Here is a 144,179-nt window from a genome sequence, read left to right as displayed (position 1 = left end):
GCATTGGATGTTTGTATTCATGCAAGGTTGACATTTTAGTAGTATTTTGTAACCAACTCAAAAAGTTGTAATGACACCAATCGTACCTCACCATTTATTTTTGGCTTACAATGTTCAGCACCCACAGAATTTGTTTTTTGCTTCAACTAACCAAATCACAGTGCTTTTCCTCTTATCTCTGTCTCTGTTTAGCCAAGTGTTCAATTTTAGTGTATACCTGGAAAGTTCAGTGCTCTTTGTAAGGTCATGTGGACTCAAATCAACTTTATATATGTTTTAATAGCACCCAAAATATCTGGGCTTTCTCCCCACCCCCCAACTGTCACAGCTTCAACTTCTGGAATTCAAACCATGGTGTAGAATGCTTATTCCATTACTATTGCAGCATGCTTTCTTCTGACAGAATTTAAATTAAAATCTGTAGTTAGGAATACTGTTTCTTTGCTTGAGGAGCACAGGTTACTCTGCCCAGTTGGAATGCAAAATGTTTCTTTGCTGTCATTGAATTTAATAAGTTTACAGACTCCCTGTGATATGGATAAATACTTCATGGGAGATGGACCCTTGGCCTACAGTTTTGTCTTTCCTACATAGAACATAAAAGGGAAGGGAGGAGCCAGCCCTCCTTTTTGCTTCCCTCCTTTTATTTATTAACCCCAAAAAGCTGCTTGTTGCTTCATCTCTGCCTCTTTATCCTGATAGTTTTTTTTAAATTCTTATTTAACTTGCAATAGCTTTCAGTGTAGCTTTTAACATACGTGCAAGGTGAGAGACTGGAACCTAACTTCAGTAAATTCACCTTAGATCCATGAGACTGCTTTGTGCTTTTCAGCCCTCTGTACAGGAATCTCCATGCATCTGGTTCGCAGGACATGCCTACAATTCTTACTAGGGTTATGATATGGATTTTTTCATTAGAGTTGTCAACTGCAACAAAAGCCTTCACCATATGCCTTCTGACAACAGCAGTGTTCTTAAGGAATCAAGCTGACGCAACAAGCTTATTTAGGGTTCTCTTCTCAGATTATGGGCAGCAGCTCTTATAACCTTCTTACAAATTCATTTCACTGGGGCTCAGGATAATTAAACAAACTCGCTCTTTCATGCTGCCCCCAAAGATGGGGTTTTTGGAGACATTTCTGAAATGTACAAAACGATACTTGGTCACATCACATGAGACTGTGACAGCATTGTAAGTGATTTAAAGGCTGGGTAGATACACCACTCCTTTGCATACCTAGCTGGTGGCTGAAGGCCAAAGTCCATCTTTTTCCAAGCAAATACCTAAAAGTGTTCATACTGGTGATGTTCCCTTGTGACATTTTGTCAGCATTACGTGCTCACGTAATCGCCAGATTACGTGAAGAATCGCCACCACACTTGCAGAGATGTTCTGCTTCTGCCTTTACTTACCTATAAAGACAAGAGGATACCTGCTTCCATCCTCGGAGGGTCAGAACACCTAACACAACGTTTTGATTTGGTGGTAGTCAGGAAATGAGTTTGATCTTACCAGAATATTTTTGGGCTCAAAGCAATTTGCTTAGTTTGTGATCAGTTTTGCCTCTGACCCAGAGCAGTGCAAGACAGGTGATGAGAGACAACACAGTGGCAATGCTTCATGTGACTAGACCAGATCGTTTTCACCATGACAGGAACCCTTCTACTTATGGAGTCACATATGCTGACAGCCACTCAACTGCCAGGATTAATGAACAGAGTAGAATATCAGTTGTGAAGATACTTTTCTTTCTTTTCTTCCCCCTGTGTCCATGTATGGTCACAGAAAAGATATAATAGCTTTTTCATGGAATGTCAATCATATGCACGCTTCCCTTCTCTAAAAGCCTGGAAATTTAAGATCTCTGAATGACTTTGCGATCTCTGGATTACTGATCTTTGTGGACTACAGCACACCTACTTTCTAATTTAAAGAGGGGCAAGATCTTCAGTTGAGAGATTGCAGTATTCATTGCATCTCCTTGGACTAAAGAATTTTGGTTCTTGAATCTGTTACGACTGCTGTTACTGGAGATAGTACCACTTCCATGGAGGCAGAACATTATGTCCCCAAAGCATGCGAACACTTCACCTCGATCCAGCTTCTGGGAACTTTTTCAGATGGCTTCATTTCTGTCTTCCTCATTAGCTGCAAAAGGAAATATTTTTCAAAGGTAAGGTGAGATTCTTTTGGGGTTTTCAACAATATTATAAACTAATGTTGTGGTTCTAAGCAGAAAACTAGAATGTAACTGATCTGTTTTTCTTCCCTAACCATCAAACCCCACTTGCTTATGATATGAAAATACATATCTGCAAAACTGTCTTCACACATCACCAGATGTACTCCTCCAGATGTGCTGTGTTGGTGCAAAAGGTATTATGACATTTAGTTTACGTCTGGTGTTTCCTTAAAGATTTAGCGTTGCTATATCTGTCACTGATCGTGTGTCATCTGTAGTAGGCTTCTTTCAGGTGAGAATTCTCAGCATTTCTAGATAAGGAGGCTTTTCTTGAACAGGTTTTCCTGTACCTATGATTTTTTTTCCCCTTCTATCACGCATATTTTGCCTAGTTCTTGGTCTTGCATGTTTCTTTTTTTGCTATAGTAAGTGGAAAAAGAGAATGCTCAGTCTAGAGGTGCACTCCTTAATCCGTTTCCTTTTCACCTCCAGTGTTAGTGGAAGAGTGGCAGTGAAAGACTGCTTTGGTGTGGGGGAGGTAGTTTTCCTAAGGAAGTGAGAATACACCTGCCTGCCTACTGAAGTAGCTGGAACCTGGTTATCTGAGAAGTTGCTGTAGGCTGAAGTAAACTTTGCTGTCATCCTTTGCGCAAATAACATGAAGTATCGAAATAGAAGGCGCATGAAGAGTAGTAACTTAGACTAGCATGCCCTCTTCACAGAGGGCAAAACGCAGCGTGGTCATGTCCAGAGCTAGGACGGGTACCGAACGGAAGCCGCTCTTTCCATCTCGCGCTCCCGTGGGACCGTCTGGGCCGGAGGATGGCTCGTGCTGCGGAGGCCCCTCTTCCCGGGCCGCGCGCTGCCGTCTGCTTCTCCCGTCCCGCTCTCCGGCCGGGGACACCGAGGCCGAGCGTGCGGGAAGGCGCCGGCCCTGCGGGGCGGCTCCGGGCCGCGGCCGTGCCCGCGGGGGCGGGCGCGGGGCGGGGCGGAGCGCGGCTCTCCGGGCCGCTGCGGGCAGCCGAGGGGAGGGCCCTGCGGCCGGTGACTTCATGGGAAGGAGGCGGTGGCGGGAGGTGGGTCTCGCTTTCGGTCTCCTGGTGCCGTCGTCTGCAGGGCGGGCGGGAGGCGGCCGCTCTGCCGGGCAGCGCAGGCGGGGGGACAGCGGTGACGGAAAGCGGCAGCTGGGGGGGACGGCGGCGGCTGGATTGACTCCCCCCCCTTCCCCCATCCCCGACCGGAGGAAGATGGAGCTCGGTTAGTAAGGGCTTGCGGGAGAAGCAGCGGGAGCAGGTAAGAGCTGCTTCTCCTTCCTTCTCCTCCGCCTCTCCCCTGGCTGGGAGCATGGCAGGGGCAGGTCAGTGCGGCGGATGGGCCGGTGGCATTCTTCGGCAGGTGGCACAGGTGGGCCCGGCCCGCAGCGCTGTCCTTGCCCGCGGGCTGCCCGCTCCGCCCCGGCTGCAGAAGTTCCTGCTGTGCGGAGCTGCGGACAGTCGGAGGGCAAAGCCCTCGGCCATAGCCGGTAAGGGCAAAGCCGGGCGTTTAGAAACGCCCCCCGCCCCGGGTTTTTGTGGTGGGTATGCGGGCACGTCTGCCGGCTTTGCCCCCGCCCCGTCTCCCCCAGCTCATTGATGAGCTCCGGGAAGGGCTTCTGCATTGCAGACTCGCGTCCTAGCTTCGCTCCTGCATTCGCGGCTTTATCTGAAAAAAGCGGCTTGCTCCCTGGCCGTGTGGTTCGGTGCTGCTCGGGCAAGAGGCTGATTTGGGCAGGTGGTATCTCCTTCTGTGGGTCCTGGACCCTGACAGGGCATTTTGGGGGATTGACCTCATTCCGATAAATATTAGACCTGCATGTGATATTTCTCTGTCTGAAAGAGCTACAAAAGGGAATCTGTCAGGATCTGCGTGTATGATGGTAATTTGGAGTTCACTGGGTACAATATAGTGCAGTGAGATATAATGTGCATATAAAACATAATGCAGTGAATCACACAACCTTACATAATCTAAATTTTAAAAGCTCACTACCCCTACACTTACTCTGGAGGTTGTAGGAATAGGTCTGTTCTAAGCCCTTTCTGTAGGCTTGTTAAGTATCTATCTGACATAAAGATGCAGAGCCTCTCATGAGCCAGTGCTGAAAATAAAAGAATAAATTGTTGACTACTTTTGCTGTAGTTCTGTCACAGTAAGTTCCTCATCACTGAGCAGTATCACGCACACACAATGATACTCATAGCTACGTGGGCATACATAACTCCATACTGCCAGGCGGAATGGTCTCTTCTGTTGTCCCTTAGATGCGCCTTTAAATGGACCAACTATAAAACTGTCATATTTTAACAAACTCTTGAGGCTTCTCTCCCTCGGCCTGAGCAGTGCTACAATTTCTAGCATACAGATATAAATTTAATGTAAACAGAAAGAAATCTTTCATGCTTTTTATTTGACCTTCAGCATCTCAGACAAATACTTGAAACTGATCATCAGGGCAAGTATTTTGTAATGGATTGGTTTAATATATGTTGCTGGACGCAACATATACAACTCAAATCACATCAAGAATGACACACAGTCAGTGTTCTGAGCTCTATATCCAAAGGAAACTAATGTCTGATAAATTTGGCCCACATTTTATCTCAGTCCTTACAGATGACATTGACTTTAAAAAAGGTTGCTATGGCACAGATTTAAAGCAAAGTGTATTAAGCTTCTGGAATTGAAAGTGCTGTTGGTAGGAAAAGTGTTGTTTTGTTATTTATAATCTGTTATTAAAATTTGAGTGTGATATGTGTTGAGGCTGAATCTGGCTCCGTTTTCTGCTGTTGGTGTGAATTGACTAAATGGTCTCCCTTCTGTGGATGAAGGCCAGATTTTGCCCAGGTGTGCATGTGCTTGCTCTCACAGGGGCAAGCTAGAGTTTCCCCATTTGAATCTGGAACATAGCTGAGTATCAATGCCTGCTGCCTTCTGGGATACTTTCTATTACAAACCTGTATGCTTCTGGTAAAGCTGTAAATTTGATTGTGGTGTAGAGTACAGAACCAGTGTGGGCTGTGTATGCCCACACAGCAGAAATGATGATATGACGTGGAATAGAAATGACGTTTTTGAGAATCTTGCTGTTTCGTGACATTATGTTTTTATGTCTGTAGTTGACAAGAAAGAAGCTCAGTCATCTTCAGGGCAGCTTAATTCGTGTATAATATAATAACTCTTAAGAGTATGAGGCCGGGTAGGGATCAGGTCTAATAGACTAGTAGTTTGCTGTATGTATAGTACAAAAAATGACTGATCGTTTGCTTAATCATAATGTATCTGTTTTTGAAAAAGGTAGTTTTTTGCAAATGGGATCTGTAAGATTTTGGTCTTGGTTTACCAATACAAATTCAAATAAGGGTGATGGAGTCTATAACATCCAGACATTGAGTAAGCGTGGAATGAGCAGGTGGGAAGGTACTTAGTCCTTTCATAGTAAGCCTATGACTGCATCTTTCATTGCCGCTGGCACATCTCTCTTATAGTCATGTTGGCAGATTCAGCAAAAAGGCCAGGGACTGAAGAGACTTTCAGTGAATGGGACTCCAGGTCAGGGATTTTGTAGAGCTTATGAATGCAGGCTTATGAATGTTCACTCATCTTACTAATGCAACTATTGTACTAATCATTGTCATAGTTGCCCTTTGTGTTACTTATTAAAAAATTAGGGAATCTATGCTTTAATTAGCCAAAGTACTGCAAGTAGAATATCTAATTTTAATTTAAAACTATGTTTTAAATCTTATCACTATGATGTTTTCATGTCACTTAAAGTCTTATATGAGTTCATTGGTATCATATCTGTGTTATTTGGGGGGAAAATGGTATTTTATGAAATATTTCATTTACTGCACAGACATAAGAACTTTAAAAATGTTTATATGATCCTGTTGTCACATATTGTTATATAGCTCATTATTGCCTTTAGACACAGTAACTACTATGGTCTTAGTAAGAGGAGAACAACACTGACAAGGAATTCCCTCATAGTCACATATTGCTCCAGAGAAAATTGGAGTTGAAAGAGGGAAAGGACTAAGGAGAATATTTGTCAAGAGATAGTCTAGACCTCAGATCTTAGAGTGTTTAGTGAAGTCTCCTTCTCTTTAATAAATTCTGCATTCCCAAAACCATCATGAAATCTGATCTCCTTTTGACTTGAATTTCCTAAAGTAACTTGGGACTCATATTAAGCAAAAATTAAACATAAACTTTTAATTAAGGAAATGGCAAGCCCTTAAAATATCAAGTGCAACTGTTACTGAGAACTGAAGGAAATAGAAAAGGCACTTTTGTTGTTGTTGTTGAAAATTTTGTGGTCTACCAGTTCATTTATAGTTGATACACACTACACAGCCATGCAAATGCATTCATATATATTTAGACCAAAACATAGAACTAAATTATATGTGGACCTTCTGAACAAATTGATTAGTGTTGCCCTAGGGAAAAAACTGGGAGATTAACCTGGCTGCTTAGATAGTCTGAAAATACAGCAGTGTGGTCATACGCAAGAGTAGAAGTTTACTAGTTCAAGTGTGATATAAACGTTTGATAGATGTTACACTGCATCTTTTTGTATTTCTTTATTGTTGGTTTCCTAAGACAAAGCCTGACACAAAACCAAGGAAATTGAGTGTCTCCAGATAAGATGGCAGAACTGTCCTCAAATCCTTGATAGTAATTGGTTCTATTTTTGAAGGCAGATTAATTAGTATATCTATGTAAATGTAACAGTACAACTATTTCACTGTCAAATATTTTCTGGTCTTTGTGTTTACCTGTTCTTCCCCAACTGCTGAACCAAGGGAGGAAAAATTGTAAATCTAACAAGCATGGAGATAATGGAGATAGATTTCTGTTCTTGTATTGTTCTCCTAGCATAACCTCTTCTGTGATGAGTATTCCTGAGTTTAAGTAGTTTGAAGAGACAAAGCTAATTGGTGTTTTTCAAGTCTCAATCTCAGTTTACTTCAGAGTTGTGTTCTTCTATTTGAGGTCAATGCTGTCTATTTTAGGATACAGTTATACCAGTGATTTTTAGTCATAGTGCTTTGCTATAGTGCTGCAGAATACTATTGACATCTGTACTTATCTTATTTAGTATCTCTTGGATGAAGCCTTGGCAAAGCTTTAAGCTTGAAATAGAGAAATTGTTGAACTTCCTTATTAGCTTTTATTAAAAGTGTTTATAAATTCATTTAATATTTTAGAGTCTCTCACCCTTTTGAAATACACTTTAATTCGAAAAAAAAATCAGAAATCCCAGGAAAAGAATATGAATTTGCTTCAAGATAGTTTAAAAATGTAGTTTCTTATGTAATTTATAGAAGAAATGGAGCATTCCTATTGCTGGAAGTATTATTTAATATTTCAACTTTTTTTCAGGATGAGCATATCTGCAAATACTTTGTGATAGATTTAGTAAAATTAGTATGTTTCATATTGTATGTTGAAAATTTCATCGGTCAGAACACTGAGTTATGCTCTCTGATCATGGTTTCAGTCTTGTATGTGATGCTTCAATACCATTTAACCTGTACAGAGAGCAAAGTATGTTTTTTTTTAATACAAGGGTAAAGTAACCATTTTTGTCTGTCAGTGTTTTGCAGATACTCAGTGCTCTACAGTGACTTTTTTTCACTTGCTCATTCTCTTAGCATCTGCTGAGTAATCATATGCATTGACTAGTTAGTCAAAGAAGGGGTAAAAACCCATGTAGAAACTGAGCAAGCTGTGAAAGAATTTTGATTCTGATTTTTGTTGCAATGGTATATTTCCACTATTGTTTTCAGAATTAGAGTAAGGAACACTGAGAACTTGTTCTTTAATTAGATGCATGAAATACCACGTTTCTAATCCTGATGTCTGCTGATGCCATTAGTGACCTCTGTCATATGGAAATTTTCAAAGTTGTTACTGCTGCATATGACCAGGAGATGTAATATATTTCTATGTTATTGCTATGTTATCAGAAATTTGTTGTAATGCCTGTGATTAAATTGGCTAGCTGCCATGGTGATAGTACCATAGAAACTGTTAAAATAATCATTGCTTATTAGGAAATCTGAATGGAAAAATTCTGCTTTGTTTTTCTCTCTCTTATGTTTCAGCACCTTAACTGGAATGAAGTTTTGCCAATGTTATACTCCTGATTGAAAAAATTATTGAACAAATTCCTTTGCTCTGTGTTACGCAGCAGACCAGGCTGAAGTTGTTGTATTGGTACTGTTGAAACCTAAATGCGTGAGTGACTGACAATTCAGTCATTCCACAGACTACTTCTAGTCTCAAGAACAAGGGCACTGGAATAGAGGCCTTTCTTACAGCATTGATCTTTGTTGTTAAGTCACTTTACTCTCTTGTAATGTAATTACTTTCTAAATAGTGCATTAAGTATAATTTTCTTCAAAAGCACTCTTCCAGCAAGGAAGGGCTATGACTGTGTCCCATAGGCGGTGTCTACATAGACACTCAAAGCACAGTAATGACAGAACTTTAATTTGGGAGCCTGACATTATAATGCATTTTGTCTGTCTCGAGCTATGCAAGTCGTGAATACAAGAATGCTAAATAAGATCATGTAGCAGGTGATATGTGTACCTGATTAGCTTTTTTCTGTCTCTTTTGAGATCTATTGCAACAAGAAACAAAGCGCGAGAAACAGTCCCTGACTTGGATAGCTCTGCCTCGTTGTTGGAATGAGTGGTTTCTCTGTTACTGGTAAGTGACTCTGTCAGCTACTTATACCCTATTGGAAATTGCTAAGCCAGGATATGGAGGGAGTGATCCCAGATAGATCTGTCTAGGTACATACTCATTAAATGTCTGTGCAAACACTTACATTGCCTTCAAAGTTTCCAAGATACTGCAAAGGAGCTTTTATCCTGTGTTAGTTTTCCCTGTTAGCACTGAGATCAGTATAGAGGAAAGATTCTTGATGGTGATAAACTTGAGTTTGTTAATTATATTCAGTCTGTACTAAGCATCAAACAGTAGAAGTAAACACAGGCTATCGAACTCTACACTTAGATACAGATATGACAGCACACTTGCTCTAATCAGAATAACATACTTACCTAAGAACAGAACACAGACCAAAGTGTTGCAGGTAGATATGTCAGGAAAACTTAGTCTCAGATCTACCATTACTTACCATAAACCTGCCCATCTCTCACCTGAGAATATTTAATATCCCAGTATCTTCTATTTTAAGTCTTAGAGCTGTTACATTGTCAATTCCAGAGAAAAGGAGGACATACAGGTGTGTTAAATAACATTGTGGTAATGGGAAAAGGTTATTTTAGTGTAAAGACAGCATTGATTTAGCAAACTATAATTAAGAGTGAAGCAAGGAAATCACCTCCCATGTCTCTCTAAATAACACTTTACATCTTTGCCTCTGGAAGAGTACAGGTGAATTAAATGAAAGGTAGAGTGTGAAGGGAAGATAGATTTATGTAATTTCAACAGAAATAATGACAGAATATACAACCTGTAGATAAAGTTCACATGTGGGAAAGATTCAGGGAGTATCATGTGTTCATCAGATCTGCAAGTACGGCTGAGTAAGAGTTGGAAAGAAACTTCCCTTCAGCACAAATTAACAGAAGTAGTATAATGTAGTAGTCTCCCAGAGAACGCCATGAGGAGAACATAAAATAAAGTCAGGTTGATACAGTGTCTGCAGTTGATAAGTTGAGGCTATTTGCTATTAAGAAATTGTCATTGAAAAGTAGTTACCTTTTCATTAACTGTGAGTACTGGGATTCCTGCGCATTTAGAAGTTGAAGATTAAATTCAGAGATTCTGAGGTTAACCTGAAAATTTTGAATTTAAACCAAAACTCACAACAGCTGAGATGCTTTATATCAATTTTTGTTTTTCTCAGTAGGTATTTCATGTTTGGTTTTTCAATAATCATAAAAGCAAGACTTGAAACAAAACCATGGGAGGGCATGTCAATGCCAAGTCATTTAGGGGAAGTTCCAGGTCTTGCCACAAGGATTTGAGGTCCTATGAGTTACTCTCACAGCTTGTTATCATGTATAGTTTTGGTATCCTGGGGGTGGTGGGGGTGGGGAAATCAGGTATTTTAATACTGGGCTTTATACAATGTCTCTTCTGTGTGAATTTCTGAGACATGTAGTTGGGGATGACTTTTAGTGGATTAGCTGCACTTGGAATGACTCGTGCTGTAGAAGCTAAGTGTTTCTTAGCAATAGACAGTTTGTTCCTTCAGGCTTCTTTATATGAATGCAATATTTTAGGCCCCCAGATATACAGAACTCCCATCTATCTGTTTATAATTGACGTTTTCTTTCATATTTGTGTTATGGTAGAGTTCCTCTGTTCTGTTCGTTGCTAAATAATTGGAGGCAGAGTTTCATATAAGTTAGGAAAAGTTCTTTGCACTCATATAAATAATCCTCCTCTTCTGGGAGGCACCCGGAAGTGCTTTACTGATTTTTCTCTCGTGTTTTTCTCTGTCTATAATTATACTTGCATCTCTCTGCACTAACATTCCAAACTGAGGATGCTTAATAAATAAGGACTGTATAACAGTTTTGGACAGGAAATACGAAGATAGGTATTCATTAGTGTATAGGCAGGCTGTAAATGCTCAAAGCAGAATTTAATCAGGATGAATAAAAGGGTGCCTATTCTTGGCAAGGATAGGAGGAAACTAAAGGCTGTGAAACTACATGTTCTGTGAAGGTTACACTGTTTTTATCCTCCTTCAATAAAGAAGAAGCCCCATGTAGAAGTCTGTAATGTCTCCTGGGCAACACAGTTTACAGTTTTATCAGTCTGCATTGTTCAGCATTTCTTCTGACATTGATAGATAAAAGCATGTGCAGAAGAAAGAGTAGCACCGTAAAGTCTAGAGCTCTGTTGTTTGCAACAATAATCATTATTATGTTGTTTCTCTCTGGTTTACATTATCTTTGTAGCAGGAGATACCCATTTTCTATCGTTTAATCCATCCCAAATACTTTTCTCAGTTCCTTTTCCCTCCAAAGTGAGAATCCTTGTAATTGGCAAAGGAGTATGGGCCAAATAGAGGCTAGTAGGTTGGAAATTGAATCTCAGGAGTTGTGACTGGGAGAATTAACAACAATTTTGCAGCGGGGTCCAGGTCTGCTTGAACTGGCTTTGTTTGTGATTATTAACACATGCTACAAACTATTCATTACTTACTACACATGGGGGAATCTTCTTTAAAGGAAGCCTGAAGGTGCTGATTTACTGGCATGTGCGCCTTACTGATATGATGTATTGCCTATCTACAGGCCTGGTAGCACTCTGACCACAAAAAGATGATATACTTATTTCAGCAGATAAGCAATATGCAGTCATCCTGGAAAACCTGATGAATGTGCATCCAGTTGAGGTATTGCTAGCTTGGCTGCTCTTCCTCAGTGCTAATGCAGATCAGGTGCTTGAGATAAGTTCCTATGAGCACAAAATGTTGCACCAGTGAAGTGTAGACCTCAATTAACATGGAAATATAAATCATTGCCTTTTGCTACCACAGGAGATGAATATTCATGCCTGAGCAGCTCAGTTGTAAGTATCCGGAGTTGATGAGATGGTTGCATCTGGCTGATAATCTCTTGAGTTTCTTTGATATGGAATTTGAGACACAGAGCCATAATAATTTTAATTCCTCCAATTTTGTCTCCTAAAATATGCTTTACATGAAAATGGGAGAAATGGTTTCTTCAAGAGCTATTCAGTTGTTAGCTTTCATTCCACATGCCTCTCATTTAATATAAAATATTTTCCTATCCAGTATAAATAGAGGGATACGTGTTCATGAGAGAAGACATCTCTGAATTGGTTGTCCTTAAATGTATGTTTACAACTATCAAAAGAAAAATATGAAATACTCTTCTTTGGATTTCATAATAAAGTTTATCTCCATAAAAAGATGCTTTATTTTTGTGAGGAAAAGTTTGGAAGAGCATGTAATTTTAATCTGCATACTGTATGTCATTGTAGGTAGAAATAACACTTATTATTATCTTACAGAAGTTACAATAACATATGTGTATATATATGTTTTTGCTGAACCATTTTTCTTCTACAAACCTGAGACTTATAAATGGAGGAGAAAAGTATTCTGTCTGTAACAAATTCCTTGAGAGTCATGCTGCCATGGCCCTTGAGAACTGGAGGAAAAGACGCTTTAAAAATGCAAACCCAAACAATCCACCTCCCCCAAACCACTGAAATGGACCTTCTTTCCCAGTAAAATAATGCCAGAAAATAGCCTCTGAGTTGTGGAGTTCTGAGTCTCTTTGGCAGAAGATGACCTCAGCGGGAATAGTTGTGGCAGTGAAATACATTTTAAGCTGAAATGCTAAAACAGTGAATGGCCAAGACAGGGGTTTAGTTCACTACTATTACTGTCACTCTGTTCACATCTGGAAAACAAAATCTTTTGCTGTCGGAGAGCTTCAGATTAAGTCCCAAATGTTTTAAAACACTTCTTATGACTGCTATCTATAGAAAAAGATCTATTTTGTGCTTCTTGAAATGATGCCATGTCAGTATATTCACTTTTAAAGTGGGGCCAAAATAGTTTGCCGTATAGGAGTGATTTTTTTTTTTTGGCCATGTTTTATCCATAAGCCATATCTTTCTTGGATATGGCTATGGAAAATGCATTAAGTTTAGGGAGAGGAAAAAAAATAGTCTTCCAGGAAACCTGTCTTCTCCTAGTATTGTACAGTATATTTGATGGTTTTAAGAGGAGGTAATTTTATAACTGATTCAATGGTGTACAGTAAAATCCTGAGACCTAGATGATAAAATCTCTAATAAGTGAAATTTTAATTATGATAGCTTGTGGTTATCTTACTCGCTTTTATCACCATACCTTGAGAAATTTAATGTCATGTTAATTATAATTGTATACTTTGAGATAATGAGCACTACACACAACCAGTTTCATTTTCTTTTTAAAATACAACCGTAAGAAAGGGGTTTGCTAGTGTTACAAACGCCAAAGCAGAACTTAACTTTCTGTACTGATGTTTATGCAAAATGTGACCTTTACTTGATCTTCCAGCTTAAGTTACAAGGCAGATGAAATGCAGTAGCTGTGTATATATAAAACTATGTATGTATATAGTTATAAAGGGCTAGTTGTTGAAAGAAAAGGAAAAGGTTGTTGAAAATGTAGCTGAAGATTTACAGGCATGTATTCTAGAAGAATGAGTTATTGACAAATAGAAAAAATATTTATTAAAAAACCTGTAGAAATCTTTAAGCCTTGTGCAATTATTTTGAACTAGAGAAGTAGCTAGTCCTACAGTAGTTTGCCAGAAAAGTTGCATTTTAAAAAGATTTTTTTTTTATAAATTCCTGAGCAGCCAGCTAAGATAAAAGCTTATCATTTATTTAATAAAATATCTGGATGGAAAGAGCTCCTAATAATAACAATGCAGTGTTCCTTCTATGTTGCTTCTGCATGTTGCCACTGTTTGTTTGGCTGGAATGTAGTGATGTTATATATTTGTAGATCTAACAGATCTTCTTTTCTTCAAGCCTTGCGCTGTTAAATTGGGTCACTGCATATAATGCATGTTAAATAAGACAAGAGGGATGGTTGTATCTACAGAAAAAGTTTGTAGGAGGATTTCATAGTATTACAGGAAACATATATTACAGTTAAGAATAAGCACATTTCCTTTAAATACATTACTAGTAGTTCACTAACAAAGTAATATGTTCTTCTGGAATACATCTTCCTATGTATGTAAATGTCACAGGATTTGATAAAGTTGACCAAATGTAACAGAAAGTAGACTGTAGCTCTGAGGTTCAGTGGCTTGGTAGATCTTTGATTAGTGTTTTGCAACAGAACATTTAAATTATGTGTGTTAGTAGTTAAGATAATTCTACTTTTTTGAGAGACTGAGACTAAAGTGAATTATTTTGTAGCATCAGTAGCCTTTGCAGAGAGAATTGTTTTAAAAGTTTCCAGAGCTCCTTGCCTCACTTGAAAAGCTGACTACAGTTCCTTAAGAGATCATATAACTTCTTATAATGGGGTTTAGGCTTCTAGGTCATATGAAGTGTTTTTTTAAAAGTTTATTCTTGTCTTTATGATTAAACTGCCAGATAAAGTTGTAACTTCATTAATAGTCAGGTCAACAATCAAGTCAAAACCCCAATTCAAAACATTGATTCTATACCTGAAAAAGTGGAGCTGTGTATCAGCCCCAAACCCTTGTGTTTTCTCTGTTCTTCTGTAATTTGTAAAAATAAACAATTTCCTAGCCCTTAGACATGTCTATTTAAAACTGAACCTGCAGTTGTGTAGTCTTCCCTAAGCTATGGCAAATATATTTCATACTGTCATGTCTCTGCTAGGCATTCCTTCTACTGCTTTTTTGCTGTAACAACAGGAATTGAATATGTGAGAAAATACTTGCTGATTTTAGGGCATTTGAGCAAACATTGCTGTTCATAAATACATTATTTCTGGAGATAATTCGTAAGTTCAAAGATAGTATTTCTTGTCAACTCAGACGGTAGCCTGAAAAGCAAGATTTTTTTTTTAACCGAGAGCTCACATGCTCTCTCTGCTTTTTTTCTGGGTATGATTCCGTATGTCTTTACTAGCTTTGAAAAAACAATTGGGGTTCTGCAGAAATCCAAAAATGTCCTGAATCTGGCATTAGTTAGTATTTTCATTACTGACTTGGATGAGAGTACCTGCGCTATTTATCTGTGAAAACAAGATAGGAGATACTGCAAGAATTTTGGAGGGTAGGAACAGAATGAAACATGGCCATGACAAACTGAATATGTAATCTAAAATAAGCACCGTGTAATTCAATACTTACTATACTTTAGTAAGAATAACCAAAGTTTGTGAGTACTGGTCAGTTGGGCATGTTCCTTATCTGAGAGTGCTAGTTGATGATATGTGATACTATGGCATCCCTGCTCTTAATTTTGTGCACAATACCTATTGAAAGGAAACTACCATTCATGCCATGTTTCCATCCATGCTTGTCTAAGAATCCAGTGTACTCGGAAATCTTGAGTGCCTTTCTTTTCTGCATGTTCCCACCCTTTTGGGTTTAAAATAGTGTTTCAGTTTAGTGACGCTTATCTTGTTTATTAAGTTTGTTTCAGTTTCTGTTCTAGATTAAAGTAGTGTAATTTCAGATTGATTATTGTCCTGAAAATAACAGAAGTACTTGATTGGCAACCAGCTACACTTCATTCTTACTGCTGTGGATCTAAACGTATTGTAGAACTGGTCTAAATATATGTTGTCTTATGAATCCCATTCTTGCTAGTTACAGGGTTTAAACTGATTTGTGAATCACGATCAGTCATGAAACAAATTTTCAAAAAAAATTATTTACAGTACCTCTCCAAAAAGTTTCAAATGAAACTGCCCAAAGAATGGGCAAATGTACTGAGAATAATAAAATTTGCTTTAATGTTCGGAGGAGTAGGGCTTAAAAGTTACCTTTTTTACTTTCGGAACACAGTTTCTATGTGCTCATGGGTAAATTCTTCAGAGATGTTGCATCTGTTGACTGCAGTGGGGATTTAGTGTTTTGATGAAGAGATGCCTAGGATGTGACTCATTAGATTTCTAAGTCTGGTGGGACATTTATGAGGTTTTATAGTCTGATCTCCTGATATCACTCAATCTATAGAACTTGCTGGTAGAGTTTCTGCTTAAAAAAAACTATAGGTCTAGTTGAACTATCCTCCTTCAGAAAGACACTCACTCCTGATTTAGAGACTCTTAATTCGTTAGATGAATATCATGAATGCATAGAAAATAGCAGCTTTGGTCACACAGGTTGTACCTTTGTGGTTTAAAGACGCTCTTGTGTATTCCCTTTTTCCTGACTAAAAGTGAAGTTGAATGAACAGCCTGGGTTTAAAACATGGCTAAGAGGAAAGAATTTGCTTTTTTATGATAGGTGAGCTCAGGTTGTCTGATTTAACCAGTAAGTGTATGCAGGTTTTAGAATTATCATGACCTAAAACTATAAAACATACATACTATATTTGTAAAAGTGGCAGCAGAGTGTGAGATTTATAAGTTATCTACACACTTATTTTCATAGAACTTGCTTTGTATCTATTTGTGTGTAAGAATTTATCCTATAATGAAAGTTCCTATTGGCTTCTACTAACTAATGAGACCATAGGTAGCTTCAGAGGCCTGCATATATAAGTCAGATTAGAGAAACAAGGACAGGATGAAGCTGCTAATGCTGTTGTACAAACCAGCACTTAAAGTATTTTCCATGTCCAGAATTACCTACAGTGTCCAGTGTAGCAAGTGTTTCGGGGGAAGAAGTCTTCTTTCTTAGCATGGTAAGCTAAGACAGTTGTTAAACTTCATGCTCAGCTTCTGAGTTTCTATGTGATCACTGAAGATGAGTATCTGCCTTAAATAAAGAGTAGGTCATTAATCTTTTGAGCTGTTCATGCAATCTTTGCAAATAGAGAGGCCTTGAGGATAATGTAATTTCCATAGCAGAGCCTGCTAGCTTGTGTGTATCAGTGTGTTGTTAATTGGAAGGGAATGGTAGTTTATTAATAAACATGCATGCTTCCAAGCTGAATTGGTACCAATCTGTTTAAAATAGTAGCCTTTCTCAGATTTTACTGTTAATGAAATTACCTCCTAAGTTTTTGTGTATCTGAAAAGATGCAATAACAGTGCCAGAAATTAATATGCCATGGGAGTTTTCCTAATGAAATTAATATGGCATTTAAACCTTTTTAGAGAGCCTTTTCACCAATTACAGCATAAAATGAACTCCCAAGAGACTAAGATGCTCTTTTTTTGCCCAGGCTTTTGTACTTCTGCCTGCCTTTTTTCGTGATACAGGAAATGGAAATTGTGAAATAAAATGTAATTCTTTGACACCCTCCCATGGATTCATAATTTTTTTATTAGTAATTGTGAATTTCAATTTTAGATTAGTGTTTCATTTTTTAATTTGGTAGGCTGCACTTTTTCTATGAGGTAGCAACAACTAGCAGTATGAAATTCCTTTTTCTTTTGAAAGAATGTGTTTTCCATTTTCTAAAAAAATGCTTTTGTGATTGCAATGCAAAACTTCAATTTGAGACCTGCAGTTATAATGTTAAATTGCGTAAATGTTTTCTGGTTTTGGGGAGTTCAATTTCTTCTTTTCTTTTTACATTTTTGGTTTGTAAATGGTGAGTAAAATGTGCTTAAACTTTTGTAAATAGATAGTGCTCTTCATAAGGTAGGCCACAGCATGCTGAGGAGGACTAACAGGAAACAGTATTACAGCTGTCAAAGGTGAGACAGAGCTAAAACCAGTGTGTAGTGCGGCTACATACTGGGGTTTAAGAACCAAGAAGATTTAAGCTTTTATCACACTTTGCATCCTCACTCACCTGCTCTGTTGCCAGCACCACATTCAGTAGGTCTTGACTTCTGTTCCCAGCAGGGAGATCACTGCTGGTTTGAGAAGGTCGGGTAGAAAGTTGTGTTGGTTTGAGCTGTGTGTCTCCTTGTAATTACCAATCTTGGATGATACTGGCCAGGGTCCCTGGGCATCCCCTGGCATTAGTCTCCATGCCTCTCTGATCTCTAGGGTTTTCCCTCGCTTCCAGAGTCTTTTCTCCAGTCATGATCTTTGCTGCCTTCTTTCCTGGCCCCTTCTTTCTGGGAATCCTTATTTTTGGCACCCAAGCCCTTATTTTTCTGCAATCTAAATAGTGTGCAGAAACACAATGTGTGAGCAGCCTTTTAATTGCACGTTCTGCCTCTGTGTTAATTGGAGGATTCAATATGTGACCCTTCTGTTTAGTCCAGGCGTTACCAAAGCTTACAAGTAGCCTGTACAGATTGCAGCCAGCAAGTACCAGTCTTCTGCTTGAGAGTTCAAAATTCAGTTTCGGACATTCACTCACAGACGCACATGTATGCCCAGTTATCTGCTGCCTGTTAGCATTTGCAGTTGAAGCTATTCTTTTCACTGTGACAGCAACTAATGTACTTATGCCAAAAGCTATGTTTGGTGCTAATAGGAAAACCTTCATTCACCTTGTCATAGTCTCTGATCTTGACTAACATGAATATCGAGCTTTTGCACCTTGCCTTTGCAGGAACTGTCTTTCTAAGATTACTTGGTAGGGAAGGAATCAAAACATGGATTGGTGCTGAAACAGGAGGGACAGCATATGACTGTCAGTTTACATATCATATGACAATTTCAGGGATTACTCTATTTGGAGGTCTTGCATAACGTGAGGACTTTCACATGTTGCAGTACTTCACACAACAAATTTCAGGTAGCTTTACAGTCCTTTAATCATGCAAAAGACTCCCCTATCAACTATATTTTTATATATAACATCCAGGTAGAATTTAATAAAAGGAAAGTGGCCTAATAGCAAGTAAATGTCTTTATTCTTATTGTGAATTTTGATTATTTCTTTTTAACTTTTCATCTAACTTTTTGTTGATGATGTTTTCTTTGGTGCTTCTTTTGTGGTTAATGTGAGGCTGTCCCTTTGCTGGATTGGGGAGGGGTCAAGTTTTCCCTCACTTTTCAGAATCAGTCTAGCTGACTGTTATATCTGTAGGTAATTGACCTCAGAAATCGTTTTGGTTCAAGGTCCAAAAGTATTGCTTGTGCATCTCACTGTTAGCATTACAACACTTTTTTCTGTGATTAAAATAATTGTATGTTTGAAATAAATATTAATGGCCTGCCTTAGATTGCATCGTAGAAGAAACACAATACTTTCTCTGGTTATTATTTCTGCATTTCAGGATATATGGAGGAGAAAATATTTGGAATAGGGGGAAACTTCTTCATTTTCTCATGCCATAGGCTTTTCAAGGAACAGATATTAATCTTTTGCTCATTCCTTGCACTATTTCTGCAGCTTTTGGTTCCGATTTATTTGAATCAGTTGTCATCTGCACCTCCAGAGTTCCCAAGAGAAAACAATATGGAATCTGATTCTTTCTTCTGTTGCTTTAGCATCCTTTCTGCTGCTGAGGAACACATTTTATTGAGAATGTTTGTCAGCTCCAAGAACTGTGCTGCTGACTGAAACCAAAGGAATAGTTGTGAAATATATGCTTACCAGAGTGCTGATCAAAAGCACCTCTGCTGCTCTATTTGGAAGGAAATTCACAAAGTACTTCTTAGGTAGTATGCTCTACTTCCATGGCAGAACCAAAAGAGATATCCTAATATTTTTTTATTTTTAATTTAATCAATTAGAGAAAAGGGGTCAGGAACCCTTGGAGAAGTAAAATATCACCATTTATGCAAAGATAAAACACACATTCTGTATGATAAACCTTCTCTGTATTTGTGGCAGAGAAGGATGTTTGCCACACAGGGGTTTATACACTGTTAGGATAGACTAAATATATATACATATGTGTGTATATGCTTGTATTTATATGCATATGTACACACCTCTGTATGTGCATGTATATCTAGAACAGGATAGCTTGCCATTCCTGGTGTTCAGCATAAGCTTTTTCCAAAGGCCCTTCTTTTCAGCTATCTGTCCTAAGCTTGCAACAGGGAGTGCAGTGGGAATGTAGCATATAGTGAAGTTCTGGCCCTGCTGACAACCCAAGAGAAAAGATTTGGGAGGCAATGAGATTTTTAGGGAGTAAATGGTGCAGGGCTTTATTATGTTCTTCAGTGTGGGTTGTCTTTGAATTTGTTTGAGCTTGTTCTAATGTTGCACCATGGGTGTTTCATTTTTGGTTTCGTGGGTTTTGGTTTTTTTTTGGGGGGGGGGGTGTTTGTTTTCACACAAAAGCATAATATACTTGTAGAACCACTGCAGTGTTCTGGTATGAGTGGCATAATCATCTTCCAGTTTCTGCCCAAAACCTTAAGCTGTTTTTAATGTGTGATATTTTCAGTATGGATTACCAGACAGCCAAGCAACATATGGGCTATTTATTGTTTCAAATAAACAGCCCCATTACTGTTAGTAAAATGCAGCTTTAGCAGCTATTGTACATAGTTTATCTGGGTTGTGGTAAAGCATCTAAATGCTAGGTTTTTAAAAATGTTTTGGTGCCAATAACTTTTTGCTCAGGATTCATGTACAATCTTAGAAATAAAGAAATAGTCAGCATCCACTGAAAGTTACAGCTGTATCAAAATGTTTTCTTGATTTGTTGTTCAATCACAGGAAGTCTGAAAATTGTGGGATCTAGTAGTAGCTTGTCTAGACAACTTCTTCAGTTAAAATGAGAGAATGTATTTATGGTAGCTACTTACTAATGGTGAGTTGAGTGCTTTCTAGATATTTCGCATAATTTAGTGCATTAAAATACTTGATGAAAATCAAGCCCCATAATTTTACCTTTTCAATAAAAGCTTGTTTCTGTCATCCTGGAAAGACAAAGAAACTAACCTACATCTAACTATACCCCTGTAAAGCTACATGCTTTTTCATAAGGTGATGAGGAAGGGCCTTTGAATAATACAAGCACAGTGCACTCTAGTTGCCTTTTTTTTTTTTGTTTTCCCCCTTGAGGTTTTTTTTTTCCTATGGGGGAAAGAAATTTCTTGAGAAGCAAGAAAGCTGTTGAAGTTATAAAACCTGTATTCTTAGAAAGGTGAATTTTGCATTCTTTTAAATAGGGAAATACGCTGCTTAATATAAAGGTCATTAGCAGCAAGGACTGGCAATTTAATTGACCAAAAAACCTCACTTCATTATTTTGTTCATATATAAGACCTGGGCTGAAAATAACCTCCCAGTTGCAAGATGTGATTGAACTGTCACAGGTAGTCTCTGTTTCTACGAGACAGTGAATGTCATATACAAAACTATGTGACATTTCTTGTAGCAAACCTGGCACTGGAAGGGGAATTGGATTCCTGCCGGGTGGCTATGTGGTTATTAGCTTATTGTCTAAGATTTCTTCTTATTAAAATGTTTCCTGCCTCATAGGGACTATTTGTAAAATGATATTATGATAATCACCACCTTGACTGATACATCAGGTGCTGAAGTGCAGACTGAATACTAACAGCATGCCTCTCCTCAGCTTGAGCTAAAGAGTCAGGTGCTGTAGCCAGGATATGTGGTAGCTCCACATCTTCTAAAAGCTGGTAAAACACACAGTGAGACAGTGGATTGTGTTTTGATGTGTGTAGCAGAAATGGGATAGAAATGAAGTCCCCAGTAGATTTCTCACCCAATCATGGATGTCATCTTTCTAATCTGTTTCTGAGGCTGTTCCTTTCTTCCTTGGTTAAGGCAAGAAAATGCTTTCTATTCTGTGGTTCTGTTAAAAATGTCTCAAAAGACTGAGAAGAGAGGAGGGTTAAAAAAAAATCTTCTTTAAAGTCAAATGCTTTTCAACCCTTTGGAACTGGATATTTTGTAAATGTACACACCCTATTAACCTGTCTTTGCATCTTTTAACAGCAGCACTTTTTGCAACTTCCAATCATTCTCAACTGTAGTTTATTGAATATTTGGAGGATTAACACTTGGATTCTGAACTGTACCTTATTATTCCCTTGATAGATCACTTAAGGAGGGAGTAAGGGAGTGTATAGGAGATAATTGCCAAACTTATAAAACCCAGAAGGGAACAGCTGCTTAATACATGTGTTAATCAGTTGTATGACTGTCCATGGTAAATGAAGAATCTAACTTGATTAGCCCCAATAAGCGTGCCCTGTTATTTCTGGAAGCAGGTTTTTGATATTGAGAATACTATGAGCAAAGAGACCCCTGTGTCTGAGGCAAAATTTATAACGTTGGGGAAAATTGATGCATGGAGTCCAGAAAATGATTATATGTTAAACCTGTGCCCTTAAACTTAGGACATGACTTCTATATGTAAACAGTGATTTCCACCGCCCCACCCCCAACTGAGTAACTATACTGTATCTTAAATTAACTGGAAGATACAGGTGGTTGACCACTTAGGCCATTTTAATTTTAGACACCTAAATTTAGACTTTGGACTCTCATTTAGCGCATTGGGTTTGAAAGATTTGGACTGGAACCCAAGAGCTTCACCCTGTCCCTTCTTACATTACTGTCATCTCTCTGAGCCTCTTCCTTTCACTGAAATTAATAGCACTTCTCTCTGTCTTGAGATGTTCTCGAATTGCTTTTTTAATTTTTCATTCATTTTGCTTCAGAAAGTATGTATGTTGCAGTTCCTGTTATTAAAAAGCAAAATCTAAATCAGATATGGAATGCAGACAGTCTCCTCTCTTACAATCAGAAATTTACAACTGGCTGCTGTAGGTAAAGCTTACTACAGGTCTTTTTATTTAGCTGTGCCAAAATTTTCAGTTATAAAATGGATTAATAGATAAAGCTTGTGGGGGAAATGGGAAAGGGAAAACATGAATGGGACATTTTGAGTATAACTGAAAATCCATTAGAATTCTTCCTTTTAGTTCAGGCAAACTAAACCAATTTATTTGCATTGATTATTTTAAGTTAAACAGTTATTCTTCCAAGTGAAATGTTCTTTTTTGGAACTTGTTTATGAAATCTAAGTCATGACTAACAGATTTATTGTGTGATGACGGTTGCCTAGTCTTGGAAGGAAATTGGTCAAAGTGCTCCAACTGGGTCTGAGGGGACACTGCATAAAAACCATTAAAACCTTCAAAAATCAACAAAGCTGTAAAATCAAACTGATAAATCTCTTTAGATGGGGCACTTTATTTGATATATATCAAGCTGGATGTTACTGAAGGGAATTTGAGGTAAAATCCTGAAGAAAGTCTGATAGAAGTAAGACGTAAAGATTTTTTGTATAAAAATGCGGTTAATAAGAATTAAAAATATAATATTACATACATTATTGCTGATATTTTAAAAAATTTTGAAATTATGCATAGAAAGGTTACTCATTAGGTTTGTTTTGGAGTTGACTTGTGTGTTCCCATCATTTCCTGGATTGTAAAGTAAAAGTTGCAGGATGTAGTGTATCTTATAGATTTCATAATCAAGAAAACATCTTCAAATAAGAGGGGGAGTTACTACACCTATCCAGAGGAGAGACTGACAGAGAGAGATACTTGTGTTTTGGAAGGGAAAATAGTCTTCGATGTACTCAATTTTACCTGATAGCTCAGCATAATTGCATATTCAACCTGTTACTGCAATTCAGCATTGGAAATCAGATCCAGCACATTCTGTGCTGGAAGGTATTAAAATCAGATCAATGCAGCTTTATATGAAAGCAGTAGTCTTCAACTATATAGACAAATATAGACTACAGTCTACCAGCCAGATTTCTGGGTTCGGGTATACTGCAGCCATATACTGGAATTCCAAAATACATTAGGGGTGCTAATCTACGATATTGTTCCTAGTATACCACAAAAATAGTGTTTGAAGTGGCACTGTATTCCTTTAATCACTATCCTTTATTCTCAGCAGCTCAGTGGAATTAAGCTTTGGGCCAGACAGTGACGGCTAGAAACCATTTATATGAGCTTTGTGGAAAGCAGCGATCATGAAGCCTTCTTTTATTTTTATGTGTAATTTGGGAAGCGGGTAGTGTTATTTTCCAATGCTGTGGAAAAAACTAATATACATTTCACAAACCATTTCTGTTTCACGTTTCAATGCTATCCAAGAGCAAATGTCAGCAAAATCTGTCATCCCCCACCTCCCCGAAGCCATAAACAAGCTTAGGAGTCCCAGTTCTCTCAGAAATTTCTGTTACTAATACAGTCTTTTTTTTTTATTGTACATATCAAAGGCTGTACAACAGCTCTGCATAGTCATTAAGGCACAAAATACAGAGATAAAAATATGTGATGTTTCACAAGCCTTCTCTTGGGCAGGCCCCCCAAAATGAAGCAGCAGTCTTGCATCAGAAAAATGAAAGTGTAAGTAAGCGTACTGCTATGGGCCTGTAGGCATATTCTGATGAACACAATCACTACGCATTTCCTGAATGCTTAGAGAAGAAAGACAGTAAAAAACATGCTCACAGTTCACGTGGAATAAAAGCTTTTTTTTTTTTAGTCACTGGTATATTTTTCATTTCTTCCAGAGTGTGGGAAGCAGTAGAGTTAAAAGTTCCAGCTTGCTGTCTCTCACGTCATTTTTATTTTATCATAGTTCTGATGAATATTTTCTTTTTGGCAAAAACATTTCACTTTTCTACCTTTTAGAAAGTCCAAAGGAGCTTGACTTACATGATTGGATATAACTGTTTATCTGAGGAACATGTACTTCTGTCTAATCAGAAATACCATGAATGGCTACAGCTGTGAGATGGAAAATAGACTATCCAATTTGCATTGTAGTCCAGATAATGGAATAAATAGATTACGTAGAAGATTGTTTAGGACATGATAAACAAAAGTTCATGGTGTGCATTTCTTACGTATTTCATATTTTGAGTGGATACGTTAAGACTAGGTTTGAATAGTTTATCCTTTTCAGTAGGCCAGATTATACAATCTGAAAGAGTTTCAAATACTGAGAACATGAGGTTCTTGGGCTGGTTGGTGTGTTTTTACTTGAGGAAGATCTGTTGAGTTTGAGATGTCTTTCTGAAAAACAATCAACTTCGATATAGGAGATTCCATGTAATGGAAAATGAAATCTGATAGTTAAGGCTCAAAGTTTAAAATGCTGTGGGCTAAAGTGAGAATTGAATTCAACAGACATCCAAGTGAAAAATCTTTCAATCAAAGCAACTACAAAATGTGAACCCAACTATGGTATTTTGTACTGTAGCTTTCTGAAAGGATAGCGTATAAAAATAGTGAAATGTACTCGTGACAATGGGAAAGAGATACTTCAAATCTAGAAGTGTAAACTTATGGTTGAATACCGTCCCCTTGTCTATAGGGTTCAAAAACTATGAAAGGTTTTGAAAATAAGTTCTTGCTTGATATGTCATCCAGTTAATTTTAAAATAAATTTTGTTATTCAAACAAGAATCATATTGTAATGTGACAGCTTAGTCTGGGAGTTTGAGACTGAAAGTCCAGCAAATTCTATTTAGTGTCTATATAGGAATCTATGCAACTGTGTAGTTAAAGATAGTGTACAAATCTGATAATTAAATGATTACAGACTTATTTTGCTAAAAAGATTGCTCATCTGTCAGAATTTTTTTTTTTTCTTGGTACATATATACGTTTTGGCTACAGTGTTCGGGAGTGGTTTTGCTGTGGGTGTCTGAGAAAGTTATTTGCTTCAGTACTTGAAAACAGCTTAGCTCATCAATCAAAAAAACAATTTGATGCAATACTCTAGAAATTGCTGTTGCTGAAGAGAGAGGTAGAGAGAGTTTCTGCTCCCACAGAGTGCTTCTGCTCTCTGACAATAGGGTTTGCTTTTGTTTGGGAGCTGCTGTTGAAAAAACACATGCAACTTTCCACTGCTGGATCTGCACTTGTAATAGTCTCTCTCTAAAAGCTGAGCTACAGCTGTGGTCAGTGACAGACACACCTAATACAAATGCAAAATTACTGAGCCTTGGAGACTTTAAAATGTGGCCTTTCAGCAGGGAAAGGGACTTAGCAGCTTACTACCTAATGAAGTATTTATATTACTGCAGTACCTATTAATTTATTCTATTAAGTTGATTTAGCAGTTGTTGTGTTTCAGGAAGTTTTTCTATTTGTTTCTCTTTCCAGGAAATGGATGGAGGGTTTCCTATAAATAATAATGTTATTTCTGAGAACTTTCATGTAATTTGACATTTTCTTCTCTCCTCCCTGCTCTTTTGTTTTCTGTTTCTCAGAAGGATTATCTGTCTTCTCGATAATTTGATTGATTGAACAAAGGCCAAGAGGCTTTTGAGACAGTATGTTGATAACTTGCTTTGCCAGATTATCTTCCAGTAATATTTACACCTCTGGCAATATGTTCTCTGGCTGATTCTGTATGAATTACTGGTTCACCAAGGCAGCAACTTTATTTGTTTCTCTAGCTATTTTAGTGTTAATTTCAGAAGGTGTTTTCTTATCTTCAAGCTTGAAACATATTTTGGCAGCTAATATCTCTCTAAATGAAAAAGCAGGAAAAAGTAGAACACTGCAAGGAACATTGCTGTAGCACAGTGTGTTATTTTGTGGAATATCAAAGTCCAAACAGTGTTTGACAAGTTTGCTTCCTGAAGTTGAAGAAAAAAAGTTGAGGGGTTAAATAACTAATGCTCTAATGTTTCCAAGGTTTTGAACAGAGGATCAAATGAGGTATTTGAGCAGCTAGAAGACTGCTTGTTGATTCCTTTCCCACCATTCTATGTATACATTTGTATAGCCTTCTTGGTGTATAGTCCACTTGTTCTTTACTGGGGAGAGGGACCTTATTATTTGTGCAAGCTTCATCAGAGCTGGCTTTCCTTGCAATCATTAACATAGAATCATAGAATTGTTTAGGTTGGAAAAGACCATCAAGATCATTGAGTGTTCATGTTTGTGGAATATTTATCACATGGTCCAATTATTATTTAAAGGAAAAGAATTTAAATAACCCCTGCTATGAGCTATGATCATTAGACTTAATTTGGAATGCTAAAACACAAGTTTCCCTCCAGGCTCAGTAACAGTTGGCTTCGCAACTTTCCCAGACAGCCTTGTCCACTGTTAGAGAAATAACTGCTTCTGTCCGATACAGTATGATACACTAAATATTTTGGTATTATTTAGACACTTGAAAAATACTGTTTGAACTTAAGTGCTCAGTTTACTAAAAGGTTGCCTACTTGCAAAAAATCTCATCACTTCTACAGTGTCTGTGGTACCACTTAAAGTAGCAGTTATTTGCCCAATCAAAATAATTCAGTAAGACCAACTGCTGCAAAAGAGGCCTAAGCTGCTATGCCTTTCATTTTGTTCATATCCAGAGCACTATCATTTTCTTTCCTCTTTAGTCTGTATCTCTGTTCTTGTCCTGTTTTGTCTTATTTTGTTTGCTAGCAGTCTTGAGCTTCTCATTCTTTTCAGCCAGAAAGATCTTAAAAATCAGTGGGATAGATCAAGTGTTTCTAGCTGAAGTTGAAATAATTGCTTTCACTAGTTACTTTTTTTTTTAAAACATTTAAAGAAGGTGATGCTGTAAAGGATAGCCAAGAATAACTGATAGCTGCAGCCTAATGTTTTGGAGTGAAGTCATACTGGCTGTGCTAAGGACTCCCCATTAGATGTGTATACAGTGTCAGTGTCTTAAGCGAGTGAAATTCTCTTTCTGTTCTTGTCATTTGTTAATATCTGAAAGCCAAGTAACTTGCAGACCCATAGTATCTTACTTGTACCTTCGAATGCCAAAGCTTTTCTTTGCAACATCAGTATTACAGCAATTGTCCAAAGACCATTGCCTCTGACATTGAAGTATCTCTTCTAATGAGCTCTCAGATTCTTCATAGAAGTGGCCAGGAGATACTAGATTTTGTAGCGGGATCAGAAAATGGTGGACAAAATCTAGGTTGGTTTTGTGAGATGGGAGGATGCATGTCTGCAAGGATGCAACTAGGACAACAACTAGAATATAGCAGCGTCTTATTGTTGCTATTTTGACTTCAGAGATAGAAAACCATACTAGGATCCATTTCGTTGTTTGCTGAATGCCATGCCAATGAAGATATTAATCCGTTTTGCATTAAAAACCCATTAACTGTGTCCCCCTATTGGGTTATGGGTTATTATCAATAGTTGCTCTATAACTCATTCTAAATAAGACAAACTTTGTAGGAGCTTGGTAAAATCTTTTTGAGACCTGAATATCAAGATACAGGTTTTTCCATGCAGTTTTTTGGGATTTTATTCCAATAACACAGTAAAACTAGTTTATGTAGTTTCAGAACATACTTGATAATGAAAATTCATCTTACATTTCCATAAGTTTGACTGAAAAAGGCATTTCATGTTATCCACACAACACAGTAAAGACTGTTCTGTTGTTCTGTAATACACAAATTGCAGCCTTTCATCTATATATTTTTACAATAAGCAAACAGTACAAAAATCCATACGTCAAGACCTATGTTAGCAGAAGATTGTGCTTTCCAGAACTCAGAATAAACTATTTACTTTATGCAAAAGAAGGATAAGAAGAGATTTAATTATTGTCTAAAATTAACAGAACAGGGAAAAAGACTTCTGATAGTAGGAGTTATTTTTTAAGTCTAGCACAGGGGTGGTATGATGAGATCCATGACTTGGAAACTGGAGCTCGATAAAGCAGACAGGAAGCAAGTTCCCCAAATTTTCAGTGACGGGACTAATTAACCACCTAGAATCTGATGGGTTTTCCATCAGCTGAAGTGTTTAAATCAGTGCTGATTTTCTTCCTAAAATTATGTAGCTCAAATGAAAGTCATGGGCTTCATACAGAGATGACAGAATGAATTTCTTTGACTTGTCTTATACAGGAGCTAGACAGAGTCCCTGAATTACACTACTGTCCTCCGAATTACTTCTATGAATGACTTAAATATTATTCTGAAATTTATAAGAGGCTAAAATAGCAATTTTTATAATGGTGATATAGTCAGGACAAACTCAATTGGTTGAAACTCTGACTTTAAAAATGCCTTGTTTAATTTTTCCTCTTCATTCATTACAAACTATGATGAATCTTTTATTAATAATTTTCCTAAAGTTTGGAATTTTCTGAAGGAATTTAAATAGAATGAAAGATTATATTTTTGCTTGTCCAAAAAAATAACAGAATGAAAAATATTTTTACTTGTCCAAAATATAACAGAAACTACTCAGTTGTTGTAAGAAAAATGCAGTGAAAGGGGAGGAAAAAACCTGCAAACCCAAACAGAATCACAGAATGGTAGGGGTTGGAAGGGACCTCTGAAGATCATCTAGTCCAAACCCCCTGCCAAGGCAGGATCACCCAGGGCAGGTTGCACAGGAACGTGTCCAGTTGGGTTTTGAAGGTCTCCAGAGAAGGAGACTCCACAACCTCTCTGGGCAGCCTGTTCCAGTGTTCTGTCACCCTCACAGTAAAGAAGTTTTTCCTCATGTTGAGGTGGAACTTCCTGTGCTGCAGTTTGTGCCCATTGCCCCTCATCCTACCAGTGGGCACTACTGCAAAGAGACTGGCTCCATCCTCCTGACAGCCACCCTGCAGGTATTTATAGACACTGATAAGGTCCCTCTCAGCCTTCTCTTCTCCAGACTAAACAGCCCCAGGTCTCTCAGCCTTTTCTCATATGAGAGATGTTCCAAACACCAGTAAACACTTTTCTGTTACATTTTTCTTTAACAGTCCAGGGAGCTGAAAAAACAGAAAATATGTCATTTTTTTTTATATGAGTTCAGCTGTAACTTTAATTGTTCTGGGCCATGTTCAGTGGAATTTCAAAATAACAATTCATTGTCAGTTCAGGTTAAAAAAAGCAATGATTTGACCAAGTTTTCAGTATGGATTCAATGCAGCTCCCTAGTTATGACTTTTAGCATTACAGATCTTGACAACTGAAAAACCATTTTTTCTGTTTTATAGAAAACTCAGTATTCCTGTTGTCATTGCATTTAATGAAAAAATAAGACTAATTAAGAACAAAAGCTTTGTCAGTATTCACATCATTTGGTGTGACTAATTGGATGAATGAGGAAATTTGTGGACCTTGTTTTCAGAGGAAGTCTTTCATAGTACGAATTTGTACGTGTTATAAATCATAAGGTACTGTCAAGGCAGTCCATCTGAGTAAAAACTTATGACCACTGTAAGCCTATTACAGGACATACTACAAGCTTTTGTTGTGTGCATCTCTGGTAATTGTTGATCCCCTTTGTTTTTTCTTAATTTTTGCATAACATGGTATAAATCTGTTTGACCACTTGGGTGTTTCACCTTCCTGTTTCAATATGGCCAATTTTGGCTGTGATTGAAGAAGATCAAATAAAGAAGTCCCTTCCCCTCCTGCACATTTAAAAAAAATAAATTATAAAAGTGTATGGGAATATACATTTGGCATAAATATGCCTATTTGCTTTATATGTGCCTGCTTGTAAATATACTTGCTGTTCCTAAGAGGTCATGATTCTAGGGTAATGTGACTGGCTGTTCCTAAATTCTTGACGTAAATCTGGATACAATGGAAAAATATCCAAGTTCCCTATCATGCAGATGATCTATGTCCATTACGTATTTTGCACCTTGCTACCATCTGTCCGCTGGCACACTGCGTAGATATAATAATAGGGGAAAATTCCAGTAAACTACGAACAGCATACAGTAGATGATGATGGTTTTCTGATCCACAGAACAGCATCAGGTGCTCCTAGACTTACTAAAGATCTTTTGACCCTTCTTTCATTTGATAATGTATTAGTTCTTTAAATCTGTTGCAATAACTAAACATTATTTTAAACTGAATTTAAGGAATCTAGAGAATCTTGAAAGAAAATTTGAGAAATCAATATAAAAATATAGAGAATGTATTAGGTTATATATAGCTATATATAACGTTTCTTTATTATGCTTAATTATCTGGTTTAAAAAAAATAGTTCAAGAGTTCAGCTGAGATTGTCATTGAAAACGTTACTCCAGCAGGACTCTTGCATAGGAAATCTTATATGCTCACAAGCAGCCAGCTCCATTTCGCATTTTGTGACCGAGGAACTTTGCTGTCCATTTAAATAAAAATTCCATCCTTTTTTTGTTATGTTTTCATATGGTATGCTAGGTCAACAGAATGAAATGCAGGGTTGAGGGAAATTCCATTCTAATTTTCTTCTTTCTATTGTTTTCTACTTAGTTATTCAAGATTACTTGTTTTCCTTGTTGCAGCGTAGAAATTTCTTTAATAGTGGCTTTAGTTCAATCACCTAGTGATTGATCACCAATAGTTTCAGTAACTTGCTCTAGATGACCTGTCCAAGTCAGGTAGCACTGCAGTATTTTTGGATATAAGTGTTTACAGCCCTCAACTGAGTCTGACAAGTGCCTGCAAGGTCAAGAGAAGCACTGCTCGGGTAGATTCTGAGTCTGCAAGCTGTTGTATTTGGCTCCGATTGTCTGTGCATTTGGAATAGTCCATGGGGGACAGGATTACTAATGGAGTAAATCCTGGCCTTCTCTGAGTTCAAATATCTATGTTATTAATATTTGCTGTCTGTATTCATTAAGGGGCAAATGTCTTCATTGAGCTGTCAGACAGTTCTCTGCTATTTCATGTTTGGAAATAATTTTCAAACCTTTACTTGTTAGGAACGCAAACTGAGATACTAAACGTACATAAAACAATGAAGGTGTATGTGCTAGGGTGGATTGTAAAAGCCTTGCTTAGATTCTCTGGTGGAAGTCTGTAAGAATTCACACAAAAGTTTAGCAAAAAATCTTGTTTCAGGTTAGATTTTTAAGGTTTCTTTCTGGTCATCTGGAGACATTCATCCATTCTAGGGAACAACTGCTTACAGTTTAGTTAACTTTTCTCCCCAGACATCTCTTCAGTATTCATAAGATAGGACCCTTGCTCTGTTCAGGTTACAACAGTGGGAGTTGGTGGGTTGGTGTCTTTGTCTAATATGATCCATAATGTTTGTTTTACCCCTACAAAGAATTAATAGAACTGGATTTTTGTTTTATTTTTGATGTCTTGGATTTAACACACAATTACGGAAGCAGAGTTTTCTTTTTCCTGTGACATTGACAGCATTCGTAAAGTTTGTGGTACACAGACATACACAAAACCCTAAAGCTAATCTGTAGAAGAAATTCCTTGTGAAAGATGGTAGAGATTTTTTTTTCTCCTTCTCCAGCAAGAAGCGTCTTCCTGTGGTTAAGAAATGTTCTTATAAGGGAGATGGAGATAATCTGAACAGGGAGCTCACTTTTTCTTGGAATATATTGGTTAATACCTACTTCAGCAATAAAAAATATTTGTCTAGAGTGAAAATTTCCAAAGGGTCAGGAGAATATTGACTGCAATGCATCATTTATTTTTGAGGATGAAGCTATGCAGGAAGAGTGATTTTATTTTCTCATTGGTAAACAGACACAAAGGCTTTAAAGTTTTAGGTAAATTAAAACCCAATAAAAGCAGCATTATAATGTATCAAAGTTTTCCATCTGTATTCTGAAGACTTTGAAGCCCTAACAGAGATAATTCTTCCCTTCTGAAGCCAATGTCAGAATGACCAATTCTCATAAAGTTCACTTTCTACCTAAAAAGGGCTTTCTGTCCTGTTTCGGTGATTTGTTCTCTGGGATACTTTGGGTTTGCGTCTGGCAGTTGTGTGAGGTTGGTTCTTGTCAGGGTGCTTTGTGAGGCCTTTGGATGATTGCCTGGGAATTCCTGTAGTGGCTCTAATCAGGCCATGGGATGCTTAGTTGGAGTCAGTTCTTCTGGAGCTACAGATGCACAGAAATCCTAGATGTTTTGAAAGCATGTGTTCAGACCAGATGTACCATGTATGTGTAATAGGAATGATTTGCACATCGGTGATAAATCCAGTGTGCATGAGACAGAGAACTTTGTGTCCCATCTGACCTAAATACTGGATTTGTTTTTGTATTGGGAAAATCTTAAATGGCAATGTAAGACATAATTAAAGGTTAATTCCCATATTCAATTTTTAATGCAGCAGCTTCTAGAGAACCTAACTGGAAATAATGGGGGTGGGGAAGGGACTGTATGGCCACAGACAGCATAGTCAGCAAGTCAGTCGTCTGCTTGGTGCCACTTGAAATAGGACAGCCAATGTTAAGGAGATGATCAGGTAACTGTGTGGATATGCAAGGCAGCAATGAAGCTGGATCTGCTTGCAGAGCCACATGATTATTGGTGGCCATACATACATCCATCCTTCGACCAATGTCTCTCTTTAGAAAGACACTCTTTCAGTCTGTAAGGTTCTGTTTGAGTTGTGGCTTTTTTAGGCTTTGAATTGTCATTTGGCTGAGGTTAAACATTGTCCTCATTTGCTTCCTTGAGTTTTTATCATGATTCTTGTCCTTTTTTAACTGCTTTGTAAACATAGGGTTTTGTATGTTTCTTTGGGATTTTTAAAGCTTTAGGTGTGACAATGTTCTGTAAAAATAATAGCGACTAGGAACTGATGAGGCAATGGGCACAAACTGAAATACAGGAGATGCTGTCTGAACATCAGGGAACACTTTTTCACTGTAAGAGTGACCAAGCACTGGCAGAGGTTACACAGAGGGGTTGTGGAGTCTCAATTCTTGGAGATCCGCAAAAGCTGGACATGGTCCTGGGCCTCTAGGGCTGCCTCTAGGTAGCCCTGCTTGAGCAGGGGTTGGACGAGGTGATATCCCGAGCTCCCTGCCAACCTCAGCCATTTTGCAGTGCTGATTCTGTGAAATCATTTGATTATGATCCCTCCCGCAAAGCACCCTCCCTCTGCTCCCCCAAAAAAACATTTTACCCTGTTATGTGACTAATTGCAGAGATGTAATTTCAGAGATGGAAAAAATATACCTTAATCTAGAAACCTATTTTATCTGGAAAGTCTTCCACAAATTCTTGAGAAGCACAGTGCAAATTATGTGTACTATTTGAGATTCCTGTTCTTGTTTTTTATTCTGAAACACTTGGTCTGTACTGAGCAGCACCAACCATTAGGAAAATCTGACAATCCTACACAAAGTATATCTCTGCTAGGGCTTTGCTGAAGCTATTTATGACTTTTAAAGTGCTATCCCAATGATGATCTACAGTGTGCCCTGAAACCTGCTCAGTTAGTTGGTTTTGCATAGTATATTAAAAGTTTTTCTGTTCAGTTTAAAGTTTGAACTGTAACTTGTTCACTGTAACTTGGGATGCCCCACATATAAAGGAGGAGGCTAGGATGTGGTATCCCTTTTCTGCTATATTGTTGTCCTGGTGTAATCTGTTTGACTCCTTTGATAGATAAACATCTGAAAAGAGAGAGTGAAAGACGACGACTAGATTTTGCTTTCTCATCTTCTGTATCAGATGCCTCATCCTCTTATGGTGGGTTTTTCTGTTTCAGTTTGTGTGTCAGTGGGGAATGCTACAATTAACCTACGTCACAGATGTGCCTAGTTGAAGATGAAGGCTCATTTTGCTAGGCACTGTTATTGTGTTGATATATGGGACGTTTTTTTTCAAACAGCATTGCAGGCTCTTTTGTGCTAATTGGTATAATAGTACTGTAACTCGGTAATACTTGAAACTCTGTTTATGGTCAGTTACACTGTTTTGACTCCAGCCTATAGCTTCATTCACTTCCAGTTGCAAGCCCCATTATATTTTCTGACGGCTAAAATTGTGTCTGTTTTTTCCTGTGCTGCCCAGTTTCCTATTCAGTACCACAGTTACTCAGCTGGGGATTTTAGGATTCTTGACTTGAACAGCTTTTTACTTTTGCAGGATGACAATCTTTCTATTGAATGTTACGCTGTGTGCTCTCTGGATGCATTTTCATTTTATTCATTGTGAAGATGCTCTGCCAGTATCGTTATGGAACACCTTTGTCTTTTCTGGAAGGATGATATATTTTGCTGAAGTTGACAAATGATGTATAAGTTGCTGTATATGTGATTCTTCATTAGTCAATGGACAACATAAAAGGTTAGTCTTCTAACTAACGTACAAGATTAGTTTTCTTTAATGAAAAGATGGAGTTGATGAAACTTTGCTAGGTAAACTTTGGGAATATTTTGTCCTTGAGCAGAATTCAGCCACTTATAGTCAGGGTGAAGATTTTTTTTCCCTCTAGATTATGATATCTGTGTTACCAGGCAGTAGTGGTTTTATATCACACTTTCTGTTGTGTCTGGACAGATCTGGACAGACCGGAGAGTTGGGCAGAAGGGAACCTCATGAAATTTAGAAGGACAAATGTAGAGTTCTGCACCTGGGGAAGAACAACCCCATGCACCAGTACAGGTTGGGGATTGACCTGCTGTAACGCAGCTCCATGGAGAAGGACTTTGAAGTCCTGGTAGACAGTAAGTTATCCATGGGACAGCAATGTGCCCTGGTGGCCAAGAGGGCCAATGTCAGATTACCATTCTGTGATTCTGTTCTTTCTAAACAGCCTATAACTCATCACTCTCCCAACTGTTTTGCTTACACTATGCATTTCAGACAGAAAGGATAAACAAAATGAAATCTTTATCAAACTGAAATGCAAAAAAAGCTTAAATACTTATCTTTAAAGCTAATACATGCCATCATACTCAACTTAGTTTCTGATAGATTTCTGCTATTGGCCAAGTTGTTGTGTTGAAAAGTTGAGCTTACTTAAAATTACATGTTAATTATATCTTCTCAGTGTTTTTGAATCACTTTTATTGTACTTCTGCCGGTTTTCAGAGGCCTTTTGTTCTCTAATTTGGGTTTGTACAGCAGTTCGTAGCTCATTACTTTGTCACTGTAGCAGGTGACTGTATTTTGAAATCTTTTATTTGGTTATTTGAAAGATTTCATTGGTACAATCTCAGGCACTTCAAAAGTGCTTCTGTAAATGACTGGTTTACCTGATGGTAATTACACATATTTTGAGTGCAGCTGGCAAAGGAGCAAACCTGAGTGGGATCAAATTCAAGATACCTGGCAGAGTGTTATCTTTCTCCACTCTGCCAACAGGACATGTGACAGGTTCATCTGAACCACTATGAAGGGTTGGGGAAGCTGTGACTTTATGTTAGAAACTCTTACCTTTTGTCATCTCTACCTCTGTCGCAGTATGCTTTGTCTTTTTGTCTGTTTAAAAAAGAAAAAAAAAATATTAAGAATTTCTCAAGATCTTGCAGGTTAAAGGAAGGCATGAAATCAATGGTGCTGGAAGGCTTTTGAAATTAAATGGAACATAATTACCTTACAATATATTTTATGGGTTATTACAATTTTTTCTAGTTGCATTTTATTATCTACTGCTTAACGCATGTGACATAAAACTAGAGAGAGAGATGTCTTCGGTTGTAATTTAATAACTTTGTCAGAGAAAGAAGAGAAGAATTGATAAGTTTAGGGGGAAAAAGGCTTGATGAGTAATATGGAATGTTCTCTAGAAAATTTCTTGCTGGATTCTGCAACACATGGTACCTTAACACACACGTTCAAAAAAAAAAAAAAAGAGGCAAGCTAGCTGATGAATGGTTTACTACTTAAGACAATTTTAAATTTGTTTTTTAAAATTAATGCATCTTAATTTTTGATGGAAATTAATAAAGCAAAGGCCATTTGTTATATAATGTTTCACATAGTCAAATGTCCCTGACACATGTGCTGTTAAATAAGTTGGTGGTCCTCTGGTGGGTTTTTGCAGTACTTGGTCCCCTTAACTTGTCTGTCCTCCAGAGGAACTCTTTTTCTTATCTACCTGCTTAGCTTGTATTTTAACATTGTACTGGTTCTTATCGGTTCCTGCCAGTTACTTGATTAAGATAAAAGAAGTTGTCCACAGTAGTTTGTCTTACACAATCCTTGCATACAAAAGGAAATTTACAAAACTCACATTTGATTGATTTTACATGTTAAAACCTTCTTCCTTGTTTCAGACCTTTGTTTCAGTTAATAGGTTGGTTGCTTTGATGATGAATTTCTTTTTTAGATGAGTTTTGATACCAACTACTGTACAGGTATATGTCTGTTTGCTATACAGCAGGTTAGATTCAAGAAATCTCTTAGTAGGAAAACTTAAAAAATATACTGTCTGTATACTAGTAGGTTTCAGTAACAGTTTATATTTGTCAGTGAGTTTCACAGTATTTTCCATGTCTAAACATCTTTTCTTTAATATATTCTGTTGAATTTTGTTTCTAAATGGTAAGGCTGTCAAAGAACTCACTTTGTGGAAAAAAATATTTTTCCCCTAATGGTAGAATGGAGTATTTGTGAGCAACTTTCATACAGTACAAATGAGAACTGCAGAATATACTTTTTAGAGGTATTGCATGTATGTAATATGTTTGTGTGTTTTGGATTCTAAGATAGCTATAGCTAAGTTCAGAGCAGAGTATAGATGTATCTGGCCTAAATGTTGTATCTCAGATGAGAGGCTTAATTAGATGCCCAGTTCCAGGGCTGGATTATGGGAATAGGAAAGGAATCACCTTCTCCTGAGTTGATGTCTTAAATTCTTTTTGAGATTAGTATAATTATTCCCATTTTACAGGTGTAGAAACTCATACAGAAAAGTGAAGTTCCGTACATTTGTAGGAGCCTTTTGAAACACATATATGGACCCATGCAAACTAGAAAGCTAAGGGTACCGAGCCTATTAATTTAACTGCAGTGTGGGTGTCTGTGGGGCTGGAGTACCAGTTAAGCATCTCCCTGTGCCATCAGTAGACAAACAGCTTCATAATCTTTCTAGGTCAGCTCTGTGTATGGATAAATATCTGTTACTCTTAAAATACAGCTATCATGTGAACAGTGTGTGTTCCAGTGTGTAAATTCATGACCCACTTTACAGTGTTTAGATGTGCTTTGTTAAATTGCTGAGACTTCTCTTTCCCCCATTTCCACTTTCTTAAGTAAAGTTTTGACTTTGCCTGCAATAGCTGGAAACACTGAGACAAAGGAAGGGGGGGAGAGAGAAGCAGAGATTTGAGGCAAGTGTTATTTCATGTCCCACTGAAATGCAAGCTGACTCCTAATGTGTCAGGATGTACAAGCAGGAGAAAGAGAGAAGTGTGTGAGCAGAGGTGAGGAACTGTCATTGCCCTGTGCTACTAAATAGGCAGAGTAGTCTGATGTCATTGTGACCATAGGAACAAAAAAAACCCACAGAGATGCGAGGCTTGATTACATCAGTTCATAAAGTTGGCTTTGCTTTCCTCTTCTCACTACCAGCTTTGATGCAAAAGCTGATGTAATGCAAGCACATTTGGTAAAAATGCAAAACAACGATATTGTGGGGCTTTTTAGCTTCAGAGAGGATTCTTTGTTATTGAAGGCAATGGTGATTTTGCCATTCATTTCAGTAAGTACCTTTAATAACAGTTGACTAGATGATGTTCAGTTGGAGTGGCAGAGACACATTTCCATCTTTGGATGCTGTTTCTAGCACAATCAATAGCTGAAATGAAAAATTTTCCTTCTTCACCCTCTTTTTTTACATATACACAGGAACTTGAATAGACAAGAGTTTAAGTCCTGCATTATTTTAATACATTGAAATGTACAAGTGTATTTCCTTTTTTTTTTTGTTGAACTTCCTGCTTATTCTGCCAGTGTATATGAGGATTTGAATGTGTTCTGTTAAGAATGCATACTGAAGCAGGATTCCCAGCTTGCTTCAGTGAGGGGCTTTGACTCAGTTAGGACAACTTAGGACACCTAGACTGGCCAGTATGGAAACATTTGCAGCTTGTTTCAGGAACATGGATAAAAAAAGGTGCATTCTTGCATAGCTATTTGCAAAATGAGAGCTTGAATCTGTTTTGATGTCAGTTTAATGATACATGAATATATATCATAATTAAGTTATCTTGGGGCTTAGTAAACATTTATTTGTGTTGCAAAATTTTTAGACTGTCTCTGTTAGATGGTAGTTATCAATGTAAGATTGGTTATCCTGTACATTAAATCTGAATTTCATACTTTACCAGCATAATTTGGGAAATGTTTAGAATGTGGTTTTGGCTACTGCTGAGAAGGGTAGACTGAGTAATGCTTGTAATAAAAGTGAACCATTAAGGATGTTGTTAAGAGACTATACCTTTAGCACATGAGAAATGGCAGTAACTATTCTCCATGATTGTAAGCTATTTGTTTAATACAATGACAAATGTGGAGGAGGAGGACCATTCTTGGAGAGGAACTTAGCACTGTGAAGGAGTGCACAATGGGTCATTTTGCCACCAAAAGGCTGTAACCATGTAGTTATAAAACATCGGTTTGTTGCACTTATCTGAATTGTTGGGCATTTATCCTTTAAAACTCTGTTGAGCCTGCTTTTGAAAAAGTAGAATTAGGCAGTTGAAAATTTTGTTTCTTATGCCACATAAACAGTTAAGAACCTTCTGTTAATATCACACTAAAAATCATCAGACAGTTCTGTTGTTTACAATAGGAAATAATTTTGTGATGTAGTTCATTCTCAAATTAGAAAAAAACCACAAAAGGCAGTGGGGGATAGAAATTTATAGTTTTCTGAAGTATATAGGAAAGTTATATTAAAAAAAAAAGGGGGGGGGAGGAGGGAAGGGGGAAGAAGCAAGCATTCAAATTTCCGTGGAAGCTCTGTGTTTATGTGAAGTGCAGCAGCTGCACTGCAAAGTCCCCTCTCTGGATGACCTCAGTCCTGAACAAGACGGACTGTTCTGGCTGCAGGTGTGATTACTGAATTGTTTGTTCTGTTTTAGTGTCTGTCAGTTACAGTGAGGTATTCTGGGTAAAATTTGTATTCACTGAATAAAGTGAATTGATATATTTGGTATTCCACAGTTCACTATGTGTCTTCCTGCTATTGCAGAAATAGTTTATTTTGTTCTGTTGAATTACATTAGTTAAATAAAACGGAGAAGAGGAAGTGACTCCAGCAACAACCTCTGAATACATCAGGCAGGCAGACAGAAAGGCAGGATTGGACTGAATGTGGTGTAGGACATAAGAGTTTTGACAGCTGACTTGTGATCTTTTTGAAGAGGTTTGTATATGCTGTTTGAATTGGGAATTTTGTTTCTTCTCCATGCTTCATGAGAAACAGAGCTGTGAAAAATGCTCACTTGTAACATGGGCATATTCAGGCAGCCTTGGTTTGAATTGGACTATTCTTGTGAACCTGTGAGTGGTTAGCCAAGCTACCTTAGATCACATTGGTCTTTGCCAGGTGTCAATATCTATTTTATGTTCTGTGTGCCTTTTATCTCTTACCAGTTCACGAAGTTTTATAGAAAGATCCTGTTTGTTCATTTGTGTTTGGTGTAGACTGCCAGAGAGTAGGACTACATGTACTGAAACATGGCTACTTTTCTCATGCTTTTTTCCAACCAAACAAGTCCAGTCAGACTATGGGGAATGCAGGTTCTCGAATGCCTGATTTTTCTTTTTTTTCCATGTGTGTAGGGTGTAGGTTTTTCAGTATCTTGGAAGAATCTGCACAGATCTAGATCCCACAAAAGTAAGTCCTTCTAGAAAGATGGGTGTAGTTTTCTCCAAATCAATAAGAAATTCAGTGTTTGCTTTAGCAACCATTAAAGAGGGAATTATTTATTCACCATAACATGTATGACTTCAGCAGCTTGGTCCACCTAATACTTTTAGGAGGTTCTCCCTTTTATCACCTGAAGTGCAATAAAGGGATATAGTGTTGAGTTGTAATCCTATAGGTTACAGAGAATGGTGGCAATAGTATTCCTCTGCATCTGTCTTCTACAGATCCACTATCCTGTTACTTCTCTGTAAAAACATGACTGTTGGCTTCATGTGAGGCATAGAACGTTAGTATAGAAATGTGTTTGAGAATTTGATAAAATTTATTTTAAAATTAAAATGGATTAAGATTCCTATGCAAATAACAATATACTCATAAACAGTTTTTTGTTATGTTAAATGAGCATACCATTGCACTGTTTGCTTTATCAGGTAAGAAATAGATGAAGAATAGAATGAAGTTTGCTCAGGTTGACTGATTTTTAAATACTGGTTCTTGTTTCTGATCCAGTGCAATTTCTTTAAATGATCTGACTTCTAACTCTAACTGAAGACATATAGGGAAATAAATCAAATATTTCTGAGGATTTAAGAGAGGTTTAGGTGACTCATGAATGACAAAATGCCTGACTGGCTGGCACAAGTCAAATGAGTCTGTAATCCAGTGTAGTCATAGTATAGCATGGTTCTCTTGAGCATAAGAATTGTCTGCTAGCTATTTTTCTTTTAAACCATCTGAAGCAGACTGATCTTCCTCGTGAAATTGGTAATGCATTCATGTTGGGAATTGGAAACACATCAACTTTTCTAATGGTGGGAAGTAGTTGAAGAGGGATTTGGCAGGGTCAAGGACAGCTCAACCACCACCCACTACTGTTGGTATTGGGAGTAGTGAGACACTGCAGTAAACAGCTGGTATTTCTCTGAGTCATTCATTCTGCTGTTCCCACCTCATCACTCTGTCCAGGGTGTGTGGGTGGCCAGGTACGTTTCTAGGCAGGGAAGTCATTAAAATTGGTGCCACAAATCACAGTCATGTTATGGGGGAGAGGGGACCTGGTTACATCTCTCTCTTACCCCTTTTAAAGCCCTTATGCACTCATCTGCCTAACATACGTGACCATCAATAGAAAGAGTAGGGGAATAACATATAGATGGCCAGATAATGTGCCTCACAAAGACATGATAGCTTGTATCCTTAGTCTCACCTGTCTGTTAGTAGGCTAAGCACTAGGCTACAGACCCATATTAAGGTGCAGGAAAGGTCTTTCCCAGAAACAGAACTATGAATGTCTTTGTATTTATGTATTTATTTGCCTATCTGCTTTCTGGAGGGTGGATGCTGGTTTTAGGTTAATGGAGGTTGATCTGATGCATTGAGGATGTAAAGGTTAGGTGTGATATAGTTAGGGGCATGTTGAACTTCAGCAGGTAATACAGCTTGTGCTTGAATCACTTCTGCCTTCTGTTGAGAAAAATGAGGTGCAAGTATCCAGGCTGCATCTCTTGGAGCTTGGTGAAGGTCACAAGTTAGCTTAGAGTTCATGGTGTGCTAGCTCTTCTGCTCTAATAGCTTGTGTGTATGTTTTTAACACTAGTGTTGGACATTTGCTTCAGAAAAGGCATCTCCATGTAGAAACTTAGAGCAAGGTGGCTACCTTTGCACAAAGTTACAGTAACCTGGAATAGTGTTCTGAATATATGTTCTTTTGTTAGATTTTATAAGTTAGAGCAGGGAGTAGTCCTGCTTATTTTAATAACAAAACCTGACACATCTGAGGCAATGGTGGCCCGCTGAAAAAAGACATTTAAATACCTCAGTAATTTGGGGTAGCGCCATTCATACAAGTCGTATGTAACTTGAGATAAATAAGAATTGTTTCTTCATGACCTTTGAACTTGCTTGCATGTTTTTCTTAATTATGTCCTTTCAGGTAAGACAGTGAACTCTCTAATTGCTCCAGAAGGAAAGGGTCTGGAAAGAAAATGAACCCTGTCTTTGACAAATAAGTAACAGGCAACAGTGGCAGAGCTTCTTAATTTTTAAGGTACTTATCTGAACCAGTCCTGATGAACTGTTACACCTGAATTTGGAGTTACAGATTCAGAGGAAGGAAATTCTTTTCATGTCTTAAGCTCTTAGTCACTAAAACCAGAAGAGTGGCTGCTTTTCATTTTTGTGTAAAGTGCTGTTGCTTTTGATATGCAAATGGTGCACTGTACCATATAACCTCAGTCTTCTAGAGAGCAAAAGGAAGGGCAGAGAAAAATGTGTGTGGTTCAGGAATTCAAATGATATGGAAACAGGGTTCCTACTCTTTTTCACAATTCAGCCTTAAATTTGAATAAAGCAAAAAGAGATCAAATCAGTTGGAACTCTGAGGGCAAGGATTGCCCTGTGTGATAAGGGACATTTGAGAATTTCTGCATGTAATGAATCTAAAAAGATAACTGAGCTGACTGAATGTTAAAGCAGCTGTAGTGAGCAGTAATAGAACTGAGTGGGTTGTAGCTGAGCAACAGCTCATCATAAAATCATCATGTTTTCCACTTAGAGCATCTCTGAAAAACAAGAAAGATGGTTTAATTCTTTTTTGTCATCTTCTAACAAGACATTTTGAATAATTATTTTTTTTAAAACCTTCATTGACATCTGGGCTACAGATATATATTTTGCATGATAGAAAAGTTATTGACTATGGTTCAAAATATATTCTCCCTCTTCCACCTCATTAAATTATACGGAGAATTTCCCCTAGTCATTTCTCTTTTTCCTTAATTGTTTTCTCTTGTACAGAGGTCAGATTTGCTCTGCCGGCATTTCACAATGCAGAAGTAATCACTTAGCAAAGCACAGACTTTTGCATGTTTCAGTGTCTTTGATGCTCTCCATTCTTTTTCCCGCCCACCCCTCACCCTTGAGAAGCTGCCTGTAGGAAGCACAGATGGGTGGCAAACCAAGCAGCTCACTGAATGCAGTCCGTTGAAATTACCATGGCTCAGCCATACAGTGTTGATGAGGAAGGCCATAGTCTGCCGCCTTCTCTCTCAATCCTCAGTTCCCAGAAGCTGATTGAGGAGAAACAATGCTTCCGTCATTATATAAAGCAGTAGCAGGTTCCCAGTTTTTAAAGGAAGCTCTCACTAACCTCCAAGTCAGTCTTATTTTTTGCATTACTGGGAGAGTGGCAACTGGAAAATTTGATGAAGCGGGATTTAAAGGAAAATAGGTCTCATGAGATGAAGCTGAAATCAATAGGAGACTCTGCTTTATGCTGTGAGTCTTTAGGCATCAGTACTGTACTGCATGCTCTAGTTTTACATTATATTTTTTCATCCAGCAGTAACGAGAAAGTTCCTATCACACCTGATCAGATACTTTGAAATATGGTTTAGTACTACTCTTCATTAGTGGGCTTTGGAGCTTGTCAGGTTTTGTATCTAGAGGTGTTTTTTATAGTTAATAAAGTATGATTCTTTTAAAAGTGAAATTGCATGTATTATTTGTAAAAGTGAAGCTGTCCTTATAAAGTCAATGAAGTGTTGTAAAGAAGTCTTGAAGGGTAAAACTATGGCTGTGTTTTTCCTGCGAAGTCGACAAACTGGGTGGTTGGTATAGAGTGCAAGAGAGTAACTTGCATTCCTTGCATTTTATATTCTTTTAGAAGTCGGTAGCTCAGTTTGCAGTTACAATGCACTCCATTTATTTGCTCAAGTTTGTACAGCTCTGTAGGAACAGGCTTTCCTAAGGTAGTCCACCATTGAAGTATCTGTATGCTGTATGTCTACTTTGCTGATAGCTTTCAAAGAAAGTTCATACTGTGGCTTTGTGCAGTTACTGTTGCGGGATTTTTGTTTGCGTATAAAACTTAGAAATAGCTTTTTCTCAGAAATTTATTGCAGATAAGTTAATTAGAAATCATCAGAAATTAAGAAGATACATTTCAAATAAAAGTCATTCATCTTCTACCACCTAGAATGAATGAAGGACATACTTTTAGCTTAGTAAAAGGTATAACTTTATATACATGTAATGGAGTATGATAGAAAAGAGTTCTGATTAGAAACTTTGATTAGTGAAAATAACTAGTAATTAGGCACTAGTTCAAGATCTGTTGTCTTGTACCAAAGTCTGAGAGGCTAATGGGAAATGACAATGAACAAGCAAGGCATGTTTATATACACATACACACACACAGGTATGTATACACACACACACACAGAGGTAATATATATGCACATACACACATGTATATAGATACATATTTGTATTTTTTAAACTGAAAGACATTCAAATACGAAAGTTTTCAAACCACAAAAAATGAGAATCCCCAGGCAAGTGTCAGTTACTCTTAGCATTGTTTAAAGATGAGATGTATTGATTGAGCTTCCCCTGAGATTTTTGTTTGTTTGCTTAGTAACAGAATTCACAGTATTTAAAGGACGTTTATAGGTAAAGTTCACGGAAAACTTTCTCTGACCTCACTGAAGTTTATCTGAGCTAGGCACTTAAACTATAAAATGTAACCCTTTTTTTCAAGGTATTTTCCCAGTATTGGGGTTCCTCTGATTCCTATTTCTTAAGATGTTAAACAAATGTATAGATAGTTACGTAGTCAAGATCTACTTCTGGAGTTCAGTTTAGATCCATACCATTTTTAACTTGAAAAAAAACCCCTTAAAACTCATTTAATTGAGAATTTTGAGCTTTCAATGGCTAGGAAAAAAGAGAGCTACTTATCTGATGGCATTTAAAAAAATGAATTATGTACAATAAAGTGTAGTTGTTCACAGTATTGGGGAGATAAAAACAAGTTTTATGATCTTCTATTTCTCAGTCCTCCTTTACAGAGGCTTGATGAGAGTAGCTGGCTACATTTCTGACAGCACAGAAGAGTCAGATGAATTTAATGATGTGTAGCTAGACAGTCAAATAATTTAGTTTTTCTTACTCTCGGTAGAATGTTCTTTGACTATTGAAGAAAAGGAGAATGTTCCAATCCACTTTTGTGGCCCCAGTTTTCTAGGACAGGTAGGATTGGTGCTATTTACATAGATTTTTGTTTGTGAAATTGTTAAGAAATGTGCAGACACGTATGTGGAAATTTCTAGGAAACATGAGCTGTGTACAACACGCAGCTGAAGCCCTCAGACCTAAGCTCCAACCTAGCTTACTAAAGGTGAAGACTGGTTTTCCAGCTGTCACCACGTCAGAAGGTACCTGTCTGCTCCCCAGGGCCAGCAGGGCACCAGCACTGCAGGGCGGACTTCAGTTCTGCCCTCAGTACGGTTGCAGTGGGCCGACCTGTGGCTAGTTCAGTTGCAGTAAATTGAAGCTATGGACCTACAGAAGAGGAGAGCTGATCTGAAAGGTCACTGTCACTGAAGAAAAGAGACTCTATATCCCACTAGCTTCTTATTGCCTGCTTTGTACTGGCTATGGTGTTTTGGAGACCCTTCTGTGAGCTGATTCAACCCAGCACAAAATTCTTCCAGCCAAAAAAAGTGGCAGGGATTTTTTTTGTTGTCTGAGTGAAAGTGGCTCACAGATCACGTAGACAAGTATCAGAGCAAGTGAAAAGGAGCAAATGGCACCAAGTGGCCCAAACCAGTGCCACAGAGAAGGAAGAGGAATCCATCTCTTAAAGCTGCTACCTTTTAGCATCTTCTTTGTGTCCATATAGACTAGTTTTGCTGGGGAGGTCATATAAAGCAGATATGTGGAGATTGGGATTAACATCCCTTGTTTGTTCAATTTGGATTTTAGCTATTTTATTTCAGAGGACGAATGTAGATAACTGATGAACTTGAGAGTTTAGATTTGGTAGCTTTCTAGCATGGGCCCGGAAAAGTGTCTCTGCTTTGATAAAGAAGTGTGTGTTGTATATAAAGTCTTCAATCAAAAAAAGGATTTTCCATTGTAAAAAGGTGTCTTTAGCTTTTGACCAGTAAAACAATTACTGTGTTTTCCATGACTTCATGTTGTCATTATAGTTACTAAAATTCAGCAGCAATAAACATAACTGAGAAGTTTATCATGTCTTAAATTAGAGCTTTGGACAAAAAGACTGCTGCCTCAAAGTGACACATGGTACTGAGAGCTAAAGGGAATGTACAGAAAACTTCCCAAAATCTTGGTGTTACTGTTTCTGTTGGTGTTCAGATAGCTTTTGCGAAAACTATGTTACTACCTAATCATGACAAAATCTGAGGTCTGCCATAAAGCTCAAACATGGGCACTTCAGTGTACCTGTACTGTCCCGTTACAGCTTTTCATGATGGAACTGATGAGAATAAAATTGTTCATAAAGGTCCTTGTTTGCATTTTGAAGTTGGAAATCTTCAGTATGAATGTTTCTTCTGGCTAATGAAAAAACACATGTAGCTATCATCTACATGACTGGAAGTGTCTGTGTTTTTATTTTCAGAGTTAGAATTATAAATCTGAGTTTAAACAGTAATATAATCAGTATGTTGATAATATGTATCACATAATCAAATGAGAGAACATACATTACTTATTACAATGTAATCATGTTAAGATACTACTACACCAAAACCTTCATGAATCATTTGAGATTGTTGCATTTCGGTTACACCATAAACAAGATGCAGATTGGATTTTGAAAGCATTAATTACCTTTATAGGAACTTACTAGAAATGTTTGATGTTCTTTCCATAAAAACTTTCTTGTGATTGTTTAAGTTTGAATCTAGTATCGTTTGTTTTTCTTTCATTATGTATGGATCATTTTGACGGACTCATCAAATAACTGAATATAGAATTGAATACTGAGGTCAAATTAATTGCTTGTATTGGAAATTATAATTTCATTTAAATCTCTGGTTCACATTCACAGAATCTTTGGGTTGGAAGAGACCTTTAGAGGTCATCTAGTCCAACCTCCCTGCAGTGAGCAGGGACATCTTCAACTAGAGCAGGTTGCTCAGAGCCCCGTCCAGCCTGACCTTGAATGTGTTCGGGGATGGGACATCTACCACCTCGCCGGGCAACTTGTGCCAGTGTTTCACCACCTTCGTTGTGAAAAATTTCTTCCTTATATCAAGTCTAGACCTACCCTCTTTTGGCTTAAAACCATTATCCTATGGTTAATAGGATATAATATAATAGGATATAGATCAAAACTTTGTCCTATCACTACAAGCCCTGCTAAAAAGTCTGTCCCCATCTTTCTTATAAGCCCCCTTTAAGTACTGGAGGCTGCAATAAGGTCTCCCTGGAGCCTTCTCTTCTCCAGGCTGAACAGCCCCAACTCTCTCAGCCTGTCCTCACAGCAGAGGGGTTCCATCCCTCTGATCTTCTGTGGGCTCCTCTGGACCCTCTCCAACAGTTCCATGTCTTTCCTGTGCTGATGGCTCCAGAGCTAGACGTAGGACTCCAGATGGGGTCTCACCAGATAGATAACTATGGCTTTTGCTTTGGTCTCTTGAAAGGCAAGTTTTGCGTCTCCTTCTCCATTGCTTGTGCTGTTGCATGAATTTCACCCAACTAAGATGAGACCTATACAATTCCTCTCATTCTCCTAACCTCTGTTGTATTATCCAATGGATGCATGCAAGTGTCCAGGGATGGTTTTAACAGGAGGCAAAGTAAACAGGAGAGACTTTTCTCTGCAGTCTCTTATGTATTCCTTTTTTTACTTTGCGTTTTTGCGATCTAGAGAGAGCTTTGTTCTGGCTATTTTTGAACTTCTGCGATTAAAGCAGCTGTTTTTAATGCTACTTCAGAGAAGCAAAAGGGCATTTTGATGGACAGTGATACTCTAAGTAGTTCTTCCATGTGTGCTGTTTCTAGAAGTGATAATTGAGTTTTGTGAGAGTAAAGCAGTTCAGCAGGATGTGAGGGCATCAGAACAGCACAACAGGCTTGGGCTTTCTTTTTGTTTCCACCACCAGCATTACTGACACACCACTTATTCTCAATTATTTGTGTGTGTGACTAATGTATATTGTGAATGAAATGTTGCTGGTGGAAAGGAGTCAGACGAACTCAAAGATCTTGAGCAAGATGCTTTGGCTATGAGAATTTTGGTGTAATTATGTGTGCTTGTACAATCTGCACATAGCAATATAGACACTACAGTGAAATTGAAGTTTGGGTAATGTTTCAATCTAGAAGTCTGAAATAAAGACCTCAGCAAGAGTGAAAAAATTATCTGGACAATCTCTTAAAAACCTATCTTAATTGGGCATTTTGGATTATTTCTTATCAATGGAACTTCAGTGGAATTTCACAGAAAAGCAAACCTAGTGTTCTAGGTGACTGACATGAGCTAACCAGGCAAAAATTCAATGGAACCTGAAAAGCAGGCGGCATCTTATGGCTTTAAAAATGAGCACTGAAGGTGTGTTATATTGAAATAAATTTGTGTGACAAATACAGCTGAGAGAGTGGAAAAAGAAAATAGAATAGAGTTTCTTAGTCAGTCTTTTTATAAAACAAATATATTTAACGAATATGTGGATTTGCTTACATAAATATACAAGTAAATATAAGTCTATATATGAATTTGTTAAGAAAAAGCAAATTGTATATAGAGAAGAAAGTGGGGTATGCTTTAACTAGGAGGAACAAAAACTTTAAAGAATTGCAAGATATAATGGTTTAAGACCTTGATTAATGGTACTTAGACTAATAGAGAAGCAGACTTCAGTCAGGGTCAGAAAGAAAGATAGTTGGGCAGAGTATCATTAAAGAAGCTTTAAAGGAAGAGTATGTGCTGATCATTTTTGCTTTCTTAACAGGTAAACCAGATAAAAAGCTAAACTACAACATGCTCACATATGCAGTCAGGTAGTAAAACATTATCATATAGCTCTTTAAACCACTCAGGTCTATGCTTCACGGTTAATTTAATAAATGCTGAGGATTCTTTTAGACCAATCTGCAATGCTTTGTTGTTGTTGTATTTGTTTGGGTGTGGGTTTATTTTTTAAATAATATGATTTTTTTCTTGAACAAAATCAGTAAAACTCAATCTGCAGGTGAATGTTTCATGCGTAGAAATGCACTAAATATACGGGATGAGCTGGAATAATTTACTCAATTCTGGATTTTGCGGTATATTGCCTTTGTTTCTCTGAACCAAACAGTAAGGGGTTGCATTCCTAAGAAGCTGTCATCTGATGTACATACTTCTGCAATGGCAAAGCAATCTTAATCTTTAGGCATATTATTTGTGTTTATCAAGTTACCTTTTAAAATCTTTATGTCTAGGTTAATATGTGCCAGTGGTCACACAATATTTCCCTCCAAAAAGCTTTCTTTCTGTTTCTCTGTTTGATAATGAATGTTTCTTTTGTTTAATCTGAATTGGACTGGGCTCTGGCTGAAGTTCTTGGTGGAAAAGCTATTGTGATCTCAACAGTGAGATACTGAAGTGCTTATAACAATCTTGGGAATGGTCAAAGCTGGAAGAAAGAAAGAAAGAAATTCTCCATAATAGTGACACAGATTAAGATTCCAGGGCTGGGGTGTGTAGTGGGAATGATAAATGGGTGCAGAATAGTAATTTACAGTGTCACTTTTGGAGTAAAGCAGTAAAACATGTTCTGGTCTTCTCTCCATTCTTACAGGCACATGATACTGCAGAACTTCAAATTCAGAAGTAAAGCTAGCTTGAAAGTTGCCTCCTGCCTTTCTAAACAGGTAAACATATTCAAAACAAAAACAGGGGCCTTCCTACCTCATTCCTGTAAGTAGCTATAAACATCCCCTCCACCCCTCAAATTAGCATCTGTCATTTAGTTGTTTTGAAATGCTGAGCATAAGGGCCTTGCAAAGAAAACAAGAATTTAATTTGTCTTCTGGTTGACAACAATTAAGTGTAGCCAACCAAAGAAACCAACTAAAATTATTAACAAGCTAACAGCATGCCTATTGCCTGTAGCAACATAATGCTGATGGATGATGCAATGTTGCTCATTAAATGAATTTTTATCTGTGCTCCCTAAAGCTTGGATGCTAAATAAGTTCCTAAAACCATCCATATCATTGCCATGTTAAACTGCTGCAGCAGTTGATCTGTCACTGAAGAAGCTCTCTTTTGGGCTTAGTCCTTTGCTTTTATATTTCTGTAATAACATGGTGCAGCCCATTGTGAGGCTTAAATGAAAGATCCCCATAGTAATAGCCTTGGGAAGGACAGTTAACTGAACAATACGTTTGCTAAATAAGTGGTGTTTAGCTGATTATCAGATGCTGTAATTTGCCATTTACTTGCTGACTTCTCTGTCCTTTTTCTAGGGAGAAGGTGGGTTTACTGGTGTGGATGCCTGCCTCATTTGCTTCACCAAAATGAGATAGGGCATGCAGGAGAGAACGGAGATTTTTTGCAAGTAGAACCTACCATGGTGAGTTGGATTGTGTCCCTGCTTCTGCTACAGAATTTTTCAGTGATACTAAATGCATTGGTTAAACCAAACTTTTTACACAAATATTTCTTCTCTGGAAGTATGTTACACATAACACTTGGCAGCAGTGCTGGGTTGAGACATTCTTCCCTACTGCTTTTTGCTACCCTGCCACATTAGGTCCACAGAACTGCTTGAGGAGACCTTCAAGAAATTAAAGCAGCAAACTAAATGGAGCTGAAAACAATTACTTTCTACCATGTACACAAGAAAAACATGAGAAACTGTGGTCTGTATTCTTGATTTGATACCACGTGGTCTGTCTTGAACGTTATGCTGAAAATTAAGTACATGGGAACTAGATTTTTAATTTTGAGTTGCTAGATACCCTCTAATATTGTAATAAGTGCAGGGACTAAATTAATAATGTTTTTTAAAGTAATCTGTCTTCCTTGGCTCCATTTTTAAAATAGTATAGTAATTGCACACCTTACAGGCACATTCTTAACTAAGCTCATTCATGTTCTGTGAGATGTGTATGTACTGAACAGATGAACAGGGAAGGAAAGAAAACAATCCTGAACCTCCCTTCAAGAGGTTCAAAAGGTTACAGTAAGTCAAATTCCTGGGGCCACACTTGCATGATCGTGTTCAACTGAACATTTGAAAAAACTGCTGATTGTGAGCCCTGTCAATTCTGCAAAATGTTTAAAAGCAGGGATCTTCAATGAAAATATCAGATTGGGGATATAATTAAAGACTATATTATAACACTTACATGCAAGAGAACTGGATGAAAATTTTGCGTTCTTGCATTTACTAAATTTGACCTACAGGGAGTTACGACCAGGGTATTCATCTAGTACCTTTAGCTGTTTATACCATTGCGGGAACCATGGCCTCAAGGCCATGCGGTGTTCAAGTTTTGATTGTCTACTTTTTTTTGCTAGAATAAACAATGTGTTATAATATCCTCATATAGATATAGACAACTTCTGTGCATATTTGTGACTTTGGAAGCTCTAACTTTTTTTGTGATCTGTTGTTACTGTATTTGGCATGCATGAAGTGTTCTATATCATTTTCATAAAGAGCAACAGTAATTGTGAGATTTCCCCTACCGCCCCGATGCTGGAGGCTGGATCTTGTTTTTTTTCACAGCTATGAATCCTAATAATTTTTTGATCATAAAATGGAAGTTCAATGCTTAAGGATGTCAGGATAACAAAATACCTAGTAGAGATCAATTTTGCATTACTGTGAATGTATGTTTCCTGTCATTGTGAAGGAGTCCTAAGAGAACTTCTAACAGTCCATAGTACTGCAGCATGGAAAATGTATCTGCCTTGGTGTCTTCATTTAATGGATTTAATTTGTTTCTAATTTTGAAGCTTAACCTTGAGTTTGAAATTCACCTTAAACAACTTTTTCAACAGCAAAGGGGACTAATGATGCCTATAGTTTGCTATAGGTGCATTGCCTTTGTCCCCACTCCTCACAGCAATAATTCTCTCTCTCTTATGGCTTCCCATCTTTATTGCCTTCATTTCTTCAGGGTTTCCTAGACTCCCACTTCTATGTTATCCCAGTTTTCACACATGTCTTCTCAGTGCCTTGTAAGGGTTCACCAGGTCACCTTGCTGGGCAGAGGCTTCCCGTATATTGCACATAGAGATAGGCCTGAGCACTTGCCCATCCACAAATATGACAGTTCAGGTTTAATTTAAACAAAAGCAAATATGATCTCTTCTTTTATTATTGTTGTAAATTCTAGGAAGGAATCCTGGAAGCATAAGGGAAATTCTTCTTAACCCTTATCAATGTGAAATTTGGTAACTTTATTGTGACCAACTTCCATGAAACATGTCAACTTTCTCTATAGTAGTCTACAGCACCTTGTAAGATGATTCAGTACTTATGACCTACTAATTGTATTGGATCCATTGCAAAACCAAACCTATTCAGTATTTCCAAGCTCTATCAGCTTCACAAAAAGTATTTATATAAACGATGATTTGCTTATGTTTGTAACCATGTATTCCTTGAGCTGGATCAATGAGGAAAGCCTTATTTAGTGGACTCAAGCATGCTTCCTGCTCTAGTGTAAGCACCTAAATAAGATTAAAGTTATGAAATACTTGAGGTGATTTAGAACCAGTTAGAATTGTGCCTGGGGTATAAGAAGGAGAAATAATCTTTAAACATATCTAAATGTTTTTGTTAAAAAACTGTTTAGTTGTGATGGGGATCTAGAAAGCTGCTGAGAATATTATGGGAATGTGATGCTGTTCTGAAAACAAGGAAACACATTGTTGAGCAGAAGAGGGGGAGTGCCAAATCTATGAAAAGGTGTGCAGTTCAGTTTTTGTTAAAATCCACAGCATGGTAGGACGTGAGTGTTATGAAGCCACTCAGTGCTTGTTACACTCATATCTGATGACCAGCTGATCATAAGGCCAGTCTGCAGAGCCTCCTTAAAGAGTTGCATGGATTTGTGATGTTCTGACTGTTATCGAGGTGTTTCTGGGTGTTAATGCCCTTCAGAATGGCTTTCATAAGTGCTATGCAGATTTTTGCATAAATACTTTGTTTGTTTGTGTCGTTATATATAGATTGTTAATAGAAATTGTAAGTATGTGGAGAGGAGGTTTTTTTCTCACCCCAATGTCAGGAGTAGGATTTGCAAGATCAGACAGAACTTAAAGTGCTTTCTTATTAGGACTTTTACCTTTAAAGTAGATGCACTTAAATTTCTTTTAGGTGTCTCAATTCACACTGTAACTTATTGAGAGTTTTTAATAACTATTTATTCTACAGCAGTCGGTATTCAGCCCTGTAGGTGTCAGAGAATATGGCAGTGTTTCTCATGGCTAAAATCATAGGAACTGTTTTCCAGTTTGTTTTATGGAAAGGCCTTTTCATTATTGTTTAATAAAGAGATAAGAACCTAGCTACTTGCAGTGATATGAAAAAATAAATCTTTTTATTGGATAATTTCTATGTTTATTTTTTTATTATTCAGGATTATGTGAGCAGGTATCATGAGATAAGTTGACAATGAGGAGCAGATGAATGGGGGAGGCAGAGCTCAAAAATATCAAGACAGCACTTCTAGCAAAACTTAGGGAACACAGAGGTAGGTTTATGGTATTTCAAGTAGAAAGGAATCAGAAAAAAATATGTGAAATTCAAACAGAAGAAACTTCTAAGCTAGCTACTCTAATTTAATCTTCTTTTGCCTAAAAAGAATTTTTTTTAATACTTTTGATATTTCCCAGTCGGTTCTAAATATAAGAAATTTGTGTAGCAAAGGCGGTGAATAGTCATCATTGATGATAGAGTTTAGGGCAGAGTACTGGGTGGCAAATTGTACTGTCGTCTTGCAGGTGCTGGTTTTAGCTGCTGTTTTGTGCTTTGGCATATACAGTCTTGTTTTTCTGCTACTCTGTTTTATGAAGTAAACAGTCATTCAGAAAGAGCTGGATTTCTACATCTGACAGTTATGAAGTTTGAACATACTGTATTAATCTGCGGACCTGAAATTTTTTTTGTCAGTTCTTCTGTCGTCTTTCCCTGTTAAGTTGTAATTATCTGACTATTATCTGATACAGTTTCAAGAGAAAATAATTTCCTTTAATACTTTCAGGGGTGGAATAAGAACACAAATATAGACCTGGGTAATAGTTCCATACTGAAGAGTGTTCTTTCTGTCCGCACAAATTCTGAGTAATAAGATTTTTATGCAGTCTAGAAAAAGAGAGATGACAAAAACGTTTCCTTACAAGCAAACCTTCATACCAAATACATGTAAACAGACTGGATTGTGTGTGGATTGTCAAGCAAAGAAGCAAAGTTAGAATTCACAAATCTTTTTCTACTTTCAAGCCTGAATTGTGTCCATATACTGGTGGGTTTTTTTGGTCTCCGACTACTGAAGGTCTCTTCTTGAATATAGATTCTTTGTCTCTTTCAGAAGTAGGACTTTATGTACTGAACTATGCTAAGCCTCATGAACTATTGCTGAGCTCATCAGTTCTCTCTATAGCTGATGCACAAATTTTTTCAGAACTCCACCCTCCTATGTGGGAACTGTTTTTTATTTAAACTGTTGAGGATTAAGAATTATATTAGTAAAACATTCAGGATTCTTGTTGAGAATTTTATAAGTACCCAGTTCGATCATGGAGAAAAAGCTGTATCCAAGTGTTGCATATAGAATGTTTCCTCTGGAACCATTGTCACTTCAAAAGTCCCTGTGAGTTTGGACACTGCACTCAGCATCTGTAAGTCCCTGTCTTTCTACTCGGGTGTCAGACTAATTTTATTTGTCCTTGCCAGATCACCAGCACTGAACACATTGCATTGTTCAGTTCTTCTGGGGCACAGTCAATCCACATTAATGGCTTCTTTAATCTTTTAAAAGTGATTATTTATTTTATTTGGGGCAGTGACTCCAGCCAATTCCAGTCTCTTGGTAGTGATAGTGGTCAAATAGAAATAAGCAGTGCCTGCATAAGACAAGTTAGACTCTAATATTTCCACATTTTGTGCCTAATTTAACTGAAAAAAAATTCTAAACTTGGTTCTCAGCTGTCATAACACTGCATGACTCCATGTGGTTTACCTTCTCAAGACATGGTTTAGGGAACATGGTGGCGCTGGATTAATGGTTGGACTTGATGATCTTGAAGGTCCTTTCCAACCTTAGTGATTCTGTGATTCTGTGATTCTCCAACCTTGATTTGAGGTAATACCAGTTAACACTTTATATACTATTAGCTGTTATGTATCTAAACTAAACCAAATATATCTGATGTGTCTCATCTATGCATCTGAAGTACCTAATTCTACAGCATACTTTTGATAGGTTTTGCTTTTCAAGGACTAGAGGAGGAGGAAGTCAGAGTGGACCAGGGAACCTGCAGATTTGAAGAAAAAGGAAGAAATGACATGATGTATTATTCCACCTTATATTGCCAAAAATCTTTTGATGGCAAAATTAACTTCTAAGCATTTAGTAATTTCTTGCAAAAATACATCCTTCCTGGATATTCCTTTTACCAACTTTACAGAACTTCTATTTATCTGTGTTTTTCCTGATGCATGACTTGGAAAAGACAACCCTGGCTTAGGTGGCTAAAGCTTGAGGTCACAAATGCTGTTGTGTTGCTGTCTTAAAGCTGTAGCATGTGCTGTGCAAGCCCTTCAGTTCCTACTAAGCTCAATGTCTACTTTGACAAGGGGGTTTTCTGGATTGTAAATAAGCCTAAGTGTCTCATGCTCCTGCCCCAATGCCTGCTCTGGGCTCATTCTCTGTGAAAAATTCTGATAACTTCTAGTTTGTTTTACACATCTGCATCAGATATCTGCTGTCTGCTGCAGGGCTGGTGATGGTATCACCCAAAGCATGATAAACTACTACTTACCAGTTTTCAGCAAACTGCCTTCTTTGAGCTGTAAGCAATGTCCCAGAACTTCCTGGTAATGAGGAGGTAGTTATCAATAGAAAACAAATCTTGCGTTCGGTTTTCTGGTGCAGTTAATATAACTTGTAGCCAGAGTGATAAGACCGAAATGTTATACTGTTTTATTTATGTGTCATCTTGGCTATTGCTGCGGTAGTATTTTTACAGAAGTATGTCAGCTTATTATAGAGCAGTGGCATTTGGTTTTGCAAATAACTAGGACACATTACCTGTCACTATGTGCAGCTTATACTTGAATTCATCATTTGGCAGTTACTGTTAATTTTAGGCTAATTTAAGACTATGTACCATTTGATTGTAGTCTATTTGAATTTCAATATTGAATTGGTCTTAGGAATCCTCCTTAAGATACAATTAATAAAGACTAACTGCTATATTAGGATACTTGGGCTGCTCTGCTAATTCAGGGCGGAAATAGAAGTGTATTTTAATTACAGGCAATTCTCCATCATTTTGAGATTTAATTGCTAGTTGGATTGGTTATTTTAATAACTGTCTATTACAAGACAATTTTGTTACATAATAACAACAATATTGTTATTGTATGAGGTATGTACTGTCAGTGAGTGCAAACATGTAGCTTTGCTTTTTCAACTGTAGAAAACATAAACAGAATCACAGAATCATTACGGTTGGAAAAGACCTTCAAGATCATCAAGTCCAACCATCCACCCAACACCCCCATGTCCACTAAACCATATCCTGATGTGCCACGTCCACACAGTTTTTGAACACTTCCAGTGATGGTGACTCTACCACCTCCCTGGGCAGCCTGTTCCAATGCTTGACCACTCTCTCCATAAAGAAATTTTTCCTAATATCTAGTCTAAACCTCCCCTGGTGCAACTTGAGGCCATTTCCTCTCGTCCTATCGCTGGTTACTTGGAAGAAGAGATCAACACCCACCTTGCCACAACCCCCTTTCAGGTGCTCTTTACCTCTGGTATATGCCTTTACAGGTTTCATTACTTATTTTATCAGCGTGAATGAGACTAATTCACTTAGTCCTCATGAAATCAAAATAGTTTTGCTAATTACCAGAAGCAGGGCAACGTACTTCTAAGTCCTATTCCTGTAGGAGAAATGAGATTTATCCTCTTTTGTACAAAACTGTATAAATCATGTTTTTACCCACTGAAAGAAGCCACATCTGTAAGGCATTGTCCATAACTTCACAGAGATTTTCAGGCCAATGTATCCAAACAAAAATTCATGTCTTAGTCAATTATGGCAAGGTAGGTTCCCATGGAATTCCAGGAAATTTTTGTTTGACTTGAAGATTCCTTTTTTGCATTAAAGCTGTGTTTTTCCAAGGTAGGTAGGTCTAGACCTGGATGAAAAGAATTAAATGTATGCTTTAAAAAAATAGTATATGTTCTCACTCACAATCCAATCATCAGGATGTATTTTTAACTGGTCCAGTTCAGAGCAAGAGTCTGTCATTCTAAAGAAATCCATCTTAACCTAAGAAGGCCTTAATATATTGTAACATGAAAATAATCAATTTAGAGCAGTAGAAGGATACAGTTTAAACACCATGCAGTATAAAGACTTTTATAGTACTTAAACACTCCTTTTATAGTTATTTAGGATGAAGTCCATGAGAATTTCTATTCCATTGTTTTTACTGTTAATCATATGATGAACCTATTAGCATAGTGTCTACAAACTAATAGTAGACAGTGGCTCCATGATGAAAGTATGATCTTTGTCTCTCTTGAAGTATTACTATTTTAGATAAGGTGATTAGAAACTCCACGTTTCTAATGTGTTAAACATTTAAAATCAAGACAGGTCAAAACAAATGTTGTCTGTTATAGATGCTGCATGGGCTCAGTAATAAATTTTTAGTATTGCAGAACCAAACTATAGCCCAACCTAAGTTCATTCAGATTCACACACTTGTAAGTAAATTAGTGTAGTTTTGAACTACCCCTCTTGGGAAGACAAAAAGAATTTCAGTAAAATTAGACAAAAAGTATCCATACTTGATCTCTGTTTTATTAATGTGTATAAGGGCACAGAGCATATGGATGGAGAAGTTGGTACTGTTTATATAGCTAAAAGAAGAAGGAGACAGTTGATGTGTTGATAGAGAAGACAGGGAGTAACTCCTTTCCAAGTAAATAATCTCCCCTCGCATTTCTTCTTGAACTACCTCCATATATTTCAAGCAGGAAAAGCTGACAGTGTTGGTTTCATATGGATGTTAAAAATCTTTGGAAACATTATCCAGAGAGAATAAAATCCTTTTGAGTAACTAAAGTAAATTTCAGTGTAAATTAGACGAGTAAGATTCTAAGAAATCTCTTCACAGAGCAGTTAATTCTTTACAGAGCACTAGAGAATCTTTAACACTCTCATACGGTGAAATGACTTGGCAAATAGTAGGTTTCAAGACTGAAAAGGATCAAACACACAGTGTGGTTAAGTTCCAGACACTTACTTCCTGGTCATGTTTTGCTGAATTTGGAACTGAGTCAACATCCTTTGCAAAATGTGTACTGCATGTCGTTATGTTCCATATATTGTTTCACTGGAGGCTATGAGATTTAGCTGTTTCATTTGTGTTCTTAAGTTATTTGTTGTTGCTGTATCATAAAAAGGAATTGTGCACTGGTGGTGTAATAAACTAACAAATGTCTTATTTGTCTTATTAAACAGGCAGGGATTAAAAGGATGTCATACTACAATATCTTGGTTGAAAAGTTGGATACATTTTTATGTTGAGGTATTTTATTTTGTGAGGGAATGATCTTTCCGTTTATGCAGAAATTCAGAAACATTTGCACTCTTTTCAGTGATTTTTGCTAACAGAAATTTTAATATGTGCAAAGAAATAATTTCAATAAATTTTTTCATTAATTCTGAAGGCATTGCTGAATTGCTCGATACTATGATGGAACGAGACAATTTGTTAAATACACTTCTGATTTTTGTGACAATTAAAGCATCACCAAGAGGAGATGCCACCGAAGAGGAAGCCAGTTGACTCTTCTTTGTATCTCTTACTTGGTGAAGCCATGCTAGTCATTACCCCTGGTTATCAAGAACAGCTTTTGTTATTGTTGTCAGGAAATGACAGGATCTTAAAAATACTAAGGGATGCTTGTGTGTTCTTGAATGCCATCTAACTTATCTACAATACTTCTTGTGAAACAGGGATACGCTGTAAGTTGCTGAGATTGGAACCACTCATGAGAGCAGTAGAAATAACAAAGTCGATGACTACCCAGTTACTTTATCTGTTGTATCAAATCTTTCGCAGTATAGGACAGACAAGCACTGGGGCAATTCCCAGTGTGCCTCTAAAAATAATAGACAAATATGTCTTATTCATCAGAAAGAAATAAGAAAACTGCATAACACATTCTAGTATTTATGCAGATGTCTTTTATTTGAAAGCTGGAGCTAAGCAGAACTGTATGCAAAATAGCTTTCTTCTTCCTTAAAGTTCAGCTTCTAAAATCCCATCAATTTAAAAAAGGGATTATAAGTGATTCAGTTGGTTTGGTAAACAGTGTTACAGTGAAAACTGAGATGCATTGTGCCTGTTAATTTCCAGGCCACATTCTTGGACCAGTGAGACAAAATCTCCAATTTCTCTTGCAGTTACTGATAAATAGGTATAACAGTCAGCTTCTTGAAAGAAAGAAAAGTGATAAAATTACTTCTGCTAACGTGGGGTGGGGGGGAAGCTATCTCCCTGTCCTGCAGTATAAGGAAACACTAATATATGAATATCTAGTATTTAATTGTTGGTACAGGTATTTAAATACTACACTAACCGTTTCTTGTAATGTCTGAATTCATCCAACATGTTGGAAAATTGGTTGCAATTTTAAAGCAATATATATAACATAGTATTTATGTGATGTGACTTTAACCATATTCCTGGAACTAAGAGTCTAGACTCCCAAAATAGTTAAAGGAGATTCCAAAGTGCAACTAGAGCACCTTAGTAGAGCCCATCTACATCTGTTACCTGTCCAGGGAGAACCCCAGATCTCCATTTGCAGATTGACTTGTTTGGCTACAGACTAGGGGTTCTGAAATTCTTGAACTGTGTTTTTTTCATCTTTTGGTAAGAAGAGAGGCTGATTAAATGGGTAAACCTTCGACTCTGCCATTAGGATCTACATATCAGGTTTATCCTGAGCTGGAAATGAAGGTTTGAAATCAGACATCACTGGATAATGTCATGCTAGCAAACTCATAGCCATACAGTCTTGAATGGATATCAAGTGTCATGAAACGGGGAATGAATTTTTAGCCTGCTTTTCTAACAGTCTTTCTGATGAGACTTATGTCCATCCAGCTGTGTATCATTCTTTGCAGTTTCCCTGAAACCATTGTACAATTGTACAAAATAGTTAGAATTGTCAAAGTTAATAAAATTCTTATAAAATTTGCAAGTCTGTGGCTGGTGGAGAAGAAAGACTGAAACTGGAACTATACTGTTTTCTACACTGTTTGACCGCAGTTGTCTAGACAGTCTAGTGCATATATGGTTCTGGACTAACTGTGGGATGTGCTGGTGGCTGCAGAAGTTTAGGGTATTTAAAGGACAGAAATACAAAGAAAATGAGGCTTCCTTCTTTCTGCTGCTCATAGAACAATTTCCTGCAAAGCTGATAGGATTTTCCAAGTAAGTTTTCTACATGTGGTATTGATGTATTGATTCTGTGAATTCAGAGAGGTTAACTGTGCCTCAAAGCATGCTGGTATTTGTGTGCTGTTATTAACCAAAGGTAAATAGATGGGTCCAGACAAAACTGAAGAGATCGGCACCTGCAGCTTTGAGAGCTGCCTTCTGTTTCTGAAAAATGTTGGAGCTATTTGTAAATCCACAAGGTTGTTGCTTATCATGTTTATACTTGCTAGTGCAGTTTCTGGTGTGCTCTTATAATGAACTTTATTCCTAGCTTTCATGATCAAAATGCTATTTTGTTTTGGTTTTTTTTAAGGCCTAGTGTCCTTGTCCAAGAATACTGGATATTTTTTCTTCACTGAAGCAGTGCAGCAAATTGCAAATGATGTATAAAACTTAAGTATTTCTCTTTATGCTTCACTATTTCTCTTCAGAGTAAATAGTATATGTTGTGCTGTTTGATACTATAGTCAGCTTAGTCATGTCCAGTAGAAAGTTGCCAAGCCTAGAAGTGAGAGCAAAAGTGCTATAAAAACTAAACCCCAAATTTCATCTTTACACTTCTACATAGAGTGAGCAAGGTAGCTTAAAAAAGATTTCAGTATTTTTTCAGACTGTTTGAAATACAGATACATGAGTAGAAAATCAACTGCAGTTTCTCCCTGCTCTTCTTTACCTCCATTAGCAATACGTACTCTGCATTTTTCCTGTGTTCAGACAAGGCAAGGTGAGTCTATTGACCTATGCAATACTTTCACTGCGAACATTACTTCATTACTTCTTTTCCATGTTACGAAGACAAAGTGATATAATTTTAGCAGTTCAAGGTCCTTTCCTCAGCCAGGTTTCTCCAGGAAGAACCTTAATACACTTCAGCTATGTTAGTCCTTAACTTTTTGTCTTCATCTGGAGAAAAAGGCCCTTGGTGAAGTCTTTGCTTCCACAGATGCATGTGTCTTCATCTCAGTAGTGTTTAATGGATAGATTAGTTCATGGAAAGAACAAAGAGCAATGTAAGGAAATCTGTCACTTAGTAAATTATTGTGGTGGTTTGGAGAAGGACTGATAGGACAGGAAGACTTCCAAGGTCAGCTTTCAGTGGTAACACCGGCTGGGGTGACATTCTATAAAGTGTCTGACTTGCAAGAGGTAAAGTAGTATGGGAAAGTTTACTGCTTATCTGTAAGTAGCAATGAGAATTATAATATAAATTCTCTGAATATCTTTCTGTTTGAGGGCATGCTACTCGTAGCTTTTACTTCTATCGTTTGCATTATAGAGAAAATAGAGCCAGATTTTCACCTTCCTGCTGGAGTTCCTGTGGACTAGATACTCAGTCACATAACCTGTGTCCTTTTAGACAAACCTATAGTCTTTAGAGATCATCATCATAGAAAACATTGATTTTATACATAAGAAAATAGTAGCTGCTGTGTAGTTTCTGAGTTGCATATATTATGTTGCACACAGCCAGATCCCATTTCCATATTAATTACAACACAGATACCAGTGGCACAAGCTTAGTTCAGATCCAGGTTTAAATATTTGACTAGTTGATGGTAGTGACCTTCTTTTCCTGACACCGCTACTTTTACTTTGATGCCAGTGCTTGAAAAAACAAATTATTATCAGCTAGATAAAGTTCAACTTGTACCTTTTTACATTTTCAAGTATTATGAACTCCCATAGATGGTTTGCTTTTCAGTGTCTACTGACTGCAGCTCCAAGAAATTGGCTTATTCTGTCTGTCATGAAATGGAGAATACTGATGGTTAATTGACTGGTTCAGCAAGCTGAAAAGCAAGAGGTTTTTCCAAAACATTTGTAAATAAGAGAAAAGCTGAATCAGCTGAGCGAATATTGCACATATTCACTGTCTGGCAAACTGACTGATTTAGTGGAAAGTGACTGACATAAACAATAAAAACATAATTTTTCAAATAGGTTTCTGCATAACTAAACAGAGAAATGAGAGTAACCCTGCTTCTCTGCTTCTCGCACTGTGGTTGGTCACTCCTTAAGCCACTATTTTGATCAGCTCGTTTAGTTGCTTTGTTGCAGGTGATGGAAGAACAGGTTTCAAGCAAAATCTTTTGTTTTCTTCTTTTATGTGGTCTACAGTCTTACCTGTTCGTTGAGCATGTGTTTTACAAAACACTAATGATCCATTGTTGTGGGACCAACTCCCTGCATCAAATAATAGATTCTTCTCTCTTCTCCTCCCATCCCCCTAGCCATTTGTATTTCATATAATACCTAACTAAAATTATAGATCATCATTGAAATCATTCCTGCTCCACCTCCACATCTTTTTATTTTGAACCAACAGTAACAGGATTCTTTCCTTCTTCCTTGCTTTTCTGGCTAATAAGCAGACCTGCTACTCAGAAAGAGCAATTTTCTGCCATGCTGCTTTGAAAAATTTCTAATCAATTGACAGTGTGTATTGTCCAAAGTGATTATGCATTGTTTCTAAAAATAATCAGCAACGACTCCCAGTCAGCTTTGCTATACATTTAGCTTCAGATCAGTAGCAAAGCAGAAGAGTTTGGTCAATATGTCTTTAAAATAAAGAGAAAACAAATAAATGTGTGAAAGAGAATGTCGCTTTGGATAGCTTCAAGGAATTTTCGTTTTATGTCTACTTCCCAGTGCTCTTTTGTTATAAAAAGTGGAGAAAAATACAAGTATTTCTGAAATGCATGTGTTTGAGATGTTTAAAAAAATATATCTAAATAATTCCGACTGCAGTAGATTGAACTGAAAGATATTTATGTGCTAAAGCTTGCAGTAAGCTCTACAAAACATGTTCTAATTCCTTAGAGTGATGTTGTCATCATATTTGTTGACTAAGGCTCAAGGAGAATACAAATTCTATCTTCCCCTCTTTTTTCTGTCTAGTAGTCTATGATGAGCAGTTTGTTTCAGAAGAGATTCTTCATTTAGTTTTAGTTTACAGGTGCTGTTTTCACATGTGAAATTGGCACATAAAATAATAACAGGTCCTCTTATTTTTTTAACTTCTTTAGCTGTTGCCTGTAGACATTAATATTCAGTGTGGTAAAGGATTTTATTCCCCCACCCCCAGGCTTATTTTGCAATCAATAGCGATTTCCATTTTTTTTAATGGCTTTCTAAATTTCCTGTTTTACACACTGATATTTAACTCCAACTGTGTCCTGCTTTTCATAGAACGTAATAATAGATGATGATGGCAGTGGCAATTAGAACTAATGATCTACTTCCTAGAGATGTTGAATATCCATTAATCATGTGGAAGTTGGTCAGATCTGTTCAAAAGCTCTAAAGAATCAGGCTGCACTATTTTAACATCAAACTTTGAATATGTTAGTTGCTAATGCTTTTTCTTGTGTACAGTTCTTCTGCATGTTTTCTTATAACATTTTCCTTGATTCATCAGCTTTCCGTTGTCCTCATTGAGCCAAAGTAGTTCCTGTTAATTATTATTATTTTTTAATATTGCCCTAATTACAGGGAAAGTTATAAATGCAAAGAGATTATGATTTTTTTATTACTGTAGAGGTAGCTATAGCTTATTTGTGGTGAGAGAAAACTTACAGAATTTTACCAAATTGACTTGACTAAATGAAAGAGGGATCTTTTTGCTGTGTAGGGCATTTTATGTTTTCTTTAGGTTTTGATGAACAGCCATTCTCACTACTAGATAATTTAACACTAGACCTTTTGCTTGAAAATGAAGTGAAATGTATAGTTTGCTAATATGTATAAGCATAAGTCTGAAAAGGAATTGCAACACAAAAAAAGAAACAGAGTCCAAGAAAACTGCAGAGAATTATAATAGTACAGTACTACTTTTGCCTTTATTTTTATAAAAGATCTGCATGTTTGTGTTGTCATTTGAGAAAAATAAATCTTTAATAAGCCAGAGCAAAGGTACAAATGACCAAGCTCACTGTTTTGTTATTTCACTGAAGAAAATTGTTTTCACCTCTTCCTATTGTCCCCCCCAGGATATCTCTAAGTGAAGTGTGAGAGGACTCTAACAAGTTTTGAAAAATATATTTAGCATATGTCTTATCTTCTCTAATCATTTATATACTGATATTTCACAGCAGCATATAAATTAATATATGCTCCTCATCTGAAGTGAACTAATACTGCTAACATCCTCAGAGGCTACCAAACACCACTCAGATAAGTGTCAGCTGGTTTTAGAACAGATCATATTCAAATTAGTGACATGGAAGTAAACACAGATGTACTGTGTGATATGGCCTGGCAATAGGGGACTCTATTCCCTCCTTCAGTCAAGACTGGTTCCTCAACACCACTTTTAGCTGAAAAACAAAAGGCCAGAGTCAGGCAATCTGAAGCTTTGCCTTTGCTGGAAGTTTGCTGTCAGAGGTAGCATTGCAAATCTACCTTTTGTAGGTACTGGTTTATAAGTCAACCCTGATTTGATTTTGTCAATTACAGCAGTCCTCCAAACAAATTATTTTATACTACCAAGCACACTTTTTATCCAGTGCAACTGTAGCTTGTGTGTGACTATTGTTCACCGAGAATTCCCCTTTCCTCTTTAAGAAGCATTTTATATATCAATAGAAGTCTTTCACGTAGGCTAAACCTGAGGCATTCAGCCTATTGCAAGGTGTTCCTTTGACCTTGCTCTTCACTTAGTATAGACATCTAATATTTCTTTCTATAGGACTCCAAAGAGAGATCTTTTCAACTACAGTAGGATGTCTCTCAGGAATTTCTTCAGGGCTTAACTGAGAGTTGGTACTTTTCTGCTTAGATAGTTGAACAAAACTTGCCACATTTCCACCTTTCCACCATGAAAAGTGATCTGTCGAGTTGGCATTGAAAATAACATGCTTTACACCTTCCTGTCTTCTGTTACCCTGGCAGAAAGTTTTTAAAATAACCCGTAACTGAAAAAAAACATGGTGTTTTGTCCCTGAGTTGTGACACCCTGAGTTGAGGAAGAGTTCAAGATTCAGGTTCTGATTAGCTACATGACAAGCTGTGACTGCTCAGTCAACAGCATAGCTATTGCATTGTTTAATGGCCTTTAATACTGCATCTGTGATGTACTGTTCTGTAATGTTCAAATGGAAGGGGGAGTGCTTTCTCTCTAGATTTTTGTGATAATGTTTTCAGTTTTCCTAATAGGTTCTTCACAGACTGTCAATTACTTACGTAGTTTAAATGAAACACACAGTTGCTATACTTAAATTATGCATTTTCAAAATGTGAAATGAATTGTTTCACATTCCATGTCTCATATCTTTATTTTCTCCTTCATATCTCTAGTTGTTCTAAAAATCTTGGAGGTTACATTAAAGCATAGTTTTTAGCAGGAAAAAGAGTTAAGCTTTCTATTCTTCTTAGTTTAGTGTTCCAAACTAAATGCATTAATCGGGGAACTTCACATTTCACAGAAATGAGGATGAGAGTCACAGGGTTGGGGGAAATTACCAGTTCTGTTTTGCAGCATATGTCTGTGTGAGCTCTTTTCCTGCTGTGGCTTATTTAGCTGCTGTATACACTGAGCTGATAGGCTTACTGTTGAATTCCAGCACATTATATGAATGCCTGGAAAGCTAGTAACTTGCTATTCTTTCTACATTATATGCATCTAAGGACTTACAAGGACTTGCTTTTTGCACATAATCTGAATCTCAAAAGTTCAATTGTGCCATTACTTTTAGGGTACTTGTAAGAGAGGGAACTTTCCCATCAGTCTGTCCCTGAAGCTGTGGGATGAACCAATTGGTGGGATCAGTATTTTTAATGGGAACATGCAAATATCACTGTTATTTGTTTTGCCTTGATACGAGGAGCAATGCAGTGTGAAGAGTAATATACAGTCAAGCCTTGTGTTGAAAATAGCGCTGAATTGTCTACCTCAGGGCATGAATATGCTGAAGACCCCATTTTAAAAGACTGTTCCGAACTCTTAGTGTGTTGACTGTGCACTTAACATACAATTAAGCATTTGAGCCTTTCTGTAATGTCTGTGTACAAGATGATAAAGGATGCTTGGAGAATTGTAGCAATAAGACTATTTATACAAAGCTCATAATGCTAACACTTTTGATGTACTTTAAGCTTCTGCCTTTATACCCCTGTCAGCTCAATCCACTGCACACATTTTCTGAGTCAAACTAGCATAAACCAAGGAGAGGAGAAACATGTTCCATTTCTCACATGGAAGAATCACTAGTTAGGGTAAATAAGAATTTTTCTAGCTAGAGGAGAAATCTTTTCCTTCATCAGTAAGTGTGACAGACCATAGAGACTTAGGAAATAGATAAAGCGATAGATGTTTCTCATGCAGTGGTGTGGTTACAAAGACATTTCAGGTGATGAAGGTTCAGTACAAAAAGAAAACCTGTTTGTGCTAGCACTTCAGACTGTGCTCAAGAACTGGTCATTAAGAAGTTAGATCATCAAAGTACTGCTTTACTCTAGAAAAGAACATAACTGTCAAAGGTGTCTGCAAGAACGTGAAACATTAACTAGTCATAGATCTTTTGTAGATGAGCTATAGACAGATGCTATGTGTCAAATTTTGTACCCTTCCCCCACAGTTTTCAACACAGACATCTGCAGGACATGGCAGAGCCACTAGAATAATAATTTCTCTGATGTTTGTAATTTCTCTTTAAGATGACCTACATACTAATAGTGGCCATTTTTAGCATAAAAACCTTCAGCTGATTTTGTTATTACTTCTTAAATATTACTGCTTCCTTACTATTAGAGAATCTTTTCCTTCATATGTTGCTTGAGCTAAATGAAATCTTTGCAAAGAACCACTGAGCAATGTAACTGTAGGTAAGGCCTTGTTCTGAATGTAGAACTTAAACTGAAGAAGCCTAGTCTTAACAGAAACTAAGCACAAAGCTGGTGTTATAAAAGATAATGCTTTTGTCTTGTCCTAAAACTACTTTAGATTGCATGCACGAAACAAAAATAATGGAAGTGAGTACACCCTTGAGACTGTGCCCTAACAATCATAGTATCCATGGCAATCTTCCAGATCACTTAGTCCATTTAGTTTGCTGTTGTAAATAATTTTTAATGTAGTTTAAATGGTAAATTGTGATTTGCTAAAAAAATGTATGTACTGCAAGCACATACATTAAGTCCTCTTTCAACTGAATAAGTAGGTTGAGTGTTGGATGGAAAGTGTTAATTTTTCTGTCCAGCTGATGCATTGAACAAAACTATAAAAATGTTTCAATCATTGTGTGTTAATATGTAACTGAAAAAAGGAATATACATTGGCTGCTTGATGACTTCCAGGACAGTGATAAACGTTATGTCTCCATAGCAGAAATATCATCATTTGATTTTGAAGCCTGCATAACAGAGTTTTTTAGTTGTTTCCCAGTAGCTAATAGGAGTTTCATAGTGTAGATACTTCCGTTTAACATGGTGTACATTGACATGTTTGAGGCATATTCACACTTGATGGTTATTTCTATCCCTTGCGCTGAAGTATCTTTGAAAGCATTAGAGCTATTAAAAGCTACTTCTGTAAGTTGATGAGGGTTTTACAGTTGATTTTTTAAAGTTCCATAAGGGTGATAAAGATGAGGGTCATAGGCAAATATGGTTTGACTGCTGCATATATTTCCTTTGCAGTGTATGAAATGATTCTTTTATGTTATTCTGAGCTTTAAAATAATCTACTTCTCTATGAGAATATCTGTGATGTGGTACATTCACACATAAGTTCCAGCAAAGAATTGAAGATGTATGATTCTTGCATGAAAATATATCATGGTGAAGGAAAAAACCCCAACTCTACTAATCTTGTGAAGTGCTATATATTAGCTCACAAACATTTTGTGTTACAGTTGAATTGTTAACACACACAGCTGGGTTTTTTTACATAAAGACTGTTATCTACTGAGACTTGGTGATTTCCATATATGTATTCTAGAAATTAATGAGAAATAGTATAATGTTCTGTTTTCATAATTCTCACAAAGTCATAAAAATTGTGGACTGTGTTATATTTCTACCTATTTTAAAAGCATTATTGGGAGGAATGTTTTCCATGATGGAAGGGTTTGGGCAGATACCTGTTAAACCTTGATTTTGATAAGGCTGGGCCTGGTTACAAGTGTATGAGTTCTGTGAATGTAAAACAGTAAAACTGATTGTAAGTGCCTTTTAAAATAATATGAAGCTTATAGTAATTGGGTTATGTATTTGCAAGCCAGCAGGACTTAAGAGATAGGAGTAGTTTATATGCAAAGAGAAATTCTGTTTCTTTTAAAAATAAATAAATCCCGTGAAATAACCTAGTGTTCCTTCTTTTTTCATGTGTTTGTCCCTTTTTTCCGTGAAAGAAAATGTTTATCCTAATTGAGTCTTCTCCTGGGCAACTCTTCACTAGTTTATTGCCTTAGGTTTTGACAGCATATAAGAAAAAAACTTCCGTAGGTGTATTTGATGAATCTTAAGAAAGAGAAGTGTTAGAGGAATTTTTAAGTGTGAATTACCATTTTCATGTAGGATAGCCATAAGGATATTTTTGTACATTCATAATGCTTTTTTTTTCCTTAAGTGTCTGGGTTGTGCCCAGGTAATCTTCTTAATGCAAATTATTGTATATGGTAATTTATCTGCATTGACAGTAGTATCCATTAGGCTCCTAATAATATCAAAGGTCAAGTTGATTTTTGCCAGTCATTATTAGTTAAAAAGCATAGAATAAGTACAATGCTTAATATACTACTACTTCTTTTCCAGATTTCTCAGGGGACAAAGTTTTGCTTATTCATACCTTCTACTGTGGCAAAAATGGATTATTTTCCTCACCAAAAACCAGCAGTGTAACGTCCATCTGACACATGCCTCAAGGAACTCTTATTTAAAGTCTGTTGTAAGTAAGTCAAATTAAAAACTTCTTTAAAGGCAGCTTTAATCAGCTATGTATCTATTTACAGCTCAAGAATAAGCCTTAACAGGAGAACTATTCTTGGCAGTCTGGCTTTTCAGCAGCAGCTGTTTCTTCTTAAATGAAAGCATAGGAGGAAGTAACTTGCTGTAAAGCAGAGGTTGAGGTTGAGCTGCTTCCTGACCACTGCGTGCCAGTGTGTCATACCTGTGTGCTCTGTTCCACTCCCCACATCCCCTGTTAAAGGCTGACTGTGATACCTTGCAAATTAGAAGCTATGGGGTTATGCATGGATAACATGACTGAAAATATTATCTGCTTTGTAAATGAAGATTTAGACTCCTGTTGCTATGACAATTAATTTTAGAATTTGCAATGTAGAAATAGGAAGTTAAAGAACTCAAAATGTAAGAAACAGCAAGCAGTTAAGCTGGTCTTCATTGTGTTGGTTCTTGAGCTGAATGCATTTTGCAGTGCCTATAGGCCCAAGTGTTTCATTTTTAATGCAATGCCAACTTGAAGATTAATGAAACTCCATGTTAAATGTATCCAATAATGGTTATTCAGACATCTTGCTTTTTATGTGCTGAAGCAAATTTTATGCATGCAGAGTAGACGATATATGTTTTTGTGAGAGAAAACTGTATTAAGATTAGAGTTTTGGCCAGCATAACTTCTTTATTGGAAAGGGGGATGACATCTGGAGGACTATGTTCAATATTTGGAAACAACATCTTCTTGCAGCACCAGGAAAAATTTTTAAAAGAAGAAAACGAGGTGGGGGGAAGAAAAAATTCTGAATGAGGAAGAAATCTAGCTTGTTCACATTGCTTCTGTAGAATACATTGTAGTGGAAGAGATGCATGTTACTTAATGAAAATGTGCATTTAATGAGAGGCCTCAGATTAGCATTTGAAACTAATTATTGTGTTTCCAGTACTGTACAGTATAATACTACCTACTTCTTTATCAGTCTCCCAGATAAAAGAATAATTGATACCTGAATTTGATTTAAAATGAAGGTCTTTGTTTTAAGGAAATTCCAATTTTATCAGTAGCATTGTATTTATCTCTTGCACTGCTGCTTTCTGCCAGAATACAATTAACACACTATGAGTGCCCTTGTGAATAAAATAAGGGAAACACTGTAATTGCCTAACATTCATTCTCTTTATCTGTTGTCCTGTGTGAAAGCAAAAACATTACAGCAATGGTGGTGTTTTATCCTGAAAAAATATTGATGAAGGGACGGAGAGGATCCTTACCTGGAAAGGCTCTGTCTCCTGCTTGTCAGTTTATTTCAGTTCTGGACCCTTATTTCTGTGGACCTCTCATTTATCTATGACATTTTTTCCCCGTCTGATAATGTAATCATTCTTGAGTAAGAACAACAGTGTTATGAAAACACTGTGAAGCTCCATGAAAATACAACTGTAAAAATGTTCCAGCAGAACATTCCAGCAGATGAATTAATACTCCTGCATGTGCATCTGACATAGGACTGGTGTTGTACTTTTTGCTAGGCCGCTATCAGTGGTGGAGTGCAGGTAAAGGACCTATTAGCTGTCATCAGTGTTATCAGTGACCGTAGGTGTTTCAGAACATTTTATGGGGACTCGGGTATTTTAAGGTATTGAGCGTCTCTAGCTTTCCATAATGTTTCTTCAGTGGGAGTGTGCCATAGCTCTTAAACACAGTGTGATCTTTTCAACTTTTTTTTTCTACTTTATTTTGTTTTAGCCTCTAATTCTTAAATAAATCACCTCAAAAGATGATTTGGTGGTGTCCTTTATCAATAGTTCTAGATTCAAATAACTCAATAAATAAGGAAATAGTAGACATTTAAAATAAATAGCATTTTTGAAGACTGAAATGTAGCAGTGTTTTTAAAATACTTCCCAGATGGTTTCTGAACTCTGGTGGTATTTCCTAGAACTGAACTTAAAATAGTTGAACAACTCTCTTGGATAATAGCCTCTTCTTCGATGGTTCCCACGGGGGTTTAGTGTGTTGAATGAGGATTCTTCAGCATAGCTTCCCTCATTCTCTATTTTTTCAGTTCTGTGTCTAATGTATCGGTTCAGGGCTTGTCTACACAAGACACTGAGGAAAATTGATGCAAGTCAACTAAACATAGGAATTTAAAGAGGGCAGCTTAAATCCCACCAAGTCTCTGTGTGCACTCTCCCATTCATAATTAAAGTGGCCTCCAGTGAATTTAGTTTAACTCACTTCGAAGGCAAGATGAGCCAAACCAAATTAAGGCCACATTTTATTCCCAGATGAAAGTGTTTGCAAAGGAATTTAATGGACATGGACAAATCCAGTTAAATTAATTTGGGTTAATTTTCCTGAGTTCCATTGTGTAGACAAAACTTTAGTAATAATGCCTGATTGGAGCTTTTATTTTTCTTCTTTCTTGTTCTTCACCTTTTGTTCCTATAACTCTGATATTTTATACTTGAGAAGGTAGATGGCCCACAATTGTAGTAGTCCCTACATGTTGTCTTGTTATCTTACATGTTTTGAGAGTCCACATTTTATAATTAACATGTAAATACCCCACTTTGCCATCAGGTCTAGTGCACGTTACCTTTTGTTAAGTAGTTATTATTTTGGCTGTTTCAACTAATACCTTTTCACTCATGACTCTAACTACATCTGTTGTCAAGCTCTTATCCATCCAGCAACTTTTTAAAGCATTTTTTACAGATTTTGCAGAACTGGGTGATTATTGTTGCAAAGAAGTTGTGACCACATGTCCCTTCTATAATGTAATTACGCAGTGCCCCTTAATGGAGCAATTTGCCATTCTGGTGGTAGAACTCAGTCAAATGCAGCTAATTTGAATCAGGTCAGATTAAAGCTGCTTGTATGACTTATGAGCTGGTCTTCCTAGTTCAGTACAGAGGCTTTAAGGAGCATTTTGGTGAAGTGTACAATAGCTTAACTAGTACAGTTTGTACAGGTAGGTTTCCTGAATAATATTTCGTTTCTTTCATTGGAGTTCTGTGAGCAGCATGGGCTTAGTAGTACAAAACAGATTGAAAAATTTAGGTCCACTTCATCTGTGATAAAATTGCATAATATACATTTAGTTCTATAGGAGACGCTCTTCTGACTGTGAGGTTAAAAACTGGCTTTCATCTTTATATTCTTGGCAGCTAAAACTGGAAGCTACTTGAAGATAAAAGTCTGTTTAGAATAAAACAAGTGTGAGGCTGGTGAAGTAATCTTTAATCTGATTTGAATGGGATGAATAGAAAGTGTAAAAGTAAAATACTTAAGAGGTATACTTTCTTTCAATTGGCCTTTAAAATTCTGTGTTACAGGAGTCTAAGCATAAATATCCACTCTTAACTTCAATTATTAAGTCCACGATGATCTGCGAGATCTGTTCTCTTTGGCTTAAGCAGCTTTATGTGTTGTGTGAAAAAGCTGCCTTGTACGGTGATTTATGGTCAGATTTGAATTTCTGGTGGGCTGGAGTATCCTGCTGGTAGGCAGCATCAGTGCCATGCAAGTTAGGGCAATACTAGACAGATTTTATAGAAGTTGAAGGCCTGGAATCTCTGGGAACAGTGAAATCACTGCAGAGGGAGCTAGGATGTCCTGAGTGAACAAAAGGTGTGGAATATTTCTTTGTAACCAGTTTTGTTGTTTGTCACTCAATCACCTGAGAGCTACTTTTGTTAGGAAACAGAGCAAGCTTCTGTCTGAATGTGTTTATTGGGACACTGCCTCTTTCCAACTGAAGTCATTGTGTCTAGGAAAAAACTGTCTTGATAACTTAAGAATTTTCTGGAAAAACTTGATGTCAGAATTTCTGTCCAGTTGTTTGTGTTTGTTTATTGTCTTGTGCAGGATTGACAAATTAAGGTGAACATTTAAATAAATAAAGAAATAATCCCCAAGTCCTGGAGCTTTCAGTATTTCAGGTGTGATGTGGGTACCTAAATATGCACCTGATAAGTACTATAGGTAGAAATAGGTGAGTCAGGTACCTTACTTACACATAGACGGGTATTGCCATTTTGAAAGCTCTGTAGTATCTGGGATAGCCACATGGGACTAGCAAATATACACAGACCCATACACTTCTGGAGCAATGGCTGAAACCCAGAAGATACTATCTGGTATCTAGAGTAGCACTAGCTACATGCCTTTATGTGCCTGAACTGATTTCAATGTGGTTTATTAGACTGTGCAGTCATGTTTTATCTCTGTTTTCTCCTCTGTGACATAACTTTTCTCTGAACCCCGTGTATTTGTTTTCCTCCTTCCAATTACTGGATCATGGTAAATAAAACTGAGTTGCACATCTGTACACCTTTCTTTTCATACAGCTAGAGATGCTATTGGGTAATTTGCCAGATAATTTCTCCTTTTCAATTTTGAGAGTTGCACAATGTCATACACAGCTGTCATCAGTCAGTCTGGAATTTTAAGACTTCACACAATGTAGAAATTCGAGTGCCTTGGAATTTTTCTGAAATAGAGTTCTTCCTCCTGGTTATTTTTTAGTTGATTAAAAAAAAAAAAAAAAAAGAAGCTTCCAGGAATGAAGTACAGTAGTCATACTAATACTTGTTAAAACCAACCAACCAACAAACCAGAAAAAAACTGTATGCAAAAAATATGCACCTTTCAAGAAAAAACTCTTTTTTTTCTCTCTGGGAAAGGCAGTTATTGCTGAAATTGTCCCTTTCAGAATTCAAAGTTAGCGTGTTTCAGTTTTGACTTAACATAATCACTGTGGTAGATTTGTCCAAGGATATATTTTATAGAAGAAATAAATAAATAAGCATTACTGATTTAGTATATTCACTCTAGTAGTGCATTGGGTGGATAATATATTCATCTGCAAATATCACATGGCTTGTGGCAGTCTAAATACTGGATTCTTACTGACACACGAAACCCCCTTTGAATAACAGCAAATCTCTGTTAAATGTAGTTGTCAAATTGCTGGGACATTTGAGTTCAAAGAAGAAAATAAGCTCTTCTTCCTGCAAGCAGTAAAATTAATTTAATTATAAGTATACAAATGCATCAAGAAGATAAGAACTAAGTGACATGTGAATTTATGAAGGGCCATACAGAGGTTTTCATCCACTGGTATTTAAACAAATACAGATGTTAAAATGCCAAAGTTTATATCTTCAGGATTACAGAAACAAGCAAAGAACAATGAAACAATTGTCAAATGTGAGACTAATTCGAAATAATTAACGTTTTCAGAATCATTTGGAGGTTTTCAAATAAATTAGAGTAAATTCAGTAGAGAGATTATTCAGGTAGCTTCTGTTTAACTCATAACAGTGTCCTGAATAGAATTATTTCCTTTTCATTTGCTGAAAATTTGAAGTACGCTTTTATAATTATTCTTAACTATCCCTTAGCAGTTGTCTGCGTAATTATGCAAACTTTGGGCAAGGGGTTACCTGTAGCTTTTGAAGAGGTTTATAGATTCAAAACAAACAGGTCAAGAATATACTTCATAACTGCATCTGCATTGTGCAGCTGCAGGGAGATTGCCTACCTTGTAATCTGTAAGGCCCTTTAGTTCTATAGATCAACAGACTGTATGAAGAAGCAATATTTTAGTCCATTTATGACATAAACTTACTAGCTGTATAATTTTCACACACACAAAACCACAGAAAAAAACCCCACTAAACAAAAGGCCACCAAAAAAAAAGGCGCCCCAACTTAAAAAAGGGTTGACTTCTGTTCTGTTACAGCAGGGGTTTTGGAAAAATGTCTTTTCCTCCCTACCTTCTGGTTTTCTAATAGGCAAACGTGTAGCGTATATTACAGTATAGATCTTATTGTAAATGTTTATCTTCATATGTAAATATTGAAGATATAATACATTGTATCAATAAAAAAAAAACCCAAAACCCTGATTGCCTAAACAACATAATTAAGTTTATTTGACAGGGTTTTTTCCTCTGTACCATTTGACCTGTTTTTTTAAAACTCAGACTCTGTTGGTAAAACATGTAAGCACTAGCTATAGGAAATCACACATCTTTACTAAGCTGATAATCACCTTTTACCTGGGCAACAAATGCTTTGAACAATTAACTACTCTCACATATACATGGTATTCCTACTAAGCAATCTGAAAAGCTGAGTGACTGCATTTACTACCAGTTCCCTTGAAGCTGATGTTCCCTTCCTAAATGAATCTTCTCTAATGGACTTGATTGTTTAATTAGTTTTTCCCTTAATAGTTTTTATCTGGTATATGAACATTTGGCAAAATGTTATCTAGTGAAAAGTTGGAGCAGCTTTAGAAATGTAATAACCAAATAAAAACTCTGTCTTACTAAAAAAGTCTCTGTGAAACTGTAAGTAATGTAAGTAAATACATTTTGCATGCAGAAAAGAATGAGAAATTGCACCGCCTGAGCTCAAAAAACTTAAATGTTTCGCTAAGAAGAAGTGGTCTTATTTGGTGCATTGGTTCAATTTCATGATACTGTCAAGATTGTAGAATTATGATATTCTCCATCAAATATGGCCAGTCAGAAAGAATTACTTCCGAAGTCTGGAGCTGTGCACAAATAGGGTCTTTCTGCCTTCACAACCAAAAATGCAGGCACGGTGAACATTCAACGCGAGTGGACTGCACTTAAACTATATACATTGCCAAACCAGCTGAGAGGAATCAGTAATATTAATAGGCATTTAGCCTTGTCACGCTGCAGGGAAATTAATAAAAGCCGGGGGGGGGGAACTGGTTTAATGCAGCTGGTGAGTGTATTTCCACTGGCTTCCTAGAGCACCGAGACTTGGGCATATTATTGATGGTGCTTATTTTATCCTTTCTTTGAAAATTATGAAAGATCCAAGTTAACAGTTTAATCATTATGCCTTCCTAAGGGTTTGTCCACTGTGCACTGTTTGTGTGCTGTTTTCTTTCTGTTCCTCATGTCTCTTTTGTCAGATATTTATATTCTGGAGGCATGGGTTTTGTTTTAACATGCTTGCTTTTGCTTCATTAGTTAGACCTATGCATGTCTTTCTGCCTATTTGAAAAAAAAAAAAAATCTTCATATTGTTTAACTGGATTAAGCTATTTCATTTTGAAGAAGTCAGTTTTAGATTCAGATGAAGAATATTTATTTCCAAGTATGGCTCAGTTTTAAGAGAGACGTACTTACAGGAGTAGAAAAGATCAAATATAACTAAGATTGTAATACATTGATTTCAAGTCCTATTAACCCATCTTAACATTTAGAAGCAATCAGTATCTCTTCTATAAATACTTAAAAAATGCTTTTTCTTACAATATACCACAAATTATCACCTTTCATTGCCTCTTTTGTTTGCACTGTATAATTAAGAAATTATTTAGGGACAATTTGTCTAGAAAGTGAGTGAAAACCAAGGTCTTCATTGTGTTTTGAGGGTCAAGATGTTGCCATTTACATTCAGTTCAAAGTGCCATTTGTGTATCATGTGACACATTTGAAAGGAAAACTGCAATATGTATGTGTCTATGCTGTTAACCACAAGAGGAGCGATGCTTATAGGCAGGTGGTATAATATGTTAGAACTCCTCCAAGTGTGTATATTTAAAGCATAAGTTCTGTTAATGCTTTGACTAGACATCCAGGGCTAAGGTGGTGGTTCTGTAGGTGAGGAGAGACTACTCTCGCTCATCTGGTGAGAACAGTAAGACTGGGAGCCATCTGGCTTCTGAGTCACTGGCTACTCCTTTACAATTTATCTTCTTTTCTTGCTTAGTAGTTTTTACTATTCCATCTGGGTGGGTTTTCACAGCTAATAGTAGTTCTCTGGCAAAGATGATATGTTTTTAAAGACTTTTTTTTTTTCTCTTGGGTTTTGGTTTGGTTCAGTCGTTGTCATTCCTCCCCCCAAAAAAGAATTCTAGAGAGCTGAGAAAACAGCTCCCTCTGGGGAAAAAGATAGTGCTAGTTCAAATGCATACAGGGAGGATCCTACCAACTCTGCTCCTTGCTTTCAGAGTGTAGAGTATGCATAGTTCAGGCTTTTTGTACAGGTTTTTCTTCAGGGTGTGGTAGTACAAGTAACAGCCAGAACACCTGCCAGCTGTGACAATTATGACTACAAAATCGGGTAGAGAGATGATGTTTGCTGCATGAAAAAAAGAAAAATAGTTAGTACATGTTTAGTAGGTAGTACTAATAGTAAAATGCTGCTATAGTAGGAAACCTAGTATTTGAGTTTTGGATAGGGTTTTTTGGGGTTCTTCGGGATGTTTTTTGGAGTTTTTTGTTTGTTTGTTTTACAAAAGCTGTTAAGATCTGCAGGTTTGGTAGTACCACATTCAGTTTATGTTTCAGGGACTTTGTGAGGCTTTACCAATACACGAGGAATGAGTTTCCACAGAAGGTTGATTCTCAGGTTGCATGTGTAGCCAAGATTTTAGTTGTCTCTTACAGCATTGGATATGGTTAATTCAGCACTGTTGAAATTTGGAGTTTGCCTGGAAACTGTGCAGGAGTCCAGCTCCAGTCAGCACAATCCTGTAGGTCTTATTTCATTTTTAAGTAATCCAACAGAGTGAACCACTGATACTTCAGGTAATTAATGGTGGGTTTGTTCCATTTTCTTTCTTTTTAGACATTTATTAACATGTTTCATCATTGATTCTTCCCTCTTTTCAGATACATCTGTCAATAGACACTATTAATCTATGTTGTGCTGTTAATTTAGGTCTGATGAATAACAGGAAGAATTAAATAGCAGGGATATTTTTGTGCAGGTGTTCCAAGCACAGTTGCAGGACCCAGAACATGGAGAATTATATAGCATAGTGCACAGGTATAGAGAGAGCGTTTGACCAGAAAACATTTTCCTCACACTGCCATGAACTTGGAAGGTCTGGATTGGGTGTGCTTCCTTGGCACCCAACACAAGGCAGGTGTTTTCTACCTGTACAGCTCTTTATCATTATATAATGGAACCTGGATAGTATTTCATTTTAAATTACTGTTTTTCAGTAAAACAATGGCTAGCCGTATCTCTGGCTCTGTAGCAAGTGAGCTGTTTTCATCAGCTGCCAATGCACAGATATTACCAGTTTTCTATATATAGAGAACTTTCTGCATTACCAGAAAGAACCTCTTTTGTAGAAAAGATCTTCATAGGCAGCTTATATAACCTTTGCTGGGGATGAGTTAAGAATGAAATGAGTCTGTTGACATGGTTACTGTATAGGTTCTGCGGATCATGTAATCAAGAGGCAATTCTGAGGTGATGAGTGATGACATCTCATGAATTGACTTCTTCAGACTAGTATGCAATTCAGTTTTCCAAAGTTATGAGCAGTCTAGCCCCCACACAATAGTGACTGTACTTGAGTGCCCAGCTGGCGCACTTTAAATTAGCAGTCATTACACTACTGAGTCACTTTTGAGTGTTGTCTGAAATTCACTGATGCTTTGCATCCTTCACCTGTGGCAGGTTCGTTTAGCTTGATCTGTATGTTTCCATCCTGCTGGCTAAGATTTATTTCATTCTTTCTCCTAGTCACTAAAGACATTAATTGTATTCAGTTTCTTGTGATCAGTTTGTATGGATGTTAGTGCTGTTTAATACAGTGGATCTACGTATAAGTATATATATAGTTGTTTTTTTTTTTATAAAAGTAGCATTTTGGTCCTGCCTTTGCATTGAAACAGGTTCAGTTGCTACAAGGCTTAGATGCCAAATTTGGCCACAATCCTCTAAGGTAGTTCTCTTCCTGTAGTGTCTGCATTCCTTTTTTAACTAGCCTCCTCAATATTTCCAGCTTTCCTTCTGTTACAACATCTTCATTATGTTACATTTTAGAAGTGTTTCCCTTGTCCAGTTCTGATCCAGATGTGCAGTTTGTGGTCCTTCACTGCACTTGCTCCAGTATGTCCATGTCTTTCTTGTGTTGGGGAGCCAGAGAGGGTCATAACACACCAGATGATCTCACCAGGGATGAACAGAGGGAAAGGATCACCTGCCCTGCTATTCTAATGGGACCCCAACATAATGATACAATTGTATAAATAGTATAAAAGCATAAATGTAGAAGTGGTATAAAACATACAATTGCACAGTGTAGGTTCCAGAAAACTGTGAAGTGGGTAGGATTAGCAACAGTGTAATCTGCTTTGATACTGAAAAACAGGTAATTGTGTAACCATATCCCACACACATCCAATTTGTTGGAGTAAGTTGGGTTTTGCAGGCAGTCCTCATGGATGAGGCTGAGAATCAGCCCCCCTCCTGGGATGGAAGGTAAAAGATGTTTGTGTTCTACCTCGGGTATGTACTTGCAGAAAGAGGCAATTTCTAAGAAAGCAAAGGCATGCAATTTTTAAGGTTAAATATAATCAGTTAATTGCACATGGAGTAGGAAAGGACTGTGTTTAATTTGGGGAATGGTGAAATCAACTGGTTTCTAATTTCCTTCACAGTTTACTTCTCTGTAGCTGTGGTACAAGCAAGAGCCAACCAATATCATCTGCTACCATTAGGAAATCTCTATGCTAGTCCTTACCCTTGGCACGTGGTAAAGTTGCAACTGAGCCTGTGAGAAGGAATTAACGGGGAAAATCTAATTCATGTTCAAAGGTAAACTTTGACCAATGATGAATAACAACCATGAAAGTAAGCTTTTCCTTATGTTGTGTATCATTTAACTTCATCGTGTTTTCTTTGCTTTGCGCTATTTTTGCAGCGGTGCAGGCAGGGTAGAAGTACGGAGATATCTTTAACATGACTGGGTTTTGAATGCCAGCTGTTGGTGCTTGTCTAGCACCAACTACTCTTGGAAGTGCCTGCTTTAATTTTTACTTGATATTCATAGAGGACACTGCATAGAAGGATGGGTTTCACTGTTTCAGGAATAAAAAAGTAGGTACAAAATGCAGTAGGGCAGATGTATTTTTGTTAGCTGTGGATTTGGCAGGAAAGCCTCCCATGCCAGACATGGTGTCACTTTTCACTCGAGGCAAAACGCGATCTGCATCCTAACAATCCCTAGGTGATTGTGCCCCCAAGAGAGCACCCTGCTAAGATTGCCCCCACAGACTGTTTAAAAACGCAGTAAAAACTGTACGGTAGCTACAGTATTGGTCAATCAATAAATGACCATGCAACAAAATAAAACAAAATAATAAATAAAACTTATAAATTACAGTAAAATCAGCCCCTTATTTCTCCTCTTCCTTTTAAAATCAACCTTCTAATTTCCTGTGAAGTAGGACTGGTTTTAGAGAGGTGCCACCAGCTTGGCTGCTGGGCTCAGCTGTGCCCTGCAGAGGGTTGTTGCAGAGCCAGCCGGAACCAGCTGGAACCGGCCGAGTCCGGCACAGAGCAGCCCCGACCTCTCTCACAGACGCCACTCCTGGCAGACCCTGCTACGAGAACCTGGCCACTGACACACAGGGCAGTGACGTATTGGTGTGATGCTGTTATCTCACAGTAAGCTGCTGTCACTTTGCTCCGGGACAGGCACATCCTTCCAGGAAGGAAACCTGACATCCTCCACTTGTGTGAAAAAAATGTTGGGGCTTTTCTCTTACGGTTAAGCTGGTATTACACAGTAACTACTTTAGAAAGCTGTGGATAGATGGCTGGGTTGGGTGGGGTTTTTGGGGGGGTCATGGGGAATTAGATATAAAAACAGTAAAGACCTTTGTGTACCCTGGTTGCATTAACTAGTACTCTAGTTGCATCTCTCAGAAGAACAACAGGGGTGGTATTCTGCCAGACCCTTCCTTTCTGCCTCTCCCAGCTGGGCCTCAAGTGTTTATACCGTATATGTGTTGCAGGTGTATCTCATATGGTCTGTGGAGGTGGCTTCTCCTCTGAAAATTCAGCTGTAGAAATATTACAATAGAAGAAGCTAGAAATATACCCGATACCCTGGATCCTCTGTACTCTTGGCTCCAAAACCCTAGAGGCTGACCTTGAGTACCTCTGAGTGCTTTCTACCACAGGCTCCAGTTGAGTCCAAGGGCTCAGCTGGCCCAAGGGCTACCACCCATACTGTCTCCTGTTTGATCTGTTCAAAGGCTTGTCAGTTCTTAGGACCCCAGTTGCAATAGTTCTTCTTTCATGTCACTTGATACAGAGGACTCGCAATCTGACTGTAACCTGGAATATCCATTCTGCAGAAAACCACAATGCCTAGGAAAGCTTGTGTTACTTGTTTGATAACTGGTAGTAACATGGCTGTCATATTATTGATCACATCCACTGGAATATGACATCCATCTTGCCATTTTTTTCTCAAAGCTGGATCTCTTGTGCAGGTACTTTGACCTTGCTTTGATTTAGGGCAAAACCATCTTTCAGAAGCATTAGGATTAGGATTATTCTTTTCCTTTTCTCAAACAATTCTTTCGCAGTGTTGCCCCATACAATGATGATGTCAATGCACTGTGGGTGTTTGGGGGCTTTATCCTTTTCCTGCACGATCTGTATCTATCCATGGAAATGGTAGTGCTGTGCTTCCATTCCTGGGACAGTCAGTTCCAGGTGTAATGGACACCCCTCCGTGTGAAAGGAAGCTGTGGCCTGCAGTCTGCTGCCAAGGAAATAAAGAAAAACACATAGGTAGTGTCAGTTGTAGCATACCACTTGATGACTGCCTCTGACTCTAGTTCATATTGGGGTTCTAGCATGGCTGGTACAGCAGTACACAATGGTGGCATGACTGTTCAGGCTGCAGTAGTCCACTGTTATCCTCTATCCACCATCAGACTTTCATACTGGCCATATGGGACTGTTACAGGGTGAGTGAGTCTTGCTGATCCCTCCCCTGTCTCTCTCGTCAATTAATCAGCTCATGTATGGGAACCAGGAATTCTTGGTGCAATATTGTTGACTGTGTACCTTCATGGTAGCAGTCAACACCTGCTGTTCTTCAGTGCACACCCCACAACAGAAGGATCCTCTGAGAGGCTGGACAAGGTAGGCAGCACAAGGAAGACATCGGTCCACAGGTTTGGGGAGGAAGAGAGATTCTCTTTGAACTGCCACAGCTGGCAGGCCAGTCTGTCCACCTTGATACCTGTCCAGTCCATTATCACCAGGGTGCCAGCATGTGGTGTTGGTGTGTTCCATACAAACTTCCGCCATATGGACCACATGCACTGCATTTTGTCCAGATCTTTGGAGGACTGCTTGTTGTCCAGGTTGCTATAAATCATCTCCACCACTACTAATTCCCTCAGATACTGGATGCCTTCCTCAGTGGTGGTCCACTTGCCTTAGTAGAGTGCACACCTTCCTTGAGGGAATACCTTGCCTTCACACTGAATAGGAACTGCCTCCAGAGGCTGTGGATTGTTGCCCCTTTTCCAATCCCTTTGCCCATTTCCTGGTCCTTAGCAAGGGATCCCAGCTGTTGGGCTTCCTTACCCTCTAATTTCTGTCTATGTATCTTAGTATCCCAGTGGCAGAGAAACCAGGTGATAATTTGCTCACCCTGGCTGACAGATCTTTCTGTATAATGTCAGCATTCTGGTTACACAGGTATGTCTGAGAAACTGAAGGGCCATTGCAACAAGGCAGGAAGCCTCTACCCTAGAGGAGAAGGAGGAAGTACGATTCTCAATTCCCTTGCAAAGTTGCTCCTGGGGAAGAGGAGAAAGTTGTAATTGTTAATCAACTCCATGAGATGATTCCCAGAATATTGGGATGGCAGTAATACATGGGCCAAAAACTAGATTAGACTCAAGGCTAGTGCTGTTATCATAGCGCTCTCAGGCAAAGAAAAACAAAGGGATAAACAACACAGCAAACAGCAAAAGCTGAACAAATCCTTGAGTTTGATGTACAAAGCCCTGGAGTTTGCTGACCCCAGCCAGCAACTAAGCACCTACCAGCTGCTTACTCACTCTCCTCACCCCCCAGTGGAATGGGAGAGAGAATCGGAATAGCAAAAGCAAGGAAAAAAAAAAAAGTCGTGGATCAAGATAAAGACACTTTAATGAAAATGAAGGAAAGGAGGGGGGGAAAAAGCAAGTGATGCAGACAGTCACTCACCACCTCTCACAAGCAGACTGATGCCCAGCCAATCTCTGAGCAATGGCTACTTTGTTAAGATTCTACTCCAGTTTTACTGCTGAGCATGATGTTATATGGTCTGGAATATCCTTTCAGTCAGCTGGGGTCCGCTGCCCTGGCTGTCCCCGCTCCCAGACTCTTGTCCACCCCCAGCCTACTCACTGTGGGGGCAGAGTAGGAAACAGGGAAGGCTTTGTGGCTGTGTAAGCACTGCTTAGCAATGACTGACATACTGATGTGTTATCAGTGCTGGTTTATCCACAATTCTAGAAAATAAATGAAGAAAATTTAACTCCACCCCAGCCAGACCCAGTACAGTGGAGAATCTATAAACTATGAAGTGGTATCGGCAATCAAATAAAAGAACAAATACTAAGCTCTGTTGTGTATATGTTATCATTAGTAAGTAAGGCAAAAGAGCTCTAGGCTAGCCAAACATTTAAACACATTCTAACCTTCAGTGTATGAGCAGTGACAATGGTACGATGATTGTGCCTTGAATGAACAGTGTCTGTATTTAGCTGGATCAGAGTCTTGAAGTTGCAGAATTATTGACAAGCTGCACATTAAAAAAATCAATAAAAATATGAAACGTAAAGAAGAGGAAAACCTTCCAGTGTGTGTGATCAAGAGCTTCTGGGCTAAGGCAGAGATGGGTGAAAAATGCTGTTTATTTTAATAGGCTGTAACTTCAATGTTTTAGCATTTTTAATAGTCTTGTTTGGGGAAGAAAAGAGAGACATGTTTTACATCACTTTGGAGTATATTCTAAAATCCTGTTTCTTTTTCTTTTTGGCAGATGGATGCCTTCTAGCCAACCAGCAAGTCCTACTGCTGCTGCATGTCTGGCAGCATCCCTGAATGATCACATGACTCTTGATATGGATGCAGTCCTGTCAGACTTTGTTCGGTCCACAGGGGCAGAGCCAGGTCTGGCAAGAGACTTACTGGAAGGTAAGGTTTCAGAACACAAGTATTTCTTATGTTCACTGCTTGCTTAAAGCAAGAACCAGTGATAAAAAGAGAACTCTGGTCTATGGAAACAGACATTTCTTAGTCTTTTGACTAGTAAGTCAACTCTTGTAATAAGCTGACCATAGATAGACCTATGGTATGTGTTTTCAGCAAAAGCCTTAAAAAATTCTTAACATTAGATTGCCATATTTTAGGTTATTAGTGGTCATGCTTAAAAGTATATGTGTCAGGGAGAGAGGGGAGGGGGCTTTAGCTGAATTTTGTCATTTTGAGCTGCCTGAAAGTAGTTCTAAGTGTTTCAGCTCAATATGCAAAGCAGCTAAGTTTAGTCTGAAATGGATTTACAGATAGACATAATGCTATTTATGACATTTATGATATTTATTTATAATAAAAATTATTATTTATATGACATAAAATCACTATTTACAGATAGTGATAGAGAAACCAGAGATATTTTGGGGGCCTGGTGATTAATATGCATACCTGAACTTCATGGTATGGGAGTCAAATGGCTAGGTTGAAAAACATCTAAGAAGCCATATCAGAAAAATAAATGGGTCTTTTTATTTATTTTATTGTAGGTTTTTTAAGTTTATAAACTTAAAAGTGGAAAGACACCTCTGATACTTGAAGACATTCTGTAATAGTTGGTTTTGTTCATTTTGTCTGATGTGGGCTAACAGTTGTGAAGATGGGAAGTTAGAAATGAGTAGGTGATATTTATGTAATTTGCGAAGTGGTTCTGTGGGCTTGATACCTGGACACTGGACTTTTTCCCGGAATTTTTTTTTTTTTAATCTTAATACGCTTAAAGAAATTGTGTGTTAAATCAAAGTAACTACTGAACAGACACAGCAGACTTAAAAGTATATATCGGGGTATATATATCCTTTTTGCAAGAGCAATTTCACTTTATTGTATGTATGCTGAAATTTTAAAATTTCTCTGTAAGTTCTTTTTTTCTCTGGGTTTTTCAGTTATAAGGAATGATATATTATGAACACAGAGGTGTACACGATTTTGCATCATTTCCCAAGTCATCTGTGTTACATGTAATAAAACCTTAGAATACCCAGCTATGAATATCATCATTGCCTTGATATATTTGAGACTTTTTTGTCTGACCGATTTGATCAACCTGTCATTCTAGCCTAGAGTCCATCTTGGTCTGGTCTTCTTGAAAAAGAATACGAGAAGGTTTTTCTCAGCGATATCAGGACAGATTGTCAACTATTGTGCTGATAGAGCATTGCCAAAATTTGAAAATAGAGTTCCTACATATCAGAGGTGGTTCAGAAGAGTTAATTCTCTTGTTTTCCTTGCAATATGCTTTCCTTTCTATAAAGGATAATGCTTCCAAATAAATATAGAATAGTATTTTTCTGTGTTGTACTTCTCATTTCTGTAGATGAATAAATTCACACCATGCATATTAAAAAGGAAAGAAGCAATAAGCAATTTAATTATTCTGAACAGGCTAATAGACATGTATTTAGCCCAGATTGCTTCCTCCTATGCAGGAATTTATTACAGTAAAAGGGACTGTTGCTAGTTCTGGACAAGGTGTGTTCACAGGAACATTTCAGTAGTTGTGGCTGCATTTGGTGTAACGCTTCTAATGTTGGCCTTGTGCTGGGGGATGGTAATTGATCCAGTGGTTTCTCATTTCTTAACAAAGACACAGAAGGGACTGCCAACCTTACACCATTATGACTGTCTTTCATAGTTGCCACAGTGTGTAGATGCTCTGGGCTCTATGGGCAGCACTGAAATCTATGAAGTAACTTCTTAAAAATAAACAATATTCAGAAAAGCAATGCCCCCCACCATGGTGCACAAGGCTATAGCAAATGTATCACACCTGGTCTTAGAATGATGATATCTGTATAATATTTTCAAGTCAAAATTTTAAAACAGGTGTGCACAGATATTTTTGCGGAATTTCAAGATTTGGTTGTAGTTTGTAGCCCCAAAATGACTGTTATAGTGAACTTTGACCCCAAAAAAGCTTGCTTGTGTAGACTCTCATTTCCATGTAATCACAAGGTTTGGTCAGTTCTTCTAGGGTCCCATAGCCCTTCTCTCTTTCCGATCTTCTCACAGATTCTGTTTTTATAACTTGCACTGAGTGTTCGTATCATCCTTCTTTGGAGTGTACACATCTCATTCAGAGCCATTTCTAATACTGTTTCCTTTGTTCACCTTTTGGGGGTAATTTCTAGAATTTCACTATCCTGTAGACAATCAAGGCAACCAGTTTCTGCTTCCTTATCCAATTATTTTAATATATTAATTGTTTTGCTTTGTCCTGGATGCATCAGGACAGTATTGTGCACAGTATGTGTTGTTCTCCCCGGCAGCAAATGGGCAAGTTAAATACATACTGACTGTTGCACAAATAGCTAAAAAAAAAAAAAAAATCTATACATTGCATATAGATTTTCTAAATTGCCAGAAGCTGTCCTAAATATTTCCTCTGTTGATGTTTCTATACTCTGCCTGTCCTGCTAGTAAAATCCCTGCCATTTTTTCCTGTTGAACTTTGTATTGAGCACAGCTAGTTGTCTCACTAAAACATTCTGCTTGTTGTGCTTCACACAGATCTTCCAGAAAGTGTCCATTCTTGATTTGAAATTAAGATATAAAGCAATTTTTAAAAAATAATAAATATATAGACACACATATATTGGTTCTTATTTTTTGAGTCTGGTTCTTTTTGCCAGCTCTTAGTATCCTAAAATAAATAATACTATAAACCAGTTGTTTTTCTATCTAATTTTGATAAGCTGAATATGTTGAGCTCCAAGCCTCACTTTCTGTCTCTATATTTTCTCTGTCCTTCAAAAAAATGTATACAGAAATGCTTTGGCTATTTTGGTATATACCTTTCTAGTGCAAAGGTTGCCTTTTTGCAATTACATTGCATATACTGCTGTTTGTACCTTTGGTCAGGTTTGCTTTAGTATTGCACAGGGAGCTTGTGGTCAAGTCTGTGCTCAGTTTAACATTTCAAATTTACCAATTCTAGAATTCTGTGTAGTTGCTTAACTGTTAAGGAGTTCAGGTTTCACAGACTTAAAATATTAAAGGCATTATTTCAGTGGTGTAAGAACTTTGTCATGCATATCTGAAAATGGATGTGAATGTAGACTTTAAAAGCTGCACCAAAATTGAAAATGGGTTTGTTTTTCTTGGTTCTGCCAAAGAAATTAATCTTGTTTTCACGACATTGCTATGTCTACATTTAGAAAAGCCTTATATCTGTCTAATCAGGTATTCATTGGTGGATAAAATTGCATTAGAAATTGCCTAGTTTGTCTTTGTCCAACGCACAATTTATGTTTCATTCCTACTTTTCAAATACTACTTACTCAGTCTGAAAGGCCGGTTGTAGGTTACTTGCTATTTGCTATTTATGTGATACAGCTATGGGAACTTACATGTACAGACTTGGAGAAAGTACGAGGAAAGGTACGTGGAGGCAGAAGGGGCTTAGCACTTAACAGCACTTAGGCCTACACTTTAGTAAGTCATTTGTCTTACAGTTTGAGTTTTCTTGAGGTTTTCTTGCAGATTGTGTAGAATGTTCCTTCCATTATAGTTTATTCTGATAATATGGTAGATTTATAAACAGCCCATTTATACTGTTAAAGAAAAATTTTGAAACTTGAGATTACAATCTAATATGTTATAGAGCTATGTGTAATGATTGATTCAGTGATATTTTCCATTAAATTGTATATACTTATTTCAAAACTAAGGCCTTTTGCTAGTTGTTCAATATAACAGTGGCAATATTTATGGCTGGATGTATTTTGTAAATGTTCACCATTTTGCTTCTGAACATCCCAGTAACTGCATGCCCACTTCTAGGATGAGAGCCCGAGGTAGCTGAGATCATGAGAAAAATCCTTTTGTGGCGATTTCATACAGCTAACCCAAACAGCATCTTATCTCTCTCATTTCAGGAGGCTCTCATCTACCCTTCTCTATATGAGCATAAATTTTTTTCTTGTGGCCACAGTGTGCCTGCATGCCTGAGCAATAGCTGAGTGAGCTATTTCTGGGCTGAATTCTCCAGATGATCTGTCTCCACATCAGAACCTGTCTTCCATCAGATGCCGCAGTACTCTCTGCTCTGTTAGTTGCTGGCAGTGTCTTGTGCATAGAACACTTCATGCTTGGTTTTGGTTGCTTCTTCTGCTTCTTGATACCTTTCTGTACTTTTTATACTGAAGGGCTTTTTCTTCCTCAACACTCCTTGCTTTCTTTGTCTGAATGCAGTCCTGGACCACCCAGACTACTTCCATCATTTCAGTTGAAGGAACAGCTTTCTACCAGCCTGACAAAATTCTTGGCTACTATTACTAGTATTAATAGTACTACTATTAACGATTCTTAGCTGAATTATTAAAACGAGAAGCACAGTTCTTTCAGCTTGGTTATGATTACAAGACTTCGCAATGTTCATCCTTGTTGTTTAGGACTCCAGGGAGGACACTTAGTTGATAGCTATTTACACCTTTGTCTCTAATTTTGCAGAGACTTTAAAGTAAACACCCAGCAGGAATTACCTTTTGAGAGCCTGCACATCTACAGATAGGTGTCCTCAAATTCATGGCATTTCCTAGACATCATAAATCCTGATGTTTTTATGTTAATAATTAGAAGTCAACCAAAGAATGATGAGTATGTCCCTGTGCAAAGAAAAGGACACCACAAGCTATTTGCTGACTGTACCACATAATAAATAAAATCATGGGTTGGGGAGAATATACGAGCACCACATATGTCAGCAAATTATAGAGTGGAGAGAGTGACTGTGACAGTTGCTTGGCTTTCCACGTAGCATTTGACTCGGAGGGCGTGGAAACTGGATCTGACATTACACAGTGTGATGGTTCAGGAATCAGATATGCTTGAAGCAGATCACTTTGTATCAAAAAACATCTGCTACAGACCTGCAGACCTGAGGTCTTGTCTCTGTGCACTTTCATTCAGGAGGAAGGAAGACTGTAGAAGTTTGTCTGTTTCCCCCCAGAAATGCCCACACAACAGATGATTAATTCAATCAACCTGCCTGAAAACAAGAGCATTCCCATCACTGTAAATCTTACTCTAACAACCTTTCACATAATTCCTTGAGACAAAGACTTCATTTTGAACTATGTGTATAGTTCAAAATAGCATAGTGTAAACCTCTATAGCTTTTCCGAAGCTTAAAAACACTTTTAAAAATTGCATTCAAATCTCACATTGAATCTTGTGCACCAGGACAGGATTATTGCCAATTTCTTTCCCCTGTACATTCTGCCAAAATATATTACCCCCTATTTTTAAACTTAAGATTGTTGGTATTATTATCCTGTCTTTCATGAGGAACTTAGATGCAAGGAATTAGATGGTTGAAAGACAATCAGATACGTTAAAAAAAGGACACAGTACATTTTGTATTATTGTAAAAGATTTTTTCCATTAAATGGAAGCGTTCTGTGTTTTCATTAGATTAGCCTCATTTTTTAAAATAGGAACTCCTGAAAAGCAGAATATTCTGTTAGAGTCCACTTGTATGGTTACGGTTGTAGCAAAACTCCACATCAGACTGAGGTTGTCTGTTCTACTCAATCTTCACTACGTGGGAGATCCACTTCTGATGCTGTTTGATTATACAGGTCACTAGTACCACTGAGGTCTTTCTGCCTTTGATATTAATTTTCTTTTCCCTCCATTTTATTTTTAGTGATTAATTGTTTAGCTCTTAATTGCTGAAAATACATACTCAGCTTTTAATCTCATTCATAGATATGTACCTCATGCACCGATATGTATCAGTGAAAATAATTCTGCTTAAGTGCTAGTAGTTGCATTCTTTGAAAATAGTTGTGTTCAATATTGACTTTAATAGCCATTTTCTCTTGATGTGTCTAGTGCAGCACAGGAATAATTTATGGGGCAATTTACTGTGGATGTATGAAAGGATTAAAAAAAAAGTAAGATTAAAAAGTATGTGAAAAACTTTTATCATACTTTCAATTTTCCTCCTTGACTCCAGTTAAAAAGAACAGATTCTCTGATGACCTTTTTCCTATTCACTAATACATGTTCTTTCAAGTTTACTCACTTTTCCTAATAAGCTGCTTATGGATAAAGGTGCTATTTCCAATATATTTTTAAACTGCTCCTTTACTGAGAAAGTCAGCATCTCAGCATTTGCGGGTCTTTACTTCTGTTTTTCTTTAAGTAAAATTAGTTCCAATTTCTTTGAATTGTTGTATTATAAATTATCAAACATCAAAAGAAGCTCAAAAAACCTCAGTAGATTTTCATTCCACAAATTAATTGCATCCACATAGTGAAGTCCAAGGGAGGTAGGTACCTATTGTTTTGGCCATGATTACAAATTCTTGAGAAATCACTGGCTGGGACAGTAGTTTATCAGTCCCCTTGTGGAAATAAAGACAGCATAAACCTCTGCAATTCTCCTGGAAAACCTGAAACTGTTGCTTCGTTTTCTCTTTGTGGCCTGACCTCCTGAGTGCTGCATATGCCACTTATATTTTTTTTTTTTGTAACTTCAGTTTTATGCTATGCATTCAGTAAATGTTTTTCCTGATATTAGGTCTGATTGTTCTAGGAAGTATTTGTCATTATTCTCTTACTTGCTGATGTCAGTGCCTCAATTTTCAAGAAGCTGAACAGATCATAAATTTCCAAATTTAAAGCACTGAAAGGAAGTGAGTCTAAAATGAGCCCATTTCCAAACTTTTTTAGATAATTCAATTTTTCACGTTAAAACTAGCCTATCAATTGCTGTGCAAAGAACTGAAAGAAATGTAACATGGATGTTATCATCAAAAATTATATACTAAACCCTAACCCCTTTTCCCCCACCTGTAATAGAAAAACTGGAGATTTTTCAGACATGAGAACTAGGTGAACGTAGTAGAAGGTAGGGAGAGCTGAATAGAAGGTTTAGTGTTGCTTTTTGCCTTCCTTTTAGTTTGATGGAATGAAAATGTGCTACGTTAGGGCCATCTAGATGCTCCAAGATTTCCATTAATTACTCAGAGATTTGGATTTCAGCCCTCACTTAATTTTGAGGATAACAGGAAAAAACAAGCAAACACACAAAAAAAATTTAACTTTACTTAAAACCAGGCTAAAATAAAAGCCCATGCTCAAGTGGTTAATGTTGACAGAGCAATTTAACTATAAATGTGACCCAGGTGAAAGAAACCTCAGCAAAATAGTTTGAAAGCAGCCCATGCTGCTTTTTAGGCATGTGTATCACTGCTTTGTACAGGATTAAATTAGGATATGTATTAGATTAGTGTCACAGGAAAACATGAAACCAGCTGCAAGACTGTCAAGATGTCATCTTTGTATATGCATGTTTGTTAATGGCAGCCAGACCCAAAGGCACCTTGAAGTCAGTGGAAAGACTTATTTTCCTCACTAAGCTTTGGTAGAATTTTTAAGCATAAGCAGATAGGTCTGCATGGTAGATAGGTCTGATTTCTCTTCAGCTGTGTTTGATCTCCAACTTCCACAATATCCAGGAATGAGAAGGGCATATCCCTGTTCCTTCTGGATAATCTAGGCTGACACCTTGAATCTCCCATGCATAGAAGAGCAGTAATGCTTGAGTTGTTAAGTATAACCTACTTAAAATGTGGCCTAAGGCAGAAAGAAAACAATGAAAGAAAATAGTTTAATCTTTAAAACAAGTTATGCTGTATTTGGTTTACAGTACCAGGGCTGTAGGTGTGGATGAACTTCGAGATTACTAATAAATCAGTTAGAAAACAGCTTAGTTTTCAGGAAGCAGCATGTGTGCCGGCAATGACCACCTGAATATAGGGGGAAGGCAGAAGATAAAATACTTTAAAATGCCAACAGTATAGATAACCATCAGGAACTGGAGGGTTTGTGAAATTGACCGTCAGTAACAATAATAATAATATAAAAATTCATGAAGACGTTAAAAATAATCCAAACTGCATCAAACCAATGAAATTTAACTGAAAAACTGCCCTTTTACTTCTATAAATGGTTACATTTATTTATATAAATTATGTGGTATTTCACCATTATATAAAAGTAATTGTTGTCTATTTCCAGCTTTATATAGCGCTTAATTGAGGTATACGCAGTTCACCGTTATTTCAGAAATCAGGAGATTGACTTTCCAGTCATGAAATGTATGTGGTAAAGGAGACTGACCCCATGGAAGATGACAGAGATGCAGTAGATAGATGTCTTCTCAACCAATAGTGTACATAAGCAGAATTCAAAGAAAACTATGTAATTAATAGAGAGAGAAAGAGAAATTTACAGTACTGTCATGTGATTGAGTGTACAAAACTAACTCCCTCAAAATAGTCTCTTACTGTCCTCTCCCTCAGACAGTTCCTTTTTTAGTTCTCTTGTGGAAGGCTTGGCAAAGGGAAGAGGAAGTTGGGCTGCTACCAATGTCTCGTTACAGAGAGATGAAAATTGTCATTTTCAGCTGTCTGTTCAGCTTTGAGGGACTTTGCATTCTAAAAGAAAATGAAGCGAACGTTAACGAAATGTCCTTGTTACATCATTTTCCTTTGAGAACATGGACCAAAATCAAATTGTTTTTATAAACAGGGAGAGTTCTTTTTCCTGTGGAAACTTTGCATTAGCTTTAGTAATAGTGGGGTTGTAATTTTTTTCCAATTTGCTAGTAAAAAATGCAAATGATTTAAAATATTTAAGGAATGGTGGCAAAAACCTTGAAAGTTACATTGCTGGTACTGGTTCTTCAGGAGTCTCTTTTTTTAAAAAATTTTTTTAAAATAGTATTGCATTCAAGTGTGAATTAAATTAACAATGAATATGGCATTAAATGTAAAGTAGATGAGCAGATATTGTACCTGATTAGAATGGTTAAAAATTCTAAAAGGTGTGTCCATTTTTGGTGAGATGGCAATAAAACTAAAATACCTTTTTTTACTTTCTTGTATCTGTCACGTTGAAAAATGATGTGCTTTCTTAATTTCAGCTTTGTTTCCTGTTCAGTTTTGTAGTCTTTTTGTGCTTCTATAGACCTCATTTTTATTTTCTGAAATACATAATTCTGTAATCTTGTTCAAGTTGTTTTCTCTCTGAGCTGTGTAGCATTTGGCGTCATTTTTCCTTTATTGTTTTGTGAAAGTTTCACATTAATTCTTACCAGATATTTTTATTGCTTTTGCTTCTTAGATATATGCACCAGCAGTTCACAAACTGTAAATACAGGCTGCACTGTAATTTGTTTGATTCTTTCTAACCCTACCCTTCTGCATCCTTTTTGTTATATGTTTTTGGTCCTGTTTAGCTTTAGGCAGAATTTCCTGCCCCCTTTAAAAATTCCATTGTGTCTATGTTGTTGCTGCAAGTTGCCCTTCATTGTGGTCCTTACAATTTAGATCTTTCCTACCTCCCCATCTCAAATTGCATCCTTTCTAGCATTTTGTTTATTATTAAATCAAGAATTGCTCGTGACCTTTCAAATGTTCTTTTTAACATATTGGAGTAGGTGGATATTTGAAAGCTTGGGGGCGGGGGGGAGTGCTTTATAGTTGCATGCTTGCTATTCCTACTAATTAACGATAAATGTCCTCTAGGTTTTTTATATCTGTTTTAGGAAGTGAAAGACAATAGATTTATTAGCTGTTACAACCCTGCTAAGCTATGCTGTTCTAGCCAAAAAAATAAAAAACAAAGCAAAAAAACCCAAAGACTAAATAACAGCATGTCGCTCGGGTCTTGCTGCCTGCATATTATCTGCCTGAAAAATGTAAAATCTAGTATCAGTACAACTAGCGTAGGCTGCTTAATGGGTGCCTGATTTTTGTTATTAGAGAGTACGAGTTGTGATCTGACAAAGCATGTGCTTAGCATTGAGCAAGCAAGGATTACTCATGTGCTGCAGAGCATTAAGAAGTCACTTTCTCCTCACAGCACAATCAAGCTGAAGACTTGACTAGAGAAAGACTAGGATAAAAAAAAAAAAAAAGATGGACTCTTATTCTCCAGAATAACAAGGGTGAAAGCAGCTACCTAAGACCTGTGAACACTACTATAAAACCTGAGTGGTGCTAACTCTACTACCTTTAAGAAGGCAGAGTGTATTTCTCATCTAAAAAATTACCATATGTGATAGTCTGGGAGCAAGCGGCTTGAAGCAGAAGTCCAAAGTTTCTAGTGCTCTTCTGCTTTCAGATTTCAGCTTTCAAGCTGATCAGTTTATTAAAATGTGGAGTGAATTGGAAATATATCTATTAAAAGAAAGAAATCAGGACTTTGTCAAGAGATCACTCTGAAACTTTGCCAAGAGATCTTCCAATACAGAGCACTGTATAGTTGTATTGTTGGTTGTGTTTTTTTTAAAACTGTGCAGTATATTATTTTACTTAAAACTCAACAAAGTGGTGGTATTTTAAAATAAAACCTGGGCAAACAAACCCTTGGCTGTCTGATAGTACAACATTTCTGGTTCTACTCAGGAAAAAGTAATTATGTAAATGTTTTACATTTGTTATAGTGCTATACTGTGTACATACTGTGTGCATGGATCTAGTGTGGTGAATGATGCAGCCTACAAGCAGCTTGGGGCAGAACCAGATATGCATCAAAACAGCTACAAGAATATTTCGTCCTGTGAAGTTTACTCTGGTTTGGTTTGACCTCTTCATTGGCATGCACCTGGTTTCTTAGCTGCAGAGTCTGAGTGACTGAATAAAATCAGTGGTTTATTCTTAATTTCTGACTAACCTATTGGCTCAGTAGTTTGTCCATCTAATTCCCAGTCTTGTCCTTGGGCTGGTTTTGATGCTAGAATGCCTCGAGGAAAACAGTAGTAGTCAAGGCTGAATATAAAAATTTAGGTCTTGGTCTTTGGTTTATCAAAAGTTTTCTAAGGAGAGGATGTTGTCCACAGGTTGAGAAGGCCAAGAAGGTGAGGTGGAGGGGCTAGGAAAGGTCAAGGAATGAGGTGTCTTCTCTGATCACAGTGTGGTCAGTCCTAATCACAGAATCACTAAGGTTGGAAAGGACCTTCAAGATCATCAAGTCCAACGATTAATCCAGCACCACCATGTCCCCTAAACCATGTCCTGAAGCGCAACATCCACACGTTTTTTGAACACTTCCAGTGATGGCGACTCCACCACCTCCCTGGGCAGCCTGTTCCAATGCTTGACCACCCTCTCGGTGAAGAAATTTTTCCTAATATCCAAACTAAACCTCCCCTGGCACAACTTGAGGCCATTTCCTCTCGTCCTATCACTAGTTACTTGGGAGAAGAGACCAACACCCTCGTCGCCACAACCCCCTTTCAGGTAGTCGTAGAGAGCAATAAGGTCTCCCCTCAGCCTCCTCTTCTCCAGACTAAACAACCCCAGTTCCCTCAGCCGCTCCTCGTAAGACTTGTGCTCCAGACTCCTCACCAGCTTCATTGCCCTTCTCTGGACATGCTCCAGAACCTCAGCATCCTTCTTGTAGTGAGGGACCCAGAACTGAACACAGGATTCAAGGTGCGGCCTCACCGGTGCCAAGTACAGGGGCACAATCACTGCCCTACTCCTGCTGGCCACACTATTTCTGACAAGCCAGGATGCTGTTGGCCTTCTTGGCCACCTGGGCACACTGCCGGCTCATGTTCTGCCAGCTGTCAACCAGCACCCCCAGGTCCTTTTCTGCCGGGCAGCTCTCCAGCCACTCTTCTGAAGCCTGTAGTGTTGCATGGGGTTGTTGTGACCAAAGTGCAGGACCTGGCACCTGGCATTGTTAAATGTCATACAGTTGGCCTCTGCCCATCGATCCAGCCTGTCCAGATCCCTCTGCAGAGCCCTCCTGCCCTCCAGCAGATCAACACTCCCACCCAACCTGGTGTCATCTGCAAACTTACTGAGGGAGCACTCGATCCCCTCATCCAGATCATCAATAAGGATATTGAACAAGACCGGCCCCAGAACCGATCCCAGGGGAACACCGCTTGTGACCAGCCGCCAGCCGGATTTAACTTCATTCATCACAACTCTCTGGGCTCAGCCATCCAGCCAGTTCCTCACCCAGTGAAGAGTAAACCTGTCTAAGCCATGAGCCGCCAGTTTCTCCAGGAGAATGCTGTGGGAGACGCTGTCAAAGGCTTTACTGAAGTCCAGGCAGACCACGTCCACAGCCTTTCCCTCATCCACTGGGCAGGTCACCTGGTCATAGAAGAAGGTCAGGTTGGTCAAACAGGACCTCCCTTTCATGAACCCATGTTGGCTGGGCCTGATCCCTTGGTTGTTCTTTATATGCCCTGTGAGCTCTCTCAAGACAAACCACTCCATGATCTTCGCTGGTATGGAGGTCAGGCTGACAGGCCTGTAGTTCCCAGGATCCTCCTTCCAGAATTTCATGTAGATGGGTGTCACGTTGGCAAGCAATGAGGTCACCTACAACATTTCTCTCCCTCAGAAGCTAGATTTAATAGCAAACAGTTTTCCCCCAGTGTTCACTAAAGATGTGATGCCCAAAGAGCAGTGTGCCAAGGTGAGAATGCACTCTCTGTGGAACCTGCAGTAGTGCTCTTACGTAGAGAATACTTTTGATTGCTGCCTCCTTTTCAACTTCTTTCTAGCCTGGGATTTGGAGTCTAGTGAAGCTACCACAGAAAGCCTTGGCACTGGACACTCAGTTCTCATCCCCTGCCCCTTTCTTCTACTGTTGGCACTTTTATGTCATCCCTGGTTGAGGCGTCCTAAGGAAAGCTAGGCTTTTTGGATCCAGGACCAAGACCTGGATCCAAATTTTATGTCTCTCAGCTTGGTCTCAGAGCATCAGATCACTGGGAAACCCACTTCTGAACACTTATTGGACTCTTCAAGTTGTGTAAATAGGGCAGAGGTTGGGGGTGGGGGAAAGCAGTCCTCTCTAATGATCAGGAAAAAGTGAATCATCTGAATGCTTCTGAGCTGAGTCCTACCCTTGATGTTCTTTAGCATTTTTTTAACCCTTTACTAATCCAGTTTGAGGTTGTAAGGCAAAAATGGATAAATGGCTTTTAAAACTATGTATTGTTTTATCTAAGTCTTTGTTTTTTCTTAAGGCTGCCAGTGCCTCCTGTTGTTATTCAAGCAACTATTATTTAGGACAGAAACTTTGTAATGTAACTGGGTTTATTTTTTAACTTCCCTTTCATGTAGATGCCTGCTGCCTCTGACACTAAAATGTCAGTATCAGCCCTCAGTCAGAGTGCATCTTCCATTCCTTACTCAGCTGCACCTTTTTTTTTGTTTTGTTGTTTTTCCTCCACATTGAAAACACTTGGTTTTAAAGCAAAGACCTTTCAGTCCTGTTAAATTTTTATACCTGCTGACTCATATAACACATGCAGCTGTTCTGGAAATAATTGTTCAGTAAGAGTATTCTTTCTGTTGATTTAGTGAATTGATTTGATTGCAGCATCCTGATCATGATTCACTACCTGTGTTTTCTAACCAGGTTTGTGCTGCTCCAGCTTTTTGCTGACTGATGTTCTCTGACCATTAGAAACCTTTAATGTAAACCCACTGTGTCAGTGCTGCTTTGGAGCAATTCAGTTGCTACTGACTGATATGGTGCTACCAGTGACTTGTCATCTGATGAGATTGTGTGTACTGAAATAACATTGTTATGCCTGTGAAATACCTTTTTAAATACAATAATATGTCATATAAACAAAGAAGTTAGCAGGCAGTGAACAGTAGGATGCATCAGATAAGTAACCGTAATTTAAAAACCAGACAGTCTGAAAAATAGTCTTGTGTTGTTTTTGTCCTCAGAGTGCAACAAAAAGTCATATTTCACTTAATTTAGTTGATGAAGCTATGCAAAATAGATTAATTACTTGTTGCTTCTCCTTCAACCTTGTCATGGAGGTCATGTCAGTACCTATGTTAGGTGTAACCTTTGTGGGATAGGGAAGATTGTTCCTTTCTGTTGAGGGCCTGTGCAGGAGATGACAATTAAAGAAAATAAAAAAGATGTGACAGCCGAGACTTGTGTGGGGCGCAGGGTCTAGATTTCAGAGAAGAACAGGCAACAGACATACAAACAGAACTTTAAATAATAGAGTGTTTTCCTAGGGACCCAGAGGGACTGTATGCAATTTGCTCCAAACCAGAAGGCTGGTGAAACTTGTTGGACAAGTAGCAAGACTGGAAGGAAGGACCTACCCCATAAGGCACTAGGGGGTTTATGTTTGATTTCAATGTTATATGAATTTATTTTTGTCCTTTCTGACCCAGCAGACCACAGGTTTTTTTCTTCTTTCAAAACTTAGTTTGGAATGTAATAAGATACAGCTTTAGAAATTCAAAAGCTTTTGGTATTCAAAGTTTAAAGGAGGAGAGCTAGATAGAGTTAGTTCTATTCATCTCCACAATCATAAGCCCCACTAGTTTCTTGAGTCATTTCCAGCTGAAACTTTCTCACTTGCTATGTCACAATGCTAGAATTCCTTGCTGAGATCATCTGCTCTGGACATCTCTGAATTTAATAACCTTTCTGTTTCTTTCCCAGCTTGTCCATTGCTTCTGCAGTCCATTTCTGTGGTCCAAATCACATCACAATTTTTTTAGATATGTTTACTTTTTTTAATTTTACACTGAATTATATTTTTGTACTTATTTGTATTTCTTCACATAGTATCTTTTTATAAATGCCTCTGTTTTTTTTTCCTCTCTTCCTTTCCCCTAATTCTTTTTGCTGCCTCCAGTTTCCTCTACTCTGACTTACGAATTTTCTTCTTTAATCCTCCCAAACTGATGAATTCTCTTTTTTCATGGGCAATGGGAAAAATTAAAGGTCTGTCATCTGTATTTACTTGTGAAAATATAAACCAAAAGGAGAGGAAGCCTTGGCAAAGGGAGCAAGCTTACATGTTTCCGGTACTCTAGAGAGTAGCTGAAAATGCTTACGCTAGTGTTGCGGTTTAACCCTGGCCAGCAACAAAGCACCACGCAGCTGTCCCCAGTGGCATGGGGGAGAGAATCAGAAGAGTAAAAAAGAGAAAACTCATGGGTTGAGATAAAGACAGTTTCATAGGGAAAGCAAAAGCCGTGCACACAAGCAAAGCAAAACAAGGAATTCATTCACCACTTCACAGAATCACAGAATCACTAAGGTTGGAAAGGACCTTCAAGATCATCAAGTCCAACCATCAACTTAACGCTACCATGTCCCCTAAACCGTGTCCTGAAGCGCCACATCCACATGTTTTTTGAGCACTTCCAGAGATGGTGACCCCACCACCTCCCTGGGCAGCCTGTTCCAACGCTTGACCACCCTCAAACTCACCCCTTGACTTCCCATGGGCAGGCAGGTGTTCAGCCACCTCCAGGGAAGCAGGGCTGCATCACACGTAACAGCTACCTGGGAAGACAAACGCCGTAACTCTGAACGTCCACTCACCCCTTCTTTCTTCTTCACCCCAGCTTTACCTACCAAGCATGATGTCGTATGGTACGGAATACCCTTTGGCCGGTTGGGGTCAGCTGTCCTGGCTGTGCCCCCTCCCAGCTTCCCGTGCACCCCCCGCCTGCTCATTGGCAGGCCAGCACAAGAAGCTGAACAGTCCTTGACTGCTTAGCAGCAACTGAAAACATCAGTATGTTACCAACATCTTTTTCCTCACAAATCCAAAACATAGCCTCATACTAGCTTCTATGAAGAGAATTAACTCTGTCCCAGCTCAAACCAGGACAACTGGTTAGTTAGGGTAGATAATATTAAAAAAACCTATTTCATGGAGATGGAAGTGTCTCCAGTTTGGGTGAATTTTTTTCTTGCATTCCAATGCTGGGAGGCTGTGGCAAATTTGGGGAAAGTGAGGCCAATAAAATTTCCTATGTTGGTTCTGTGAGGTTTAGAGCTTTGGTGCTGATTAGTGCTTTTGTTCAGGAGATGGGGACAACTCCAGGGAGATGGAGAGATTTGAAGAGAAAGGATTGTTATGTAAGATATATTTAGATATAGAAATTTTATTTTATGTATAGTTTCAAGTTGGTATTAGAAGTTCAGTTGCTACGTTGTACCATGGATGATTGCATTTGGTCTAAAACTTAGGACAGCAGGATTTCTTTTAGTCTACTGATACTCTGTTTTCCTATTACATACATCAAAGCCCCATCACACAGCAGTCATTTGCAGCACATGCGCAGTGATTTTTGTTAGATTGCAGAACTTAAGCATGAAAATATCTTGAGCAGGTGACCTGTAAGGAATGCCCTGACACTAGAGAAATGCTCTCTGTTCCATTAATATAAGTCCGTTACTCAAGAATCTGTACTGAATAAACCCAGGTTGCTGCTGGGTGCTATAAGCACTGCACTTGTACCATTATACTTGAATTATACTCTTTTGTTTAAACCTATATTTCCTAGAATTATATTTATTGTCACTTTCACTTTCTAAAAAATCTTTTACTTTATTGTTCTCATGATCGAGCAGATGATTTAAAAAACATATTGTAAGTTCCTCCTAAAAACAAGACCAAAGAAAACCAATCCCTACTCCAAACATTGATATGTGATCACATCAATCTTGGGAACACACTCATGATTCTTTGATGTTTGCGTTGGACAACTTAATTCAGATGATATATATAGTTAGAGCAGAGCCCTGACTGGATTATAGCTGTTGAACCTACATGGGATTTTTAGGGAAAAAATTATGGTAATAACTCAAGTTCTTGTTCTAGGATCTCTGACAATTTTCACTGAATATACGTTTTGTCCAACAGGCTTTTTAATAGAAAATTACAGCATCACTTATATAACAATTGCATATCACTGACATGGTGGTTTATATTACGGACTACTTGGGATATATATAACATTCTTGTTCAGTGATATGAATTCTCCTTTCTTAATTTTGTTTAGTACTTCAAAACCTGAGATAGTTTAGCTGAACCCTGTAGGTAACAGCTGTTTCTGCTGTTTTATTCCTCCTTCAATTAGGTTTTTGTTCTTCACAGAAATGACTGTAACAGTAATAGACTTTCTTTTATCTGTTTAAAACTGCTTTATACTATTTTTAGCTTATTCTCCTTTGTGTAAGCAAATAAGTTATATTTAACTGCATCTCTGGTAATGTAGCTTCTCAAAGTACCTAAAGTGGCAATTTTTTATGGTGTAATGAATCCAGTATTAGTCAGAATCAGGTTACTTTTGAACTCCCAAAAAAAGTGTTCATGAAATGCTGTGAAAATCTTATATAATTAGTGGGGTCTGTTTTGTTGCTATTAAACATTGATAATTTTACAATTAAAAACAAGTACTTGGAGAATGCTAGGACATCTATGTATTTTAACTTAGCAGGACTGTTATGAAAATAGTGTACAAACATCTCAACAATTTTTCCATTATTATTTTTTGAGAGTGACAAGTATGATTTCAAAATCAGTACTAGTGTAGTGGGTTAACATGGGAAGGTTTTGGTTGAGGGATGGGCTGCAGGGGTGGCTTCTGTGAGAAGCTGCTAGAAGCTTCCCCTGTGTCTGGCAGAGCCAGTGCCAGCCGGCTCCAAGATGGGCCTGCCGCTGGCCAAGGCTGAGCTCAGCAGCAACGGTGACAGTGCCTCTGGAGTAACAGAGTTAAGGGGAAAAAAATCCAACAACTGCAGCCGGAGAGAGGAGTGAGAATATATGAGAGAAACAAGTCTGCAGGCACCAAGGTCTGTGAAGGAGGGGAGGAGATGTTCCAGGCACCAGAGCAGAGGTTCCCCGGCAGCCCCTGGTGAAGACCATGGTGAGGCTGGCTCTGTCCCTGCAGCCCATGGAGATCCACACTGGAGCAGATCTCCATCTGCAGCCCATGGAGGACCCCACGCTGGTGCAGGTGGATGCACCTGAAGGAGGCTGTGACCCGGTGGGAAGCCCACACTGGAGCAGGTTCCTGGCAGAACCTGTGGCCCCTTGGAGAGAGGAGTCCAGGCTGGAGCAGGTTTGCTGGCAGGACTTGTGACCCCGCAGGGGACCCAGGCTGGAGCAGCCTGTTCCTGAAGGACGGCACCCTTCCCTGGAAGGGACCCAGGCTGGAGCAGTTAGTGAAGAACTGCAGCCTGTGGGAAGGACTCAGGTTGGAGAAGTTCCTGGAGAACTATCTCCTGTGGGAGGGACCCCACACTGGAGCAGTGGCAGAGTGTGAGGAGTCCTCCCCCTGAGGAGGAAGCAGCGGAAGAGACAACGTGTGATGAACTGGCCACAACCCCCGTTCCCCGTCCCCCTGCATGGCTGGAGGGGAGGAGGGAGAGAAATCGGGAGTGAAGTTGAGCCCAGGAAGAAGGGAGAGATGGGGGGAAGGTGTTTTATGATTTGGTTTTATTTCTCATTGTCCTATTCTGATTTGAATGGTAATAAATTAATTTCCCCAAGTCAAGTCTGTTTTGCCCATGACAGTAATTGGTGAATGATCTCCCTGTCCTTATCTCAACCCATGAGCCTTTTGTTGTATTTCTCTCCTCAGCTGGACAGGGGAGAGAGAGTGACAGAGCGGCTTGGTGGGTACCTCATGTCCAACCAGGGTCAACCCACCACAACTGAACAGGCTTCTTTATCTACGGATATTAGCCTGTGTTCTGTTATCACTGGTCATAGCAATATGATGTGGGAGCTTGGAAGCAAATCTTTTCGAGGATTCTGTGTTGGCAGTTTCCATGGAACCACACTGACTGAATCCTCTCACTGCACGCTTTGTTACAAAACACTGTCATATACTATCTGATTTCTGAAAGACTTTTAAAATCTCTGAGAGCACAAGTTCTCTCTGATGTATAAGATAAAAGGACCTAAAGTATTTTGTATTTGCATTCTAGCTGCTCTGTGAATAGAAAGATAGAAAAGTTTCTCACACTATTGTGCTATAACACTAATAGTCATGTCTTTCCATCATTGCTGCTAATTATTTATTATTAATACAACTGTACAGATGTGAATTACTACTCACTATTTTATAATCTAAACCTGTGGGATTTAGTGTTCATCTTAAATTGCCAGTTTCTGGAGCCATTTGATCAGAGCCCGAGCAAGGGAAGTCCTGGCGTTGATTGCCTTGTATGATAAAATGTCTGGATTTGCAGCAGAGAGGAAAGCAGCAGATAACTTTTACCTGAAGGTTAGCAAGCCTTGTGACACTGTTTCCCACAGTATTGCTATATTCAAGTTAGAATGTTGCAGTCTGGGTGGGTGGACAACTAGATGGGCAAATACCTGTTTTGATGGTCAAGCTCAGAGGGTAGTGGTTAATGGGCAGCCTTTCTAGCTGGAAGCTGGTAACAAGTGCCTGTACCTGAGGGGTCTATACCTGTTTAAAGTCTTTATCAGTGAGGCCACATCAGGTTTGCGGATGACACCACCTGGGGGGACCGGTTGATGTCTTCAAGGGCAGAGCTGCCATTCAGGGAACCTAGACAGAACAAGGATAATGACCAACAGGAACCTGATAAAGTTTAGCAAGAATGAACAGAGCATTGCACTGCACCTGGAAAGAACAAACCCCCTGCAATGATGCAGGCTGGCGTGCAGTTTGGCAGAAAAAGACCTGGAGATCTTGATAGCCAGCAAGCTGCACATGAACCAGCCATGTGCCCTGACAGCTAGGAAAGCCAGCCATATGCTGAGTTATATCAACAGGACCATAGCCCATAGGTTGAGGGAAGTGATTTATACCTCTCTACTCGTCATTCATTAGACATCTATAATACCGTATCTGATTTTGCTCCCCACCCCCAGTCCAAGGAAGACAGCTATAAATTGGATTGAGTTCAGGGGAAGGCTACAAAGGTTGTTGGGGGCTGGAGCACAAGTCCTGCGAGGAGAGTCTGAGGGAGAGGTGTTTGTTCAGACTGGAAATGGGGAGGCTTTGTGGGGATCCAACAGCAGCCTTCCAGTGCCAGTAAGAAGGTTATCAAGGAGTCGGAGCCAGGCTCTTCAGTGGTGCGTGGCAGGAGGGCAAGAGGCAATGGGTATAACTTGAGCAAGAGAGGTTCTGAGTGGACCAGTTTGCCCAGAGAGGTTGTACAGTCTCCATCCTTGATGTTTTAAAGACCAAACTGAATTAAAGCTCTGAGCAATCTTGTCTGATCTGATAGCTGACCCTGCTCTGAGCAGGAGGTTGAACAAGAGCTTTCCTGAGGTCTTCTCCAACTGCGATATAAAGAAAACTAAAACATAAATTAAATAAAAAAATTATCTTTGTCCATTTACTGTGTACTTTAAAGGTTTTTATAAATTGTGCATTTTTGTTGAGGGAGGAGTGGTGGTAAAATGGCTTATCCAAAGGACCTCTGTTTCCTTACTGATGCTTTAAGTAAGAGTGATTTCTCTATTTAAGTTTATATTTTAAGTGTATATGAAGATGGTTTCCAGGTTGTCAATCTGGTCACATACAGATGTGAGCAGAATGTCCTTTTGCTGTTTGGCAGGCAAAAATTGGGACTTGACAGCAGCTTTGAATGACTATGAGCAGCTCCGGCAGGTACACACCGCCAACCTGCCACAGGTGTTCAATGAGGGCAAATACTACAAGCAGCAGGAGCCAGAGCAGCCTCCCCAGGTGATGAAGGCTGAGCAGCCCTGCTTGCAAAGGCAGGATGACATTGCTCAAGGTAAGAGCTTTCTCCAGGGCTTTTGTGGACAAGCAGCTTGTCTGCTTGCGAGTTGTGCTTGTCTGGAGGGAGTTGGAAGTCGTGTGCCATCAGCCTGTCAACTGTATCACTGTGATGGGATTCACAGAGCTGCTGCTGGACCCTACGTTTCACAAGTTTCAGTTGTCATGAGCTTTGCCTCAGTTGTTTTTTTTTAATGTGTGGTTAAAGTACAAAAATACGTTGTCCCCAAGCAGTCCTGTGGTACATACAGAAGGAATTAATTAGACAGTGTCACAGACCACTATTGTATGTAGTTTGTATGCTTTTTGAGATCAAAAAAAGTTTATTTCAATCTTTGCCTTCTTAAATTTTTAAATTTTTTTCTTTTGTGGTTCCACAGAAGAAAGGACAGCTTCCTATCTCCCTCCAAATAGAAACTGAAACCTTAAGAAAAATGAGTCAACTACCTCTACCGGTTGATTTCCAGTAGAGGATGATAAGCATTAGAATTTACTTTTTTGTTTGCACACCTTTTATAGGTTTCATTGCAGATCTCTAGCTCTTTCTGACTGTTGGAATGTATTTTTTAAAATATACTGATCTATCAAGGAACTGTAGCTTGCACCAAAATAAATCTTCAGGTCTGACAGCTTGTCATGTAGGGAGGTAATAGCACTAGCTTGGTGATGACTGTCTGTGCAATCATTAGAAGGAACAGGGAGTCTTCCCTTCCTATTAAACAGGAAATGGTGTCAGTATTTAGTGAAGCTTTTTAAAATTGGTAACTTCCATTGATGGAATAAGAACTGTAGTGCTTCTAATGACTCCTTAAAAACACTGAATACAAATAAAGGGAGGAAGAGTAGCACACTTTAGTTAATAAAACTATGTCCCTTCATCCTCATTAGGATATAGCTCACTCTAAAATTCCATGTTATTAAACTGCCCAGTTTACACTGAAACGGCCATTTGATTTTTTAGTGGGTGTAATAGGTACAGTGTGGGGTAAGTCTGGCTTTAAATGCCTGGACTGACAGTAACTTTGCTACCAATTCAATATGTAACTGACTTCTTTATGATCAGGGAGCTATCTCTGACTGAAACGTGATACTGGCCTGAGGAGGATGTTCAGGGAGGAGCAGGGAAGGGAAAGGAGGGTCTTGTTCTGGACCAAGTACTTGGAATGCAGGGTGCAGCCAACAGGCAAGGACTGGGCTGTGGTAGGAAGGGGTGATGGAGCGGTAGCAAGGGGATGTCAGAGATGATATGCTTTACTTCAGTTCCCTTGCTTAAAAGTGATTTAGCTGAGATGTACAGGGAGAAGAAATAAATGCAAATGTAATCAAACCTTCTTTCCCCCCCCCCCCTTTAGGGAGTGCAATTTAGCTCTTAAAATGACAAAAACTTTGATCCATTGGAGAAACAAAAGTTCGTATTAATTTTTTAATAACCGTTACTCAGTTTGAGATGTTTTAAAAACTCTATTAGCTGAAGTGATGAGCTGCATTTAAGTAAGCTTCTTTGTTAATTTCTGAGGGCACAGAAGTATAGGAACTTCTTTTATTTTAATATATTGAGAGTTGATCTCTAAGTGCTTGTTTATGGTGGTATTTGTGAAACTACAGAGGTGAAGTTGTATCAAATAGTTTTACAAAAGCTTCCAGTACAATAGGGTACCCATTTCCAAGGAAAATCAGCAAAAATATTATCTAGCTTAACATTATGTAAATCCCACTAGGAAGCTTTCTGCATATTCAAAAATGTAAGAAACTCCATAAACCTGGTTGTCAACTCACTAATAAAACTCAGTAAAATGCCCAGGAAACTTCTAGTATTGATTTAAGATAGTCCCCAATGCGAAGGATGGCTAGAGAGAGCACAACTCTATAGAAGACCTGAGGTCAGTCAGTTTGGAGCACAGAAAGGCAGTGGTACTGTGGTTCTAAGGAGTGCCACTTCTCCGAGGCAGAACAAAACTTTATGCTGAATGTTAAGCTTCTGAGAGAAGACTAGTAACTTTGATGAACATAAATTTTAAGCAGCTGCAAAACATTGATTTCAGATATAAAAATATGAACAGGAATACAGGGCAGAAACTAAACAGAGGGAAAATATATCAGGTTTGGCTGAACGATTCATGGTTTAAGCGCTTGAAGAGTATTTCTGTTACCCATTTGCTGATACCAGAACTGAGGCCATAAAGTGAAATGATATGGCAGTAATATTTTGTCCCTTTCTTAACATTCTAATGCTTATTTTACTTTAATGACCCTTTACTGTTCCTTATATAGCATTTGTCCATAGAGAAATTCAATAAATTATAAGATATTAGCTCACAGCTGTATTGATAAAATAATGCATTCTTTGGTACCAGGCTTGTTAACTTCATCGTACTTTCTGAACTCCATGTTGTTTCTTGGATCAGGATTGTAAGAAAACATGTATGTGTAAAAACTCAGTTTGTCTTAAATTCAGCATAATGATGTTAAAATTTCTTTCAGGTACATTTTTCTGAGATTAAAACAGTATGGCATGTTGGACATAGAGTGATTGTAGAATGCTGGATTTTTTGATTTACAAGAAGTCAACTTGAATTAAGAGTTCAAAACATTAATTGGTTATCAGCTGTCTGCCAGTAAATGTTTCTTCCATGCGTCTTTGGAAACTTAAGTTACATTAAAAAACGTTTATAGAAGTACTTGTCTCGTTACTTTTACTGTTTATCTATTTTGCTAGGAGGGTGAGGTGCCTATGACTTGCCATAGGGATCCATAGTAAGAACTAAGGAATCTTTTACAGTAGGGAAATAACCCCAAAAAGGTAATAAACAAGAAGTGGAATTAATTCCCAAGTGAAATGAATGGGTATTCGCCAGACTTGGTGTTGACTGGTCTTCTATGTATTCTTATAGGCTATAAGATCTCTTTGGTTTCTCTACAGAAAAGCGTCTTTCCAGAGGTATTTCTCACGCCAGCTCAGCCATAGTCTCCCTTGCTCGATCACATGTCGCAAATGAGTGCAGCAATGAACAGTTTCCTTTGGAGATGCCCATCTACACATTCCAACTACCAGACCTTAGCGTGTACAGTGAAGATTTCAGAAGCTTCATTGAACGTGACTTAATTGAGCAGGCAACAATGGTTGCTTTGGAGCAAGCAGGTGGGTAAATACTTCAGATGTCAACAGCTGGGCAATCTGATATTTTGGTTGACATTTCTAATCATGCTTCATTTCTGGAGCTTGTGCATCCTGCATGGGAAATAAATGCCAGAGAGTAAAAGCAAATACTGAGCTCTTTGCAAAATGACACATATCCTGATCCTCTATTTCTTTTAAAATGTTATAGAGAAAACTGTCGAATTTACTTAATAAAACGAAGAAATGGAGGGAGGAAGGAAAGGAGGACTGATGGGGAAGTCATGCAGTAGAGAAGGACGCGAGTCTGGATGGTTGGAGGGGTTTGGTACTTCCAGTTCTCTTGAGAAAATTACATTGCAGTGACTAACAAGGGAAACATCTTGAAGTTTTGTTGCAGCTTACAGATTGTTGAAAATAGTTTTCAAATATGTAATTTATGTATTGATTATTATTTTTGTAATAAGAAACTACATAATTTTGAAGTAATACTTCATTATTGCCATGGGAAAAAAAGTTTTTTTTAAAAGAAATTTAAAGTTAATTTTAATTCAGATTTATTAGTAATTTAAAATTTTAAGTCAGTTTTGAAAGATATGGAGAAATGTATTTTAAATTAGTGTTTGTACCTTATGAAATATCAAGTATAGTAACGAACCATGAAATGAACACATCTATACAGTGAAACGCCCCACTCTGTTGATATAAAGGAGTTACAAAATCGGATTTCATGGTTGCCTGTGGAATATTGAATAGCCAGTTGCTTTTTTCTGTTGATTGCTATACTGGCTTGTGTAAGGCTGTGTATTCATCTCAAAACTTGGTGCATAGTCATACTGTGTGTGTTCAAACTGATAAACTGTTGCTTGTTATTGGTCAGGGCACTGCATCACAGTATTTAGGCAGGACCTCTGCTTATCTGATGTCACCTTGAGTACTTATCATGTATTGTCATAGGCTCATTTTCTGGCTCTGGTATTTGAAAAGCAAGACATACTTAGATAATAACATCAAACAGTAAATACTTAAGAAAAAAAAATAAACAGTACTCGGAAGGCTGCCTTCTGGAAAAAAATGGAAAAAAAAATCTAGAGCTGATGTCTTATAATTCATACAGAGCTGGCTGGCTTTGAACTTGAAACTACTGAATTTTCTGCCTCAGCATTCCTCTCTCAAATCTCTCTGAAAATTGGAATTTTCTTCATGTTTCTTTAATTAGGGCAATAACTTGACTCACACTGGAAAAGGCCCTTTCTCCCCAGAGCCTCTTGCGTCCTGGAAAGGAGGGTGTTTTACCATTTGAAGTGCTTGTGGTTTTTATCACAGGTATTCTTGTAGCCTGCGTAGGCTTAGTTTACTTATGTGAGCATTTCATTCAAACAAACTGGAAGTCCCCTGGAAACAGTTCTTCAGTTCAAGTAAGTTAAACAGATCAAACAGTGAATATTTAAGAAAATCATGTAAGACTTCATGTAAACCGACCTTTTGTCTCTATTTAAGACATAAAGATCTTGTTTCCTTTTATTTCCTGTCTATTTTAGACATATTGTTGTCTGAAATGAAGAGAGTGAATTAATAGGAAAGTGACATAACATTAGACATTTTATTCTCTCCTACCAATAGAGGGCCCAGTTTGACTATGATTTGGTCAGTGACATAAAAAAATTAACAAGTAAGGTTCGTTCCCTACAAAGGGCCTAAGTTCTATTTCAAAACAAAACAAACCCCATGAAAGACTGCAGCTTCTGTAGCTGAGGTTGAGGATATTGTTAAAGGAGAGAGAGAAGTGTGTGCTTGGGTTTAAGGGCATGAATTTTGAGAGAAAGGAGGGGGGAAAAAAGGCTGATTAGGCAAAAGGAGGAGGAACTTTCTTAGGAACATAGAGTAGCTTACTAGTCACAAAGCTGGCTTTGGGAGGACAAAATTACTGTTAACAGACTGTTGCCCATGTTGTCTGAAGTGGCCGTATGGGCTGGATCTCTATAAAAAAGTCTGTAAAGTTTTTATATTCTCTTTTTAGATGCTTATGCACTTACTACTATTACATCTACTTGTGAAAGAGTGTTCAGGTTCCATCCTACCTGTATAGAAACTCAGAGCAAAATTCCCGGGCATGCTGTGTGAGATTGTAAAGGAAAGGCCCAGATAAAGGCAGTATGATGTACTCGCTCTCTGCTGCTGCATTGTGTCCTCTATGCTTTCTGTGATCACTTCCTGAATATATCTCTTGGAAGATAGAATTCACCACATTCATGAAAGCATTTTGGGGTTTTGTGCATCTTATAAACTCAGCTGTTCATTATTGCTTGAATTGGAATGAGGTCAGCTTGTAAGTAATGGGCGGACTGATCTCTGAGTGCTCTTGCAGCAATCAGTGTGGTTCTTCGATAGAGGACGGCTCAGAGAGTGATAAATGAAATCTGTGTGAAAGGAATTTCATGATTCTAAATATTTTGCTGTGGCAAGTTGGTTTTCATTATATAAACGTGTTCCCCTGTGTGTCATTAATGTGTAGGCTGACAGAGATATTATGAAATCTTCTGCTGAGTTCTGATGAATTAAAAAACCATACTATAGGCAGAAGAATTGCTAGTGTAAAACAGTGTTTTTAATGAAAAGTTGTTTCTATTGTAGTGTTGAAATATAGTTAAGTACAAAAATTAAAAGTAGACTGTATGAACCTTCAAGAACATTGCTTTCCTACACTTTTCTTTCTGTGCTTAGGTTTGTGCTTTCTATTAAGCACTTTTATACAGCTATAGGCAAAATAAACAGTTGTATGTTGTTAAGCCTGGGTTTCACATCCCCAGAAGCAAATCCACTAAAATTCTGGAAATGTTTTACTTCAAACTTTTAAAAATTAAGCTTTGTTAAAGAAAAATCGATGTCTTTTCAGATTGTAGAAACATTTTCTTATCCCAGAATTTTTAAAACAGGTTTTCACATGGTATATGCAGGTTGCTGGGATAGCAACAGTTATAAGTACAAGAGAACTGTAATTTCCTGATTTCCAAGCTTTGAAATGCATGTTAGTATAATTCAGTTCTAATATGAAAGACAAATATTGTATCACAGAGTAGGACAAAATGCAATAATGTTATAGAAAACCGTCTGTCTCAGATTATGAAAGAAACAAAGAAAACCAGTAATACTGGATCTGCAGTTACCTGCAGATACCTGAACTCAGTATCAGTTATCTGCAGCCAGTTAGGCCTTGTCATATATTTCTGTGCCACCTTACTTTATGATCTTTGATTTGCATTCCGGTCAGTAGCTTCTGTGACAGTCTGTGTTGCTTATGCATCAGGCTAAAAGAGAAGTATTTACTTGATTGCTCAGTTTTACTTATTTCTACATGCACAGCTCAACATTACATTTCAAGGACATTACTAAATATGAATAGCCTTGTAGATTCTACTGCGAAGCTGATTTCATCATCTAGACTAAGAGTGAGAGCTCCTACAAGAAGGTCCTTTGTGTGAAGTACAGACAATGTATTGGTAAATGCTTCATTTATTCACTCATTTAAAAAAGTAAGCAGTCATTGAATGATTAATATAAGCCCATGTAGAAAATCTGTTTCTGTAATTTTCTTCATGTCAATACTTGCAAGTACACATTTATTGTATGAAAGGACTAAAAATAAAAACAAACAAACAAACAAATCCTCCTGGCTAGTCATGTAAGAAACACGTAAAGCATAGAAGTAGCTCTGCTGCAATCTGGATTTGAGGTTCCTGCACCCATTGCTAATTGACTACTCTGAGTGCGCTGAGTAATCCTCTGTTGACTTAGCCAGTCAGTCCTGTGCACACCCCAGAGCAGTTATTGCTGTTGGATTCCAGAGGGGAGTTGGTGAGTGTTTAGGGTGTAGCACTGCTTTTGAGAATATATGGGGTGTCCAGAATTAGACTTGCTTTGGGAATTGAAAATGTTATTTTGTGACTTGCTCGTCTTGGGGAACGGATGACAGGTGGATTTCTGGAAATACGATGTGCTACAGAAATGAAAGAAAGGCTGGTTTTAGCCTAGTTTCTTAGGGAAACTGAGCTTGTGTCAGCAAGCTGTCTCTTAAGATTGTACCACTGTTTATTTTTTAAAATTAACTCTGCCATTTTCAAACATACTTGTGAGTAAGCTCTTACAAGTTTCATAAAAACAAGCAGCTAGCTTATTTTCGTATTTCTGTAGAAGAAAATGTTGCAATGTCAAGATTGTTTATTAAATGCTACAGAATCCAAATGGAAGGACCTCCAGAATGCCCAACCACAAATAAAAGAAAAGTCATCAGAAGTCTCATCTTGAGCCACATGTATGACAAGCACAGGAAGCCAGACATTGAGTCCCACTGTGCACAGATCAACTTGTTTTCCCCAGTGAGATGTCTTCTCATCAATGTTTTTAAGGAGTTGGCCTAAGACCGGTTTACTGAGCTTTATGAAAGAGTACTGTTAATAGTGCAGTGAAATGCGTTAAAAGACCATCGTGCTCAATCTGAGGTAAAATTGTACAAGCTGTGACATGACACCACACTTTTTCTCATTTTTAACCATCCTTGGTATTCTCTTAATATGTATTCCATTTTTTCTGTAAGAATTATGACCTACTTTTGATACAATAAATGCACAGTGGCGTTGCAGGCAAGAAACTGACTGTTTGCCTTGGAGGCAGTGATGCGCAATCTAGCTTTGCAGTGAAACTTTAACTATGCTCAATCACAGAGAGCTCGAGAGCGGGGCTCATCCTTTGTAGCATCTCCTTTTCCCCTGTCAAGGGAGAGTTATATTACATTGCTGTTTATTAAGTCCTTGTAACTTTTTGGTGGTTAATTCTACCAGAAGAATCCCAAGTCTGCAAAGCCATTTAGTTTATTAGTAGCTTAAAACAGAAAAAAGAAAATATGGACTGGAGAAAATGAAGAGGGAGCAAAGGATTTGTGCAGAGTTTCTACAAAGGTTCTTTAGTGTCAGGTAACCTCAAGTCTGGTTTGAATTTGGTTGGATTGTATGTGTACCACCAACCCTCGGCATGTTTGGGCAATGAATACTTTATAACGGACCTTAGTAAGCTGGAGGGCAGCTCTGTAGAAGCATCTTTATGGGATAGTCATAAGCTAGAATAATTTCCGTAGCGTATTTTTTTTCTTCTCGTTTATACTGTTAACGGAGTTTTGGATAGAGGACACCATGCTGAATGCTTTCTTACCTTCTGTAGTAACAGTGCATACGAAATTGGGAGCTGATATCGAAAGCCAAGCCTGGCCTCTGTTAATAGTCAAAATGCATTCTCTGTTCTCTGCTGCCTTCTTTTTGAGCCATTCAGGTCATATAACCATCTAGAATCCTCTTTGGCAATTTCCTTTTGTAAGTCCTGCAGCAAGAAACAATACACCTGTGTCTTGTAATACAATATGGAGGCTTATGAAAATAGCACTTAAACCTTTCTAGTGTCTATTAATAATACTCCAACATCATGAATATTGTTAGGTAATACCCATGTTTAAAAATATTTATTTCCTTTTCCTCAAATACTGACTTTTTCAACCTAACATTTACGTAAGGCCAGCTTATGTTCATGCCTACAGTTGCAGTGGATTTAAATAAGGTAGCTTTTGATGTTTGCATCTTGTTCTGGGAGTCATCAGATAGTAAATTTTAAAGTAGTGATATTGTCTGCTTTCAGACAAGCTTGCAAAACTTTCTCTGAGATTCAGCTTACCTTCTTTGCATGGAATACAAGATAGATACGGTTCTGTATCAGAATGGCTGATTCTTGTTGGACCCTGCAAATAAGGCAGCAGGGGGAGCCATTATATATGCTTTGTGTTACGTGAAGTCTGATGCGCACTATGGAGTGCAGGACTACGATAATATCGGAATACAGAAATAGCTGGCAATTTTCAGCCACGGGGGATACTAGATTCTGTTAACATTTCTTCTGAGTTGTATTATGCAAAGAAAGGGCAATATTGTGTGCTTGTGTCTGCCTCTCTGATTGTACGTTGCTAGAGCATAGACCTGGATAAGAATTTTAAACTTGATCTAAAATGAAGATCAAATTTTAATGTACTAGCATATGGCTCTATTAATTTTCAGAGTGTTTTTGCTGTAAAACAACAGATCAATTTCTTGAAATTGTGTTTTTTACTATTAAATAGATTTTGTGAGAAAGTAAGAAGCAAGATCAAGTAGGAGACCAACAGAGGGAGGGAGAGTGAGAAATGGGCCTAGTTTGTCCATAAATACTGTCTTATCATTATCAAAGCAGACAGAAATAAGCCTGACACAGAACTGTTTTCATTTAAGCTCCTCTTTCCTGTTGTTTCCCTAACGGGATCCACTATAACCACTAGCTTTGAAAAATGAAAATGCACCACTTTTTTTGTCATAATCCAGTGCATTTCTGCTAATTTTTTAGTCAGCTGTAAGCTTTGTGATGTTAACTAAGCCCACAAACATTTTTTGCATAATCTACTTGAAAGCAGATAACTTTCATAGAAACCTACTGTTAGTCAAAAGATTCATAAACACCAGACTCTGGCATTTATTACCAATCTGCAAAGCAATACCAGTCATTGTTTCCTTAAGTCCTAAAGTCTGTCTGGTTTAGGTCTTGTAACTGTGCTTTAAGCAGCACCTTCGTATAACTCATTACTGAATATGATAACACTAAAACATTCTGCAAAAAACAGGTGGCAAGTTGTTATTTCACAGCCCACAGACACAGGAGTTGCTAAAAATGATAGCTTGTTATTTCAGATTTCTCTTTCCCGAAGGCTGTCCAATAACGCTGTAAGCTTCTTTAATGCATATTTAATTTAGAACTCAATAAGCCTAGTCTGAGATGTTGGGCATTTACAAACTAGCTGCTAAAAATCACATGAGGATTACCAAAATGTGCTTAGTTATTGGTCTGCTATGCATCTTTACCTTTACAGTATAGTAATTCTCAACCCATACTAAGTGAAATGTAATGAAATAGTTCTTAGTACCTGGTATAATTAACTGGGGGCACATGTTAAAATACTGTTATACTATTTTTTTGCACAATATGTATTACCTGCCATTACGAATAACCTTCAGTATAATTTTGTAATAAAAACCTATTAATGGAGAAAATTTTTTTTCATTGCTTGAAGTTATTTCTGTTTTGGGGATTTAACCTTAAATTGCCAGACTGAGTGTACAAATATATAGCTACTATTTCCTCTCAGCTTGCAAGTAGAGGAATTGGAGGAGAAAAAGTCTGCAGAAGAGGACAAAGAAAGAAATGGAGTCACCACAGGCTGCCTATTGCGTTATTCATTCAATTACTCAATTGTGCATTACCCACACACTTACCATAAGTCTTGGGAAATACACCAGCTCTACTCATAGTTATTAATTATCTGCTCTTCCTTGTCCCCAGAGCTGTTATACAATCAGTCATATTCTCTTTCTTTATATTAAAAATGTTCACATGACCATTTAACCAAGAGTTAACATTCCAGGAAGCTACGACACGGCAACCTGTGTGCCAGGATTATGTACTTCACGTGTTGGCTTTGGCACTGATACTCTTCATGGCTTTATTTGCTTCATCTAGATACTTCAAATATCTGTTCTCTTGTCAGTCTTTGTCATAATCCATCTCTGGTTTATAATCTGTACAGCATGCTTCATGTAGCAGTGATGGATAAGCGGTTCTCTAAATGTTCTCAGAGAGAAAAGCCATACGCTTTCCTACACCTTGGGCTATGCATTTGATCTCATTTTAATTCTCTGGTAGTGTAGCCGTTGATTTTAGTAGGTCTAATCATGACTTACACTATGGTAAACAAGAGGAGAATCAGCTGTTGAAATAATCCATCTGATTGATACAGTAGCACTTTCGTTAATAAACTTACCTAACAGCAATATATCTTGATTAACACATATGTATTACCTTTTTCTTTTGAGACTTTATTACTGTAACATAATCTGTCATCTGTGTATGGGAGGCCAATGTTGATTATGTCTGGGAACTGATACCAAGACTCATGATGGTCCTTTGAAATCCATCCCTGAATGCAGCATATGAGAATGGGAGATACAAATTAATTAAAGGTGCACTCTTCGTATTCAAAATACATTTAGGAATTGTTAAAGTTTGTCTGCCTCTTCTTGCTAATCTTTTCCATTTTCACTTCTGACATTACATTTCAGGTTTTTTGGCAGAAAGGATGTTCATTATCAACCTTCAACATTATACATCGTTGCTGTATGCCTGCACGCAGTACGTATCCTGTTTTAGTATCCACTCCACCATTTTAATAGATGCTGTCTTTTCAGGACGACTGAATTGGTGGTCCACAGTGTGTACAAGCTGCAAACGTCTTCTTCCCTTGGCTACAACAGGTGATGGAAACTGCCTTTTACATGCTGCATCTTTAGGTAAGGGAAAGTCTGTACATGAAACCTTCTGCCAAAAATATTTACCACTTTTCTCTATCCCCAGCAAAAGCTCAGAAACACAGCGGATGCAAAGACTTTTCTTAAAAGCCTGGTTCTGGAGCAATATATTCTTCAAATTTCACCTAAGTATTGTTTGCTTTAGGCATGCTTGAGAGAGGAAGGTAAAAATTTTACATTGTTATAAAAGAAGCTTTATTGGAACAGTATCAAAAACCATGTATCATAAACACCAGTGGTTTGCGTTTTCCTTACAGAGCCCAACCCAACAGCTCTGGAACAGGCAAATTCCAGGTGCCTCTGCAGGATTGTGGGCAAGAAATTGCATTCATTCTCTGGCTTTTGTTCAACAGTTCTCTTGCTGTCTTCAAGAATGCAACCAACATCTAGCTATTCTCTCTGTTGGTTCCCTGTAGAGTTTAAGTACCTGGGAAACAGAGTTTAGCTGAATTAAAATAATTTCCAATTGATTAATTAATCAATACAAGGTCTTTGAAGCCTTTTTTCAAATCAAATAACTAGAAACCTGTGAAGCTGGAAGTCTTTGATATGCCTTCTATATCCTAACCTATTATAAGGAAACTGATTTTTTTGTTGCAGTTACTAAAATATTCCACCACAAGGTGACTTTTTAAAAAACACTGGGATTTTTAATATTTTTGAAGAGACTTTTCTTTTTGAAAGAAGTAGTAAGAAAAGAGTTCTTGCTTTTTCCCAGGATCCTTTATCTTTGTCCACTTAATTTTGAATTAGGAGGAATAGTATATTATTTACAGCAAATTTTTGGAGTATTTTGACTTGCAATGTCTTAAATAAACATATTCAATGCCAGCAGCTGACCATATGGTAGTTGAAACGTAGTTGTCTATGGGCACATGTCTTGGTGAGAGCTCTGCTCTCTTTTATTGTAGGTTACTATTCTCAGCTACATGAAGAAGTTTTATTATCTTAAAATGAGCTTGAAAGCCTGTGGCTGGTTGTATTTTTAGCCTTCCAAACATCTTGAATGCTCATCTATTTGGATGTTGAAGCCAAGGGAAATTTACCATCATGCTGTGTAAGAGCTGGAGGCCTTTGGGTGTCGGTATCATCTGCGATTCACAAAAGTGCCTGCAGTTGTCATTAGCATTCTCGTGTGTGCAAGCTCTGTTGGTGACTACAGCTAAAACCAACCTGTGCATTGAATATTCCATCACTTGCAGCAAAGTTGAAGTTGCCTGCAAGCAAACACTGAAACAACTCAAATCCTTAGTCATTCCTTAATCAACGTTTAAACTTTGTTAGAATTCCCTCTTCTTGTTCATTAGCTTATCTATATTGACTGTTTCTTTAGGAAATCTTAAAAATAATGAGTGAATTATTTGCCAAGGAGGACCTTAAATAATGTATAAGCTATGCTTCTTATGCTAATAGAGCAATATTAATTGTATTAGTACTTACTATTTCTGTTTCACTGTAGCTTCTTTAAAACTAAATGTCATCTTGTGCTACTTCAGGGATGTGGGGATTTCATGACCGGGACCTTGTTTTACGTAAAGCACTCTATACTATGATGAGAAGTGGAGCTGAAAGGGAAGCACTGAAAAGAAGATGGAGATGGCAACAGACCCAGCAGAATAAAGAGGTCTGTATGGCCTAAAGACAGTCTTGTTAATATCATTTATGGTCAAAAGCATTCTTCTGAAGTTTGATGTGAAAGTTTTAATTGCTGTCAAATTCCTTGTGCTTCCATTTTGCATGGGGAAGGAGATACTTGTATTCAGAATTTTTGCATGGGAATGCAAATGTATTTGTACCTTGGTGGACATAAATATGCACAGTTTTGTGCCTACAAAGGTCTAAAATGAGTTTGGAACCTGTAGAAAATTTTGGGCTGCAAAGCTATCACAAGCATTATAAAATGAGTGGATGAAATCCACCAAAGCAGGAAAACCCCATTTAGGAAAGATTACCCAGAATGGTGAATTAGGATTCTTAGAGCTGTGACCAAATATCGAGTGGATGTTTCTTAAGTAAAATCATCTGTAGATTTGGTTTGACTGTTGACTAAAAGCTGTACTTCAGCATGTATTATTTTCTGAAGGTGTCTGTGCCTAAACAGTGGCTAGAAAAGCTGATTTCAGGAGTAATCCTGAATGCAATCAAGTGAATATGCTTAAATGTTTGTGACTTACTTGTAATCTGCTTTTTGTTGGCAGTAGTCAGTCAGAATATGGCTGAGCCATGACTGACTCAGCTACTTCAGGCTACCTGGAAGCACAGGGCGCAGGAGCACTTATATATCCTTTCTGCTCTTGAACAGAGGGAGAAAGCATCACCTGTCTGCCAAGGAAGGCATTCATAGTAGTTCCATATATTGGGGAAGAAGGCAAACCTCCGGAAATAGGCAGTAAAGCATGCTAACTGTGTTTGCAAGGAATTCAAATGTGTAGGAATAACTGGATTTCCAATGGTGGAGCACTGTCTTAGCAGCAGCAGACCCATACCTAGAAATGTAATCCAGTATACAGTTAGTGATTGAGATCTTTTTAAATAAGTTCATTTTCCTTGACCTGAATAGAAATGTTGAACCATTAATGGTCCAAGATAGTAAACTGTATTGTGTATGAAACTCCAAATAAGTTAGTCCTAAATACTGCTGCAGGATTCTGTTCACGTTTCGTACCAGCATAATCTTAAAGGTATTTCATTCTCTCCCATAGTCAGGTTTAGTGTATACAGAAGACGAATGGGAACGGGAGTGGAACGAACTGCTTAAACTGGCATCAAGTGAGCCTCGTACACATTTCAGCAAAAATGGAGGCACTGGTGGTGGGTAAGTTTAGAGTATGACAAAAACTTTTTTTAGTTTTTGTTCTCAGTAGGAAAACAATGCAGCACAAAGGAATGAAGATGTTTACAGGACCATCAAACTGCCTTTTCAACTGGTTGCAAATTTTTTTGCGTGGTAGAATATAATTATGTAAACATGCCATTACAATATTTAGCATTAAGTTTCCTTGAACAGTTACCACACCAACTTGAGATTACTTTGCATCTAAAAGAATCGGGATTTCATAAATCCTAATTTCTTTGTTTCTGGAACAAGCATATTGGCGGTAGCGTTTAGCTTCAGGGAGATGAGTGCCTTGTCTCACTGAAGATATATAGCTTTTCATTTGAGGAATACTTAGCAGAAAGATAGCTACTGCTCAGATATTTTCACTAAAACACAGAATGACAGAATAACATCACATCTTCTAATAGCGTTCTAGAAGTAGTTTGTCCCTGGATATCACCTTTTCTGTGCTTTAGCACAGCTTTAATGCCATCTTGTCCTAGTCATACATTTATTTCAGTCCTTTTTTGCTTTGTAGTTCAAACAGAAAATCTTCAGAGAGATCTTTTTTGAGGGCAAGTCACCAAGTAACTCTTCATATTTTCTACTTTTAAAATGCTGTTAAGCCTAAATGATAGAGAGGGGGGGAAGTAATATTTTTGGTATTAAAGCTCAAGATTAAATAATTGGATGCAGTGTCTTTTAAAATAGAAAGTAGAATATTGAGTTATACTTTGTAGTCTCGTGAAGCCCTTCTGAAAATCAATATGCTACTTCAATCTTTGAACAGCTATAAAAAACTCTAACTAAAAATTACAATAATTAATATTGCACTGGTAGGAACAGTTTCCCTTTCTTTGACTAGTCAAGTTTTTATTAAACCCATGTAACATAAATAGTGCTCTCAAATGCAAGAATTATTTAAAGATTGTAGGGGTGTTTATTTCAAATTAAACTGATTCACTGTCATCCTAGTAAAGTTTGATATTGCTGGAAGGTTCTGCATAGAGTAAGTCTGTATTTCTAAGAACCACATCAGATTCTTTTCTTACCTAATTTCCTATCTGTTTATCTAGATTGATTCCATAAGAGAGTGGCTGATTGCAGCTACTTTGATTACACTCTGCAAAGTTGCAATGTTTGCCAGTTACTGCCCGGTGCTAACAGACAAGCAAGGAAAGAGTGTGTTTTCTTGAAGACCCACTTAGTATGTGTGTTTAATCTTTGTTTAATACTCAATTAGTAGCATTTTAGTCAATTAGCCTGTTATAAACAGTACCATAAAATTTGATGGTCGCAGGGAAAAAACCAGTACTGTTTACTTCACTGCCAGCATGCATTTAGTTTATGCATTTAGTTTAGATTTTTAGAAGCTGTTGGAAAGAATGGATAAAAACACATTTGTGAAAAGGTTTAGGATGAAATAGTACCTACAAGCTTTAAATATGTCTGATGCGCATATAGAATCTGCTTTAAATAGCTGGTATGATAAACCATCCCTCACTTTCAGTGCAGTTTTTCCCAAAGTATAGGATTATTGACCAGCCTTAAGAATGCAGTAGCTTTAGTTTTTGTGTCTAGTGTTTATCACTAAAAATATTGTGGGTTTTTATTTGTATAATATTTGTGTAAACAAGTAGTGTTTGTTTACTCAGTGCATGTTTTTCTCTAGCTACTGTTTCCCCTGCAGAAAATTGTACGTGGTGATAAGTAAATTGGCAAATAGGGCATACAACACAATGAAAGTAATAAAATCTTTAGAAAATATTCTCTGGGCTTTGAGAATATTATTTGAGAATATTATTATATGTTCCTTTTAACCCTGTGATGTCAAAGATAGGTAATTCTACTAATGCAGGAAGCCATTGTTATGAAAATTGTCAGCCATAATGTGTCTCATTTTTTTCTATCTTGAGGATAAAAAAATAGATTGGTTTTCATTTTACTCTCTAGTTTGTTTCCTATGTTTGTAGATATTTTCCTGTTGACACACTTTAGTCTTCTAATGCTGTTCAATCCACATTTCTGTTAAATTTGGCCATTCATCACCAATTTTCTCTGGCCTTGCCCTCTGTTTCATTCTGTACGTCTCACCTATATGAGTTTCAGTATCTACCAGTCACAGGTGTCCTCAAATGTTGCATTTGCCAGTCAGTCAACCATCTTGACCTTTAGTTCCCAGATACTTAAACAGGGAGTATCACTATTATATAAAAAATTAATTTAAATTGTTTTTAATGTTCTCATTGTGGTTTGCATTTATATTTTGCAAATCAAAACAAACTAAGGATAAAGAGAAAACAGTTAAGTTTTCCTCTAAAATAGTGAAAGAGGAATCAGGCAAGAAACCTAGCCTATAAAACATGTGAATATGAATTCTCCTTACAATCATTTCAAAGACAGAATGAATGTGACAGAATGAATTATATTCTCAGTTCAATGTACCCATGTTCAAAATAGAGTCCTTGAGAAGGAAAAGGAATATCAAAATAGTATTTTTGAGCTGGGGTATATTACATTCTCTAGTTAGGTACTGTATTAAGAAAGCTTGCAAATTAGTCTTTGAATTGCAGATGAGGCATTCTCCTTTGGTGTCAGATTAGCTAAAGCATCAGAAGTTATATCAGCTTCAAAAGAATTCAGTGACAAGCCTAAATCTGGAATTATGCTGCCTCGTTGACCTTCAAGTTCTTTTAGTTACTTAGTCACTTTTTCAGAGTGAACTACATGCAAAGGAGATCAGCAATTGTCGCTAAATCTCCAAAGATTTCTTCTCTGAGAGCACTCTCATTCTGAGGCTTGGAAGTTGGGCGGGGGGGGGGGGGGAGATAAAGGGAACACAGAAAAACCTGGTTCTTGAGTTCTTGTTTCCAACATATAAAATCCTTCAAGCACTAAAGCTGACCAAACTAATTATGAAGCAGATTTTTGTTTAGAAACAAATTTGCACATCTTCCCATAAATGTAAAAAATAAATTTCAGGTTAACATAATTGTTAATTTGTCTCAGGGGAGGTGAACTGAAGCAATTGATTGCTTTCAAAAAAGGAAAATGTCTGTACCCTCTGTTTTTGTTTAAGAACCTAACTATTGCAATCCTGCTAAAGAGAAAATTGCAACCCATTCCTTCGCTTTGCAGACTACTATCAGTCAGAGATTTCAAAGCCTGTTCTAGTGCTAGATTGATTATGCCTGTTGTTAATCACTTCTTGAAAACCTGGTAGAGCTGAAAGCTAGATGTCATGTTGTGTTGTGGTGTGAGGTAATACAGATTTTGAAAGTGGATGGTATTCTTATTTAGTATTAACTGTCACCTTCTAGCTAGCTGTCTCATATGCTATTGGCACTATCTTCTTAATAAAGTCAAGTGATTTTAAACGGGGAAAGAGGGAGAGAATATTGCTGTCATCTTCCCGTGTATCATTAGAGTTTTATTTAAGGCAGAAAACCAGAACATTTAAACAGGAAGTACCTCTCATGCATTTAATCTCTGAACATTCAGCTTTGGTTAGGCTTCATTCTTCATAAAAAAGCTACTGCGTCCATCAAAGACCCTCATCTTGCAGAGAATTTAGTTTAGATCATTTGACAAAGACATGCCTTTAAAACTGTGTTTATTTGACCTGGTTGTCTATTACAGGAGTGCTATTCCTTTTTAACTGTTCAGTATATGCAGCAGTTACAGGATACAGATAGAAAAAGGTTCGTTATAACAGTATATCTTTTCCTTATTAGCTGAAGTTTCTAGTTAATGGTTAATAAATCTTTTCATCCGGCCTATTTTCAATTGTTGTAAATTGTACTTAAGCCAAACGCAGCCTGGAAATAATCAAATTGCCGTGGTGATTCAAATATGCTAGTTCAGACAGCCCTTCAGATCTGAAAATGGAGCATAACCCACAGACTGTAGAGAAGATATAAAATTCAAGGCAAAGGAGAGATCAGAATTATGTCATATCAGAATTAAGTATTAGTACCTATGTAGTGACTGGGTTTTTCCTTATTTAACAAGTTTTTGTTGAATTCAGGATATTTCCTATTTGACAGATAGTTGCATCTTACATGCCACAGATGATGTTTTACACAAAAGCATGCACTTCCACAGTATTAAATAGAAAACAACATTCAAACCAGAATAATCTAGGGAAAGTTGATTTAGGTTTTTTCTTTTATTATATACCTTGAAAACTGCTTCCTATATATTGCTTTTGCCGATAAAAAAGTATTGATATTTTTAAAGACTAAGAAATAAAAATTGGAACTCGAAACATTCGCATTCTGTATCTCCTTTAGTCAATGCAGTATACCATTTTTTTTTCCCTGGAGAAGGGAAATGGCCTGCTACTGTGCAATTTTTTGTGTTTGAGTCGAAGCTCATTGCTGAAATACTGTGTAAGGAAATCAATGGCTAGGTTCCTACACCTACCTACAGCAGAAATTTGTACTTGCTGGTAAGCTGTGGCTGTGGTGTATTGTGGTTTTAATTTTGGGATTCTTAAGCAGGGAAAGAAGAGGTTTCAGAAGTGGAATGGTGGCAGATTGAGATACGAACTCAGATTTCATTCTGGTCTCATGCTTGTACCTAATGACCAGGTTGAAGAACTTGATACTTGTCATGTTGTTTCAGTACATCTCAACTGTCTGCAGGCATTGCTCTCTTGCTCTGCGTGAATCGTGAAGCTTAATCTAAACTTGGAATAGCTGTTATGAGTCTATTGGACAATTCTGAGAATCTGGAGCGTACGTATGGAAAAAAAAAAGCAAGGTTACCATAGGGAGCTGTTTGGAAGGAAACCCAAAGATATGAAAAGAGATCTTGCTGAGAGCGTACAGGGAAGAGAGAGGAGCAGATAGCCAGGTGGAACAGCAGGGTGGGTATCAGTGGGCCTGGAGGATAGACTGAGATTTTAATTTTTTTTTTTTCCTTTTTTGTTCATTTGTTCGTACAATCAAGATAAATTATTTAGTCAGATATTGACTAATGCAGATTAGTTAGATATTGACTAATGCAGATTAGTCAATTGCAATTGACTAATGCAATTTAGATTGATATGCAGATTGATATGCTCTTATATATGTGGATTTCATTATTTAAAAATTAACTTCACAGGAACAGAGGAATTAATTTCAGTTTCTTAAATTTTCTTTGTTTCCATGTTATATAGACAAAATTATTTGGTCCACAATTGTCATGGCTATGTAGTTAGCATAAATAAAAGTCCATGAAAAAAAGTGGAATGGTAAGTGGATCAAAAGATGTGGCAGGTTGCTATGGGTGCTTGTTAATGATGATTTTTCGTTCTCATTATCTTAGGAAAATTCTGAATATACTGAATCCTCAGCAGTGGCACTGAAATAATATAAGATGGCCCACATGAATTACTGGCAATGATGAAATAAAATTGAACATTGAAAAGGTTTCCCAGAGAGGCTGTGAAGTCTTCCTCCTTGGAGGTATTCAGAAGCTGCCTGGGCAACAGGTGGCCCTACTTGAACAGGGGCGTTGGACAAGGTCACCTCCAGACGTCCCTTCCAACCTCAACCCATCTTCCAAAGCTTTAAATGTGATAGTGACATTAATGACATTAAACTAGAAAAATAGGAAAGGAGATAACTGAAACCAAAAATTCTGCAAAATGCTTATGAAGTCATAGAAGGGCTTGGAACTGTTCAGCTAGAGGAGTGGGGAATGTAACAGAATTATTCTTGCAGTCTATATGAAAGAATGATCTGTAGGTTAGCTTTCCAAAGGTGTTGGGCATTTCAGTTTCCTGGAAGATTATGAGGCTGATCCAAAGCATGCTGACGCTAGTTGGAAAACCTTTGTTTAAAATTTTGTCACTAAATTTTAAGTCAGGTTTTCAGTCTTACCTTTCTGGAGGCAAAAGCACCCCGTTGCAGTTAGTGATCAGTAGCATATCCCTAGAAGTTAGTAGCATACGCTCTTTAACATAAAATTTCTCTCTTCTTGCTGTCAAAAGTTTTGAGCCATGAAACACGTAACTGTACATTTTGTAAGCTTTTCAGTAAAAGAGAACATTTAAAACAAACTTAGCGATTGTGTTTGTCCATTCATATATGAATAAAAAGTTTTCTTAAAATTTGTATAGGTTGGGGAAAAAAAGACTAATGTATTGGGATGAATAGGATAGCACAGGTATATTTTAAGGAATTTAAGGATTTCGGTGTACAAATTATATTTTAAGGTATTTGCCTCTCTTTACGTACGGGGTGGTTTAATGCTATTGATTTGTGTTGTTAAATTTGAATTCCTGACACTTGATGCTGTTGAGAATAGATGTGTAGGCTGTCGATGAATCTGACAGGGACTGGTTCCCTGGGTGCTTTATACCTTTTTAGTCCTCATGTGAAAAAAATTACAAATCTCGCTGTATGTGCTGTACATGTTTTTGGCTTTCCTAAAATTCTTATCTCTTGTGTTCCTGTAGACAGTAGTAATTAAGTAATCTAACATGAGTTTTCTCTGATATTCCTGTCGCAACAACATATCTTTTCTAATAGCCATCCTGTTATTCAGTTTTTCTTTGTCTTCTGTCATTGCTTATGCCTTTCAGACATTAGATTTTGAATAGAACAGAAACTGCCCAAACCACCCCAGACAGGACTGGGATAGCTCAGTCTCATTTTTTTTAGAAACATTTTGTGTGTACTCACCTTTGTCAAATTCATTATTCATTTTGGCCATCTTTGAAATTTAGGACTAATTATCATGCTTTTGACACACAACATCATACTATCAGTATATTACCACGTAATACCCATGTTTTGGAGAACTAGATGTTGAAAGGCATTTTCACCAAGTAAGGATAATGAATTTAATAACTTCTTTCCCCAAGATGTATCTTCCATAATGGTATCAACAATTCAAAAGGAAGAAACAACTATTCAAAGTTCAGAAGACTCTACGAGTGCTCAAATTGTCTTCCAATTGTATTTTACATCGACATTTTTTTTTTTTAAACTCCTTCCAAGAACAGCATTTTTTGTCTTTTTCTTAAATAACTTGTTCATTGTGAAGCTGGTTGAGGATTAACTGTGTTTAGACCTATGGAATACACCTCAATAAAGCATTTATTTTGATCTAAAAATGAAATACTATCTCTCCACTTTTATAAGTGCTCTGTAACTGCTACAGCTAGATAAAGAGAATGTGGTTAGAGAATGTTAATTCCTGTGGCATTTGGATCAGACCTGTAGAAGGCCAATGTAAAGAAAAGAGTTAGGTTTCTCTGTAGTGCTGTCTTACTGTTTGAATTTTATGTTCTGCTCTCCTACCATAGAAGATATTTGTATTGATTCTTTCTATGTGTTTTCTGAAACACAAAGCTCCACTGGCAAAAGCACTTGGCTTTGTCTCACCTAACTACATCTTGATCTCTATTCCTTCTGTATTCCGTAAAGAGAAATGAGAATTTTCATCTCATCTTTGGGCAAATGCTTAAGAGGAGAGGGATGATCATACTGCCAGATGTGCCTGTCTTTTCTTTTGTCCTCTGTAGAGGCAGTCAAGGTGAAATGCTTAGACTTCTGACTTTACATGTCTGAAAGTAGGTGAAATTCATGTCATTGGAAAATCTAATAGGAAAATGAATCTCCAGTTCCTTACACGGGTACCCCCCCCATCTTAAAAAAACCATATTTTGGTAATAATCAAAGAAAAAAAGTTGACAACTTTATAAGTTAAATCCCCCCTACTCAAGCTGACATCAGCGTTTCTTACGTTGTCAAGCTAAACTCACCTGTATTTTGTTTAGAGGAACTAGAAAAACACCTTTCATTGTAGGGTCTATGTGCCAAGGGTGTCACATGAAATTATGTTTTTTGTGACCTAAGCAGATTTACACCAGGAGCTTGGCTAAGAATTACCTTCTTTGTTTCTGTTAGGCTACCAAACAATATCAAAATCAAACAATATCAATATCAAAAAATAATGAATTTTGCTGACTACTAAACCAGTGTGGAGTCTGCAAGTGAAAACATTTTCTCTGTTGCTATTATTTTATTTCAAAAGATATGTATTCCTTTCCAATTTCTTATATTACCTATGTCAATAACTGGAATATGTGTTTCAGAAGAGTGGGAATATGAGTGATGAGGAAGAAGAAATAGCTGCTGCGATGTGTTGGTTCACCAAAGTTTCAATGGTTGGTTGAAGTTGGTTCAAAAAGTTTCAATGTTGTGTTTTCCAGAGTCGATAATTCAGAAGACCCAGTGTATGAGAGCTTGGAAGAGTTCCACGTTTTTGTCTTAGCCCATATTTTGAGAAGACCTATTGTTGTAGTAGCAGACACAATGTTACGAGACTCAGGGGGGGAAGGTAAGAGTTCTTCAGTAGAAATTTATACACCTATGTAAATTGAATCAGTCATAAACTATCACAAACAAAAGACCTGGCTGTAACATATCTGAGTGTTTATGGGACAGCTCCTGCTTTTTTTTGCGGGGGAGGCGGAGCGGAATGACACTCAATCCATTTCTATTAGATAAAAGTAAAAAATACAGGATAATTCTGTAAGTCTTGCTGAAAACATGTTTATCCTAGGTATTTACTATTAACTTTACAACCACCAAATTAGGGACCACAATACACTTCTCACTGGTCTAGTCTAACAAGGTTCTAATTTTCCTGTGTTATTTTGGTGCCCCTTAAAACTCTGCATAAATCAATCTAATCTGACTTCAAAAAATTGAATTTTGAATGTATATATCTTGGTTTTTTGTTTTTACTAACTCCTTTGCAGCCTCTCATTCAAAAGTTTCCAGAATGTTTTATTCAGTGTGCACATGTGAGCACACCAATGTTTGATCCATATGTGGAGACAGCTGGACAGCTGTCTGAGCAGGACTTGAATAATTATAAATTAATTTCTTCTTTTTACCATGAACAAATGTTGCTTAAATAAAGGGGAATGTTTGGTTGATTAAAGGGGAATGTTAAACATGTGATGGAGTTTACAGAAATTTACTTCTGCAGGAAAATGCTGGGAGGTAATTTCAGTTTCCATTCAAATTGTGAACTACAAGTAATGGTTTTATGGTTGCTATCTGCTCTGACAGACTGGATCACTATTGCTTCATTTCCTCATAACTTTTCCTATCCCAAATTGCCCTCCCCTCACATTTTCTTCTCCTTGTCTATCACAATAATCCCAGTGGTTTTTCTCACTGCTGGCCTCATGGGCCAGCATGATCAAGTTACCTCAGTTTACCTGTTGCATGTATGGTTTCCAAAACGACTAATAACTTGCTCAAATTTGGATAGACTCACCAAAATATAGATTTATGCTTTAAAAACAATACTGTTCTCAGTGCCAAGTAAAAATAGTGCATTGTTTGGGTTTACTTTTTCCTCATGCTTATTTTGTAAATACTTCGGCAATACTGATTCATATTTTCACAGCAAAAGGAAAAATAATTGGTCAGAAATAAACATAGTGAATTTTCCTGCCCAAACTTGCTGTTTCCCATAATTACGTATAAACAAGTGCAGAATCTTTCAAAGGAAAGAGCTTTGCCCTTACAGATGCAGCATTCCGTTCAAATTCTACTTGTAGAAATTTTTTTAATCTTTCCTTATATATACATACATACACACATTCAGACATATATGTAAACATGTTTGTAATGTTTCTCATAGAAATCTGTTAATGCAAGGTGTGAGCAGAGTTTGTTACCAAAAGAAATGAGAGTGTATTTACTACAGATTATTAGAAAATATCCTTCTACCTAGAAGCATTACAGGAAGGTACAAATCTGCATACCTGTGTGAGTGTCATCAAGACCTTAATATCTTTACTGCTAAACAATTAGAGCAAGGAAAATCTACGTAAGAGCTGAATGTTGCCATTATTGTTCTTAGTGTATTTCCTGCTGTTTTTATAATGAAACTTTACCTGTTGTTATTGACTCTTTTCTGCATTGATTACTCCACTTTAGGCTGCTCTCTGGAGCTCTGAAAATGTTGCAGCACAATTGTTACATACAGTAGAACCAACATTATTGTCTGTTCTTTGACATAGTTAAAAGAAAAAAAAAAATCTCATTTTTCTTTGCAGCATTTGCACCTATACCTTTTGGAGGAATTTATTTGCCACTTGAAGTTCTACCTAACAGATGCCATTGCTCACCTCTTGTGCTAGCCTATGATCAGGCCCATTTCTCTGCTCTTGTTTCCATGGAGCAAAAAGATCAACAGAGAGAACAAGGTATGCTATAAAGACAGCAACCCAAGGTATATATTGAATATAATGTACAAAGTACTTTCTTCTACCTATAGGTGTATTGGTCTATCAGAAAGGAAAAGAAATCCACTAAATTTTATTGCTGCATTCTTAGGTGTCTAAGTGGTCTAAGCACAAGTCTGGTAGACAAGAACTCTTCAGTCCTAATCCTTGTGCTATCACTGTCTGTCTTTGGCACCTAAACCTTTTCTGTCAGTTCCATGCATGTAAATAGGTAGAATCATAGTTCCTTACTGTGTTTATGGATTCTTGAAGGCCTTTGTTAATTTGGTTTAGTAAAGTGTTTAGAAGATTAATCGTGAGTCAGATTACTATTGAAAACTCATGTAACGGAAAAATCTCTCATCTAGAGTGCTAAATACACTTTTTTCATTTAAAAACGTTTAATTGAAATGTTTTTATCTTACCATCTTGCTGTCTTCTGTTTCTTTGGAACAGTGATGACAAAGTCTGACCAGATATTTCTGTGTGAAGTTTGAGCTTCCTGGGTACGAGATTGGGCATGACGAGTTTCAGGACTGGATTTGTTCCTGCATCAGTAGCCTAGGAGCTAGCTGTAACTGCCCTTATTTGAAAAACCTGTTTGCTTAATATTAGGAAGCTGTGAGATGAACTCCTATCTGTCTTTGCTCCTTTTGTGGGGAAGGGAAAAGTGTTTTGCCAAAAACATGGTGAGGCTTTAAAAAAGTTCAGTGGCATTTTGCTGTTAGGTATGAGTCATCTTTTTTTTTTTTGCCTGATGACACTGCAGAGGTCGTTTTAAATCCCTTATGAAGGCATATACCTGTAAAGTAAATATGCAATGTGTGCTGGCTGTTGAGATCTCCTGAGTGAGTTTTATTTAGTCCTCCTTCCTAGAGAGCAGTTTAGAGGCAACTAAATATCCTTCATTTAACTCCCTAACCCTATGGGCATTTTGTCTGATTTTGGATGTATTAGGCATTTTCCGTGCTTATGAGGCAGCATTTTGCAGCCATGCAAAGTAGAAAGACATTCATTAAAATGAGGAGGAGGAGGAAAGAACAACAGATTTTGAGCAGACATCTTCATGCAAGAATTTGACATCTAGTTAAGTCATCCTTCTTGGAAGGAGCAAAGAGTTTTTTTCATGAGGTTGTGTGAGAGGTGAAACACTCTACAAAGGGTTGCATGTGGTATTGGCAAACTTTGCGTCAGTGAAGAGGAGACTGGATCACAAGAGAGTAATGGAAAAAAGGTTGATCTAGATGACAGATATTCAATGGGAAAATCAATCCAGTCCAACCACTCAGCCTTCAGTGGCACATAGCTATGTCAGGGACTTGTAGGTAGGTGCTTGCCAATAGGTCTGGCTTTTGCATTATACACTGGTGACATTGCAGCTGCCTTCCAGCCCTCAATCGGTAGAAGACTGACCCTTAGGAAAATACTTTTCACATAGGAACTATTACCAAAGCAGTACGCTGAGGTATAATGTGAAAGTCTGCAAAGCAACTTCATACCATTGTAATGCAATAATGTGATATGAGTGAAGATAGAGTTTTGGAGAGCCTTTTTAAGGATGTGGTTTCACTGTTGATGGTCGCTGATGACACGCTGCAGCCAGGATGGTAATGTCAGCATGCTGTTAAGTTAGCAGCTCCTACATACATGTCTGTGTTACAAATTGTAGAGTTGTCATTTTGTAGAACATGCCTTCATGTCTTTCGTCTTAATCCTTTTATAGGTCTGAGTTCTGTTGGTGGTGAAACAAGACAATTTCTTAGTAGGCAGAGTCCATTTCTCCCTTTCTAGCAATTGGGATCAGAATAATATCAGTAGACTGACAGTAACCTCATTTATTTCAGGCATGTCTGTCTCCCTTCGTACACTACTTCGTTATCACAGGTCTCACAAGAGCCTATGTGCGTAAATAATTTGATTGCATACACAGAACTTCACTATCTCTGCAATATCTTTGCAGACAGGGTAACCACCACCCACCAAACCTTTTGCAACTGTGGCATCCTTTAAGTGTCAGGGTTGACAAAAGGTAGTGAGGGAAACTACTGTTCAGCTGCTCTGACCCTACCCCTCAGTGTGTTAAAAGTATTCAGTGATACAACTTGGTGCCACCTACTGAAATATTCTTAATATTATAAGCCATATATTCCTCTCAGTTACACACTGCAAGATCTTGGGTTTGATAACAAAGTCACATATTTGATTTCTCCCACAAGTGCTAGAAATAATGTTAAATACACTTCTTGTGGATAGAAACTGTCTTTCTGTAGGATTTTCCTATACGTGTCATTGCACAGGAAAGGTGGGAGAGACAAAGCTACCAAATATCCAGCATACCATCAGGAACATTAAATATTGGCTTTGTTCACGTATAAGGTTATCCAGGTTAATTACAAGGGCTGTTGAATCAAAATAGTATTCGTTTTGTATGATCTGATTTTACATGTTTCACTGGAGGGCCTTGAATACACAGGCTTCAATTCTGTGGAGCAGCAGAGAGCACTTAGTGTTAAGTCTGGGATGAAGGGAATGCTTCAACGTTCAGCTGCCAAGCTGGTTGCTGTTAGAGACTGCAGCAGTCTAACAGCTAACACAGCATTGCTACTGTTCTTCAAATGCTGTGACAGGAAATAGATTGGCATAAGGATGCTCTAATAATACATATTTTTTGTCAGCATAGAGATGTTGGCAGCTTTGGCACAGAGTAAGGGAGAGCCACAACTGGAAAGAGTCAGAAAACAGTGGCACGGGTGTCACAGTACATGGACAGATTTTGAACTATCAGAATGCAGCTGAGAGCTTAGAGCTACAACTTCTTAAAAGGAGCATCTCTGGTAGCCAGGCCATTCATAACTTACAGTCATAGGATTTACACTCTCACCATGTAACCAGATGTCAGGAGCAGCATCTGAAGCTGTCTGAACTACTGCATGTACGTACATACATGTTTAAGCTGCTGAGAAGCTGTCTTGTGGAGGAGACAGTATGTCCTGTATTCGTGAAATATGTATGGTCAAATAAATGCTGATGTGAACACCTGAAGTTCTGCTTTGGCACATAGTCGTTTATCAGATCACTTTGAGCACTACTATAAATGTATATAAAAACATGCTAATATCCTCTTGTCTGGAGAGGATTTAAACCACATTTTGACATGTCTTTTTACCAGCACATAGCTGGCATTCTAGTGGTCACTGAAGGCCCTCTTGTTTTGACGTCCATGTCCGATTAAAAAACTATAAATACTTTTGTATTCATGCCGACTATGTTTAATGCAGGTGGTTTGTATCTTTATGGAAAATAAAGACCAGCTCTCAGCTGCCCCTAAGACTGCTTCATTGAACTTAGAGCTTCCCACACTCCTGTGCTTTGTCAGCCAGTCAGCAGTGAAATGGCTGCCCACAATCAGTTTGCAATAACAAGTGTGAGAGGCGTAGACAGTGGTTAACAGCAGTATTTCAGTATCTGTGTCAGCATTTTATTGTACTAGTATTTTCAGAAATAGTTAAAGTGTTCTTCTTTATAGAAGGTTAATAGTGACACTTGAGGCATGAAGATGAGTGCTGGGAAACAGTGGGACTTCACAGCACAGAAGGCAATACATCCAACTGAGGAATGGCATGAAAGTCCTCACTGTGTCTTCTAAAACTGCCATGGATGAAATAGCTGCTGTTACTTTTGACATCCCATCTGTTGGCATTAGGACTTGCAGACTGTGTTTCAAATAGTGTGGTTTCAGTGAGAGCATCCAAAACCAAGTGTAAGCAAACCACTGCACCAAAGTTGTGAACTCTTTGATGCATCTGGGCATCAGGAAGAATCTACGATCTGTTGGCTTTTCTTTAGAAATGACTGTGATGGATGCTGCTTGCACTCCTGGCATTAGAATACTTTTCTATCAGGGATGTGGGGAAATCATACAAGAAACCTTGTCTATCAAACAGCATTTCCTGAGAAAGAGGAAATCTCTTGCAGTGAAGGTAGAATTTTAAAACTCCATTACTCTAGCAGATACTTTTTGCATGAAGATGGTATTGCCTCATACCAGTCCCAGACTATCCCTTAGAATGAGTATATAGTTTCCATTCAGCTCAGGGTTTGAAAAGTCATTGTTAACAAAGTTCTGTGTGAAGATGGAGGCAGTATGTGTCATAATGTGTACACGAGTTACGACAACAGTGACATGCTATAGACAAACCAGCTCTAAGCTTTGTTTTGTACTTAGATATTAGGATTCTAGTAAAATTGAGTATCACTAAACATTTTTATTAGGTGTATTTTAAGCATCAGTAGCAACAGCCAGCTTCAAAAAGGATTCCTTTAAAATTTGTTTATAAAAATGATTATTTATTGAACCATGTGAAAACTAGTTAGTTTCAAGCTGCCCTTAGAAAAGAAACTCAAATTTACTTTTTGAGATTTACATCCCAAAGAGGCTGATTCAACTCTGTGACAGTTCTTTGGTCCAGGCTTGCCAACTTCACCTGCCTCAGGATCACATTCCCAGTTCTCTACCAGGCAGTACCTGTAAGGTCAGGTGCTACCAGAATTGGAAGTGTGTTGTAAACTTAGAATGCTGCTCTTTTCTAAGTTGCATTCTTCCTTTAAATGGTTGATAGCGACCGTTGTAAGGCCAGCTGTAAATCCAGTCAGTACCTGCTAGTAGGTCAGTTAATTGGCAGAATACATGTTCTCAGTTATTCCAGCCTCTTTGTTGCAATAATTTCATTGAATGCCGCAGGGTAAGCCCTCATATTACACCGACGAGTGTTAAAAAGTGTACTCAGTTGTCACCCCTGCTGTACGTTCCTTATGTTCTTGTGCTTGAGGAGCTCGCTTTACAGCATATTTTGAACTGTAGAGTTAGACTCTCTGCTACTTATTCACATTGAGTTTCTTAAAGGAGCTAAATTCTCTTACATTATTAATTTCTGTGCTTGCATCTTACAGTGGTACCTGCAACTAAAGTTGATTCATCTCCATCTGTTCTATACTATATTTGCAGTTAATATGGGGAAAATATTTCAAGAATTACCTACTATAAGCAGTAGGGGGCAACATTTCTATGAAATTTGTAGAGATTTGACCTTTTTACTTCCAGTCTGCAAAGATGAAAATAGATACTTTCTGCAGTTGCTGTCAAACTGTCCGAACCACATACTAACTTCACCACGTTAATCTAGCATGCAGATTAAATTTCCTGCATTCTACTAGGTGAGGAGCAATATTTAACCAAAAATGCCATACCTTTGTTTTGACAACATACAGTTTCTGAACTGCAGAAAAGATTATGAACAGCATATAACCAATAAGTGCAATCAGTTTTCAGTAATTCAGTGCCATGGTATTTGGGTGATTTCTCCAGGTTTCTTTGCCCCTTGGCTTTGCTGGAATGAATACCTAGGCAAAGTCCTTAAGAGTTCTACTACAGAAAATTGAATTCCTTGATTGGTTGTCAGAGGAGCAGCAGTGACCTGCACCGTGCCAAGGATCCCACCCAGTGCCTCAACAGCTTTTACTTTTTTTTCTAATGAAATGGAAGCAAATTGCTGGCTTTAATTAAAGCTGACAGTGTTTTTCTCTTAGTTCCTTGCTGGTGATGAATGATAGACACTGTAAAATCAGAGTGCAGTCCCTGCACGCTGAGTATAAAGCAGAGTCATTAAGGTAGGTGTCAGAAGGCAGAGCCCTAGCAGAGAGGGGAAAAGATGGAAGAGCCAAAACAGCCAGACAGTAATGCTGGGATAGAACAGCAGTAATGGTCTTTTCACTACACTTCAAGGCAGGCCTCAATCTGACCTCTTAACCCATATGTAGGTGATCTATGTTCCTCAATTATGTTAATTCACAGTTTGAATCTAAAATCACTGTAACTGTGTTTTGCTTTGTTTCTTAATGCTGTTACCAATATATTTTTGTTTCTTTGACAATGGAAAACAAGAAAGTACTAAACTGAAAAGACAATAATTAACAAGTAATGTGCATCTATGTGAGAGACAGGCAGGAATATTTCAACTTTTTATTGCTTTCTGCTGTTGTAATGGCTCTGTCTCCAGGAAATGTTTATTGTGCATTACAAAATGTCAGTGTTGTTCTCCCAGAGGTCTCCCCCCATCCACAGGTGACTATCTATCACTCCAGGAGCAATCAGTGTATGAACCCCTCCCTCTTCTATTGCACAAATATCAAAATAGGGAAATGCAGCCCGGTATAAATCATTTGTGGTGCTCTGGATGAGACAATTCTGCAGCACTCTCAAATTCTGCCCTCCTTCTTCCACCAGTTATGCTGCTTTTCACAGCTAAATTTTTTTTGTGTGTGTGTGGTTTTTGTTCCCCCCACCCCAACCCTTGTTTCTTTTCTACTTCAGCGGTGATCCCCCTGACTGACTCAGAACACAAGTTACTGCCTTTGCACTTTGCGGTCGATCCTGGGAAAGACTGGGAGTGGGGAAAAGATGACAATGATAACACCAGACTGGCCAAGTAAGACCTTTCTATAACTTCACTGTTAAGCAGTAAAATGTCTTGAGCCATACCTGATTGAAGTATTGGGAGAACTGCTAACAGAGCGGGCTTTATGTTCTCTGGTTACATGGGAGAAGACATGGGTGGGTCTCCACCTGGTGGTCACAATTCAGGCTGCTGTTAATCTCTCAATGTTAAGAAGTATTGCTTTTTCTTTCAGGTTTTTTGACTTTTTGTTCCCTTCTTTTTTCATCCTTAGTTTGATTCTGTCTCTTGAGGCAAAGCTTAATCTTCTACACAGCTACATGAATGTAACATGGATACGCATACCATCTGAGACACGGGTAAGGTAAATTTCCCCCTCGGTCTAAACTAGGTGAGAGATACGAGGCACGACAGGGTGTTGTGTAGGGTAGGCTGCCAGGACCAGCCAGCCGCCTGGAAACACATAAGTGTCCTAGCAGCAGGGACAAGCCACTTGTGGCTCATTGTCATTGCAATCAGGCTTATAGATTTTTCTAGTTATTTGTTTTAATAACACAGTTGCTGGTATATTTTTGAAACTCATACTCTGTTCTGAAATGTATTTTCTAGCTGTTACTTATTTCAGTAGTCCGTGTAGTTCAGAAAAACCTTAAAGTAGACCTTTTCTCACCATTGTTTTCTCAGAAGTTTGGCTTGCTCTCCTAATGCCACCGTTAGGTCACCAATCCCAAATCCTTTCTCTTTCTGAGAATGCATTTGCACCTCTGGAGAGCTCCCCGTTTAGAGTGACTGACAAAAGGCCACAGACTGGCACTGAACTGGAGCCTGGTTCTTTCAGAAAGCTATTTTAGAACCGTGCCCAGCTGGCACCTAGTCAGCTGCAAATTTCTCTGCAAATTACATTGAATAGACTGAGGGGTTAGTCTGGAGGCAAAAGGTTGCTAGGAGAGGGTGGAGGTGATTTAGACAGCCTACGCAGATGGGATTTGAAAGGAGGAACAGAACACAAAAGAAGAAAGTCTTTAAGCAGCCCCAAGAGGGGAAAAATCCATTTTTCTAAAGTTTCTACTGCAACAGAAAAAGGAGACAAAATGGTCCTGTAGTTGTAAGTTGTGAGCCTGAAACTTGCGGGACCTGGGTTACTTCTCTCTGCTTCACACTTGCCACATGAGCATGGTTGGGTCACTTGAGCATGCATTCCCTCCTTTGCCAAGTGGGGATAACAGCTCTGCTCCCGAGTGGGTGGACGGGTGCTCAGGGATTCCAGAGAGAGACAGGACATTTAAGTACCCAGGGACAAGAAGCAGGCGTGCATTTCTGTACTGGAAGTATATGCATCTCCAGAGTTTGGGGTTTTTTTGGCTTGCCTTTTTTTTTTTTTTCTGAATCATTCTGGTTAGTTAAATGTTTCCTATTTATTTTTAGCATATTTTAGCTTCACAGTGCCTGAAAGCAAGACTAAGTTTTGCAGGAGTAAATGAACAGAGCCACATTTGAAAGTATCCTAGCATCCTCATTATTACATTTGCAAGAAATATGTTTTATCACCTTACCTAAAATTTAAATTGAAACTTAGACTTTTGACACCAGTTCTAGCTGCATTGTATTTCTCAGCCTACTTGTTTAATGTTTAATATTTCAGGCAAGATGCTTAGCTCTGGTGCATTGTACCTTTAATTTTCATGCACCAGAGACCTGAACAACGAAGAAATCAATTTAAATGAGTTGGCTTTTGAACATAACGGATTTTGAAATATTGCTACATACAGGTTTGTATGCTGTGTCCCCCTCACAGCTTTCAGCAGAACTTCATTTCCCTTCCATCACAATATTATCTGTTTCTTTCCACGCTCTCTGTGTCCCCCCTGGCTGAGAGGCAGCCTGCATTGCAGAGGCATCCTCCTGAATGGCCGATCTCTGCACACTGGCCAGCTGCTCCGCTGGTCAGCACAAGCAGGGAGGTTGTGCGCAGCCTGCCCCTCGACAGGAGCACTAATTCGCATCTCTCCGTGTTTCAGACACTGATTTTCACAGAACCTCTGAATGACTGACCTCTATTCTACAAATGTGCTTGAAATGAGCCAAAAATTACTGTAGGAACAAGCAAGATACATAGTCAGCACAGCCAAATAAGTTTTTTTTTTGGTGAAGAAACCAATCTAAAATGTCAGTGCATAAATTAAAAATCAATGTCAAAATCTATATTTGATTTGGGGTTTTTTGCACCAAGTCTCTGTATGAAACTGATTTTGCTGTATCTAATTATAATTACTTTTCCATAGCAGGCCCCTTTGGCTCAACCAGAATCCCCTACAGCTTCAGCCGGGGAAGACGTTCAGTCTCTGGCTGACTCAATGGACTCGGACCGAGATTCCATCTGTAGTAACTCCAACGGCAATAATGGCAAAAACAGCAAAGAAAAAGAAAAGGACAAACAGAGGAAGGAGAAAGACAAAACCAGGACGGATTCAGTTGCCAATAAAATAGGAAGCCTCAGTAAAACCCTGGGAATTAAACTGAAAAAGAATATGGGTGGTCTTGGAGGCCTGGTGCATGGCAAAATGAGCAGAGCCAATTCAGGGAATGGAAAAAATGGTGATGCAGTAGAGAAAGTCAAAGAGAAGAAGTCCAAGTCTCGAAAAGGGAGCAAAGAGGAATCTGGACAGTCTGCGAGCACTTCTCCATCTGAAAAGACCACTCCATCTCCAACTGACAGAGCTAGCAACTCACCCATTGAAAAGATGAACACTAAACCCTTCTCTGACAAGCCGTCTGACCCATGGAAGTACAGCACTGACGTGAAACTCAGCCTAAATATTTTGAGAGCTGCCATGCAGGGTGAACGAAAGTTTATTTTTGCTGGCCTTCTTTTGACCAGTCACAGGCATCAGTTCCACGAGGAGATGATAGGCTATTATCTGACCAGTGCACAGGAGCGTTTCAATGCAGAACAGGAACAGAAAAGAAAGGATGCTGAGAAAAAGGCTGCACTGAATGGGTCATCTAGTAGGAAACTGGAGCCAGAAGCATATTCAAAAGAAAAATTAGAAGCATCTCCTCAGGATAGGGCATCACCCGTCTTGCCTCAAAGCCATACAACTCAACTGGTTTTAAAATTTAAGGATCGCACTAGTCCCACTCCTGGGTCATTTTCTTCACCTAGTAATGGTGCTAAGAAAAGTGGACCCATTCCAGTATCTGCCCACTATAGCCATACTCCACCTGTTCAAAGGCAAAGTGTCATCCATTTGCATGATGTCAACTCCAAGCCATCGAGCTTCCAAGATGATACCTACAAGCCAGTGGTTGGCACCTTAAAAACCTGTGCCACCTATCCCCAACAAAACAGATCGTTGTCTTCTCAGAGCTATAGCCCAGCCCGGATATCCGGTATCCGTACAGTGAACACAGTGGAATCGCTGAGCTATGCCATGCCTACTGAACACAAGTCTCAGACATACACAAATGGATTCAATACTGGCGATATTAGAGACTGCTTAGAATATGCTGATGAGGATGCTCCTCAGACCTGGTTGAACAATGAAAAAAATCAAGGCAGAAGCACAGTTTGCCCAATATATTCCATCCAGCAGAACCATTGTAAGAAGGAGAACTGTTCCTTTTATGGTCGTCCTGAGACTGAAAATTACTGTTCATACTGCTACAAAGAAGAATTAAAGCGCAGGGAGAGAGAAAGCAAGGGACACAGGCATTGAGGATTCTTCTGTGACTACTTAGTTTTACCATTTTCTTACTTACAAAGTAAACAGTGTTGAATTACAGTAAAAGGAATCCTTAAAAAAAGAATAAAGGATTGATGAGTAAATAGTGTCTAGCTTTTCGCTTTTCGGGGGCAATGAGGAAATAATAGGATTAATTTATCATAAAAAAAATATTATTTTCCATTTTGTCAGTGTCTTTTTTACATATATTGGTAAGCTGAAGGGTTGTTTACTCCTTTGTCAGTGCTGTGTATATGTTTGGTCAAAAATTTACTAATGGTGCCTGAATTTACACTGACATCACTCAGGTAGTAGAACGATAGGGGAAAGTCATAATACCAGAGATGGGGTGTTGTAGTAGGGTAGTATCTGCCTTGCAGACATTTGAAATTCTATAGCTATTACGCGAGTATTTTTTTCCGCAGTAAAACCTAAATTTTTCATAGCTTTTTTTTTCAGAAGGGTAGCGATTTTGCATACTGCACATTTTTACCATGGCAGCATATTGCATTACTACTAATGTTTGTACTCACTTTAGTCTGAAATTGAATGATTCTGGGAAAATGGGAGTGAAAGGTCTGAATTCATGAGGGCTGTAGCTCTTCCTAATTTTAAGTTCTTACCTGTTATTTGTACATTTCCATAAAAAAGCAGATTTGAGCTACTTTTATTTGTACTGAATTTTTAACCAGGTTTTATAAAAAATACATTATGACTCGCAAGACTTCACGTCACAAAACCCCCCCACCCACATTTTGGGCACCTGGATTTCAGTAGTATTTTCATTGCTGTTAAAATTGAGAGAAATGTTAAAATAAAATTAAAATATAGAAATTTTACTAGATTTGGAAAATTTTATGACCAGCTAGGAAATTTAGGATCATTTTAGAGCTGAATGAACTGCTTGTCAAATCAAATGTATTGCATCGAGTCCCTTAGCCATTGGATGAATTTAATAATTATTTATTTCTTCCTTTCTCAACATTATCAAGTGATAGTTATTGCAAACGTAACTACTTCTGAGCCTTTCTTGAAGACTGTTGGCTCCACTTATTTTTGAGTCTTCTCCTAGAGTGAGTTATGTATCCAACCAGGAGGTTCAGAGATGGCTATAAAATACCTCCAGTATGAATGGCAACTCCTAGCACAGATTTGCACAAGGCTCATACCCAAATATTTATGTAAGTATTTGCAATACTTTTGAAAATAAAACTTGGCTCATGGCAATGTTTCTGTAAAGCGAGCACTGCAAGTACTGTTAAAGTAGATGTATGGTGTTAGGAAGTTTTCTTGAATATAGTACTTGCCGGTTTATCAGCTGGCAGAACATAGTAAGAATAAATCTTTCGTGTTGTTACACTTGTAAGCAATGGCTTATTTACTGTCTACCTACGCTTTTTTTAAAAAAAAGAGCTTATTTTCCACAAATAGGTGAAGTAATGCCTTCAAGACTGCTTACTTTGCCACCTAAAGGTGCAGAACATGAGTCCTGCCTTACTCATGATGGAATAGTACTTTTCTGGCCCACACAGGAATGGTTCTTTGCCAGAAAGTCTTTGTTTCGGATTCTTTTCTGCTGTACCCCAATTTTTACTCTTGACGTGGGTGGCACCATTTCACTTGTGTACAGTTAATGCTAGTTAGCCTTGAAACCAAGCCTACAGTAGTCTCTGAAACAACATACACAAACTTATGCTGATGTGTACTGCTTTTGCTAATGTTCTGCTGAAATTTGTGGAACTGAGCACATACTTAAAATTGACCATATCTTTAGGTTTTCTGCTGAATGGGAGCTTTAAAGGATAGTTTCAAAATAAGTCCATTAGCCACTCTTTAAAAGTCATGGTCTTTGCCATGTTAGCTGTTCCATGAATCCAGACCTGTACTTCCTATTTCTTGCCCTATACTGAACATACACAGAATGTTACTGAATTTGCATTCCTTCAGAAAAGGGAAATATTGGTATGTGTAATGAGAGGTTAAAACTCCACGTGACTTCTGTCCTTAAGGTAAGCACATTGTAAAACCCATGTCTGCGGTTGCAAGCAGTGTCCTCTTTTGGTTAACTGTTGTGATTACACGTAAGTTCTCATTGCCAAAGGAATCTGTGATTGCAGGTTATGCGAAAACAAGCCAGATCATGTCAAAAGAAATCAAATATCATACTTGATTGTATTTGTTGCTGAGACTGAGAAAATTGACAGGATAAAACTTCATGAAAAATAAATATTTAAGAATTCTTAGAGCATTAGAGTAGCAGTAGCTTTTGATACTCTAAGAATTGCTTCTGTGTAAAGTTGTGCTTAAGAAATATTACATTAGCAGCAGACTACACCAGCCTGTGTATTTAAGTCAGTTGCATCCTTTCTGAATGAGGAAAAACATAACAGCACATATGTAAAAATAAGCAATTATCATGAGAATTTGCTGTTTCCCATTTTTCAAAGGAGTGGTTTCTATAGTATGTTTTTAAGATCTGCTACTCACAAAAAGGTTTACAGCTGGTCAATATTTAGATAAATTACTCTGTTCTAAATCATTTAATAGATTGTACCTGTATATTAGATTATTTTGAAAAATTAATTGGCCTTCTGAATAATAATAGGCTTGTCTGTATAGGATACCAAACTTCAGGGTTCACTATCATCCTCAAATCACTCAAATATTTCCACAAATATTTAACACGACTGGATTGCTCATTTTAAAATATCTGTTATGTGAAGTACTGGCAGAACACTTTTTAGTTGTGCCTGTTTCTTGGAATTCTTTTCTTGGTATATCTTTGAATAATTTGCTTAATATTGCCATTTTCTTTTAGAATGCTCTTCAAATATCCTGCTATTCTCTTGTCCCTTAGCATTTGATATGGAAAAGAAGCTGCAGGCCTGCCACACAATTTGCCAGTTAAAATCTACCCATCTTTTCCTAGTAGTTGTCCTTTCTGCTTACTTTACTTAAAAAACACCTTACTGTGGGGGTTTTTTTTCTCCTTTTTTTATTTCAGAGCTATTTGTGGTAGTTGTCTATAGGGGATACCATAGTTGGAATTAAACAGACCAAACATGCAGAAACAGTGCCTCCTCCTGAAGAAGTGATTGCCCCATTAAAAGAAGAGTCTAGCTGTAAGAGGAAACTATCTACCTTTTTTTCAGAGAGAATTCCCAACTGCTCGTGAGTTGCATTCACCAGCGTCAAAATAAATTGTGTCATTCCTTAGCTAGGTGTGAGAGGGAAGAACCTTCAAGTGCATTTTTCTGTTGCACTAAATGGCTTCACCTTTTACTGCTCTTTTGGTTTATTTTTCCTTACATTGAAAGCATATGTAGTCCGCAGGCCAGCAAGTCCTTTCCTGTGCCTGATCTGCCCTCTCTATACCTTCCAGAGCTTGTTAGAGTTAGTCCCAGCTGTACAGAAGTCAGTTTTGGTTTTGGAGGACCCTATTAGTTTCTTGTTAGCTCAAGTGGCTGCAATACACATGCTTTTTTTTTTTTTGCATTTGTATGAGCTTTTTCCCCCTCTCTCCTTGATAGTGGTTCAACAGTTATCACTGTTGTCCAGACTTTAAAAGTACAGACTAAATCCTGGGTAGGCTACACCTTCCCCAGAATAGATCCAAAATCACCAGAAGATACTTAGGTTGGAGGAAGCAGGAATTTTTTTAACGTGTGAATGTGCAATTTTTGTAACTTAAGAAAGGCTTAAACCTATTATGCAATTTTTTTACTTTGTTCATAAACTCTGATACACAAAGGTCTGTTAGTAACAGGGGATGCCTGTAATACACAATGGGTTTCAGTCACACTTTATATTAAAGTTCCATTTAAAATGCTTTTTAAAGAGTTAATAAACTATTGCTAGACTTTACAAGTATTTTTTCAGATTGTGGGTATTGGTTCTAGCATATGGCTAACAAGCAGCTTATTCAGAAGAAGATGGTGTAGATTATCAGTGGCAACCAGATATTTTGGATTTTAAAACAATTGATTAACCTTTTGTTATTATGGTTCATTAAGCTTTA

General features: G+C 37.9%; 1 protein-coding gene across 2 annotated transcripts; it reads left to right on the top strand.

Annotated features, from left to right (window-relative positions):
* Nucleotides 1-84,565: 84,565 nt before the first annotated feature.
* OTUD7A (OTU deubiquitinase 7A) lies at nucleotides 84,566-140,155 on the top strand (the record flags this gene model as incomplete). 2 transcript variants are annotated; one of them, XM_082005289.1, is made up of 11 exons in its annotated part: nucleotides 84,566-84,716; nucleotides 105,198-105,380; nucleotides 108,303-108,521; nucleotides 116,807-116,908; nucleotides 118,423-118,550; nucleotides 119,629-119,741; nucleotides 127,954-128,081; nucleotides 129,820-129,969; nucleotides 136,358-136,472; nucleotides 136,714-136,798; nucleotides 138,725-140,155. In XM_082005289.1, 11 exons carry the CDS (start codon nucleotides 84,566-84,568, stop codon nucleotides 140,153-140,155), a joined length of 2,805 nt encoding a protein of 934 aa, XP_081861415.1. The 2 variants fall into 2 exon arrangements, with proteins under 2 accessions (XP_081861415.1, XP_081861414.1); XM_082005288.1 differs by having other exon boundaries at nucleotides 138,722-140,155.
* Between the last annotated feature and the right edge of the window lie 4,024 nt (nucleotides 140,156-144,179).

This window comes from Phaethon aethereus (genome assembly GCF_964289735.1).
Source record: "Phaethon aethereus genome assembly, chromosome: 12".
Lineage (NCBI taxonomy): Eukaryota > Metazoa > Chordata > Aves > Phaethontiformes > Phaethontidae > Phaethon > Phaethon aethereus.
This window is presented reverse-complemented; position numbering and strand designations above follow the sequence as displayed.